The sequence below is a fragment of the Agelaius phoeniceus genome, chromosome 3, assembly GCF_051311805.1.
Source record: "Agelaius phoeniceus isolate bAgePho1 chromosome 3, bAgePho1.hap1, whole genome shotgun sequence".
NCBI lineage: Eukaryota > Metazoa > Chordata > Aves > Passeriformes > Icteridae > Agelaius > Agelaius phoeniceus.
This window is the reverse complement of record NC_135267.1, coordinates 58063856-58204414: the sequence shown is the minus strand read 5'-3', so window position 1 is coordinate 58204414 and position 140559 is coordinate 58063856. Positions and strand designations below refer to the sequence as shown.

General features: G+C 38.5%; 2 protein-coding genes across 5 annotated transcripts; both read left to right on the top strand.

Annotated features, from left to right (window-relative positions):
- Positions 1 to 45923: 45923 nt before the first annotated feature.
- HBS1L (HBS1 like translational GTPase) lies at positions 45924 to 105055 on the top strand. 4 transcript variants are annotated; one of them, XM_054628706.2, is made up of 19 exons: positions 45929 to 46118; positions 48749 to 48814; positions 50629 to 50766; positions 52906 to 53100; positions 53762 to 53920; positions 79590 to 79698; positions 87858 to 88114; positions 88584 to 88749; positions 89801 to 89918; positions 92506 to 92652; positions 93343 to 93417; positions 94179 to 94296; positions 94481 to 94549; positions 97726 to 97830; positions 99836 to 99926; positions 101541 to 101649; positions 102262 to 102362; positions 103278 to 103422; positions 104392 to 105055. In XM_054628706.2, exons 1-19 carry the CDS (start codon positions 46076 to 46078, stop codon positions 104401 to 104403), a joined length of 2223 nt encoding a protein of 740 aa, XP_054484681.2. In that variant the 5' UTR covers positions 45929 to 46075; the 3' UTR covers positions 104404 to 105055. The 4 variants fall into 4 exon arrangements, with proteins under 4 accessions (XP_054484675.1, XP_054484676.1, XP_054484673.1 ...); XM_054628698.2 differs by lacking the exon at positions 53762 to 53920 and having other exon boundaries at positions 45925 to 46118; XM_054628700.2 differs by lacking the exons at positions 50629 to 50766; positions 53762 to 53920 and having other exon boundaries at positions 45924 to 46118.
- Positions 105056 to 107024: 1969 nt separating this feature from the next.
- ALDH8A1 (aldehyde dehydrogenase 8 family member A1) lies at positions 107025 to 118663 on the top strand. The gene is made up of 7 exons (XM_054629922.2): positions 107025 to 107642; positions 111711 to 111858; positions 112253 to 112408; positions 114145 to 114294; positions 114890 to 115146; positions 115985 to 116146; positions 117543 to 118663. Exons 1-7 carry the CDS (start codon positions 107505 to 107507, stop codon positions 117993 to 117995), a joined length of 1464 nt encoding a protein of 487 aa, XP_054485897.2. The 5' UTR covers positions 107025 to 107504; the 3' UTR covers positions 117996 to 118663.
- Positions 118664 to 140559: the final 21896 nt, after the last annotated feature.

Here is a 140559-nt window from a genome sequence, read left to right as displayed (position 1 = left end):
CTGCGGCTGTCGCTGATGGAGCTGTCGGGACGGGGGGCGGCCCCTCTCCCCCGGGCACGGCGGGTGGGGAAGGCGAGTCTCGCCGTGGGGCGAGAACTCTCGGGCGAGACCCCGCGACCACCCCCCGGCCCATGCAGGTGCCTCCCGCCGACGGGGGGAGGGTGGGCCTTGGCGGGTGCACCTGCTCCGCTCCCTGCGTGGCGTGCGGGCTGCAGCCCTCGGGGGCGAACAAGCCCCGCTGGCAATAGAAAGGGAACTCGGGGGGCCCCGGGGCTGCCCGGAGCTTGGCTGCGGTTGCCTGGCCGCGGGGGATTTCTGCTATAGTTCCCCTTGCTGCTGCCCGGCGTGGATACTGGCTGCCGCCGCGGCTGCGGGAGGGGCGGCGGGTGTCCGATGAGCTCCAGAGAACACGTTTTTTGATACAGAAATGAGTCAGGATGTGAAAAATGGCGAAACATGCAAAGTTCCCAGGCTGCGCTGCTGCTTGAAAAATCATGGCTTTGCAGCGGTTTCGGCGCACTCGCCTTTCCTCAAAGGCCCGCGGCTCATCAATGAGCTGCCGACGGGGCGGGCCGGGCCGGGGCGGGGCCCGGGGCCGCTCCCGAGCCCGCGGCGCCGCTGCCGGAGGGCCGCAGTGTGCTGCGGGGCGGGCCGGGCCGGGCGGGCACCGGGCACAGCCCGCGGGCAGCCCCGCACCGCCCCGCCGCGGCGCTCCGCTCCCGGGGGCTGCCGCGTAACGCGGGTCACCGGCTCGGGCAGTGCGGGGATGGACACGCACCGGGGCTGTCTCCCCGAGCGCACGCATCCCTTCTTGGGATCACGCCTCGGGCTAAATTAGCCGGAGGGTGCGCGTCGTTCCTGTTTTGCCCTGCCCAAGACTTCGGTAGGAGGTGCCGTGCCTACCGGCCTCTGCCCACCTGTACAATGGGTCTGCTGCACCGGGACCAGCGTTAGTGCCGAGTGAAGGGGCTTTGTACAGTGCCATGTCTGCAAAGCATTCCTCTGCGAGGAAGTGTGCATGGGGGTTAACACTAATCGGGAAAATTGAAGACTAATTCAGCTCTGTTCTACACCTTTGTATAAAATACATTTAGGCATCAGCTCGGAACAAGGCTACTCATAGCCATTGGATTTTTAAGTTGTTTTGTAGTTTGGGTTTTTTTCCCCCCAGTAAATATGTATTTGGGCAATGAAGGAAATAGGAGGCCAGAGAAAAGAAAAGAAAGATGTCTTAGTGTCCACAGTGTTGCCAGGTGTTTGAGATATTACTGTTGCAAAATCAAAACTGATAAAAAGCCACAGGAGTGTAAATTTTGTGTGTCTAAAATGTTCCTGAACCCTTTACCAAAAGTTTTTAAGGGTTTTCTGAGTACTGCTCCAACAGTGGGTGTTGCTTACATACCCAGAAGGCCCAGAGCTGGGCCTGTCATCAGTGCAGCTGTAAGGATATGACAGAATTCACTGTATCTACTGTTAAGGATATGTGCTACTTCTCTGTGATTGAAAATGCATGTTTCACTGAAGCAGTGTGGTCATTTTGCCTACTGTATCCCAGAGAGGTACAAATAAAACTGTACAAGGTTATCTCTTCCTTCTTCAGCAGGAAACACTTTCCCTTATTGATTTTTGCAAATATTTCAGTGTTAACTGAGATAAATCCAACATCTTCCCGATTTGGATGTAAATTTGCTGAATAAATGCAAAGAATGTCTATTATTGCTCTCAAGAGAGTTGTTAATATGCACAATTTTCTTCTGACAGTTTTTTTTGCAAGGCTACATTTCTTTTCCAGTGACTGTGAAGAAACACATTTTTTCATCCCAGATTGAAAAAAGAATCTACTACATTTGGTTTATAAGATTACATAAAATTGTAAATAAAACACATCTTACTGTGTTCAAAACAGAGAGGGAAATGACACCTCTGCTCCAGGTTTAAAGGTCAATCTTCCACAACTCACTCTGCATATATAAACCCCACTAAAATCAGTAAGGTGTGTGCATGCACTCCACCAAAGTTCCTTCATTCTTAATATTTAAAATTTAGCTAGAAACAAGCCACAACTCTACTATTTTGCTTTATTTCCTGAGCATCTGTAGCTTGGGAGACTGATGTGTGAGGGTTCTTTATAAAATATTCTTTGGGCCATAGCCCAAAAGAAAAATCACCCTTCCACATCTCAACTTAGATATCATATGCCTTAAATGTGAAGTAGCAGACTTCTTCTTACATTACCCTTCCAACTTTATTAATTAGTGATGTCTCTGAGCCTATTTATAGTAATTGCATCAACTGACAGAGTAATTGTAAACAGTGTAACTGCATGTTCTGGAGGGGTTTTTTTCCTTACACGAATTATATAGGTAATTTAATAAAAGTAATTATGTAAATGGTAAATACAAGTTGAATTACTTGATTTCCTGCACCTCCACTACAAACATAAACCTCAAGATGAATTTTAAAAGCATGTGAAAAAAGTTTCAAGAATCCTGGTTAAACATCAAATCTGTTGATGTCAATCAAATCTATGTTGACTTCTTCCTTACTGTTTTCCTGTTGTGATCGGCTGTTCCGCTGGCATGGCTTGGGCTGAGCATTGCCAGTGTCAGTTAACCAGGCATAACCAAATGGAAAAGCAATCGTGAAGGAAGTTCAGCTGTGAGAAGAGCAGTGAGCCTGAGCACCAGGATTTTCCAAATGTACAGGAGATAGTTGCATACTTTTTTTGAGACTTTGGAAACCCTCAGCAGCAGTCTCTACCTATGTGTTCCTATTTTTTCAGTGTTTGTCACAGAATCTGCAAGGAATACTGTGAAAACAGTGTCTAACAACTTGTATGATCACACATGTTTTTGTCCTATCAAAAAATTGCCTTATAAATTGTCCTATCAAAAAAATTGTCTTATAAATTGCCACATTTCTCTCTGGTACAAATATATTTTAGAATTCAAGAAGCATTTTTATAAATGTATGCTTTTGTGTGCTTTTTTGTTTACTTTCTGCATTTCTTTCAGCCTGTGTATCATAAAACAACAAGGAACTTTCACTTTTTTAGTTTCACTTTTAGACTGTAGTTACAGTAAAGTTTCAAATGCAGTTGTGGTATTTTTATAATTGAACATAAGGTGATTTTTGGTATTTTGGCCAGAAATGTTTTTAATAAATATTATTAAGGCATCTGAAGCAAAATAAAAATGTATGTTTTCCTTTGATGTAGACTTCCTCACAAGTTCCTCATAAAAGGAGATAAGAAGGTTGATTAAAAGTTATGGGGAAGGAGACTGGGGTTTAATGCCTCTTTTATCATGTATCGAATTATGTCCAACAATGTGCATTAACATTTTTGTTCCAGTAACCTGTTCAGTGTGTGAGGGCCAGGCAGGTGTCTTCCTGAGGCATACCTGCCTCAAAGGTAGCTGAATATGTTAGCACCCAGATTTGCATGTGTTCTGGGACTCCAAGAACAGCAAACACTTAGGTGTGAGTGGCAGCCACCTCCCTGCTGAAAATGGGCATAGCCTGGTCCTGGGTAAGGTAAAAAGAAAAGGCAAGAGATGTCGGCCAGCAGGAGATGCAGCTCCCTCCACGCCATCACGCATTTTCTTGCAGCCAGGCTGGAAAGCGAGAGAAAGGGCAGGAAGCTGACTGGAAACTTTTAGCAGCTGGAAACAAGGTCTCTCCTAGGATATGCATCCCTGTGTTTATAGAAAGAAGAAGTGTTTGACTGGCTCCTACTCCAGCAGTGTACGTGGTGTAGCCTAGATCTTTAAGTCTGTACCTCTGGTTTCTGCACATGCACGTTTAGAGCCCTCTAGACCACTGTTAGCCTGATTATAGCAGAGCACCTACACTGAATACCCAGTGTGTTCTGGTGTACAACAGAAATGAGATAGCAAGGGTTCAGACTTACCAGTTGATTGCATTATATCTTTTTCTTTATTTATTTTGAAAGTATAGTTGACCTTAGGTCAGGCAGCAATAAGAATTCAATGATAAGGTGAAATTGAATCAATTGACATTTTATAGAACTTGATGAAATTAGGATCTTGAGTGAGGGAGCAAAGGTAAACCTTACACTCATCAGCAGAGTCTCTTTTTTGTGGTAAATGCTTTTTGTTTGTGTATGGCTTGAAAGGATAGTAATGCCTGAGGCCTTCCAACTGCAAAAATAGCTTACTATAGGAACTGAACATATGTTGTACAAAAGCTCTTTTTTCATTTGTTTTGAAACAGCACGGTACAGTAGGTGCAAAAGGAGGCTTGGGGCAAGTGACACCACATCTTTGGACATCAGCAGAACCCCATGTCCAGTTGGCTGCCCGAGGATGGTGGGCTCAGTGGTGTTCCAAGAGCAGGGCCTCCTCTGAAAACTAGCCTTTCCCTGTAATGCCTTTCCATGTAATTCCTCATCATCACACAGAACAATCTAATTTCTTTTTAAAACACAGCGCTAACAATAAGAAGCATTCATTGCACATATTGCAGCTTCATCCTTTTAACCTGCAGTGGAGCACTGACATTCAAAGTAATAGAAAATTTGCTATTTGGTGGGGCATTGACATTGTATGTTACCAGAATACCTGGAGCAATACAGCCTTTCCAACTACTTTCATCACACATGAGACTAAGTGATATCTTGACTTTATATTATTGCTAGCAACTACTACTTGAAAGGCCATCATGAGTTTGTTTTTTAATTTATTTATATAAAATATGATGTGATAAAAATATTAGACAAATTTGATTAATATCAGACGAGAGGACAAATAAGTGAAAACATATGCAAATAAGCTTATTTCCTTAAATGATTCTTTTAGGCATACTAATATGTCAAAGAACAGCAATATGCATTTCCAAATGATAAAGTAAGCCCTATTCACAACAGAAGTGATTTGCTCCATGTAGATGTTTACCTACAAGGGTGTGGTTACTATAATGTATGCCTGGCTGGCAAGCAGAGAGGCTTTTGTTCCGTGGTTGCTTTTAAAAGTGTCCTCTGAGGGAGCTGCACCTCTGCACCAGTTCAGCAGAGAATTCTGTTCCTTCTCTCCCAGTTTTGCTCTTGTAAATGCAAAGCAACTCTGGTGATGTTTCTCAAGGTTCTATAGATACACCTTGCTGTGCCTGAAAGCAGAGCTTAATCTATAGACTGTAGCAGTGCAGTTGAGAGCAAACACATGGAAATGAGTTGAGCCACTTATTTGTGCAATGCACAACACAGCAAGGTCCTATGGACACTAGCAACTTACATTGAGCCCTTTTTCACTGTCATGCAGCTGGAAAGGCCTGGTTCCCCATTACAGCAGTCTTTCCTCCCTCTTGTTCTATTGACTTGATAAATTGGAAGGAAATACAAGGTGATTTACACCAGTTTAAGTAAAAGCATGAGCAGACTCCTGGCAAGTCCATTGTCTCTAAAATTCATTAATGTCTCCTATTACTGGAAAATATGTAAAGGAGATTTATCTCCTTCTGTGGTTCTAACTCCCTGGTTGCAGTAATTTCTTGCCTATTTTCTTTTAGATGTTAACCCATTATTAATCGCATTTTTTAGATTTGTCATGGACACTTATGCTTCTCACACAAAACCCTATTTCCTGTGTGGTCTTTTATTATCTTATTAAAATATTTTGTATTTTATATGCTTATAACCTTGATCCTTTCATGCTTTCTCCCATCATTTAACTGACTGAATATTGTGAAGTGGAATCAATCTCTTCTTTTTCCACTTTCCTACACACTTACTCTATTGCTTTGGTAGACTACTGTAGGGTAGCTACTAGAGCTTTTCATTTTCACCATATCTATTTTACATCCTCAGGCCCTATGTCACTCCTTTCTGTATTAGTCAGTAGGAGGTGCCAAAATATTGGCAAGAAAAGTAATTTTTTCAGGCCAAGACAGAATTAATCACCTCCATTTCTGTGTCTTGCAACCTTTCTTACTCACTGCTGTTTAAGAGGTAGTCAAATTAGGTTTGCACTAAAGCTGTGTATACAAATAGAGCAGTGCTCCTTCCTGTCTTCTTTGTGCCCACAAGGAAGGCCATTCTTTGTGCTGTCATTTAATTCCATGAAGTTACTCCTACATCACACTGTTAGCTTTTAAAGAAGTTTGCTGGATCTTAGAAGCAAGGCCAAGTGGTTGAATAGGTGATTACTATCACTTAGATAACTCAGAAGCAATCACTATGTTATTACTAAATATTTATGTCCAACAAAGTTTGGGTATGAACTTTGAAAATGTGTTCACCAAATATTTTTAGCAATAATTCTTCAAATTGCATGTTTGCATGCATTGTTTTTTCAGCACTGGAAATAACCTCTGTCACCTGCAAAAATATTTCCCGATGTAAATATCAATTGACAACATCAGCCAACTTGTGGTTTGAGAGCTTAACCAGATAGGAAAAGGATAGTCAAAAATATTGAAAAAGCTTGTGCTCAGCTTCTTGAAGAGAGAGCATCTCAGCAGTACTGGGTGCTTAATTTTCATTAGGGATTTGAGCCTTTATAGGTTTTACCTGGCAAAATTAGCTGGAAAATGATCCTTGGTGGCTAATTATAAAATGGAGATGGTTTAGTGGAGCCATAAAGAAAGTGAGTAGAGCACCAGGTCTGTGGCCAGAGTGACATGCTGGCAGTCTTGGCTTTGGGTCCTCTGCTGTGCAGTAACTACAAAGATAAATTGTGAAAATGAAATCAGCTTTGAAAGACAGGTGTCAAAGTGGAATTTTCTGTGCTTTCCTTTACTTCTCCCTTTAGTGAAGCCTGGTGAGTTATATAGAAAATGATACTTGGAAGACTCTTTCATACATTTAGATACCCCGTTCTTTTTCTGTGCACTCTCTCACACGTGTAAAAGAAGCCATTAACTTTCACATTCACCCTTCCAGTGCTTTCATTGCAGTCATTACTAATGACTGCACTTTCTGGACATGATGGTGTTTGTATCTCTATTCTTTAATGTTTTATTACTTCTGTTTTGTGCTTCCCATATGTTTCCGGGGAGAATTCCCTTCTTTCTTTTACTTGTCTTGTTTCTGCTTGCTCTTTCTGTGTATGCCAATTAATAATGAAGGCTCTGCCTGTGTTTCCCCTCCCTATGGCACAATGTGGTTTTCCCTAGCTCTCACTTTTTGTGAAAAGTAGGCCATCTACTGTTGCTTTCTAGTATGGATTACAGATTCCCCAGCAAATGGCCATGCCATGCATATAGCTCCAAACTGGACTTCACAAGTGCCTATTCTCCTGTTTATTGGCACTTCTTATTTTGCAGGCAGACTGTGATGTAATAATTTCAATAGCAAACTGAAATCTTATTTCTTTTTTTCCTCCTTTTGAATAGTGACTAATATAATTGGTTCATGTTCATCTGCCATAAACCAAGTTTTTTATTTTGTAATCTAGATAGTATTCAGTGTTCTGGTTTGCTAATCCAAAACTTTTCCTCAAATGAACATTTTTCATAGTTATACATCAAGCACCTTTCCTCTTTCCCATCTCCACTGAAGTTAGAGGGCAAGAGATGATCACCTATTGATTTAGGCAGCTATTAGTGACAGTTTTTGTCAGTTTAGCACATCTTTGTTGTGGGAATTTTTTTTTTGTTGTTTTAGTTTGGGGTTTTTTTCTTTTTTTTTTTTTCTTTTTTTTTTTTTCCAGTGTGGTTTTGAACAGAAAAGTGACTTTAAAAATTGAATCTTGGTAGTACACATTCTCCATATGTCTTCTGAGTCATATCTGGATAGTAACCCAATGAAAACAAGCTCCAGTGTTGTCAGCACTGTAAAACACAAAGAGCCTTGAAAAGGGAGCTGGCCCATCCTCTGCCTGTTGTACCACCAGGTCTGCATTTTGGTTCTGCATCTGATTCCTCAGCTATTTTTGGAGATGTACAAAAACTGAGCATTGACACTGCTCAACTTTTAATCAAAGGTGAACTTGCTGTGGGGGCAAGTGTCTGGACTTCATTTTGATGGGGATATTTTTGCTTGATTAGAATCACATGCAGCCAAATACAGCTTTTCTGGTCTGTACTTCTAGGTCAAAGTTGAATATTTATTCCTTTCCTTCCTATGAAAACTGACTGAGGGGCTTGTCATACAACATCAATTTTGCGAAAAAACTTTCCTTTATTTAGTGACCTATTAGTCTTAGTTTTACAATAAAATATTTACTGCTTGGTTCATTAAGAATAAAGCATAGTATAATAATTTTATTATGGTCAGTTAAATTTTTGTTCACTTGCAATTACATATTATTTCCCAGTGCCTTGTCTCTCTTTTCGTATTAAACTGTCATTATTTTTTTAATTTTGGTTTTAGGTAAGTTGCAGTTTTCAGGGATGTTCCCTTTTCTCAATTAGAAATATAAGGGATTGCAGTTCCTCTGGGGAGTGATTTTTTAAAAAATCGACCTACTTCACGTAAGCAAAATTACAGAACCATTTCATCTTCTTGAGTATCTGACTCTTTAAACTGGTCACTAACAGAGAGGCAGCCTTCCACTGGGTGCAATTGCTGCTCAAAAGAAAAGGAAAATAAAGTAGGTAAAGGCACCTTTAGTAGCTCTGGGAATGATAAATTTAGACAGATCCTCAGTGCTTTGTGGGTAGAAATATAAGACAAGTGAAGACAACTCACTTTTCTTTAACAAGACATTTAGGGAACCAGCTAAATTGCTGAGGGGTTCATATGAATAAATAAAGCATCTGTCCTTACTGATCTGTCACTTGTCAGATGTTGTTTTAATTTGATGAAGAGGCCAATATCTGCATATGGCCCCTCTCTCTGCTCAAATATAACTGGAGAGCAGGACTCAGCTCTTGGGGTGAGGCACTAGAACTCAACAATGGCAACACACCAGCTAAGTGCCACCATGGAGCTGTGACAAATGGCATTTTGACAGACACGTAGGAGCTATCTGATTACACTGGAAGGGCCATTAAATTTAACCTCAGATGCCTTAAATCTCAGTGTGGTGAGCTAACACACAGGCACAAATTTTCTCCTCCCAGGAGCCAGTGCCTTCTAGAGGTTGAGAATGAAGTTGAAGGCATTTACTCTGGGATAGAGGAAATCTAAGTCTAGAGGAGTTTGGACAGAACTGAGAAACATTTTTATTATTTCCAGTATAAATGGTTAAGTATTCAATGACAATGCCTAAATGGTCCATCTCTAGTTTTCAGACTTAGTCAAATGAATGTCATGAGCTTATCACAGGAGCTGCTTCTTCAGGCTACTTTGAACAGAGGCATAAATCCCATACCAGTTCATGCTGTTCAAATTAAACACATTTCACTGAAGCAAATATGTATTAAATCTATTTTTACTCTATCAGAGGTTGCTTTGGTGTGAAATCATGTGATTTTTTAAACCTCAGATACCTCTTTGCAAGAAATACAGGCAATGTTGCTGTTTCTCTTAAATACACAGTTTCAGGTACCCCTGATAATGACAGACTTCAGCATTTTTTGTAGAAAAGTACTCACATGATTTTGCTGAAACATACTGGTATTGCTCCTCACATAAATTCTCATCTAAATGTTTCAGAAACAGCTGGGCATTGTCAACATGGTCTGTACAGCCTCTATCTTCTGTAAGGAGGTAGGGCAATATATAGAGTTTCTTCCAGTGTCAGTCACTGGGATGGCAAGTGCTTCTCTGTGAAGTCTGTTTTATTTAGCTGACATAACAGGAGCTGATCTGTACATAACTGTGCCAAGGAAGGATCATCTTGTCTGCACATTTCTTCCAGTCTCTGCCTTTGCTTCAGGACATTGAGGGCTGGTGATAATGCACTAGAAATTATATCTTGCCAAAAAAGCTTTGAAACCTTGCCCTATAAACCCTGGCCTTTTTTTTTTTTTTTTTCTTTTCCAGTAATAGTTCCTCTGGAATTCCCCAGTGAGAAAACATACTCTTAACCTTCCTAGTGACATTTTAGTTGTACTTGACAATCACACAGTTCATAAGTGTTTTGGCTAATATTCTAGCCCAGCTGGCTATTTCTCTCCCTCTAGCGCACAAAGATTGATATCCACCCTGCTAGTCTCCCTCAGACAAAGCTGGCATTATCAGAAAATCATCTATTTTTTTTTACTGCTTTACTAAAGTGTCAGAATTCAGAGATTCTCATGCTTTTTTTACATGCTGTAGGCCACTGTAGAAATAGTGAGGTTTTCAGCAGTTTCTAAAGGCCTCAGGGCCATCCTGTCTTCTCTTTTCAGCTTCCTCTCCAGGTTTTAGGGATTACCCTAAACCAACTAAAATATGGGGGTTTTGGTTGTAGCTAGCAATTCACTACTGTTTGAAAAGTCAGGCATGACTGTTTATTCTCTAAGGTACTAGTCAGGCAAATGTAATTCTGTTGGTTTTGACTTTCTGAAAGTTCAATGGCCTGTAGAATTCCCTGACCCTCTTGTGTCTGTGCTTTCTTCCACACCATAAATATGTTAACATTTTTGTTTTTGTAACTAGGTGACAGATTGGGATATCCATAGTTATCAAATATTTCTACAAGAATAGCTTTGGAGTAATTTACCCCAATGCTGTATTAATAGAATTTTTTGTGTAAGGAACAAGTCACAAAAGCTTCACATGATTTCATGAGGGAAGGGAAGGGAAGGGAAGGGAAGGGAAGGGAAGGGAAGGGAAGGGAAGGGAAGGGAAGGGGAGGGGAGGGGAGGGGAGGGGAGGGGAGGGGAGGGGAGGGGAGGGGAGGGGAGGGGAGGGGAGGGAAGGGAAGGGAAGGGAAGGGAAGGGAAGGGAAGGGAAGGGAAGGGAAGGGAAGGGAAGGGAAGGGAAGGGAAGGGAAGGGAAGGGAAGGGAAGGGAGGGAGGGAGGGAGGGAGGGAGGGAGGAAGGAAGGAAGGAAGGAAGGAAGGAAGGAAGGAAGGAAGGAAGGAAGAAAGAAAGAAAGAAAGAAAGAAAGAAAGAAAGAAAGAAAGAAAGAAAGAAAGAAAGAAAGAAAGAAAGAAAGAAAGAAAGAAAGAAAGAAAGAAAGAAAGAAAGAAAGAAAGAAAGAAAGAAAGAAAGAAAGAAAGAAAGAAAGAAAGAAAGAAAGAAAGAAAAGAAAAGAAAAGAAAGAAAGAAAGAAAGAGGAGAGAAGAGGACTATTTTATTTTTGCATGGAAAAGACCAATACCATTCTTTGTGTTACAAGAAACATTTTCAGTCAATTTGCTATGCTACACAATTTTTTAATGGGTGTTGGAAAGGCCCCATCATTCTGTATTCCTTTCCTTTCTGATACAGATGAGCTGACTGCACAGAATGACCTCAGGGTTACTGTAGTCAGCAGTGAAACTCACAAGAGATTCATTTGTAGAATAAGTGACTTCCACTGGTCTCACATCACACAACAGCACAAAGCCCACCAGCTACTTCCCTTTGCAGGAGGAAAATGCTCTCCACTTGCAGTTATCTTCTCCATGTTGAGAAATGAGATATGATCACTGCACCACTGCTGCATCACTCTCCAGTTTTTCATCCTTGACACTTTCAAGAGATCCCCGTTCTTCAGATGTTCCCTTTACTTTTGTATCAGCTGCATTGCTATGACATTACAGTTTAACAGACTGCAAACCTCTGTCTGTCCTGGTCTCAACCAACAGCCCCAATGTGCTGTCTCCTCTGTAAAATACCCTTTCCCTTCCAGTTTTCCTGCTGAGCTTCTGAGGGCAACTCTGGCTTATTTTACCTTGGATTGGCAATGAAGAAAATTGTATACTGGCTCTGACAGTAGAAATACCAAGCCTGTTTTAAAGCTCCTGTGCTTGCCATGAAGTAGGAAACTTGCTTTCCAGGGTTCATCACACTTAGAGACACAAGTAATAGAGCCTGAGAAGAATGGCTCCTCCTGGGTGCCTTTTGTCAGCACACATCTTAAAAATTACCCTTCCTCCGTCATTTCCTACATTTTGCATTTCTAGCACATCTGTGATCAAGATAATTCTTTAAGTACTGCCTATTGTTTTGATCACATGTGCTTGCTACACTTTTCTGTGTCCTTTCAGTAGCTGCAGACACTTTTGTAGTATCTGTCTCAAATACCTTGTTAAATGGCCAGCTTCCTATTTCTTAGGATCATCTCAGTGGTGTTCCTTGAGTGCCAGTGGCATGTGACTAGAAAGCCATCCACCAATCTTTTTCAGAAATAACAATTACTAGGTTAGTCTAAAATTTAATTACTTTCACAGATACATCTTAGCAAGCACTTTGCACTATCCTTTTGTCTGTATTACCATCTCATAAAACTTTATTTAGATATCAAATCAAGCTATAGCTAAGTTTCTTGGTACTTTCAAGGCCTTCATATTTTCTTTTATTTTTCCCCCCTCCTTGATTAGGAAAGCTATGATTGGCAAACCAATATTCTCTTCCTACACTATTGCAAACTGATGGATCTTTCCCCTATATCTAACTCTCAGTAAAAAATTTGGTAGCTGCCTGTGAGAACTCCTTCTATTTTGACTATTCTGTAACTTCATCAGCATTTTAGTACTTCAGAGTACTAAGGCCAGACTCAGATTTTCATCTTTAGCAAAGTTAAGGTTGTTCATCTTGAAATCACACTGGAAAGCAAGTGAAAACGGGGTGAAATGTGGCAAAAAGCCTATTATTTTTGTTCAGCCTGACTCATATTAATTTATCTCTAATTATCCATTTGGGATAAAATTTATATGAATGACACACTTCAACTATTTGTACTTCATCAGTTTAACTGAAAATGTTGTTTTTCATACAGACAAACCTCACTTGTGATACACAAATAATGCTATTTACTTTCATTTAAATTCCCTAGCTACATACACTTATTGATGCACTGAGTTAGTAAAACCTACAATCTGAAGCTCTTGGAGAAGTTACTAGGTAATTTTTAGAGATAATACATGGCTGACCTCAGGGTTTATTGATTAGGTGCTTCATTCCTGTTTTGAGGTTTGGGCATACAAACAACAGTTTTTGGCCAGCTCTCTTAGACTGGCAAAGATGGAAGGTGAGGGTAAGAAATCAGTGAGAGGAAGTAAAAGTGTAAAGTAGTCTAAGGAACAGGTTGCTTGATATTGATAGAAAAAGATGTGTACAAATATAAGTATATTCATCAATTTAGACAGAATTCAGACTTGTTAAGATGCAACCCTGAATCTGGCTCTTGAACAGGTTCCTTGCATGTCATATTCCTGCTCCTGGAATATGAGTCAAAAGGATTTTTCTGTTCATCCACAAGAGAAAAGGACAAAGTCCAGAACATAACATGTGAAGGTCAGTCCTAGATGTAATGACTGCAAGAGCAATGGCCAGCAGAAATTCACACAGGTACAACTTCCTCAGGTGCTCAGGTGTAATCTTGGGGCTGCTGAGCTCACTTGCCAGAGCTTCAGAGAAAAGGACTACATGCTGCAATTGATGTGCTGCATGATCCAAAGCATATAATCTAAAGCAGGTCCAGCTTAAGGACTCTTACAAGGGTTCATAACATCTCTATTCTTTAGAGGACATTGCAAAAGTTAATCTATTAAAGTTCATGACAGTGACCGAAATGATTGTGATGTAAATCAAATGGAAAGTTACTGAAGCAAAAGAACTCTGAGAAATGTCCCTCTTTTAAAACACTTTTTTTCTGCACCATTTTTTTTCCACACAGTGGAAGTCAACAGAGACATTAATTTTTCTGATATTTACAAATTTTTATTACACAGTATTTGGGCAATTTTCTAAAAGGAAAGCAGTATTTATGCCTTTTTTTAAGGTCTTCCACATCTCTGGCATGAGACAGTTCAGTCTGGGTTCTTCTGTCAGATACTAAGGTCTGTTTCATTCTGGAACACAATGCAACATAAAGGGTAATGGTACCACTGTCACCCATACAAGTGAGACCTGATTAAATGTGGTGGGACTTCTCCTTTCATGTGGATTATTCCAAACTATTTTTTTCCTTTAAAGCTTAATCACCACAAATGCCTAAGCTATTTGTGAGAAAAACTTCCTTCTTGATTTTTAATATTCTTATCTTTCTGTTGAGGCTTGAGAGATTTCAAAACATGGGAAGGACCTCTAACAAGGGCACATCTGATATATAAAAACAGCAAAGAAAACAAAGCAAACAGAAATTTGCATGAAAATAATGTTCTTTTGAAACAGCAGAGACAAACATGCAGTGCCATAGTTGTCTCCTACTCTTACAAAACATCACTGCTCAGAGGCTCCGTTAGAAATGATAATGGCAATATTAATGTGGGTCCTTATCTGAGACCTGCTGAAGTCAGTTAAAGGCCTTCCATTGATTGCAGGGAATATTAGATCAGGCCCTTTCAGGACATATTTTGGTCAACTCTTGTCCAACCGTTATTTCACATAGGAGAAATGGGGTTTATCTCTCTTCTGCACTCTGGGTTTCTATCAGCAGAGTGACATCCAAGTGAGGGATCCAAGCACCAGAAAAGTCCAGGCTGTCCTGGTGGTGAAGTACAGAGGGTGTGGAAGTTTTTAAAGAGTCTCAACATGATGACACATAAGAGAGAAAGGGAGAGTGAAAATAAATCATAGAGCAAGACTGGAAGGTAAAGGTGTAGAAAAATATAAAAGCAGTTTTTTCTTCAGTTTTTCTACCAAAAATAGTCCAGTCGTGTTAAGACGTGAACAGGTGGGAAAGTACAGCTTTGCAGCTTTAAAATTGTACATTGTTTTTCATCTGTAACACAAAAGGGAATTTGAAAAAAGTGAAAAACGTTCCAGCAGGTTTTGGAGCAGGAAGGAAATCATGCCAAATTATTGCTGATGTTCAGTCTTTACAGGTGTGCTTTCTTCTTCACCTTGATGGGAAATCCCCTCTTTAATCTCATACAATGTAGCAGAATGTCTGTAAGCAACTTCCTACCTGGTGTCCTTTTCTTCTGCTTTTCAAACCACAGTGAGGCAACAGGAATTAAGACCCTGCAGGTTATGGCATATGGATGAAATCGTATCAGCTTGCACAGCATCTCTGGCAGTGGGGTTCTGGAGGGATGCTGGCAGCCCTGTGCAAGCAAACATTGAGCAGAGCAGGGGCCAGCTTCAGCTGTTTGCTGTGGTTTGGTCTTCTTGCTCCCATATTTTCCAACAAAATTTGCTTTCCTCTTACAGGATGTTGCATTTCAGTAGGGAAGTGTTGGCTGTTGGTGTGATGAGCATTTATTTTATATTATTTCAAAATAAAGATGACTCATGGGGAAAAAGACCTTTGAAACCGTATCCTGTCATATCTTGTCACCATTGTGCAAACAGAATAGGTACTAATATCACTGTTGCACATTTTATTGTTCAAAAAACAAAATGACTAAAAATAAAAGGAAAGGACAAGCATGACCCAAATGTATAATTTCCTTAAGATCTTCATATTCTTTTAAAATGTTAAAAAATCAGAAGACACTGTTAAAATACAAGTATTTCACAAGATTTTATTTAATTTTTAAATAGTTTCAATCTTATGACCATTATCTGCTTCCATGTGTTATTTTTCTAATGATATTTAATTTTATTTAATTTTTATTGTTTAATTTAATTTTTTTATTTAATTTTTATTTTATTTAATGTTAAGTTTTTAAAAACTTCTACATTGGTGCTACTATGATGTCTGTATTCTGTTAAACATTAGAGAGAAAAATAACACTTTTTGCTTCTGACATCATGCAGCAGAACCATTTCAATGTATAGTCTTTTGATACAGTTGCTTTGATGTCTTTCCAGAAACCTTTTGGAAGTTTGGTTGTTTTTGTTTTTTTTTTAAATGAAACATGTTGCAATATTTTGACACTTTGCCCTAAATTTGGAAATGCAATTTCTTCTTACCTGGCACTAAGCTGATCATCAGCACCATTCTCTTGTCAGTTTTCATGGAGTGCATATGAAATCAGATATTCTTGTCCATGTTCATTCCCACCCTGACTGTAGAGCCATAAAACCAGCACTAGTTCTCTTCCCTGTGCACTCACCTACCCACCTGGGACTAGAGCCGAGACATTTTTCCCTTCCCATAGCAGCACAAACTCTGGGACCCTGATAAATCTAGAGAGCTGGGAAAAAAAAAGGGGCCACATCTTATTCCACATCTCTTTTAGTAAGATACTGTCTTTTTTCTTTTTTTTGTGTGTGATTTATTAGTACAAAGGACAGAATGCGAGATGAATACATCTTGTATTAATTTTGCAAACATACCACAAGAAAATGTTTACCTCATAATATTTGATAACAATTCACATATACATTGCTACTTCTGTATGTGCAGTGAAAACATAAAGAATGCCACTGTAATTTAGAAAATGTGAAATATTGAAGAGATTATTATAAATAGAGATAAATATTCAATGAATTTTATTTGTAATCATTATTGGTTTTCACTCTTTTTTGCACTCAATAAAGTGTTATAAATTAAATATTTGACTAGAGCAAATTAAGCAACAAGTTAGAACAAGCCTTGAGAAAAGTAGTTTATTTATGACTTTTGATCAATTTCCATATCTTTAGATTTTTAGTGTGATGAGAGATATAATTAAACAATTTTCAACAAAGGCCTCATCCAAAACTTGTGAAAAGTAGTAGGTACCAGCGCAATTTCATTAAAATTAATTGGCAAGTCTCCTTCATTAGAAGGAGCAAGATTTTGAGCATGGTAACTTGCCTGAGTTTTGAAAATTCAAGCTTTATGATTTGAGATTAAAATTCTTGTTCATACAAGTACAGCCTGTAAAAAGTAATGAACAGAAAGTAGAGTGGAAATCTTGAAGTGCTTGTTCAATTAAACAAGGAAAAAATAATGTGAAGTACTGATTTTTGTACTACTTTCACCAGAAATTACAAAAATGGTCAATCATTTCAATCTTCACATTCCATATATTGATATACTAAACTGATGTTCAGATTAATTATTATAAAAATAATTTTTCACTGAAAGAATGGTCAGACACTGGAATAAATTGCCCGGGGAGATGGTGGAGTCACTATCTCTGCAAGTGTTCAAGAGGTGTCTGGATGTGGCACTGGGGGATATGGTGTTGGGGTGATTATTGTGGTGCTGGGTTGATGGTTGAACTAGATGATCTTGAATGTCTCTTCCAACCTTGAGCATATAGTGACTCTGTAAACTGGCAGGGCATTCTATACTTACTATTGCAGCTTTTTGTATAACAGTGTTAGCCAAAACCTTAAGGCCTAAAATAAGTCTTGTCACATACTGAAAGCAAAGTATGTTTCAGAATGTAACAGAATATTTCATTTTGAAAAAAAAAAAACAAAACCAAATATTTAACTTGTCCTGCTGATTTGTGATGAAACAAAGTGTTGGTATCTCAGAGCTGCCCAGGGAGTGACACTGAGTTGCACACTGGTGGACGCTTTCTGCAGTCACTTGCATGGCTCACCAGTCCTTTGTCTCAAAGTCAGTGGAAATTTTGCCATTGAGTAAAATAGGATGACAGCTTAGACTTTTATTTTCTTTTGGATAAATATCTTTCCCAGCATTTCTCTTCACCTCACCACCACTTTTTTCCTCTTGCATCCCCACAGCTATCTCTTATTTTATATGGCTGCACCCATTTCATCTCTGACAGACCACTGTGGGCTCAGTCCAGCTGGTTTTGTGCCACATGGACTTCTTGTGATCAAAGTGTCTCCATTTCAGGGAGAGCTGTCTAACTGCAATGCCTCTCACAGCCCCATCTCTCTGTGATCAAAATCATTGTGATTTCAAGCTGATTCTGACCAGCCAGGAGGAAGGAGAAAAGAGGAAGGACGTTGGTGCGGTTATGGTGTTAGCCAGAGCCTCTGGGGATGAAGGTGTATTTCCCTGTTCTGCCACAAATGGCTGTCGTGGCTTCAGGCAAATGACTTGAACTACTATACAGGTCCCTAAAATGTTGCTTAGGCAGCAGAATAATGCTTTAAAAGGTACAGTCCTGAAACCACTGATAGTCATGGCCTAAGCTTCTGCATCTCTCTGCCTGTGTGAGAAGTGCCTCAGTGAGAACACGACTGAACAGTTGAGGGCCTGGCTCATGCCTGAGCTTGCCTGGCCAAAGAGCTTTGGTGCTTCTCCACCTGCTCCTCCTGCTGGGACAGGGCCTGGCTGGTGCGTGTCCCTGCTCCCATCCCACCCGAGCGTGCCCCAGGCTAGGGGACATGCAGGGCTTTCACTGCACCTCACAGTCGCACCTTCCAAGGGAATGAATGCCCTGCTCATCCCACCCCACTTGCCCTGTGCCCAGGGAATGCAGAGGCTGGGTGCTCTCTGTGGTGGAAGCAAGATGGGGATGCCTGGCAGGAGCTTTCAGCAGCTGCTCACAAACTGAAACCTCACGTAACATCCAGCAGGAGGACATTGGGCCATCAACATCAACGTGCCATGCAGCACATCCATGACTGTTGGGCTGCCCTGCTTGCTCATGTAGATGCAAGAGTGGGATTAAGAGCAGAGACGCTCCATGGCATCCTTTTTGTACCTTACCTCCCAGGGCTCTGCAGCACAGATCCCCACCCAGAAGGGAGGATTTCACACTTGCCCAAAGTTGGGTATTATCTTGCTTGAGAAAAAATTTCATAAAATACATAAATAAATTCTCTCTTGGAAAAAAAAATATTAGGCCAAATCCTCTGCTTAGTTAAATACATATAATAACCAAAATCCTGGGAATTTTCTTCTCTATCTTTGTAGAAGAGTCAGAGAACCTCTTATTTTTCCCCAATTTCCTTTACTAAAAGGCAGACAAATATTGTCCTCTATTATTTTAACAAAATGGGTTGGGAAGGATGGGAGTTCAACAACCTGTTTTCAGTGTCTTACAGACTTTTACATTTCCTTATTTTTTCTTAAGTGAACTTTTCCCCACACCTACTTTCTCGCAGGTGTGAGAAACTGATGTACATTTGACCTCCTTTCTCCCCTCTGTTTGCACTCCACCACTGTCAGGTGATTAGTCTAACTTCTCCAAAACTGTCTTTCTGTCTATATTGTTAAAATATTTTATTTTCATATCCTGACTCTCCTGGTGGTAACTTGAAAAAAAAATTAAAATACAGACTTTCTTTCATTAAGTGAAAGGATTCATTTCAAGCCATGTTAATTAATCTTTGACAAATCTTAAGGAAGACAAGACAACTGAAGTTTTTAAGTCCCATTAGCCAGCGAGGAGGGGTGAATGATTTTATGAGCTGGAAACACACACAAAAAAAGGCTAAAATATTTTGAGTTTTGAAATCTTGTGCAATCAGTCTTTGAAGGAGATGAAAATTGGAGTAGAAATCTAGAATACCTCAATGGCTGGTATCCAAGGGACAATGATTTTTCAGAAAGCTTGAGAAAATTAAAAAAAACTAGGTACAGTTTCAACGTATTAGTCAAAATAACTACAGTACGTTCCTTGAGCATTCCTTGACTAGATGAGAAAGATTAAAGATTGGGTTTTTTCCTTGGTTTCAGGATTGTATCATGATGTATTGGATCAGGAATGAAACAGATCAAAAACAACTCAGTTTGTTTTTCCCTTCTTCATTTTAGAGAAGACAAGGTCTGTATATGGAGCACATACCCAGTGCATACAAAAGCATATATAGTTTCAGTATGAAAACTATCACCTCTGTGCTTCAGAATCCTGTAACATATACATCACTTAATCTGGTGTATGCTGTGATTGCCACTCTCAGGAGCATGACAGCACGAGAGTAATACAAGCTCACTGTGTCCTTCAGTCAGTTTTGGATTGGGCCCTTGGTTGTCCTTTCTGAATTGAGCACTGGCTCGCTCCAAATCCTTGTACAAGCCACTTGGGGAAATCTTTTCAAAAAAGTCCCCCACATTTTGAGTTCTTCTTTTTTTTTTAATGTAGCCTAAATTAGACACCTGCTGGTAAGTCTTTAAAGCCAGACAACCGTAAACAGAGGCATGCAAAGTCAGTGAATACTTTTGAGTCCCTTCAGCCTTACCTCTGTATGGCTGAATAGATTCTGGTGTGATTTGGGAGGCCCCAAATGAGTTGAGTTATATCAGGGCTAAATTGTGAAGTTTATGTTTGTATGTATAAAATTTGCTAAGTTTGTTTGTTGGGGTTTTTTGGGGGTTTGTTTGGGTTTTTTTTTTTTTTCCCCCCCAAAAGCTGATCAAGATCTTCATACTGTAAAGACTAAAGGTAAGTCCTCAGTCTACTTGTATACCTGTCTATGCAATATGGCCTGCTTGATGAACTGTATCTCTCAACCAAAGATGAAAGCAATGTATATTCCTTAACTTTGGGCACTTAAGACAGAGCTGAACCTCTCACTCCAGTGTTATTGCCAACAAGAAGACATGATTTGCAACTTAGTTCAGAAATGCAAAGGAAGGTATGAGGAGAAGGCATATCTGATGGTGACCTTTTTACTGCTAAACTTATCTCTGTCACAAGGAATTAAAAGGATAATCAATAAACAAAACATTGAAAACTGAGAAATCCACAGTAAAAAAAAAAATATGACTCATGAAAGGTATGATCTTACTTTCCCTTATTGGTCAAAATGAATCACAAGTGTATGTGAGAGTTAAGTGAAAAGAAGATCAACTGTAAATACTGCTTTCTTTTTCCTACCTTTCATCCTGTTCTTGTACCTATGAAAAAGGTTGCTATGAAAAAGAAGTTACATTTTCTGAAGCAATATTCACAGAGGCAGAGTCTTCACAACACTCAGCCAGCCAACTTGGAAGTTAACCTAGGTTCACTCATTTTCTTCACTTGCCCAAGTTTGGTCAAAGTGAATGAGACTAGTTTTTAAGGTTCAGCTCATCTGCCATTGGACTTAAAGCCAGAATCTTTGCTTTTTTTGGGAAACTCCTGTACTCAGCTAAGATGGAGAGGTGCTGTTTTGTCTGAGCAGGCTTTTGAATCTTTGATTCTGAAACCTCGTGCTTGCAATTTTAGTTTGCAATGTTTGCATAATTTTTATGTTTGATCAAGCCTTCTTGTGTCTTAGTGCCTGTGAATAAGCTTGGCCTTTTTTTTGGGCAGTCTGTGATTGAAAAATAAAGAGAAGAAGTAAGGGTGATTTCACTTTGAAGTTAACAAAAAGTATAAGTATACTCAGTAACTAAAAGAAGTCCTGCCCCTAAACTTGACCTAAGTGGTTATTGGCCTTTGATATAAAATCCTGCGTGTAAGATATATACCAATGTTCAGTAAAAACAAAAGTAAACCCAATTCTATTGAATTATTGATTTTTTTTACAATAAAAGATGCCTTATAAACCAGAAATTTATATATATATATATATATATATTTAATTCTTATAATTCTCCCATAATACTCCCAGGTAAAATAGTCACACAACACAGATGGATATATTAATATTTGAATAGGTAGAGCCAGATCCATGATCTCTTATAAATCAGACAAACTTACTTTTCCCAAGTAGTGCTGCAGCCAGTTTTCCCTCACTGAGTATCAGTGCAACTGTAAATTAATGATGAAAGTGTGGAGCTACTTCCAGAAGACTACTGCCACTAAAGTAAAAACAATTGCAGCTGTGAGATTATCATTCAACCTGATCTTTAAATACTTCAATCATTCTTCTAGGGAAGTGAATCCAGAATCTCTCCAAAAGGCTTTTATCACCCATCTAGATAACCACTACCACTTGTATTATCTGAAGTGGTCTTTGAGTCACATCCATAGGTCCATTTATCAATTTCACAATACCATATGCCTCTTCAAAACTACCCAGCACAAGCAATATCCTTCCACCTCTGATTTCACAGGAGAACCAGAATGGATCCCAGTCTTAGCAAGAGGGTTTAGAAGCAGAATAAATCTAAAATGCAATATAGATGCGACTAGAATGCTTTTAGGGGCCCATAGTGGTGAAGGGGCACGGGTGGTGAAGGCACCATCAGAAAGGTCCCCAGCTCAGAATAAATCAGTATTTCCTTTTTTTCCCTGGCCATGTAATATGTCATCTCTCTGCTGTACTGGGCAATTTCTACTGTACTGTCCTAGTCACTATGGAAACATGAAATACAGCTGGATTCATTAAACCCGAGGCAGAATCACATCTACTTGAGATACTGTTTTTGTTTGGTGGGAAGTCGCTGATAAGCAGATTCGAAACTAATTCAGCCAACTTATCTACCTGATGGTGACCACTTCAAGATTCTGCTTCTCTCCAGGAACACCACGTGGACAATGACAAACATTTAGTGTGGTAGAAATACAGCCTTCTGCTTCTTCCTTCCCTTCTTATGTCTATTACCTGTCAAAGAAACGAATTAGTTTGGTGTGAAGTGAGCTGTTCTGACACACCCTTGTTGCTTTTTTTTATCACTTTATTATCTTTAAGGCTGTTGACGTGGATTGTTCAGTAATTCATTACAGTATTTTTATAGACTGATTAGTTTATGATGCTCGGCATCTTCACATCTTTCCTTCTTCCTTTCAAAGACTTCTGCCTTTTCTCATTTAATAGAGCTTTCCTTGTCTTTGTTCCCACATGCAATCACTAATATTTGGAAAAGCATCTTGGTCAGTTCCAAAATCAGCTAGTTTTGCAACATCAAACTTTTTCTCATTTTGTCTAGGGTAAATTTCATCTACCTCTGCAGGCTAAAACATTAATTTAAATTTGTTCTTTAACCTGCTTTTTCTGTATTCTGTCTGGTGCTATTCTGTCCTTCTTAAAATATATTTTTTCCATGTGTCTGACTGCAATGTATCTTTCATGTTTGTGTGCATGTGAAGCCATGCTTGCTGGTTTGCTACATTATGTAATGGATTCATACATTGTTTTCCTCCTTCTTCTAATATCTTTTTTCCTTGCATTTAATGCCTCATGATAATTTAAATATATTTTCCATCTGAGATTTTTCTGATTTTTCCCCACTTGATCAAACTTGGAAATAACGCTTATAAAATAATATGCCTTTCAAGAGTGCTTGTTGTAGAAGTAGAAATCCTAATGTAAAGGCCAGGAAATACAAGTTTAAGTTCTTAGCTTGCAAAATAAAATTCCCAAAGAATGAGAATTAAAGCAACTGGGGAACAGGCAGCAGTTGTACAAAAAGAAAATTACTTCTTCCTTTCACTCAAAGTTTAAAACAAGCAGTTGCATATTATATGACACTATGAACTAACTCAAATATATTGGATAAAATATTTGTAATATCAAGAAAATATGGAAAAACATGACTGATGTTATTGGGAAAATAGTGTCACGATTATATAAATATTCTCTTTTTAACATAATAATCAATATAAAAATATTTTTTTTTTCCTATAGAAGATTATATTTTATGTTTGACGTACAGGTGCTGTAGCTGTATCATGAGATGTATTGTGCTGATCATGTAACTGACCTATAATCTTTGAAAAGTGTCATATGTACTTCTCAAATATCTTCTGTGAATACACATTGTCCCTTGTATAGTCATGCATCTTTCTCTCTTCTGTTTAGAAGCCCAGGCTTTTATAAAGAGTCTGTGTTTTCTTTTAAAAGCTGCTGTGATATGCCTTTGAGCATGTTTCATTTGCTGTTTTGACTGGCTTGACTTTTCACTTCAACAATTCGGCTGAATTACAAGTCTTGCATTAATTTTAATGAATCCTTTTGATAACATTAATAACAAAGAAGTCAGTCTTATCAGCGGTAAGAATCAAGAAGGATTAAGAAGCTGAAGCATGAGGGACAGAATAGAACATGAATCAGGTCTGCCAGATGGAAAATGAAATGATGAAGAGAGAAGAGTAGGGGGTAGCTCATGGAATAGAGAAGAATGAAATTGGTGAGTTGGGAGTTCACAAACTATCAGACTTGCCTTCAGACATCCCAGCCTTTTCTGAGAGGCACAGTGAGTACAGGCACTGCAGTTCTGGTACTGATGACACAGAGAAAGGTGGCTGTCCATGTTCCTGTACTGTGTGAAACTGGGAGCAGGTCACAAGTGGTGGCTGTGGAGAGATCACATGCCATGAGCCTGTGCTGGAATGCCAAGTGTTCAAGGATGCCTACAGTGAAGGGAGAGGAGGTGCATGACCTAGCTCCAAGCCCTTTCCCACCCATTCCATGGGGTAGTGGTGCTCCAGAGGAAGGAAAAGATGCTCCACCTCCCAACTGTCACCACATCCTCTGCTTGTTCTCGGGAGAAACATGCTGACCTTCTTGCCTTGGCCACATGGAAATTTTTTTAAGTGGCCTGGAAGAAATAAAAGAGCTGGCTGAAGTAGATGGGTATCATACAACTGAGGGCAAAGATTAGCTATGAATTTCTGGGTGTTGTTCTGGCCACATTAACTTGAAATAGAGACTGAGTTTTTAGCATGTTATTATTCATAACAGAATTTTCAAAACTGTAGGACAGTTAGTGACTAGTTCCCAGTGAACATCAGTGAGGACTAGACACTCAACTCTCAGCTGCACCTCCCTTCTGCATCACTTACAGGGCTGGCAGAAGGCTAAGTCAGGGAAGAGGTAGACTAAGGAGTGTTGGTGAGGTGAGTAGGAATAAGAAAGGGAGAACAGAAACAGCAGAATATACCCAGGTCTTTGGGTTAAAGGACTATTATATTGACAGGGATTGGCAATCAGCAATGGAAATATGGATGCAGGAAAACACTTGTGGTTCTGAGAATAGAAGTAATTTTTTAAACAAAATAGTATTTCATGTAATTGCAGGTTTCATGTGTTGAAATCAGTTGTTGCTTCATTAGAGTGTTTGGAGTGTGGCTGGTCAATTTGCAGATCTATAGGTATATAGCTGTATACATATATATAGGTATATACACATCTATATCTATATCTATATCTATCTATCTATCTATATATATATATATATATCTCCTTGGTAATCCAAGTAGCTTTTCTCTGACTTCTAGTGTTATGTTTAAAATAGCATGATGGCTGTTACTATAATACAGCTTTATCATGTGCACTGTTTAAGTCTGCCAAAATAAATGAGAATGTAAAGGAAAGAGAGGGATGGTAGCTGACTGAGTAATGTTCAAACTGTCAAATTTCTCATGAACAAATTAGCTGATCCTAATCTAGTTGACATTGGGAAACCATCCAGGATTTTTTTTATTATTTAGGGTTTTTGATATGACTTTTTATTGGAACTGAAACCACTGCTTCCTTGGCTCTGATTACATCCTTCCTCACCACAGAGTGCTTAGTCTCATTCCTGATGCCTGTGCATCAAGACAACAGAGGAATAGGATAATAGGAATAGGACAAGAAAAAACTCTTTGCTGAAGGCAGCCTAGAGAAGAAAGCCTATGGTAGGCCGATGCAGATGTGAGAATACTCAAGCTTTGCAAGAAGCTTAGGCTAGAGCTGGGCCATTCCATCATATAAAAACAGTCACAATTTTGCAATGATCCTACTGAAACTGGATCTTTCCTTTCCCATCTACCTGGAATAATTATGTACTCTTATTTTGTCCTTGAACATCTTGGAATCAAAATCCCGACAACAAATGCACAGAAGATAAGTTCTATTGTAAAAGACTTCTGTTGTTATGTGAGTGAGCTGTGCCAGTTTTAAATTGTCATGGGAAACCTCTGGATGTGCATATGATATGCCTAAATGTGGTGCTTGGGAGAGCTCTTCAGAAGTCTGCTCTTCAATCCAGTTCCAGCAGGCTGGTTCACCAGCTCGGCTTTCTGGTTGAAGAATGAACAATTTGTTACTTAAATACCTTTGGGTTACAGATTAAAAGTGAGGTTTGGCTAAGTATCAGTGTGTGGTTGCTGGATGCTGGGGAACTAAAAGACGACAACCAGAGGGAAAAGAAGGAATCTCATGTCTTCTGTTCAGAAACAAAGAGAGAGAAAAAAGAAAACCCTTAAAAGGGGAAAATTAAGAGTTACAGCAACCACATATTAGAGCTAATTGCCCGGACACTTTACGAAATTTGATTTCAGTGTGGGGGAACTTAATTTGCTCTTGGCAACAGGGTAGAATGCTTAATTCAACTTAAGGAAAATACGTTTTTTGAAAGAGGAAACAAGACTGACAGAATTTTGGCATGTCAACAAAAAGTAAGAATACAAAAAGAAAAGGATTAGTGAAAAGAAGATCAAGAAAGGATCAAAAATATATTGGCTAGAGTCCAGGAAACATTTGTTACATTTTATAAGCAAAGCTATTCTTCCACAGTGTGTAGAACAGAGGAACTAGCTGATCTTTACCTAAAGCAATATTGGCCACCCTGTGTGCTAATGAACAGATGTCCCCATAGGAATCAGAAAAGCGTTGATCTCCCTACGGTAACCAAAATGGCATAAACTGCCAGGTCTACCTGCATCTTCTTAAATGGAAAATTCAGTAGGGACTTGGACATTTAGACTGATCTATAAGTAAACAACACTGCCCATATATTTAATACAATACAACGAAATGGTTTTATCTTTAGTAAAAGCTTTCTTGTTTCTTCTATTTCTTGCAACATAAGGATCTGAGCCACTCCATAAAATGGTCAGCCTAATAGAAGGAGAATATTTTTTCCATGTGATGTTCAAAGTGTACTGTGGCAAAACCAGTGCTGCAGGACAGCAAGAATGTCAAAATATAGATTAATTAAAAGACATTAGTCAAACCAACACAGGATGGATTAATCAGGAGGTTTCAAATTGAGAGACCCCTCATTTGCTAGTGGCCAACGCAGGCATTGAATACTGAGCTAGATCAGTCTTAGGTCTCACCTAGAACAAATATTTTTGCAGTCTACTCTTGGACTCCTAAAACCTGATTTTGTATCTGCCATGTTTTTCTAAGAAACTTGGGAAAAATTTACTCTTAGCTGCTATTTCCAGGTGAGGGTTGTTAACTAAATAAATAAGCATTTTGTTATGGAGTCAAACAGACTAGCTCAAGACAGGCTCAGATTTGTTCACTTAGTACTTAGCCTCTTCAGTATTACACTGAAAGGGACAAGGAGTGTTCACAGGGTCAGCAATAATACAAGCAACAAATAATCCCAAACTTGATGGTTTTTTTTTCAGGTGGCTGGAATCACGAACATATGCCTTGAAGTAGAAAAAAAATTCAGAGCAGAATTACTGGAAGAATTATCTGACTGTTGGTGATGCCTACCCAAAATTTTAATGTTACCTATGTGTAATAAGATACAGAATGAAGAGAGTAAAAAAATTCTTCCTGCGGTACAAAATTCTTCCTGCGGTACCCTTATAGGAAGGGTATAATTTATTTTATTCAAATAATTTCTCTGCAAAGCAGATTAAACTTTAATAGCTTTCTAAAACTATTCAAAACAATTACAAAACTGTATTTTGTTAATTTTCAAAAGTGTTGACTGCAAAATTTGACTGAATACCTTGATACTGCTAGGATACATTTTTACCTAAATTCAGATCAGCTGGGGAAAAAAACATTTAGGATAGAAGACTGTGGGAGCTGTCAAGAGGACTAGTAATTGTAGGCCAGAGTCTTTCACTGCTAAACTGTGTCCACATGGACACTGCTAAATGCATCAAATTACTTTGATTTAGCTAAACTCAAATGACCCACAACTGTCTTTTTCTGATATGGAAAAACTTTTTTTTTGTTTTCACTTTGTATTACCTCATTTGGAAAGGGATTCATGCTTGACTGGGAAGAACCTTCTCATACCTGACAGAAAGTTCAAGCTATTTTTATCTGAGCAGTGATACTGGTGTAAGTGACCGACTCAACCTTCCTGTGCAAGTAAGGCAGGAATCACAACTCAAAGGCCATGGAAGTAACCAAGAGTCATAATCTGGTGGCATTCTGGTGGTCTACTAGCATGGGTTCTGTTCCCTTGGTCCAGTTCCTGGGAGATGACCATTACCACCTGAATTCCAAGTAATTTACTTGGATCAAGGAGAGAGTTTGAGACAGAGCAGTCAAGATCAATTCTCTGCACTAGAAATGGCCTTCCAAGACACGAGGAGCAAATAATGTAAGCAATCTTACCCACTAGAGCCCACTGGTATGGCTGTTTAGAGGCTTAAAAAGAAGAAGAAAACTAAATCACAGGGTTTTGATACGAAAAGTTACTCAAACTATTTATTCACAAGAGAAAAAAAGTTTTTGAAACAACTAGAGGTTGTTATGATTGTTATCAGAGTTTTAAAAATGGCAGTGAATCATCAGAAGTCACTTGCAGTGACTCATACTGTGGTCAAAACTTTCATATGTCAAACAGGTATTTTTCTCAAAGAATACCTTTTCATGTTTCTTTGTTTATATTCAGTTATTCAGGATATGTCTTTGTCTTTTTTCCTCCCCATGAGTCCGTACTGAGCCAGTCTGCCAGACTAGTTAACTGTGCAACATTATGTTCTGTACCTCTTCTGGTTCAGCCATGCTGAGCTTTGGATAGGCAAAGACAGCTCAACTCACCTTTGGACTACAGTGTGTAGGTACAAAAGAGAAACTCTCTTGCTGATTGCTATGGGTTGGGTTGTGTGGGCTTCTGCCCAAGCGCTGAGAGCAGATTCTCTGCCTCCTGCAACCTGGCCCTACATCCAGTGCCAACTGAAGCCCACTCGTGGTTGACTTCACTGAGCTTTGCACCTGGATACTCCTTCAGAGTGTAGCAGCCATATTGTCATTTGACAGTGCCCTCAATAACATCATCAGGATGATTTGAGTTGTCTGGAGTGATGCTAAGACACTTTTAGGAAGAAGGATGTAGTTGTGCTCCAGGCTTCCTTCTTAGCTCCTGCCCTTAACTAATCACCTGTGCAATGGCAGTTCTTAGAGGTTCAACAGCAACTAGGTGGGTAGGATTTCATTTTCCTGTAATGCACTATTTACCATGGTACCATGCTACCTTCAGGATATACACCTAAAACCACTTCACCCCATTTTCAATAACACCTGTTAATTATTCAGTACAATTTTTTATTTTGACTCTACTCAGTCTCTGGGGAAGAGTTTTGCTGCTGATTTTAAACATAACTTTCCATTTGGCTTGAGTTTTAGTGTTCTTTTCTGTATTGTAGATAACATGCCTGTCTTTGGAATTTTTCATTATTTTTACTATTAGTGAAGAATTGTACCAAATAAATGTGATATATTAATGTTATTCCTTACAGACACATTTGGAAGATGTGATCATATGTAATGAAAGGACCAGAGTTTCTCTGAATACTTCCTTAGAAATTAAAACCTTTAAAAAACCAATTTTTAAAGTTTTTGTATACATTTTTAAAGAAGTACATTACTGGTTAACTTTAATGGTGTTCATAGTATGGACTCATGGAGAAGAATAAAGACAAAGAAATATTCTGACTAACTGAATATAAACAAAGAAACTCAAGAAGGTATTCTTTGAGAAAAATACCTGTTAACATATGAAAACTCTGACCACAGGTAATGACTTCTTTTAGAGGAATTTATTGCTGGTTTGGTGATTTGGGGAGGCATATTCTTTACCAGTAGAATACAGTCTTTTACATAGGAGGCCTGATCCTTTATAAAGGTTCAATCTAAAATTAAAAAAGTTAAAGCTGTAATGCAGTTTTGCTAGCAGTTACCCTCACAACTCTCCCTCCTGGCATTTTTGGAGAAAGGATTTGCCACAGGTGGAGTAAGCGTGTCTTGGAAACGGTTCCTGGGGCACCCCAGAGTTCCAGCTGGGCAGAGGAGTCAGGAGCACTGGCTAATCTACAGCAGTGACCAGGCTGACTCCCATGGCCCTTGCTAATGCTGGTTTTGTTTACAGCTCTGTTGTTGTTCAGATCCCCAAAGCTTGCATAGAGTAGCACTTCAAGAAGTGGCTGGACTTGAGGAAGCAGTGAGTGGAATCTTTGAGACTCCTCTTCTGGTATGGTAGGAAAAAAACTGTGGAGGCTTGTAACAGTGTGGTCTATGGATGTGTTATCTCTGCTCTAGTGCTTGACAGGCTTTTGATGCTGTGATGACTCATAAAAAAAAAGAGTTGGCAGAGAAGCCACGATGGGCCATGTGCCCCACTGGTGATAGCAATGCAAAAACAATGTCTTGGACTAAAAGTTTGTCTCAGCCTTTGTTTCAGAAGATACCTTTTGTTATCACTCTTTGCTTTGAAACATATATTCGTACAATTCATTATGCTCAATTTTGGTATTTTACTAATATATTACAATACTTCTGTTACAGTTATTATTTTTTAATTGGACTTGAGATTTTTGTCAGTAGTCTGGAAAAAATTAATAATGCTAATCAAATTGAAATGAGAATCAAATTTTCTGTGTGCCTATATTACAAGTGTTGTAACTGATCATTGTATTTGTTTATGCAAGCAAACATTTGAATGTTTAGAAATGATGCATATACATATCAACATATTCCTTAGCTATTTTGTACACATACTTAATTACATTTAAAGATGCATTTGGGGTATTTATTCATGCATATGCTTATTGATTAGCTTACTGCATGCTGAATATTTCTGATTGCAGGGAGGTTTTTTATATGTAATTAATAGGTTGTTCCATAAGCAAAGGAATTGATGGCTTCCTACAGATTTGAATCTTTTGTACCTTAGCCATTTTGACCTGTCTCAACAATAATTTTTTCATGGCTGACCTGACAGGATTAATGTGCTCTATGGTCAGCCAGTATGTGTAAGTTCATTGGACAACAAGGCAAATATTTATTGGAACTGCTGAGTTCTTCTTCCTTTTGCTCTTCTGCAGTATTAATGTATGATGGTATTCCACTAAGAGTACCATCCAAGAAGCACTTAGGATCATATTTATCCTTAAGATACTTGCCACATTTTGAAATGTCTAGAAACTGGCCAGTGAAGTCAGAAGGTATGGGGCAGGAGACATGCAAAGGAAGAGATAGACCTCTGGACACAATTCCTTATCACCTTAGGAATTCAAGTCAAAAAAAGAAAAGTAAAATTTATGACATTTCACTTACAGTATCTACTTTAACTTTTCAAAAGCTCCAGGACAGCGTTTGCCCCAGATCTATGGTTACCCTGAAATCCATGGCCTGAAACTAGGTTCAAGTGAAAAAGCAACAACTAAAACAACAAAGTGTTGTATGGCTTTACTGTTGCAAACAAAACCTTCCAAATAAAGAGCAGTAAATCAAAGATTTTTTCCCTTCTTGGTCCTAGAGAAAGCCTGATGTAACAGAGCAGGGAAATCTTACAGTCACATGATGATATGGGCTATAAATATATTACTCTCACACAGTAGTTCCTCTGATCTAGCCAGAATGACCTATAATTCTCTTTGCTTGTGTTGTTTTTACCTTAATTTTTTTTCAAAATTTCTGGTACTTTTGTATTTCCTTGGCCTAACTTTAGTATTTTTTTCACTTTTTTCTTGTTTCTAGTATTCATGGTCTCTTAGCACCTGTTGACTGTCTCATTTCCCACAGTTTGTGTCATCATGTGATAACACCAGCTGAAGGGCTGCTTCTAAAACAACAACCACAAAGGCAGACTGTGGTTTTGAAAAAGCCTCATTTTGCAGAGGGTGACATCCAACACTTATCATGATGCCACCTGCATCTATATTTGAAGTAGTCTCAAAAGTTAAATGAATCATGTCTGACTGTGTAAGTGTCAGAGGTCCAGTGTAGAAATTTGAAAAGAAAATTAGCTGCTTTTATAAAGAAGTTGAAGCACTGAAGTCAATTACCTCCACTTGGATAATTTGAGGCTCTAACCGTATCATCACATACCATGACTCCTACTCCTTAGCTCTTTCCTAAATAAAACATCCCCAAACTCACATTCCCATCCTACCTGGTGATCCCAGTAGCAGCTGTATCCACAGAAGGTCTTTTTACTTGGAGTTGCCCCTTATTCAAGTGGAGTGAACATCTTCTTTCCTAAGACTTCATTCCCTGCCTTCAGACATATTGAGTGAAGCAGGAAGTGACACCTGCTACCTGCCTGAGAAGGAAACTCACCACCCTTAGGGAAGACTTATGATTGGGCAGCAACAGTCAAAAACTCCCTTTCCTCCCCAAACAGCCAGACAAAACTAGGATGGTATCAGTAGGTGTCCTTCAATGTTCAAATACTTCAGCTAGAAGGGCTGGGTCTTTCACATCACTGCTTTCTCCTAGAGGATATGATACCTTTTGAAAGAAAGGTACTGCCAGAAAGGCCCCCAAGCCACGAGAAATACTAAAAAAACAAACCCAAGCAAAAGATGCATGATGACTATTTAAAAAATACTTTCTATTATCCCCTCACATTAATGGGAACAATGAATGGCCTCCTCTGCCTACCTTAACCTGTGAAGAAATTCAATACCATAAAAATTACCACTATACTTGAATCCATACTGAACAGGAACCTACATAGTAGGCTTTGATATGCCACCCCCCACCTCATAGTTCAGAAACAAGTTTGATTCTAAGACAGCTTCAGAAAACAACTGTATAGAGTTGTGACCAGAATAATTCAGATCAAAATAATTCATTCTCCTGAATAATTCTCCTCCTATCAAAATAATCCATGCTCAGGATTTTCAATTCTCAAAATGCTGCTTTGTCATTACAATTACAGTGATCCCACACTCAATTGCACCAGTTGTGAATGTTTCCTCAGATGTTACTTTCCCTGGGATGGACAACACCCGTCCTTTTCCTCAGCAAGGGCAGCCCAGCTAGCTGCTAGCCTCCTTTTAAGGACAGCTACCACACCCCATATTTACTTGGGAGAATAAACAGGAAACAAAATATGCGAGAACCGGGATGCAGGTTGAAAACATGAGAATACACATCTTGGAGATCCTGAGGCTATGGTATATGTGCTATGTTTATTAGATACTCAGCAGTCAAGACAAATAGATGGGAGGAGTGGAGTATGTGGAGAGGGGGTGTTGCACAAATGGCAGAGAAGTAAACTGTAGATGAAGAACCTAAGACAGTGGCTGCAAGCTTAGATAAAGGTCACAGAGTTTTTCTTACACATGCAAGTCAAACAAGGTCAGAACTCACACTTGTGCATCCTTCTGCAGTTTCTGGTACTTCTACAGTTTTAGCACACTTTGATCCTTGACAACTAGCCCTACTATCCCAGAAAATGTATGAGTACCACAAAGTGGACAGCATGTTAAAAAAACCTTTCCCAATAATTCTGGATAAAATAAATCTGGTTGGGATGGGGTGGTGGGGATTTTTGGATCTCAATCTAAGCCATGTCATGTGTTTTCCAGGTCAATGCACAGTTTCCAGTCTGGTTTAGCTATAAATGTAGTGCAAAAGACCTGCTGTAGAAAGGGAGTCAGAACAGAGTGGTCAGGGGCTGTTGGCTGCAGGCCTCGACCTCTTTTTCTGTCTTTCAAGCATTTACTCAAGAGATCAGGATAAGACAGTACATCTAAAAGCCATGAATCAATTCAAATAAGAACTTCAGATAGTTTATGTAGCAAGCCAGGTTACGTGATAACATTAGACACTTGATTTATAATCTTTAAAATGATCTGTACTCCTGGACAAGACAGAAAAGAATGTTTGTCAGAAAGGAACAACAAACTCACACAGAAACCAGGTAAATAATTTGTGTGAAGATGAAACCTGTCTCAAGGTTAAAGGTAGTTAGTTCCATTATTACTGAATGCTGGAACTAAGTTGTAAATCAACAGAAACTTGTGTGTGGGTAATAAATGAACATAAAGTATTGTCTTCCAGCTCTCACTGCTGATACCAGGAAAAGCCTTACAGTCTTCTCCGGCTGTTTAAAGAAGCATAATGAAGTGCAGTATTTCTAATTAAACAAATCACATGGTTTTTTTGGTAATTACTTGCTGTCTTTTGCAGACAGGCCAGAGGTTTCATTCACCTTCTTGTAAATGTTTTCTTGTCTTTGCAGAGATCAGTGTTTCATTTTGGGATTTTTTAAGGGGAGACATTTTGATTTTTCAGAACCAGGTGGGATTTTGAGAGCAGAGATGGATATACTGAAATGAACTCATTTTTGTTTCTTAGTGGGAGGCCCACAGGAAAGAGCAAAAACAAGTTTCCTCAGCCCAGACAAGTTTAGCAAGATAGTGTGAGCTGAGAGCTCAGACATAGACACTGATCATCTGCAGGCCATGTATTTGATGAGCATAGAGCCCTTATTGTTGATGGTGTATAAATCCCCCCAGGAATTGTCACACTAATATTGCATAACCAACCACTTTGTGCTCAGTAGAAAAAATTTGCACTGATGAATGGGGGCACTCTTTGAGAAATATCATCATGTGAATTCTCATGTCCATGAATCAATTATTGCATATAGCTTTAAAAAATGCAAAAAGTTTATTTACTGATGGTGGCTTAGCTATAATCCTTTATCAGAAGGGACTGTCCTAAGCCATGATTGCACCGTTAAGGTGATGGTGTTACACAGCTGCCTGCAGATCACCCACATTTGTGTGTGTGTCCCTGACAAACAGATCCCTGAAGGCCACACTTGCTTCTTCCCATGATCCCATCTGCCTCTCCAGTCACAGAGTCATGTCAACATTGTTGTTCTACCTCCAACCACTTTGCCACTTGAAAGGTTAAGTTTGGGCTTCACTTCTTGCTCTTCTGGGCTAAGTTTAGTTCATGACAGGCTGCTGAAGTACAAACAGGTATCATGGAACTGGAGCTCACTGCAGTTGTTAAGGGTGAAGCCAAGATCACTGACAAACAGCAGGAAATCTACAGCTGAAGTCACAAACACCATTAATAGAAGAGCTTTGCAACATATGGGAATATACCAGTAGCTGGTTATACTCACAGAGGATGGATGGATGGATGGATGGATGGATGGATGGATGGATGGATGGATGGATGGACAACACAATCCCCAGAATAAGCATGGCAGTACAGCTTCCCTTGATGCTCATGCCTTCCCTAACTCCTACCATCAGAAAGCCTAATAAAAAGTAATTATAATCTACAATTTGAACACTCTGGCAACTGAGATCTACATTTTTAAGCACAAGCTTACTTTTCTTCACTCATCTGCTGACCTGTGGTTATACAAGTCTCTCCATACTTTGTTTTTCATTAGACATTTATCCCTCAAGTAAAGAAGAGAAACAGAGTAAGGAACTATGTCTGTGCTGCATAGAACTGGTAGAAATGATTGATTTTTAAAGTAATGATTTAATCAATTTGCTTTTAAAAGGTTTTTAAAGATTTGGATTCTTTATTATTACAATTGCCCCTTTTCCTTGAAGATCTGGTTGTGGAGAAAATGTGTATAGAAGAATCCATTATTCCCTTCTTGCCTGGGGCTGCAATTAAAATGCTAGGCCAGATAGTACCTATTACCTGCCTGCTTCCTGTTATTTTTGGAATGATCTTAAACAAGGTGAAAGTGCTTATTCAGGGTGCAGGAATAGGAAGATTTTATTTCACTTATCCAAATATAAACTTTGTATTTAGCCAGTATTTTACATGACAAGCTAAGGACCAAAATCAATTCATCTTTATGTGAATCTTACAATAATGTCAAAAAAATTGGATGAGACCCTGAAATAACAAGAATTACACATCCTGTGGGAATCTGCAGATGTTGCACTGTCGTTCTCAGCTGTACACCATGTGGCAGTGCCTGCAAGCAGCTCTTTTTTCACTTTCTAACCCTCACAAAGTATTTACTGTTCACAGTCAAGTGTGTTATGTCTGTATTAGGCTTAGACTATAAATAGTCACATTGCTTATAACGGGAACAGATTGTTTGTTTGAGCATACTTATGAAATAAAACTTTTTAAATAAAAGCAACACATTCACCTTTTCACCAGCTAAAACTTTCTCATCAATACTGCTGATGCAGAGGTCACATTTAAACTATATTGAAGGTCTGTCTGTGTTTTGCTTTTTTTGCTGGTGCAAAGTACTATAAGAGACAAATTTAGCTTCCAGAGACAGGATAGCATAAAGATTAGCAATCTGTTTGGGTAACACTGAATGTAGACCTAGTTTTACAGATTTTGCCCATGCTGAAAGAATTATATGCAATCATTTTGACTTTCCTCAATTATTATTTTCCTTTCTTTGTGTATATGTGGGAACTCAGCACATCACTCCGGATGTCCAGAGTTACTGAGAGAACCCTTGGGGGGCTCGGAAATCCTGGAATGTTGCCAGGAGCGTCTGGTGGCTTGATTTTGATCCTTCTAAGGAGGTGACACCTGTTTGAGGATGTGAGAGTCACTTGGGAGTGAAGGGTGCAAGAAAGATATAATTACAGGGTGAAATATAGATTTTAGGGTTTTTGGTACAGGGGGGTTATGGAGACAAGATGGAGGGATCAGGGCGTGTCTCGTCCTTCTTCTTTCTTCTTCTTGTCATCCATCTTCTGTGGTGATGTTGGCACTTGGGGATTGGTTCACAGTGAAGGTGCACTTGCTAATATGGGTGAAAGGTATTGAGAAATAAAGGTAAATATCATATACGTAGTTTTTAGTATAAAAAGACACGACCACCCCGTGGGTGCTCAGAGTGCCCTTGGCTGCCTTGCAGGTCAGACCTCTGTTGGGCAGAATGAAAATTTTGTAGATAAGAAATAATAAACAATCTGAAGACCAAGAAACTGAAGAGTCCAGACTCATCCTTTGAAGCGCGGGCCGCCCCAGAACCACCCTACCCGTGTCCAGGCAGAGACAGACAGCTGACTGGACATGTTTATATCTTTATTATGGCTATATTTTTGTCCTCCATTCTCAATTGATTGATTTCTCCCTTGCTATTTACAATAGAAAAACATCTCAACAAGATTTCAATTGCTCACTTTGTGCCTTGGAAGCTTCGAACCAGTGTGACTAACCATGGGTTCTTTAATTTACATTGGTAAGTAATAGAGTTTTCTACTATTTCACACATAGCTTACGATTCTTTTCAGAATGAGAGCATGACATAAAACAGAGAAAAATCAGTTTCTCTGGGTCTATACCTGAACAGAATTTTTTTAGAAATATATGGTAGTTGCATACAGGTTATAAAGTGAAAGTTTCAAATCCTGTAAACTTAATGTGTAATCACATTAAAAGTGTCTGTGGAGTAAAGCAATGATGCTCATTTGTACAACATTAATTTATTTCAGGAGCCTACAGAAGTCATGTAATTTGTACAAATGCAAATCTGCTCTAAGACTTACAAATGGACTTCCAATACCTTGACAGTATTTTGACTGGTCATAAATACATGTGTGTGTGTTTATTTTCATCTTTGAGATACCAATGTTTTACTGCTATTGCTCCTGTGTGTCATTTCTGGAGAAGAATCATGCTGTTCTCAGTAGGGTAAAAATACAGGACAAAATACAGATAATTGTTTTTCCAAACAGCCTACAGCCTGAGACAAACTTTTTTTTTCATTGAAGAATAGTGACTTTTCAACAATCAAGAAGTTTTCTTAAAATTTTCAAATCAATTGATTGCAAAACACTGCTTTTTTCCTCTTTGTTTTGAGAAGTGATGTTTTCTTGATGTGCACTCAAATATAATATGTCAAGTCTGCTTTAAAATACTGGAAATGGTCATGCCTTTACTGCAAGGTGAAGTGCTCATACAAGCACATAGTAGTTGCTAAGTGCCTGTAATTTTGTAAACTGGCAGGTTTCCTCACCTGCCTAGGAAAAAAACCCAGTACCATGCCCAGGCCTCTTTAATGCCCTTCCCTCAGGAAGAGTTCATTACCTGAAATGCAAACCCTACCAAGCAGCAAAACACAAGATATTTCCCCTGACTAAGGCCCCTACAATCAGGAGTCCATGGACCCAGTTGAGTTTCTTGGTCCTTAGCAGAACTCACTTGATGCCTTCTCCTTTGGTCAAATAAAGGCTCAGGACTGGCTGGTTCCAGTGCTCCTCTCCCTCCTCCTCACGCTCAAAGGGGCCCTTGGTTATTTGCCTCCTCTTTGCTATATTTCACTTTTTAAAAAAATATGATCTTGTATCTCCACAGATAACATCCATTGACATTTTCTCACTGCCTGAGAACATAGATAAGAAATTTGCTATACCTATTATTATTATCTTTTGTTGCTCAGCTCATGGTTTCTCTAGCAGTAATAGGGTATCTAATACAATTTACTCCACTGGAACCCAATGTAAAATTTTGTGCTTTTGTTCTATCAAAATTCCCTTATTTGTATATTTTGTTGGCCTGGTTAGAGTCACTTTGATTCATGAAAGCAAATCCAATTATCTCTATTGACTTCCTGAAGGTTTGGACCAGGCCCCAAATGAATTTTTATAAAAAGATGACCAGTTTCTTGTAGTTAGACAGTATTAGTAGCATTCTTCTGTAGCTTTTATTGGGAATGAAATGTGGATTTCCTCAGGACCACAGATGAACTGAAGTAGGAATATTTTTCTGTTACTATTGCAAAGGCTGCCCTTACTCATTGTGATAATAACATTTCCAATCATTCTAAACTTTCCTTTAACAGAATTATGTGATCAATACAGGGGGCTGGCATTGCTTCATAGTTATAAATTATAACTTCAAATTTTTGAAATCCAGCAAATTACTGATGCATCCATCTAATGCTTCACCAGAATAAGGGTTCTGAGTGGCAAGTAGACATTTTGTTACTAAATTTATTGCTAAAGGATTAAAATGTACTCTTGATTACATTTCACTTAATACACTTCTATACCTTGCAAAGTACATGACAGTGACTTAATTCTAAATTCTGCAGAGTGTCAATTATTAAGCACTGAATAGAAGAAGTTCAGTAAGTCCTGAATATCCTACCATCAGTTGAATCACTGTAGATAGCCTTTGACGATTTCTATTAAATACTTTGGACTGCAGGAATAGTTTATGTCAAATGAAAGAGCTATTCCACAAGCTTTGAAGAGATGAAACGTGGATTCTTTTGCACTGTATCTGTTGTCCCTGTTGTTCACAGCTGTAACCAGAATTGTCTCTATATCTCTGACCCATCACTGGGCCCACACTATGGCTAATATGAAACTCTGCGGACACACAGAGCATGTAACATTAACTTTTTTACATGATTTTTCATCTGAGGGAGCACTAATTTGAGTCCCTCTCTTGCATCTTGCCACTGAATTTGTGATTATTAAATATATGAATATTATTTTTTCATAAACTTTGCTTTCATAAAGTTTGCAAACCTCTCCCCCCACAAAAGCCTCCACAAAAATTACTAATGTAGAAGGGAAATTAAGTTTCAACTTTTTTTCCATGAGTGCACGGCAAAGAGAGACTCTGTTGCTGCAGGGATCTCCTCCATTCCAAGATGTTGTAGTTGATATTGTAAAAGGTGTTAGCCTCTGGTGTTAGACAGGTATTGTCTGCAGGAATGATTGCTACAAGGTACCAGGATGAAGTATTGTGGGAAAATATTTTATCCATAGCAGAGAGACAGAAAGAACCATTGTGTCCTTTCATGGTTTGGGGAAAAAAAATTAATGATAACTGAATTTGGCTTACACTGCAATGCTATTGTGTCTTTCAGGGAATTCATTCAGTGGATACAAACATAAAACACATGGAGTTCAATACAAAGATGAAGTCCACCACATCTGTAATCAGCAACAAAATAATATCAAACAATTATAATTTGAAGCACGCTAAGCAAATATTTATATAGTTAGCCTGTCCTCAGAGCTTAGAAACTGAGACAATATTCTTTTCTGATGAGTTTTTTGGAGGTAGCATGATGTTTAATTAGAACAGCCACATCAGTTCAGCTTTGGACACTAGTATTAAAATATTGATTCATAAGGTCTAAGCCATGTTTGCTTCTATAAAGCACAGATATGAAAACTGGGGAGATGAGTAAGGTATCTCCAGTTAAACTGAAATCATGCTGTCACCCATGAGGTAGCTGCTGCAGCTCTCTAAGACCAAAAGCTTACATGCTGCTGATCATAAGAGACAGTGTACAAACTTGGAAACTTTGGATTGGTAATTTTATTTTTTAATTGGTATTTCTCCTTTACATTTTGTGGCTAATGTTTTCCTATTATCGAGGTCTTGCATATTTTAAGCACCCACCCAATTCTGTGGTATTATGTTTTTTTTTAAGGTCTGAGTGACAAGTACATTGATATAAGTGAATCATCATTTTGCAGGCATAAATTTTTATCAGATCGGTTTTCTCATAGATTTATACATTTAAGACAGGGCATCTGCCATTAAAGATTAGCTCCTGGAAGATAGGACATTGTTCTAGTAGCAAATGATAGAATTTCATACTTTAAACATGTGAAACAAACTAGATAGTAAATGAGCATCTTGTTAAGTAGTTTCTGGTTATCAGATAAGAAAAAATGGAACTAAAGGGATATTATTGTGCAAGATTTCTGCTAGAGTCACTGCTTTGTTCTGCAGGACTGCATTTGACTCTAGGAGACACCAAATATGATGATTAAGCCAAAAAAAAGCAATAAAAAAAGCATCTGAAGTGCATTATATCCTGTGATTGCAAGACAAATTAGCAATACCTTCTATGGGATTCTTCAGTGTGCAGTACATGAGAATCATTTGAGAGATAAAGAGGGACTTGATAATTTCTTGAAGAATCACCCTTTGAAAGTGAAATTTTTGGGGGGAGAGGAAACAAAAGACTTTAGTCAAAGACTGACATATAGTATCAGTCTGAATGAAGCCACGTTTCTTATTCATCAAATTATGCTCCCTGACACACTTAAAAACACCACATAAATCACTTCAACCCGATGCATCCCAGTTTTACAGATTCAATACTGAGTCTCATGTGGGAAGAAATGTGACTCAGAATAACCATGGAGGTAGTGGATTTCTGAGAGAGGCAAGTACAGGGGGTTTCCTTGACTCAGTGGCCCAAAATATACAGCTGGGTATGTCAAAGGCAGGTCCCAAAAATGTAGAAGTGCAGAACACAGAAAACAAAATCAGAGTAATTCTAACATAATTCTTAGACTTTAACAAGCTGTCTTCCCAACAAGCTAAGTATTGCTGTGCCTCCCAGAAGCACACGTGTCAGCATTTTTTTTTTAATTTAAAGTGTATAAGAAGAGATCAGTAGTGGAATGTTCCAGTCAGATCTGCGTCATGAATTACTCTATACAGGACAGCTATGGACTTCTCAAACTGCATTTGCCCTGCTTTGATTTGCAGAATTGTGCAATGTCTCTCAAAAGACATTTTCCAGGATCTAAGTTCACTTTGGTGTTTTTTTTCCTACAGATGCAGTAGAAAAAGGTCTCACTGCTCTCACTGAAAGCTTGATTGCGTCTCTATGTCCAGTAATTACAGACAAATTGATGAAGTCACAGTTTATGGTAGTAGCCAGGATCCATGACAAATTTTTTTAAGTGCTTGATAAATTGATGTATATAATCACATACAACAGAATGCTGCCTATATGCACTATAAATATGTGTATGTGTCACTATAAATTGCATTAGCGTGGACACGTGCATCATATACAACCAGGTCATAATGACAGCCTTCTCTTTTGCCTCTTCATTAGGTCTGCAGTTCCCTTAATTTATCCTGCCACTTGTAACAAGAAAAGCAGATGGAATCTCTAACATGAAAATTTTAATACCTCGCAGAATTTTATACAGACTTTAAATATTTACTGTGATTATGTTTAAGTATTCTTGTCATCTACACAATGTTTGAATCTTTGAATGTTTGAATGTTTGAATCTTGCCAATTTTTTTAACCATGATCATTTATCTTGCTCATGAACTTTGTAGTCTAATTCTGTGCTGAATGAAAATTGTCTACTTTTATCAGTTTAAAATTAGCCTTCTTTCAAGGAAATTGAGAAAAGCTGTTGCTATGACAAAAAAACCCCGATGGTTATTTCTGAGCCACTCCTAGTATAAACTTTGGTCATGTTCCATTTTATACATCTTCTCTGTAAGACAAACTCTTAATCCTTTTCATCTTTCTTCATGTAAGATATTTCCCATATCCCCAGTGATTTTCATCACTTATCTCTCTCTGTACCAAGAATAAACTTCATAGACCAACTGTGAATGCCATTCTGTTGTAATAAAATATTGTTTTTATTTAGGGGTAAAACCAATAGATAATAGTTTTTCATTGAGTGCTTCACAGTGGCTTTAGCTACCATGCTCTTGGCAACCATGCTCAAATTTGAACTCCTTCTGTCCCAGCTGTGTGGTTCAAGGCAGTTCCCCTCCTTGCAGAGACTAAACTTCCTTTTCTGGCCCTGTATTTGGGTCACTGCAGATGTGAAGCAGTCTGAGAGCCAGCAGGGAGGCAGCAGGGTGACAGGGGAATTTGGGATTGAAACCATACTGTTACAGAAAGCATAGAGTCACCTAAAGCCACTGAAATATTTTATTTCTTATTGTAACAGGAAGTTTACATACTTGTGAGGAACACAAATGTGGTCGACTTGGCAGTGTTAGGTTTATGGTTGGATTGGACTCAATAATTGTAAAGGTCTTTTCAAGTTTTAATGATTCTATGTTAAACTATACAATTAGGTCACTTTTAAAGACTGAATTGCCAATGCATTACCATTTGCCATCAGCTGCCATCCAACTTAGCTGTTAATAGATCCTGTTGAAACTGTGTAAGGTCTTGACTTAACATAAATCACTCATATGTGAAACTTGTTGTTCTGCACTGATCCATTCCCAAAGAAATAATAAATATATTTAACAAGCTCATTCATTCTGTGGAAAATTGGAGACACTTGCTATTTACCATATGTACAAAATGATAATTTATTAATACTCTTTGTTTTCTAACTTTTAAATCAGCTTCTGACTACATGGCATCATTTTAGACAAAAACAGACATGTATTTACTGGCTGCAGTTCTTTTGAGCTAGTCAGATCATTTAGCAGCTGGAAATGTGTTTACTGACCTTGATAATCTATGTTTTAGAACTTAACAGCCACACCTGGCAGCGTGGTAAAATATCTGGAATTATGCTCTTTTTTTCCTAGACCAGGCCTTCCTTGACTTTGGTTTAAAAGGACAATACAACATTGAAATAGACTGAATGTTTTGTAACTAAGACTACTAAACTACTAAAAAGCTTGGCTTCACTTTAAGAAGAAATAACATCATACGAAAGACTTTCTACTTAGCTAAAATGAAATTATTAAGCATTTTATTAACTGATTCTTACAGTTACAAAAAAAATTTCATAGTGCTGGGGCTGGGAGTGCCCAGCAGATTGCTGAAAAAAAGAGGATTACCAGAAATGCTGCCACCTGGATTGAGACCAGTGATCTTAGTACACTTCTTAAGGCACACACCTTAAAGTAATATATAATCTCAGTGGGCAGGAAGGAAATGAATGCCAGAAGTGACCTGGTTAGTCATTCCTCAGTCAGAGCTGCTGGAGCCAGACTGACAAGGTTCTCTGATGGCGCTTTAATTGCTGCTGAAGGAATAATGTTTAGTTATAGAAGACTGCTTTGCTATCAGATGAATACTTTTCATGAACCTTGCATTCATGCACAAGTAGCACTAACTGAGCTATAGCTAGGGCTTGAGAACAAAAGCTTATTACTTCTTGGATATCTTTTCCTAAAACATTTACATATGTCTCAGAATTAAGAAAAGGCAAGGAATAATCACAGTGTATTTATGACTCTTTGAAGATACTATGTATGAAATATGAAATAATATGAAGAAATTGTGCTCCTGAAAGAAATTGTTGTTTTCGGGTTCTTTTTTCCTTACGTCTTGTATGATATAGCCTATTACACTTTAAAGGAAGAAAAATAGCAACTTTTCAAGTTCACTGTTAATGCCATGGAAAGACTACATAGTATATCATCTCCTCCATTTGGCTTACCTTTATATTTTACAACTGTTATTTATTTTCCTGTTTTGAACTAATTTTGAAATCTTGAAAACAATGTTACATTTGACTATCAAGAAAATGAAATGAGCATTGTATCTGTGGAGGTCACAGTCACTGAAAATCAAGAGAAGTAATGAAAAAAATTCAAACATGAAAAATTTATTATTTGATAAGCAGCTGGTGATTTATGTAAAAAGCATCAATAAGAAGGATAAAAGAAATATCTTTGCAACACAATGGTCAGGTGTGAGAAACGAGAACTGTCTCTACCTGAGAGAAAAAAAAAAGCTAAATGTACATGATTAATATTTACTGGAGATTTTAGCATTTGAAGAATGGGATTGAAGTAATTTCAGAGGCTGGAAAGTGCATCTTTTCCAAAGTAAAGCTGTTGGAGGCAAACTGGCAGGATGCTTTATAGTTGTAGTGATATAGTGTCTCAAGTTACTGAAGGCTCAGAAAGCAGATGCTGGAATCAGGTTTTGAATTTAGAAGTGTGCTATCCTGGCTGTAGTAATAATAGATGATAGCAAGACTCCACTTTTGTGTCTTTGACTCATGTCAAGAGACTAGGACAGATAAGGATTAGCACAACTACTGTGAAACCTCTGCTGCAGAGAACATTTGGGACACTAAAGGTCAACAAGACACCAGTATTGACCAGAAATCTTTGTTTCCAATTCTGTTTTAATCCTAGCACCATACGGAAGTCATTATATAGAGCCTAAACCTGCTCAGCCACATGTGCTTCTCTGTAGAAATTAGTTAGAAATATGCAAATAATATAAGGAAACAATCTGCAACTTTGCATACTATTTGTATATGAACAAAAACTTTTGGCTTATGGTTAATACTCTCTGCCCCTGGCAGTGACCAGGAAGGATGTGGAGTGGCAGATAGTGACAATTTTGGCATGTGGGCAAGGACAAGACAATAGTTAGGTGGCAGGTACAGAAGCAGGGCATGTGTATTCGTAGGGATGTGTGGCTGTGTGCTGGGGTGTCAGAGGACACCTGGAGCATGCAGGTGGCTGGAGGGGGACTCGATTTCTGGTATTCTCAGAACTGGGTGAAAAGATGGTAAATAATTACTGAAGGTCTTAAAGATGAAGACACCTGACGTTAGAAATATTAATGGTGTCATCTGCCTAGCAGCTCCAGAGCCCTCAGATGAATGCAGGTATCTGGGAAACAACTGGGTTGGCAGACACAGAAACAGATTCTGTCAGAGCTGGAGCTCATGAATTGGGATTTCTATCCCAACTCCCTTTCTCACTAGAGCTAAAGGTCTTGTCTGCTTGTCCTTCCCTGTCTGCCCCAGCAAGAGGAGCAGCTGCAGGGACATTCCTTGGTTATCCAAACCCTTGGCAGAGCAATGCCCCTGCAGGCTGAAACTCGGCATTAGGAAGTGTCACAGTAATGTGCCAGTGTAGTCAGATCGAGGCTCCATGGGGCCTAATGCTTTGACATTTTGCTTCTTAACACTGCCAACAGCAATCCTAATTATTACAGCTTGCATTTACCCACAGCAGCTGATTTAAGCCTGGCCACTAGTCAGTCCCTGGATTGTAATGGCTGCTCATCACCAAAAAGCCAGGTCAACTGGAGGTGTTTCAGATCAAGGACTGAGAAAGGCCTTGTACTTAAAACCTTTCTCCTGTGCTGCTACACAGATCACAGACACTTACTTCAAGTGTGTTTAGATAAGTTAATTTAGGCCTATACAGAATGCTCCCTTTTCATCAATGATGCAACTGTTTTTGAATAAGCTTTAAAGCACTTGCTTTCAATGAGTGCATGTAAAACTTCCCATTTTTGTCTTGAATCAAACACTGACGGAAAATGGGCCATCTCCTATCTAGATTTTCCTTGTAACTCACATTACTAAACAGACAGCTACTACAGACTCTATGCTGCTAGACCCTGCAGAATCACAGCAACTTTTATTCAGGCTGGGAGAGGCCTCCAAGATCACGGACACCAAACTCGGGCTGGTCTCCAGCACGGCAGCCCCCCCTCAGCCCCAGGTGCCGCCCCCAGCCGTCACTCGCAGGTTGCCCCGCCAGGCCCGGCGCCCCCCCCGGGTCGCCTCAGCCGGGCCCGCCGCGAGGGCGGGGCGCGAGCACCTCCGAGAGCCGCCCCCGGCCCCGCGCGGCCCGAGCCAGGCGGGACGGGCAGTGCGCACGCGCAGCAGCGCACGAGGGCGGAAGCGGCGCCCCGCGCGCCTGTGCAAGAGGGGATTCCGCCAGGCGCCGCCGTACTTCAACATGGCGACCTAGGCCGGCCGCGCCAGCGTCACTGCGGGCGGGCGAGCGAGGCCGCTGCCGCCGCTGCTGTCGCCGTCATGTCCCGGCACAGGAACGTCCGAGGATATAACTACGACGAAGGTAGCGGTTATGGCGAGCAGGTGCTGGTGGCAGAGCTGCGGAGCCCGCCGCAGCTGCCGGTCCCTCCGCGCTCCCCGGCCCGTGCCCCTGCCATCGGCCGGCCGGTGGCCGCGGGCAGGAGGGTGTGGCGGGGCTCGCACGGCGGTAGGGGAGGGCCCGGGGGGGCTGTCAGGGGCGGTGGGAGGGGAAAAGCCGCCCCCTCACCTCCCCTCGGCGGGGGTTGGACGGGGCTCCGGGCGAGGCCTCTCCCCGCCCCGTGCCCGGCCCGTTTCCCGCTCGAGTGGGGAGGGTCGGGTACACGTGGCCGCTCTGCCGTCCAGGACCTCCTGCTGCTGCTGCCAGGGGCTCCCGGGAGCTTCCGCACCGGGAGAGCGTGCCCTTGGTACGGGGTTCAAGCCACAGCTGCATTGCCTTGAGCTGCCCAAATTGGCTCCGCTTTTTAGTAGCGGCGCTGACTTGAAAAAAGCCTCAGTATGGTTGAATCCATCCATCTTTAGTCTTGAAAAACTTAAAAATTTGTATTCACGGCCCAACTCTAGCAAAGTGTTACTGATGTTGATAGATAAGCGTTAACAGCTGTTACTTGAGGAAGAAATGTAATTCTTAACTATGGAGTTGTGCAATTAGGGATTAATCTCTTTTTCAGGCACCTGTCTCATTTTACTTACACTTCTTGCGTAGAATGAAGGAGTTCTTCCATAAGAACTTGGCTTGTGCCTGCAGTACTGCTGCTTTCTTTGTGCCCTGGGCCCATTAACTTACACAAACCATAAATCAGAGTAATTTTTTTTTCCTTGAAAGTATTTTTGTTGGCTTGGGTTGTGGAGAAATGGACACACTTCCCATTCATATTAAAGAGCCCTTTTGTGAGAGCAGCAATTTTGTTGCTTCACTTTGTCAGATTATTAAAAAAATGCAAGAAATGCTTCAGCCTGCCCCATCTCTTCTGTTGAGTGAACAGACTACACGGTTTTTATGTATTATAGTAGTACAAATGGGGTCTTGCACTCTGATACTGGAATTTCTTGGAAGTTGTAATTTCATGTGAGCTGTGCTGGCTGTGTGTTCCCACCTTGAAATTTCTGCTGGCGTAAATTTACCTAATATAGGCAAAATCCCGAACTAGACTGAGAATTTTACTGCTTGATTTTTTTCATCCTCTAGAGACCATTTTTCATCACAGAATGGTTGAAATGTTGATTTCAGCTGAGTCGCTGGCTTTTGAGAAGTTGAGTGTGCAATGCATAGTTAATTTCAGTGTTGATACACTCATCAGACTCTTGTAATGAGTTTGCTGAGATGCTCAGTAATTTGCTGTAGCTATTAAGTTCCTTTTTGCTATTGGAAACATGACTGTGAGGTTACGTGTCAGGTCTTTACCCTTGTACCACACGTTTCTTGTGTAGTCACACAGAATCATTTATGGCCCAAATGAAATAGACTTTGTGTCTTCTTCACTATTAAATGCAGTATGGGTTTTTTTTATGCTGCATGTGGTTCTGTAATGCCCAAATATGAGTCGCATTTCTAGGCTAAATATTTAGCTTAGTATTTTTTGGTTTCCTTTCATTGGCAGACTTCTGAGGCCTTAGGTCTTCTTTATTTGACCATGTTCCATTTTTTCCCCCTCTGCTTTCTGAGATATTGTGATCATAACCAAATGTGATATTCCATCTGCAAATATCTTGACAATACAGCTTGAATGCTTCTACAGAGTATCTTCTACTCTGTTCTCTGTAATTTATGTAATTTTTAAATTCTAATTTTTATGGTCAGTGCATGCTGTGGTCTGTCTTTTAGAGCAATAAAGAATAGATGTTACTTGTGAAGCTGCCAAGTGCAGTAGTGTCTTTAATAATAGTTTGTTACTTTTTTCATGTATTTCATGATTACTTAGTGAAAATTACACTATTTTTTAAGATTGGCATAATACTGGGATTCATTTTTGGAGACAAAGGTGCATAACTTACTCTTTGTATTTCTTGATACCTTTTTTTTTTCCTGAGGAAAGAATATTTTTATCTTTAAGTAACTGTTTAAGATACTTGTTTTTTGCCTGAAACAACTTTGCATATTCAAAGGGAATTGTGAATTGATTTTTTTTGCTTCGCTGAACTTCATTTGAAAGGTGGATGGGTGTGAGCATAAAATAGAGAAGAAAGGTGAGAAATGCATAGGAATGGAGTAGGAATGCTGATCCTGAGTTGTTGAAGTAGAAATAGTAATTGAACTGCCTGTCTGGGGTGAACACTGAGAGGTCAAGCAAAAATATCAAGAGAAGTGCCATGGGTAAAGATTTGTGGAATGTAGAAAGTTAGACTTAGTCTGTGAGGGCCAAGGAGCTGCTGAAGGAGGAGGTGTGAAGTATGGTAGCTCTTGGAAATTTTCAGCCTAATGAATAGACTATTAAATGTTAAATTGTATTATTGTAAGAAAATTCTGTTATTGGCGCTTGGAAGGTTATTTCTCTCCTAGGTAAGTAAACAGAACCTCATTCAAATACAGGAAATGCATTATTTCTGGAATACAGGAAATGCATTATTTCATAAAACCTTGTGCAAAACCTATGCTTTGAATTGTAGTATTATTTAGAAATTGTGCAGATTAATCTTGCTGTTTTTGCTTCATAGACTTTGAAGATGATGATGTGTATGGCCAATCAGTAGAAGATGATTATTGCATTTCTCCTTCAACAGGTTAGTTCAAATAATTATCAAGTATTGTTCATTGATACCTGTTCTGATATTTATTTCTGAATGAAAACAAAGTTTAAAAGCTAGTGACACTTTTGAAAAGTGCCTAGTGGCTATAATCCTGTTACAGTCAGTTACGTAGTGTTAGGTATTGGACATTTGAAAGTCTCATTAGACAACTGGCCACATCTTGAGTCCTACATATGTATTATCCTAGATGGTTGGAATGTAGTTGTCAATGTAAAAATCTGCTCTGTGGGAATGTGTTGATAATCTTGAAACATTTGGTGTCTTTTCTTGTGGTTAGTAGGATCTACCTGGGCTTAACAGTTGTTATTGTGCACCTGGTAGTTGATGTCTTCTAGACACCTTTGAGTACATGTGGGACAGGGAGTCTCATTGTGGGTTGCAGTGCTGTTCCTCTCATGCAAGATCACGTGGAGCTAATCAGCCTTCCAGCAATTGCAGTGTTGCAAAGTAGGTTTAAAACCAGCAAAGGCTGTGTGCTCAGGTAAGGCATAATTGGAGTGGCTCAGCCCAGCTGAATTCAGCCTGGCTGTAGAACCATCAAGTTGTGTTCTCCAGTCAAGTCTCTGGCAAGATTATCAGTTTAGGGTTTCCCCAGATTTAGTGGCAGTGTTTCTAGAGCTGAATGGGCCCTGGAAATAGTACAGCTGGTATTGACATGAAGCTGTGCTACTGCAGGTAACTGGTTTGGATCTAATCCACCGTGACTGTGATGTAGTGTGTGACCTCTGGCCACAGGAACTTGAGATAATTAGGTCTTCTTGAGATAAACTCTGGTCCTCTCCCATGCTGTTGATTTCAGTGATGAAAATGTGCAATGTGTACCTTTTGCTCAAGTATAGACTGATAAATGGCAGAATCAATTCCTGGCTGTGCACAGTAATTTTCCTAAGAACTCTTTGTGTGGAAGCTTCAATTATAAAATAATCTGATGTAGATTGTATAGCAGTCTTAATAGTTGCTTCAGTTTTTGCAGTTGAATATGAAGTGGTATGAATGCATTTGGGAAACAGCTGCTAGAAGTTGCTACTTCTGGATATACACCTGCTTTCTGTATGGATTTCAGAGCTGGGGAGAATATTACATGGCTTAAGGCAGTTTGTTTACATTATGCTTTGCACATTTCTGAGAAAGTATAATGACTGGGGCTCTTGTTCAGCAAAGAGTTTTAGCTGTATATGGATTAATGTTGCTAAATCAGAGTGAAACCATGCACTTGTTTAAAGTTTTTTGTGAATATGTGTTTTTACTCATGGGCTATATTTCTAATGAAATTCCAAGAAAGAAAGAATGTGTTCAGCTCTATTCAATTCTTATCAGTAATTTAACAGTCACATATTATAGTCACATACTTTAAAAGCCATGCTCATTTCATGCTAACTTTTTAAAATTCAAACTGAAAGTGGTTGAAAATTCAAATTCAAAAATGGTGTAAGGTTCTGAAGACATTAGGCCATAGATTTGTATAGAAAATACTGTTTCTCAAACCTGGAGTATAATCTTTTTTGTAATGCTGAACTTTGCAGAATTACTGCATTCCATTCATACAAGGATATTGCCCAGCCTGTAGTTTCACTGTGATGGCAACTTGTTTATATTCTAGCATGAGCTGTTGTATGCTCTGTGCAATCCTCAGTTAGTAGTTATTACACAGTAGTGTCTCACCACCCCCTTGAAACCACTGCAACAGTCCAACATCCTAACTTATTTTACCTTTAGTTATGTTTTGCTTTTAAAGGAGGAAAAAAATTAACTTCTTTTTTTATTACTTTGTTTTTTACCTAATGCAGCAGCTCAGTTTATTTACTCCAGACGAGACAAACCAGCCACATTTGCTGAGCCATTAGATGAAGAATATGGCTATGAAGGTACTGATGCTGCTGCTGATTGTTTTACACCCACTCATCAGTTGACTGAAGTTGATAGAGGTAATTATAGAAAACAACTATCAGAATAATCTCTTACAAGAGTTAAAGATTTACTAAAATATCCTTGATGTTTCTTACTTGACTGACATTGCTCAAAATTTTGGAATCTTGTTATAAAACAATACCCTTCAGGGAGCTACCTTCAGTGATCATTCTTCAACTTCAAAACTACCTTTTGTGTACTACTTGTAACTTGGTTGCATACACTGAAATGTGTTCTTAGTTTGTTACTAGAAATAATGAGATTTTATGTGAAGTGGAGACATTAGAACAGCTGTACTGACAGCTCAAATCTTGACTCTTGAATATTATAACCTGAGTATTAGTATTAAAATGATTTCTTTTTGCTTTGCATTCCAAATTATAGCAATTAGCAGTATTTAAGGGGTTTTCTAAGTCTCTAATTTCCTTGAAAGAGTAGCCAGTATTCTGTACAATCTTTTCTTACCCTTACCTTTTGAGTTTGTGAGACTTTTGTTTCCATTCAGTCTTGCAGCCATGAGTTCCATGTTACAAGCTGAGTTCTGAGCTGAGTGGCTGGGGAAAAAATTCTTGCTTTTGTTTTTTTAAACTTGCTGCCTAATGGCCTAATTACTTGCTTTATGAAAAAGATTCACAAGTCTCTTTCCTAAGTATTAATAGTTATTACAGTTTTTAATGTTTTGAAAATAATCAGGATTGTTTTTTAAATATTGAAAAGATCAGACTAAAGTGTGTTGAAATTTGATACTTAAAAAAGTTGCAGAAAATTCAGAACAGTGAATTAAAAAGAATTTGGATTCCATGTCAAGTAAATTGATAGAAGTTAAGCTAATGCTTAGAGATATGGTTAAATATGATACATTGGGGAATAATATACATGTTTTTACAGCAGGAAATAAAGCTGTGGAGGGCAGTTTGAAAGGATGAGCCAGTATAATGGTACATGTGATCTAGACAATGCAGTCGTCTGGCTTTGCAGAATGCTTTTGACAGACTCAGTCAGTTAAGACCTGGTATTGGAGCAGGAAGGAAAGTAACATTTTGGACTAAAAAAAGAGAGAAAAGAAACCTCAAAATATCCAGTTCTACTGTGAAAACAGCAGTGGTCTCACTAGACCTATTATGTTTAATACAGTATGTAGTGTTGGCCATTAACACAAAATTATTGATGTAGCCAGGGTGGCTGCAAAGAGTTTCACAAGATTGTTCTTGTTGGGTATTAGATAGTAAAATGGCAACCAGCACATTGTGCAGAGCTCTACCCACACTTGTTTTGCAGGGCAAATGTCTGGGGAAGATTCACTTGTTATTTGAATTACAGGTAAAGGGTGATAATATAAGTAACCTCATGGAGGTAGGAATTCTGTAGCGTTGAATTCCCAAACTTCTTTAAACATCTTCCAGGAAGTGTTCAAGTAAAAATATGTGGCTGTCTTCTGTTCTTCAGTTCCTGTTTTCTAAAATCTGAACTGGCAGAAACCAGGATTTCAGGAAGATTTTCTTCTGCTCTTTAGTGTTTGTATGGCTTCCAGTGAGTGGCAACCTGGTGAATTTTCAGTTTCTTATTGTGCAGCAAGTATCTAGTAAAGGTTTATAGTAGTTGCAGAAATATACTCCAAAGAAAATTGATTTTATCAGCCAAAAAGTATATTACAGTTTCAGAACAGGTAAATATTACAGGTAGTTTGAAACCTGGCATGTTGATCCAGGTTTTCAGTTGTTAAGGCCTGAGGACCCTGTTTTACTTTGGGTGTTATTTGTAGCATCTGTAAGCACTTAAGATGTGCTGTTCAGTGGGATTGTTTGTTGACTTACTCTATTGCTTTGGATAATTTTAAGGTGATTATTTGTATTTCTTCCCTGCAATGAAGATAGTTATTTTACAACATCAACATATTTCAGTACTGAGACTTCCTAGATTAATAAATAGTAAATAATATATTATTTATTAAAATATCTGAAGTAGGTCAAATATTCTGCAGGGTGTGGGAACAAAGTCTAACAGGGCAGTAAATGAGATTGAAATGAATTTCTAAAGGTTTTAACCCTTATTGTAATATTTTTCCTTCTGTTTGCTAATCAGAGGTGTGGTGCTAGTGATTAGGTCATTGAAGACATATTTTTGGGCAGCTTATAACAGTAATGTGTTTCTTTCAGCCCGTCTTAATTCATGCCTTGATCAAATGAGAGAAGTTTTGGCAGAGTCCATACCAGAACAAGCAATGGTGCAAGCAGTACTGGATGCTAAATTTGATGTACAAAAGGCTTTGGATCTTGTGCTTTCACAAGGCAGTAAGCAAAATGTGAAGACCAAGAATAAGGATGCTGTGATTTTAGCAAAGACTACAAAAGGTATACTTATATTTAATTGCTTATATTCAAGGTGATTCATTTCTATCTACAGTTTAATTTGGGCTTTACAAACTGTGAAGACACTTATCATTGCAATAGTCATTTCTTGGAAAATGAAAGAAGACTGACTTACTATATGTGTATTCTAAAACGTTTCAAGGAAAGAGCTTTTCTTGAGCGAGAAGTCAAAATAACACTTCAGTGTCAGTTTAAATCCAAGCTGGGACCATCTGCAGTTCACGATAGATTTCTCATTTATAATATATGATTTAACTGAATTAATGCATGTCTTTAAATTTGGAAAGCATCTTTAAATTTTTAGTGCTTCTGTTATTTATTTGGTAAACTGACATCTCCCATCCCTAGTATCTCCCTTTATGGGTAGTGTCTATTAAGTAACTTTTTTATTCTGATTTGTACTAAAATATTTGTAGTCTTTACTGGCATTCTCTGCTGATTCTTAAAGTTCTTTATGTATTTCAGTAGATACCTGTGATTTACATGTAGAACGTTCCTTACCTTTGGATGACACTTAGTAATTAAATGCCTTTTCATGTTTCTTGATTTTTTTTTTTTTTGTTGCTGCTGTCAACTTTAAAAAATGGGATATTTCATTGTGACTGGACTTCCATCTGAAAATTATTGGCTATTGTAAGGTAAGGAGACTTACATTGTTGTCCAGAAATGTGTGTTGATACAGACAGTTTCTCTTGTGCAGTAGACAGTTTTGCTGACAACACCAACAAACCTGTGTTTGGAAACTTGACAGACAAAAGTGATTCAGCTCTTTATTCTTTAACTACAAATTTTGAGAAATCCAGTATACCTTCATGTGAAAGGGAAGGATTGAAATCCTCTTCACCTGTTCTGTCATCTGCGTTCAGTGATGATTTGTGTAAAGGATCATTTTGTGCCCCTGTGAATAAACAAGCAGAGAAGCAACTACCAGAAAGTGCTCATGCAGTAAGTTTGGTTCCTGACAGTCAAGATGTTTACTCTAGGATAGGAAATAACCCATTGAAGTACAAGGAAACACAGGACTTGAAATCCTTGCTGATGGAGAATGTGGTTTGTGATTCTCTGAGTCCTGAACGCAGCATTCCTCTTTTTTCCTCAAAAACTTCTGATTGTAATAGTAGTGCAAGTTTTTATAGTCCTCCATGTTTAGGAAGTGCTTTAGGAAACTTGGCTCTTGATAATAAAGTCAGTCATACTATAAATAAAAAGAATGAACTTGAAAATTTTTCTTCACTTGCACAAAGTAGAAAGCAAGAAAGCCTCTCTTCAGACATGGCTGCTTTGCCAGTGTTAAGATCTGGAAGTACATCATTGGCTGACTTGCTTCAGGAGCACCAGGAAAGCAGTGCTAGCCACTGTTACTCTTTGGCTGATCTTTACACCCAGTCAACAGCAAGTCTCACTGATAGGAAGTTGGGAACCTCATCATTATCACAACTAGTAAGTCAACCCCAAACTTCAGGTGGGATGCCAGAGCTAACAGGATCTTTGTCTTCTCTTGCCCTTTCTGAAGTTTGTCCAGTAAAGGAGGTTGAGAATTTATCACTCTCGGATTTAATAGCAGAGACTATTGAAATAGATAAAACTCAGCAAAGGACGGACTTGCCCGTACACAATGTAATTGAATCGAGGCCCTCCCAAGGAACCAGCATTGATTTAAGTGTCCTTTTAAAAAATGCAGGTGTATCTACAGAGAAAAGTGTGGCAGGACAGTCAAATACCTTAAGTCCTGAAATGAAACTTGTAAAAGAAAAACAAGGAAAAGGTTCTGGTTTTGCCAAAGCAAACAGAAAACCCAAGAAAGGGCATGGTGGTCTTAAGAGGCAGGATTTGTCCCTTTCATGGATCAAGGCGCTGCGTGCAAGACCTTCAGCTTTTGCTTTAACCTTGTGCCTCCGTTATCCTCCCAAAGGGTATAAGCGGCGCACAGTTGGGATGCACAAAACTTTCCTATACAGTAGACAAGTACAAGATGTAAAACCCAAGGAAACTGGTCCTACAATAACCATAACACCGTTTGACTTCAAAACAGCATCTCCTGATGATATTGTGAAAGCTAACCAAAGAAAAGCTTTCACAAGACAGTAATGAGGAAAAAAAGGCATCAGTGTTGTTATTGAATTGTATTTAAAGAATCAATATAGGACCTATTTATGATCCAGAGTTGATTTTTTTTTTAAATTTTTTTTTTAATTGACATATTACAGTTCTTGCTGATAGGTAGAAATTTGTATGTGAACTTTTAAAGTGCTGCACTGAATGTCCTAATTTTTGCATAATTTTCACTGACAGTTTAACATTTTTAACTTCTGGAAAGTCTTGAACTCTACTATACAGATGCATGTAAAAAATTCTGTAAACACCATTAGTCTTCTTGAAATATCACTTTAGGTGTTGAAGATACAGTTCATTGGGAAGAACAGTGAATTTTGTAAAGTAATTTACTTTTGCTATATGGTGTATAGTTTGGGGAGCAGGAACCTCAGTTTATATTACTACTGTTTTATTAAATGTTCTTTAAGGTTAGATTTTCTGATAAAGGTATGTTATTAAACTGCCAGTCTTGTAATGGATGTTTCCAGTCAATGTCATTATTCTATCTTTATACTGATCACACTATTACAACAGAAATGCCTTTAGTTTTTAAAAGCCTCAAGGACCTCAGGTTTTGACAGTTCTGGTTGTGGTAGTACATGCGTAGTTTTTGATAGGACCAAATTTGTAGGGGAGCAAGCAATTAAATTGTTGTGCCCCGTGACTCCAGTTAGCTATCAAAATGTGATATCCAGCATTTTAAACCAGCAATTTTATAGATATGTACATGCTGCATGTATTTCATAAGAAGATTCCCTAGGATTCTATTGTTTATTCTCAAGTCTTTCAGAGAAGTGCCGAAGTTTCAGTACTTTCAACTGTAGCATGAGTCTTTGCTTAATGGGAAAAAAAAAAAGGCAAAGCCTAAGTGCTGTTTGTGTCTGCCTCTTGTCTTTTTTGATAAAAACTTCCTTCAGAAATGGAAATGCATTCTTTTCTGCTGTTTGTACACATTGGTGTTACATTGAATCTTTAGATGAAAGATCCAAATCAGAATATTCTGGAATTACTATGGTGCCCTATTATTCAAATTAATAGCTGCATATATGTTTTAACTTTCCTTTTAGCACACATTATGACATCTAATATATTTCTAGTGTCATTGTCAGTATTTTAAATTCAGAACAGCAATAAATTCAATAGAGATACTGCTGCAACTTGAAAAATGTGTGTTCATAAACTTACGCTGAACTTGGCAGCTAGTATGAAACAGTACATATGACTTTCATCTAGTTTTAACCAATTTTTTTGAGCATGTTCGGTCAAAAAAAAGGACAAAACTTTTAGGTTTATTTCTGACTTCAGATTACACTATGACTTTGTTTCTAAATAAAATAAAACAAAACATGTTCCAGTTCTCTCAGGTACAAATTTAATGGTCTGTTTATTTTGCTTGTTTGTCTAGTTGATGCATTTGTCACTTAGCACTAAGACCAGTGTGATCTTTGACCTTGTAAATGAAATTAATGTTTCTTACCCTAATTAATAAAAGTTTTATGTAATGACAGTGCTGCAGTGTTTATGTTCCAATAGATGTGTTAATCTATCCTAACCTATTTGGAGTTCCTTTAAAGGACTAAATAATACAATCCAGTGTATATACTATGATCTGATAAGTTCATTAGCAGGAGCATAATTGATTTCCTGAGAAGACTTTCTATAGAATCCGGTGGATACTGATTGTACTACTGATGGTTTTATTGATTAGTCATAATAGCAAATTCTACTGTGTCAAAAATATGAAGTGCTTTTCAGTGATCTCTTTCCCTGAAGTTAATCCAAGCTTTAACTTCCCCATGCTTAAAAATCCAAGTCTGTTTTTCCTACTGACCAACGGGTCCTGTTAGCAGAGTTTGTAGTTACACACAATTTTGGGAAAAGTGAGCTTTATTTTTCTAGCAGAGAAATTCTAATTTTTCAACATAAAATATGAGTGCAAAGTTTGGCATTGTCATGCTTGTTGTATTTGTAGGTGGTTTTACTTTCCCGTGTTTCAAATACTCCAGAAGACTTTATTAATGTCAGTAGAGATTTCTAATATGTGTGGGTCCTTTAAAATTGAACAGATTTGCTTTCCCTTTTAAATCTTTTCTTATTTTCTTTGTCTAACTTTGGTGCTGGTCTGTTTTCTCATTCCCCTGGTTGCCCTTATTTGCATAAAACCCCTTAGCATTTGTTACCATTTTAGAGCACGAACTGGACATACAACTAAATATAAGTTCTGTGGATACCATTGGAACAAGTGGTAGGGGGCAAAAAGAACATCAGCATTGATGTTTATCATTGATCTTACTGTGGGATTGTTAGCTTAGTAAACAACTTTGGATCTTGTTAGGCAGCTAGATTTTCATATATAATTACTTTTTCATTGGCATTTGACTCTAGTGTTAGTGGTCATGAAGGAGCAGTATATGCTGTTCAGTGTGTAAACAGTAGGGGAGGGATTTTTCCTCAGTTTGCAATCCTGAATCCTGAGGTGAGCCTTGAATTAATACAGACCTGCAGGCTAAACATTGGAGAAGGTAGCTAAGTGGTGGATTAACCTGAATTCCAATTCATTTTCACCAGAGATTTATTTTCATGCCTAGACAATTTTATAGTTTTGTTTTTCTAAACAAAAGGTATTGTGTCACTATATTTGCTTTTTAAATTAAACAGGTATTTTAATAATTTCCTTAATTATTCCTTTAATTATTTACTGAGAATGAGGTATATGGTATCAAGGACAAGTTTAATTGTGTTGGAATACTGCATGATATGGTATGGGGCATTTTTGTGTAACAACTGTGTTTGGCCTTTGCACTGAAGGGTTTGTGCCTAATGAATATTAGAATTCTAGTAAACTAAATCTGCTGTTTTATGCTTGACATGGTGAGCTTATTTTCTTAATTCATGTATATTATCTCCCCCCCCCCCATTTTGCAGCTACTGTCTATCTTTGGCTAATATGGGTTAATTGTGTTACTTGTTTTGGAATTCACATATTAACATTGCAAAATACTTGTCTGTGTTTGCATATAAACAGAAAAAGATAATATTAAACTGCATAGAGGTACTACTGTGTACTCCTAAGGCATTTAGTACATCAAATCTATTTTGTGCATAATTTTTAAATGGCTGCTGACTATTTTTAATACAAAATTGGATGTTGCTTTATGTATGTAAATAAAATGCATATTATTAAAGGACTGAGATAATTACAATTTCTTGTTAACTCACCTGATAGAAATAGAGTTGAATGTTCTGTAATGTTTATGTCTGTTGTGGAAACAGGCTCCAGTTCTTGTCCAGGTTTGCATGGGCATTCTTTGCACAGAAGATTCCTTTGGAGAAAGTAAGGCAAAATCTATTTGGACAGTTCTCAAGATCTTAAGTTTCACGTGCAGCAAACTGCTTGAATTTCTAGAACTGTTGAACAATAGTATTTCAAAATGTTATTTTTAAGACACTAATTGGTGCAGGGGCGTAGTCTTTGCAGTCTTGTGTTTTGCCCTGTTTCCTTACTGTGCCATTCAGAAACATTTTTCTGTAATCAACAGTTTCTGAAAATCTGTACTTAGGCAAACTTAATACTGCAAAAATGACTATCTGGACAAAAGATCTGTATGAATATTGGATACGGCTTGTCTTTTTATGAGACATATGTACTTTATTACAGTGCCATTATACAAGGGCAGTAGTTCATACACGAGCTAGGGTTATACAGATACTCAGTCACATATTTTTCAAATCTAAAGTACCCGACTTCTCAGATTTTAAAAATGTTTTTGTATTAGGTTTGATTATGGATCAATATTTCAAGAAAATATTTCATCCCGTTGTAATTCATGTAGTAAACTTCCTAAAGTGCTGAAAGGGGATGAATTGAGTTTTTATGGTTATCTTACTTTTTTTTTTGTTTCATTTTGTTGAAATGTAGACAGCTAATGAACTTAGATTTTATGTTCAATTTACTGCATCCAGACTTAGATTTTTTGTTCAATTTACTGCATCCAGATGATAGAAATGACATTAGTCCAAGTCACCTATCTGCACTGGAGAACAGTGTGAGGAAACAAAAAGCCAATGGTGATTTATTTATTTATTTAATTACACTCTTGTCTTCCCAAATTGCTATTTCAATGCAGTTCAATGGGAACGGGTCTCTATTTTATTATTGCTGTATTATGCAGCAGTTGCTCCTTTCTGTGGTCTGTTCAAGTACACCGTATTACCAAAAAGTTAAAGCTAATTACAGTTTGTGATTTTAGGTAATTCTTAAGATGAACCATCTGTATGAAGCTGCTCATCAGCTTCTAGTGTCATCATGGAAGGGTTCTTTATCTGGTTTGTGGATTCGTTACGTTGCATGTTTAAAAATGGCCCATTAGAAACAATTGTCAGTGGCTTCTGAGGTATGTCAGTAGTTTGTTGCTCAAATAATTGGTTAGTATGCTTAGTGTTGGTAGGATTCCTTTAGAAAATAACCCATTGCCCTAAGTTTCTGGTACTAATAAGACCAGAAGATGACTATAACCTGTAAAATGGTTGTAGTCTGTAGATATTAAAGTGATATTTGAAAGAGAATCTTTGAACCATTTCTTAAGAATTAGACTTATGAAAACATAATGAAAATTATTTTACTCTTTTGTAAATGAGATGGAGATTTTAGAGAAGAGTTGCTCGTGAAGTATTTACTCATCATCAGTGAGGTCCCAGCTGACTGGAAGCTGGTGAGCATTGTCCTGATTTTCAAGATAGGTATTAAGGAAGACTCCAGAAACTACAGACCCATCAATCTCACTTCAGTGTCTGATAAAGTTATGGAAAAGATTTTTCTGGGAGGTATTGAAAAACATCTGAAAGACAGCACAGTCAGTGATCACAGCCAGTATGGCTTTATGAAAGTCCTGTCTGATTTTGTTTTATTATAAGGTAACCTGCCTAGTTAGCTAAGGGAATCCAGTTGATGTAATTTTTTTGGATTTCAGCTTTAGAGACTCTCTCACAGGATCCTTCTGGACAAAAAGTCCAGCATGCAGCTGAATAAACACATTGTGAGATGGGTGAGCAGCTGGCTCATGGATCAGGCACAAAGGTTTATAGTAAATGAAGTGACATCAGACATCTCTAGTGAGGCTCCGTCCTTGGCCCTGTGCTCTTCAACATCTTTGTAAATGTCTTGGACGCAGGACTGGAAGGGATAATGAGCAAGTTCACAGATGATGGAAAACTGGGAGGAGCTGCGACTCCCTTGAGGGCAGGGAGGCCCTGTAGAGAGACCTCAATAAATTGGAGAGTTGGGCAGTCAGCAGCCAAGTGAAGGTCAACAAGGGCAAGTGTCAGATTCTGCACCTGGGGTAGTACATACAGACTGGGGAATGAGAGGCTGGAGAGTAGTGCCATGTAAAGGGGCCTGGGGGTCCCGGTAGTGGCAAGTTGAACATGAGCCAGCAGTGCCCTGGCAGCCAGGAGGGCCACCTATGTTCTGAGGGGCATCAGGCACAGCATGGCCAGCCAGGCAAGGGAGGGATTGTCCTGCTCTGCTCTGAGCTGGGGCAGCCTCACCTCCAGTGCTGGGGGCAGTTCTGGGTGCCACAACATAACAACGTTAAACTACTAGAGAGCATGCAAAGGAGGCCATGAGGATGGTGAAAGGGCCAAGAAGAGAAGCTGCATGAGGAGCAGCTGAGTCACTTGGTCAGTTCAGCCTGGAGGAGACTGAGGACAGACCTCATCCCAGTCTCCAGCTTCCTCATGAGGGGAAGAGGAGGGGCTGACACTGATCTCTGTGATGACCAGTGACAGGACCCGAGTGAAGCACCTGAAGTTGTGTTAAGGGAGGTTTAGGCTGGATATAAGAAAAAGGTTCTTCACCCAGAGGGTGGTTGGGCACTGGAACAGGCTCCCCAGGGAAGTGGTCACAGCACCAGCCTGACAGAGTTCAGGAGGTGTTTAGACAATGCTCTTGGGCGCATGGTGTGACTCTTGGGGTTGGTGCTCTGCAGGGGCAGGAACTGGACTTGGTCCTTGTGGTTTCCTTCCAACTCAGAATATACTGTCATTTTGTGATTTTTGTCAATGTGTGGACGTAATAGCTGATGAAGATGGATATTATTTTGATAATTTGAGTCTTTTTATCCATAACATGAAAAATATACAGATTTCCCTTTTTTGACTGGTGGCATATGTTCTTGACATGTGTAGCATTTCTCAGGTGTCCTTTGTTCTGGTATTAGATATTCAGAGATTACAATTTGAAACACAGTCTTGTAGTAAATTATTCTCACTATAGTCAAGACAAGCAAAGATTTTTGTTTCAGGAAATGTAGCTGGTATTTATGGGTTTTCTGAAAAATCTTTCTTAAAATTCAAATTTCTAAAAATATTTTTGTGAAAATGGTACCCTCAGTGAATAACATCTACATTTTTGTTTAATTTGTGCATGTTTTTTTTTCTAGCTAAACTACATTTTCATTTCTTTTTGCTTGTGTTAGTGTTAGAGAACAAACAGATACTGGTGATTGAGCAAGGTTCTATTCCATTTTAGGCACCATTAACGGAATTGTTAACCACTTTATGACATTAAGATTTTTGATTTTAGTGATGCTTGAGCAAGAAAGAGGTCAGGTGTCTGTAAATGTGCAGTCCTTGCAGGAAATAAAAAGCTCTGAGAACTGATTCTGTTTGGTTTGGTTGTTGTTGGGGCAGCAAGGAATCTAGAATTGAGCTGTCTTTGTGGTGGCACTGTCTATTTTGTTTTATAGTAATTTCTCAAGAATAGCACCAAGAACAGGTCTATTTTTTATAAATATTTAATAAGAAATAAAACTTCACAGTTGAGTCAAAGTTGAAAGTAAGGCACAGAAAGCTGAAAAGCCTTACTCATGACATGCCAGATAATCTAGGAATAAAGCACATGTCTCAAATCTAGGTTTGTAGATATTGGGCTTTACTACTTTCTTTTGCTTACAGAGAAGCAGTTAATAGATATTAATAGAGAAACAGATATTTCTTCACTGACATGTATCTTTGGTTTATGCTTTTATTCTGCATTTATTCAGAATTTTAACATAACTGGTAATACAGTGCGGGCAGTTTCAAGAAAAGAATAAATAAAATTGGCAGGTGCTTACCTTGCATTTTGTTAATGTTTCTTTTAATTTTCTGGGGTTTTTTTTGCCTCTCCTGTATAAGTATCTTCCTTTATTTTTGCTTTACATCGGTAGCAGTTAAAAATGAAAAAATCACACAAACATCACCACAATGTGACTTGATGTAATTAGCTCTTTCTTTTTACTCAGTTGAATGCAGCAAGCTTTGGTTTTGGTTCAGAATGATACGTTTTTCTCTTTCTGTGGACAAATACTTATTTGTTTTCTGTCTTTTTGTGTTGTGATGGTCATTGTGATAGTGGTTACTTCTTAGTGCAAAGTGTGAGAATGCAATTACTGTGCTTTAACTTCTGGTTGTGGTTAATGGACAAATGAAGTTGGGAGCCTTCAATGACTAACACAACCCAAGCAAAACCAGACAAACTGATACTTTTGGATTTTATTTATAGGGAGAATTCCAAAGAAGAGCAAACTTTCTGAAGTTTAACGGTGATGTACAATATATTTTCATTAGCTTTATATTTCCTCATGTTTTACTGCCATTTTTCAGATAAGGCTCTGATGCTTTGATTTTGCTCATTTGAAAATCCATTGTTTATACATTGGTAGCTGAGAAGAAATTTTTATTCCCATCTTCAGTTGGATGTAGTAACTTTTCTGTAACATTACAATTCTCAAATGCCTGCTATAGACATGAGGACCTGTTGTACTTAATTATACTCAGATATGTTATGCATTCTGTCTGTGACAAAGAAAATGCGTTCTTTTCTCAATGGAAATGTTTGAAATCTGACATGATATATCTTAAATCATGGAAAGTAAATGCGAATTTAAGACTTCCGTGTTTTGGGTAAGAAAAATATATACACAGACTTTGCGAAGTTACTGAATCTTGACACGGAGGTACTGTGTGGGTTTTAGAAAGGAAGTGGCTTATTTCAGGGAAAAATGTGTCACCAGCAATGAAAAGCTTTTTAAAATCCTTTGAAATACATTTTTGAGATTCTCCTCATACATACTGTACACCTACACTGGAAAAAGTGACACTCCAGGCTTTTTCTGAGTTTTCCTTAATGGTCCTGTAACACTAGTTTGGTTTAGTTTTGTTGGGATGAAGTGTAAACCAATACAAAGTCATTTCCATAGTTGACTGTATCATGTATAAAAATTGGGTGTTTTGCTTGAAAGCTAAGAGAACTTGGATGAAACTAAAGATGATTGTGTCCTTTTTAGAACTTTGGGATTCCAGAAGAACCAGAGATCCTGGGGAAACCGTAGCTCCACTTGTTCTTACAGTGTTCTGTCTCAGTCCATTTAGGTCACGGTAAAGATCAACTAGCAACCAAGAAAACTTGGTTTTCTCAGTGTCTTTAGAAGGTAAAGTGAAGAATTTACTAAATTCTCAGATGGCATTGCTGGAGTGTTGGGAATGTATGATTGGAGTCAGATTTTTTAAAAAATCCTGTTTTAAGGATGGATGAATCACTGCTGCTGTAGTGCTCTCATGGATCAATTTAAAGATTGTAAATCCTAGCTGAAGCTGTACTTCAGGTTGTACCAGAAGAGTACTCAAAGCGAGGGAATGCCATTGGGAATGCTGACATGGGAGTGTTTCGCAGTTGAAAACTAGTGCATTTCAACTCTAGAAACTAGTAAGACATCTAAACATTAGAAGTGGCATATGCATATCCAATCCAAAATAGTGGGAGCCATTACTGGTAGAAAGGAGCTTGAGTGCTAACAGGAAACCTGGGAAAATTCAGAAAATAAGTTAAAAAGTAAAAGCCAGGATGGTGTAAAACTGCAGGGTTTAAACACAAAATTACTTCACAATGTTTATGCTAAGGGTCTTTCACTACAAATACTGTTCCTTCCCCAGAAAATTTGTGTCAACTATGCAAACTTCATCTCTGTACAGTCTTCTGGATGTGTTTCTTCAGTTTTGTGGATGATTCAGAATTGTAACAAAGCACATTAGTTCCATAGTCTAGTGTATTATGGCACATATATATCAGACATAACAGAAATGCCACCACTTGTGTGCCTCTATTTACACCTGAACTGTTTTCTTCTTGGATGACAAGATATCATCCATTTTTCATCACCTCAGCTTCTATGTTCACAGCCTTTCAGTCTTCAGTGAGGACACTTAAAAATATGTGAAGTGCCAGTTTCCTTCCTTCTGTTATACTTGTGATGATTGAAATGGCCATTAAAATTAAAACTCATGAGTCCACTGTCAGAAACTAATGCTTAAAATACCAAAAGCTTGGAAAACTAGCTGACTTTATTGTGGAAAATACTTGTGTCTGCAGAAGTTGTAATGCCATATTGTCAAAGACATGCAAGAGCTTTGACTGGTTGTTGCTTCAGTTCTTTTTCTATGTTTTTTACTGCCTATAGGAGCTCACCCTAAGTGGAAATTTTGTATCTAATTAATTCCAAAATATGAGTTGAAGTTATTTTGGGTACTCCTTGTTGGAGTGCCTGCTGCAACTTTTTGTGGTTTTAGAATCACATTTTCCTATTTTTAATGTTTCCTCTTCCCTATTGCTGACCCACATAAACAGGAAAATGACTAACTTTGCTTGTCCACTAGGCAAGATAATGTAACTGTGGTTGAGTTGAAAAAAAAGGAAAGTGCTACCCAAAGGTCTTAAATAAACACTTTTCAAGGCAGAAATGTGCTTTAAATTTTATGCTTTTGGTGCTGTTTTATGATAACATGTATGCAAACAAACTATTGCAAGATTGTAGGTGCTATCTGTGTGCTTACAGGTGCTACTGTAAATGTGAAGTGTAGAGAAAAACATGAAGCAATGAACTTGAGTTCATGCGAGTTCCCTTCTAAAGTCATAACAGAATGAAATGCAGTGCTTCAGGCTGGAAAATGAAATTTTTCTCATGTTGATCTGTGTCTGATAAGTCTTCCAAAGCTTGTGTAAAACTATAGGCTGTACTTTACTATATTCAATTTTGCTTCTAAACTCAGATATGCAGCTTTTGATAAATCAGTTTGTGTCTCTGAACTATTTTGGCAACGGAGAATAGAACCTCCAGTGTTATGTTTCGCATTACATCTATATATAGGTTGTTATTTTCTAAATATGGGTCTCTCTTTTTCAGGTTATAGTAATATTAGGTTTTAATTTTTTCTAGTTTTGATTAAACAAGTTCATCTTTGATAATGCTGGAAATCAGGTAAGTTTGGCTGACACCATATGAGTTCATAGGAAAATATGGAATAAATAAATTTTCAAAGTAATAATATATATAAGTATTGCAAGTATAGATAAGTAATGCAGATAATGTAAAACATGGTATAGTTAAAAAGAGAAAGCATTCTTATGCTGAAATGTGGTGCTACTTTTATGATTTTTTCCTAAATTTTAACACAGAAGAGGTAGGGTTTTAAAGTTGAATTTCATGTTTCTCAAATGTATGCTGCTGTGCATGTCACGTAGCTTTTTTGTACCTTGTTTACTTCAGTTTGGCCAGTATCTACGCTCTTCCTTGCAGTGGTTTCCCTGATAAATTCAGTCAGAGCCTAATTCTAGGATTTTGTATCAGTTAGCCACTCAAAGGCCTACTTGCAACTAAATCACCAAATTAATGGTAGGTTCTCTAAATCCTTAGCAATGTTCAGTGTTGCATACATAATATATTCCTCAGGGAAATATATCTTTCTGGTATATAATCTGTTGTAACTAGGTGTTTGTACAAACTGCACAGCAATGGTCCAGGAAAACTTCATGGCTTTTCAGATAGCTTAAGATTAGTCTCTAAATTTGTAGTAATAGTTGTGTGAACTTTTTTCAGTTATATATTTTCTGCTAGTATGTTGGTTTTGATACTGTGGAGGTTCTGGACTGCAGATAAATTAAATACCTTTGATCAGCCTACTGCATTGATGCAGCTTAAGTCTGTCTTGCAAGTTAAATTCAGAGATCTTTAGCAGTTTCACACGTAGCATTTGAATATTCTTTGGATTGCCAGTAAGATACTTAAATAGGAAAGAATGCTGAAGTTGGTGGTTTTTGGGTTTTTTTTTTTTTTTTTTTTTTTTTTTTTTTTGGTTTTTTGGGTTTTTTTTCTTTGTATTTGTATTAGCCATTGCTTCCTTTTCATTTCTGCCCTTCCTCAAATGTACTCTATTTATGAACAGGACAAGATGACAGTGTGGCGAACTATTTATGTTTATTTAGGGAATGAGTAGGGTGCTTTCCATTAGAATTAAAGGAAGCAGCAAAAGTAGCTGTTGAATGAAACCTGTTGATTTTACAGTGAAGACCTACAGAAAATTTCACAAAAACGAAGTAGAAGAAAATTATGTGATAGTAAAGTATGACTTAGTAGTATCAAACTTCTTTATCTGAGAGTTTCTAATTCAAGCTTTGAGAATGTGGTTATCCTCTCCTGCAGATATATTTGGTTATTACTTGTCTTTGGTTAAAGATAGCTACTGTTGAGTAGGCTTGTGTGTGTGATAATTGAACTTTCATTTGTGTAGCACTGAGGACAAAACTGAGATTGCACTCTTTCTTTCCAAAAGGCTGGAGTTGCTCGAGTTTAGGAGGTACATGCAAAAAAAAAGTGTCCTTTACAGCACAGGAATATCTGCCAAGTCTACCAGCAAGAGATACTAGTGGTGGTGTAGCTAGTTATATCAGAAAAGCTGAGCTTTGAGTGCCAGTAGTAAGATAGAATAAAATACTGGTTCACCAGGATCGTTATGAGCAGTCATGGTCTCTTCCAGTTGTGAGCAGTCACATGTGGAATAGCACATTATGTTACGGACAAATTACCAAGAACTAGCAGATATGAGTGTTACTGGACTTGAAGCCTCGTTTCCCTTTGTTTCTCTTCTGATGTTCCACCATGAGTGGCAAATAGTATTGAGAGGGGAAGATGTTTAAAGTGGTATCTAATAAAAAATAGGGGAAGCATTCTGCTAAATAATACCACATTGTGAAATGTAATCTCTAGTAGTGAATTGTAGATTTTGAGCATATTATAACATATTGATGGTGCACCTACAACCTTTGGTTTCATGATGTAAGAACACTGAAAATAAAATTAAGCTGGAAGGAGGAAATCTTAAGTGTTTTCTCCTGGTATTATGTTTTTAAAATTGAATGCCTCTAGAGTACTTAAGCTGTCCCATCTACATATAAATAATTTGTAAATCTAATAAAAAATTATTTTAGGCTGAATCTGATATAAGAAAAAGTGTTAAACTTTACTTTGCTTTTCTGAAATTTCTAGGGAAGAATTGTGATCCTGCAGTTATTTTTTTAACCTCCCCACTTAATATGTTGATATTGAGTAATAATGCAAAATTGAACCAATAGCATGACACCTCATCCCTTAATTGGAAATCTTGGAACAGTTAAGGTGGGGAAGAGTAGGTTGATCAATATTAGTCTTACTGGAGAAAAAATGCAAAGGAGAAGCAGCACCTTGTTAATTATTTTTCTTGGTTCTCTTAAGTGTTTTGTTTTTGCTTCATTATTTTACATTTAATCCTATTACAAGAAGGGTGTATGTTCACTCAGAATGTTTCCTTTGAACAGATTGTGTGAAATGTTTAATTTGACCTAATTTGCATGTGCAAAGATCAATGTATTTTAGTTCCTTTTGTGTCTGATTTGTTCTTTCTTAACATTTACTCTTTCTGAATGGTATAAATTTGAACATTTTACATTTTAGCTTCAGAGTGATTATTCAAGTAACTTTTAGATGTATGCATTACCTGATATTCAAGATTAGAGAGATTAACTGAGATTTAAGAATAATTTTTAAAAATAAACTCAGTTAATCTATTATTTAACTTTTTACAAGGTTATGCATTTTCAGTAGCTGCCTAAATTTTGGATATTAACAGATTAGTTGGAATAAGAGATTTTGGGTAAGAGATTAGTTGCAATAGCAAAAGAGGTAGGATTTTCAAATTACAGTACCTTTGAGCTATTCTGTTTTGTACAACTGTAAATACCATCTCTTCTACTCTATTGTATTTGATTCCATCTCTGGTGATTAGGAGCCTATCAGCTCCTAGGTCTGGGAGTTATGTATTGGCACCTGTCACCAATCAGAGGTACCTTTTCCACCATTCATGTGTATCATTAGTTAATGTAAGCTATTTATAGTACTTAGATATTTACCGTATGTAAATTTACATTGAAAGTGAAAATTCCATTCATTGAAAATGAAAATTCCCATTTTCTTGGGGACATAGGGGCAGGCCCTGTTCTGCTAGATTGCTTTAAAAAGTAAGAGCAAATATTAGGTGTAAGATCTTGGCTCCTATTTCACTTCTTATTCTTGGGTTCACTGAGCTAACAGCCTTGCATAGAGCACAGCTATTTCTGAAGATGAGCTTAGAACGTCAGTCTTGTGTTTTACTGGGTTTATCTTCACTGGAGCCTGCCTTCCAGCATCATTACTTCCATTCTGGTTAATACTGTCAGCTTTTTCCTTGTCAGTTTCCTCAATTTATTAAAATTGCTCCTGATCAAGAAACCCAAACACTAAACATTGTCTTTTGGCAGTTTGGAAAATTACTGTGTCTAATTTACTTGATCAAAGTAATACCTTTTAATGATTTTTATTTTGGGATTTAAAATAACACACTTGTTTTCACTGTATTAGAGAGAGGTATTTTGTTGTTAATGATTTCTTTTTTGTGTTCTTGTATCTAATTGTAGTTTTTAATACAGAGAACCATAATACTCTTTAGTACATTTTTTTATATTATGACTATTTAGAATATTATTTATGTTTCACAAGAAAAAAAGTTCTGGAACTTTATTAATCTTTGTTCCTTAGTATCTCTTTCCACTGTAGCAGTTTTCTTACTTAGTGAAAGCAGCACAATGCCCTGAAGCAATTCTTCTTGAGTTCAGATCTCCACTATGGCTATGGACTGTGGAATTCAGGAGGCATTTTAGTATTTGTAGCAAAAATGCAACTAAGGTTTGCTTTGAGTTCTGTATATGAACAAATACTGAACACAAAGATGATTTTGAACTGAGGCTCACACCCAAAGCTGGTTAGTAGTTATAGTGAGATGCTTTTTAGTGGGAAGGTTGTCTCTTGCTTAAGTAGAAGAAGAAAGCCCCCCAAAATATCAAGAGTCTGAACATTTACTGTGGTGTGGGTAATACCCATATCATCCACAGTTTCTGGCAGGTATAGTAAAGACTTTGTACTTAGTTTTGCCACATCCCTGAAAAGTACCCTAACTACTGGCTTGGGAAGATGTCTCCATCTATGTTGAGTAGGAGGTGATGAGCATGGCAAGGATGATCAAGAAGTCAGTTTTATCAAACCAAAGCAAAACCCCTTGAAATACAAACTGCTCCATATAATGTACTTCCATCTATTCAGTTCCATTTCTGCTGGCAATCCTATACCTCCACTCCTACTCTCTTTACCTGTAATGAAATTCTAGTAAATACTATTTTCCCTTTATCTTCATTATAGGTAAAGCATTCAAAATGGGAGTATTTGGCTGACATTTTGTAAAATATGTAAGTAGAATATGTCTATGCTTTTGTCTTTTTAAGGGGAAAAAACCCACAAACTGAAAGGGGACATTTCTGAGGATTTCCTGTTTGATTGCCATAAACTTGCAAGCAGAAGTGCAAAAGTCAAAGTCAGTCAGTGAGTTTCTCCCTTGTACTCATGAACAACACTAGATTTTTTGATTAAATACATTTGTATTTCAATTTACAGTAGGGGATGGGTGTTTGTGTGCACACAGTGTTATGAGTAATTGCTGTACGGCTGGACCTTGTTTTGTTTTTTTTCTTTTAAAAGACTTATACTCACTCAACCTGTTGAACACTTGCTTCTTTAAAATCACATCTTACATAAGCCTCTGAACTGCTTTTTTCATTATCAAAAATTTTTGATATGTGATTAGGCTTTTTGCCTTCTGAAGCCACCCCCTCTGAAATGTGCCTTGTGCTCTATGCATTGCCAGCCCCAAAGTCATGGAGAGGATCTGGTGTGATTGTAATGTCACCAGCAGAGTGAGAGGGTTGAGAATTCAGAGAACCTAAATTTAAATAAGGTTTTAGCTAGTCCTGCCTACAAGTTCTCACCACACAAAATTTTTGCATTTTTCTGGACCTTAAAACTGCTAGAAATATTTACAGCTTAAACAGTTGTGTAGGGCTAGTAAATACATTTTCTTCTGCAACTTTAAAAGGCTATCTCATTAAGTTTCTGGAGAAAGTTTGAAAATTTGCAGAATGGTTGTGGAAAAGCTGAACAAATGTAAGATGATTTTACTTTTTAAATAGTGTCAGTTTGCTTCTATGTTTTTTGTGTTCACTGTTCTTAAATTTCTGTTTCATACTGAAGTAGTTTTAGTGCATAAATAAAAGTTGTGGATCAGGAAAGCTTTCTTTTTGTAAAATGCCTTGCACTCCTTCAATACAATCAACAGGAATGTACTTGCATAAATAATGTCAACATGTAAAGGGTATGATGTTTCTGAATTATCTGAATGATGTGCAAATAGCACCATCCTCTGGCATTATAACATTAGTTATGAATTAAACCTGAAATTGCTGTTTGTTATTTTTGGAAATTTGATACAATTGTAATAGAATGTACATACTGTACTTTCAGTTTTACATACTCATTTTGGGCCAAGGTTTAACAGAAATTCTGGTAATTTGCATGGAATCTGTGTTCTGTTCAATTATGTGACTGGGTAAAGGGGATATCTTTTTAGGGTTATCCTGCCCATAGTGCTGACTCTGCTCTTTACATGACCATTTATGGTAGGAAGTTGCACTTCAGAAATATCAGACTGAGCTTTTTGTAAATCTCACTGAAAGACAGTTCACAGTCATTTAAGAAAAATTCGTTGAGTTAGAAAACACCACCAACGACTTATGGTTGTGTATTTGGGGGAGAGTAAAGGTGCTGTTACAGAACAACTGCAAATATCTAATAAATTATTTTTGCAGGAGATCGTAGCTTCAGTTACGGATTGAGAATGGGTATTGTTGGCATTGCTAGAATGCAGAGCAATACACCTCCCACAAATTGGGTTTCAATAGTTACAGGATGAGTTGTGCTGAGTTACGGTCATGTGAAGGGCTGAATTTTAGTCCATTGAACTATAAGCAGTAGGTATGAGAAATATCACAGGGACATCCTTTTGAAAAACTTGGTGGATGAGAAAGTTGCTGTTTTGATAGTTGAGTTCCTATTGGACCTTTACATGTCGGAAACATCTAAAGGAGACAGCTGATGCTTGGGTTCTCTCGAAAGGAAAACACGCACCACCCCCCAGTCTGCCCTTCTGCACAGGAGAGCTCTGTTCTTTTACAGGGGAGGTGTTGGCTGAGTGAAACTGGAAATCTTAAAGAGTTTTGCTATAGCATCAGTGCCTGTCTAACAGGCACTACTTCCCCTAACAGATGAACCATGAATGCAAACCAGACTAATTATCCATATTTCTGGAAAGACTGTACCAATGGTCTATGTATAGAACTGGTCTGTGCATTTCTTTGCCGTCGTGTGTTGCTTAAACATAACTTCATAAAAATTGAAATGTTGATTTAAGCATGAAAATATTAAGATATACAAGTTTAAGTTGTGAAAATGCTCCTAGTAGTAATAGACATGAGTAAAATCTTTTATATAAGAATATACACTGTTCTCTGAGGTGTGTTTCTGGCAACATTAGATATTCTAAATTATATGTACACCATTCGATGGAATGATTGCAGTAAAGAGTCACTTGGAAAAAATAGTTTTAATAGGTAACATTAATTTTGTGCTGCTTGCAGGCTTGAATGTGTGTAAATTAAGTAAGTCCTGATGGCCAGAAAATTCTCGCAGGAAGATGTTTCAGGTGAGAAGAGCAAGAGAAGGCAGCTGTAATTGACTGCTGGATTCTGTATCATCTGGCTTCATTTGGGGAGGTAGTATTGATGGCAAGAGATGTGATGAACTCCAGAAATTTTGGCTATGTTTCAAACAGGAAAGAAAATATGTTGTTGCCACTTCAACTTGATCTAACATACATGTCTGTGTCCTTCTAATCCTCTAACTTATTCAGTTGTGTTCAGTTTTTTTATTGAATTTGTCTTTGTGCCCTAAACACAGTATTTTATTTATTTCCTGATGTCATTCCACATTTTTTATTGCAGTTCCATTTTTTCTACTTCATAATTTCAATCTCCTTATCTAGCAATTCCCAGTTTCCCACCTATTTTTCTAATAATTGGCCATTATTTTCCATGTTTGCTCTTTTCCAGACATACTTTGCATTTGCTTTTAGTTCTGCTAAATTTCTGCTTCCTTTGTTTGTGTTTAGCTTTGTATGTAACTTATCATTGCATATATGGTCTCTTACTTTCTCCTTATACAGTTTTTCCTCAGGGTAGGTTGTTCACTAATACTGTAGTTTTGTTTTTTTCATGCTCACTCTATCCTCTGTTTCATCTTCTCTGCTTGACTGGTTTTCATTCTTCTAGTCTTCATCTGTTTTTGATAATCTATGTGTTTTACTGCTTTGCCAGTTCTCACTACATGGTTTTCTTCTCTTGCCCTCCAGTTTTGTTTGTTTTTATGATGTATCCAGGACAGATTTATGCCTCCCGTTTATTGTTGTGGTAGGAAACTATGGAGACCACAGGAGAGGTAGAATTTGAATTCAGGTGACACTGTTGTGTCCTGCCTGGACAAAAACAGTTTTAGCAGCTACATACTGAATGTTGATGAAGTGTTTCAGGGATTTAGTTTGTAAAACTTAAGCCATAAGAGCATGTGCAAACTATTTGCTAAGGCAAAATCAAGTGGATTTTCATAATGTGGAAAGATTACTTGATGGACTTAGTTTATGCAAATAATACCTTCCTTAGGTGCCATTTTTAAAAACCCTCTGTTCTATCTTTTATCTTCCAGTTTGTTTGTTCTCCCTGTTTGGAAGTAAAAAAAAAAAACCAAAAAAGTCAGCTCCAGGCAGGAGCCTCACTTGAACAAATTAATTTTTGGACTACTGATGTCAACTTGCTGAAAACTGCAAACATTGAAAGTAAAGCCAGAGAGGTGAGGAGTGCCAGCTGGCTGTAGCAGGCTGCCAGCCCTTCTGACTGTGGCTGCTGCACTCACAGTTATTGCAGCTGCATGTAGTGAAGCAAACTTTTCTGGAACTTCAGTCTTGGGATAGCAAGTTGTGGATCCCAGAAAACTGGTCCATGACGGATGGACTCAGGAATATCACCACTCAAGAACCTGCTGTATCTCTCTTCCCTCTTGTTGTATCAAACCTTAAGAACAAACCAAAAAAATTCATGTAGTGAGGTGCAAGTGAATATTTTTATTTTCAGCATTTTTCAGTGAAAATGCCTACTCTGAATTACATGAAAAAAAAATTATATTCACCCTCTGAAACTTTGCAGAGAAGGTAATAGTTTTAACAATGAGACCAAGTTACCTGGAAAGCCCCTGACTGTGGTTTCTATTAGGAAATAACCATTCTTTTAAAAAGAAAAAGTTCAGGGTTCTTGTTTGGAGAATTGTTTTCAGTAATATCTTTAGAATGGCTGTGTCTCATCACTGGGTGGTGACTTAGCAAGTTGTCTTTTCTATTATTTTGGACTGTTCCATTGGTTTTGGAAGTGCTGTGGATGTTCAGTAGCATCCACTTGTATGTTGCAGTTTATGGTAGCATAATGTCATATGGTTTTCTAAAAGTGGCTGTTTTGAACCGGTTTAATTTAGGTACTAAAGTTTGCATATGGAAGAAATTCTGTAAGTTGAAGTTCTCACATCATGCAGACTTTTTTATGTACTGGTGGTACATTGTTAAGAGTCTTGGAGTTCTGACAATGTTCTCAGAATTGTGATATGTTGGTAATACTAATACGCAGTACCAGTGCCACTGGTGATAGTGTACTGCATCCCAGTGCAAACTTAACTAACTGCAAGTTACCACTATAACCTACAGCATTTTGTAGAATTCATGAGTGTCAAATAATTCAGTTTAATTATGAAACCAAAACAAATTATTTTCAGTAGCATATCTCTAATTTGACAAGTTTTGATATTTCTTTATGTTATTTTTTCCATGTGCTTTGACATTTGAAGAGATAAAAAATAAAATTCTACCATTTTTAAGGCAAATTTAAAAAAAAAGTCATGTCTTAAAACTCATGAGGTTTGTGGCATAAATAGAAAAATGTAAAAATTTGAAGTTTTTCAGGTGGGTTGTGTGACAGGGTGGATTTATTAGATATTAATATAAACCCAGAAATGTGTGGTCAAACAGGTGATACATGGTTCTGAGCATTAAATTTTGTGTGATCGTGTGGGTGTCTACATCTGGCTGACTCACTCATGCATAGCCTATATTTGAAATATTTTGACAATTACAGGGTCTTAAAATTAGTTTAAAATCATAGCAGAGCATATAGGAAGGGAAGTGTGTTATCTTGAGAGGAGCCTTGGTTATTAATTCTGCTTTTCAGACAGAACTGTTTCTCATGACATGTGCACCAAGCTCATGACATGGTGCACAAAACCAGTGCCCTGTTTTCTTTTATGTAATTGGTGGCTATTGCTGTACAATGAGCAGACAGAGGTGTAAGTGACTTGTTTGTGGTTATATAGAAAGTCTGTAGCAGAGGAAAGGATGCAAACCGTATCTTGTAGATTAGAAAGCATGGTGTTGCATGTGTGTTTTTTCTCATGGCAGTGCTGGTTTAGACAGCATTAGGAGGACCTGCTTAAGTAACTTTATTCTGTCTGTCAAGTGTCAGTTAAATGTAAGATTCTCATCCCCATTCAAAATTGAAATAGTATGCAGCTGCCTTCAAGTGCACATTCAATTTTGAAAAAAGAAGAATCAGTATAAGCAATAAAAATGTCAAAAGCATGCAAGTGAAAAACTAATAGCAAGCTGCCTACAGTTAATTGGAACATAATTCCTTTGAAGGTGTGATCCTTTGCCAGTGCTTATATACCACTAGTAGTTGGTTTGTGAGTAGACAAGGATTTATTTAAATGGAATTGCAGTGCTTATATACCACTAGTAGTTGGTTTGTGAGTAGACAAGGATTTATTTAAATGGAATTGCCATCTGAAAAAGCATAACCTCAAGACATGCCTGTCTTGACATTTGTCTTTGTTTTTCAAGCTGAATTCAGGCACTTAAAATGTTATGGTTCATTGTATCAGAAACAGGTTTCTCTATGCAGTGGGCTAGTTGAGTGTAGAGGTTTAGTGCCAATTTACTGTTGGGTAAGAAAGACTACTTGGGAGGAGAAGCTTCTGTGTATAGGAATTGAGAGCAGTGGCATTTTTTTACAGCTATTGGAAAGATATGGTCACCTGGGCAAAGCGTGGATTTAAATACCCAGTGCTAGTGTGCATTTCTCTAAATATGCCAATATCCATTTGGTATCAATGTGTCTTTCTTGAGAGAGTGGCTGTTTAACAGATTCCTCTTTTCACTCACCTCTGAACTACCTGGGAGCAGACTACACTGTCAATCAACTCTTCCATTTACTGAAACCTTCCATACCTCCAACAGAATCAGAGAAAAGATTAATTTTTATCATCCTGTTATTTTCAATGTTAAGTATCAAAATTGAAAAAAGGACTTATCAAGCCTGTTATGTTTGATTATGTGGTCAGAGTAATCTTTTGATTTGTTTGTACAGATTTTCTACAGGTACTGCTTAAAACCAGTTTTAGAAAAGGAATCCAGAGGGAGTTGCTCACAGTAAAGGGAGGTGGTTGACTAAATCTATGTATTTCTACTGTTTCATCTTGAACAGCTAGAGAGACTGTGTTAATTTTTAAAGACTATCCCAATGTTTTACTTCCTTCCCACATATGTATTTGTCTATGTCATCATCATATTTATCAGCCTGCAGGTAGTTTATTGTGCCATCAGATTTTGGGGTTGTATTGCTAACAATTTTGAAGTTATATCAGGTGTCATTAGTAATACTTTTTGAGTAAGTCTTAGCAAACTGTTGAATTAAGTCAGAAGACCAACTGGCAGTCAAAGGAAAGGTAAAAACACAGTCAAGAATAATAGAAGAGGACTTTGTCAAGGTGTCATACACTCCGGTTGTATTGGAGTAATGGCAGGAGAGTCTGTCTGTTCCCTTTGTAGTTAGGCTGATCCCAGTTTAATACTGAGACAAGGTTGATCAGTACACTTTTAGTTTTGTAGTGGTGTTTGACTTGTAGCTACATTGTGCTTTAGCCTTGGTACTCTGATGTCAGTGCAGTCTCAGTACCAAATACCTCTCTGGAAGGTACTTTGCTTAAAATAGGCTAGAAGTTTGGGGTTCTGAACATTCTGAATTGTAAGAACTATCATGCTGATGAGCCTTTAAGATTTTACTTTTTTATTTTCAGTTTTAATTTTTAGGATTTATAAATGTATACTATGTGTTTCTGTAGAAGGAAAATTTTTAAATTTTCCTAGTGTTATGTCAATCAGTGCATTTACTTTTAGGGATACACTTAGATTTATTTCTTGCAATGCTTAGAGTAGTGAAATTTAATGAAGTATTGGGACTTCTTTTGGAGTTTGTGAAAGATGTATCTGTTTTTATTTTATCTGTACTCTTGATTTAGGAAATGTATTGCCATTGAATTACCTAGGTATGTGTTTGAGAATGTCCAAGTGGCAGTAGGTATGAAGAACTTAATGAAGGCCTTCTTGGTAAAAATCTGTATATCCTTGTAATCCTTTCCCTTCAAAATTGATTTTCCACAGCTGCTCTTGTCCTAATCAGATTGGGACTACTGTTCCTATGTTTTTTCTGGGTTTGTAGTATGCTTCAGCTGCCATAGGGTACCCTGCTTGTAGATTAAGAAGTGTTTTAAGAATTGTATCAGCTTTGTGCATTGACTTCCTTTTAGTTCCAAGGTGCAATTTAAGGATTTGCATGCAATGTGTTAAGTGCCGAATAGCTTTTGCTTTGCCTGCTAGAGCAGATAAGAATTTATCATGCAGTTTTCTCCGGTTCCCTATAGATTAGATAGTGAAGTATACTCCTTTCCCAGCCTTCTGTCCTTTGTAATGAAGCCATAATTATTAATCTTTAATGGCGCCTGCAATGCATAAAAGACAGACTTGGTCCTTATCTCAAATGTTCTGCTTGATTTTATTGTACTTGGTTATAAAAACATTGAAGGCTGAAAATTGTATTTGATGCTTCTATCAGTAATGTTACTAATAATTCTTGCCTTGCCTTTTCATCTGTATGAATGTCGCCATTCTTGGATTATTTCTATGGTTTGATTTGTCTTCATATGATCCCAGTCTGCTTCCTTGCCCCACCTCTACTTTAGTATTTATTTATTTATATAATTATTTATTATTGTTGTTGTTACTTATAAAACTGAAGTATATATCAATAAAGAACTACCCAAATTGTCAGCTTTAATGGACTATTATTTTACTTTCTCTCGTTCTTTGTGATTTTAGTTTTGTATCTTCTTTCTACTTGTAGTGTTTCCTAAGTTCTACTTTTAAGGTTTTTTCTTCTGTCTCAAGTAATCCATTTGTTGAATGTGTTAAGTCTCCTTGTACAATTTAATTTTGAGTCTGTGTCAAACACTACAGCATTTTTGTACAGAGTAAAGCTTAGTTTTGGAATTGATTAGAGAATGTGTGTTTTGTAAAAAACCTTTGACTTTTGGACTAATAGATTGGAAGTTATTTTCAAGTTTTGTAATACTAATGATTGTCTTTTCTTTCAACTAGTCTCATTTCAATTTAATTGTGTTATTTGTAATTATTAGTTCCTTGTAGCCAGATTTCAAACATGGTATTTTCTGAGAATTATTTCTCCTAATTTTGTTTCTTATTTGTGTGCAACTATTCATGAACCACATACAGATGACTTCTTGCAGAGAGATCTGCAGGTGGCATATAAATAAAATTAGTATCAGCAGATAAGACAAATGAGGGAGATGAAGACCAAGTCATCAGATAAATAAGAATGTCCCCATCTGTATTGTGATTATTTGCTTTTTTGGTTTGCTGTTGTAGACATGTCTGTGGTATTCTGCTTCCTTGCTTGAAATCTTCAGCAGCCTTGACCGCAACCATTTATGTAACCTACAAACCAATTTGATCTTGTGGTTTAAAGGTGTAGCCGTTGTGCTTTAGAAGGAAGTGAAGCATTAACATAAAGGAGTAAGGCCAAATGGCTCCAATAGTTCATCCTAATGTAGTGTATCTAAAATACTTGAAAGAGTAACTTGGTATTCACTTGACTCTTGATTATCCAAATTGGTCCAATACCGGAACAGTAGTGGCATTTTTCTAGTTTTCAGATACATTTGTAGGTAAAGCGTGTTTAGAAATTGCAGCTTAATTCTGAATTTGGATTATTTTTTTGCTTTGTCATGTGTGTAACATCCTTCAGAATACAGTGTGCAGCAGCTCTCACAAATGCTGTAATACAGGAAGTTTTTTCCTTGAAAGAAGGAGGGATCCTAAAATAACAACAAGGGAACTGTGCAAAGAAAATGTCTAGTTTACTTCTTTTATATAAACGCCTCCTCTGCAGAGTAAATGATTTATCTTTTTTTTACAGCTTGATAAGAAACTAATAGTGCTATTAGTTGTGCAACTAGTTTCACAAAACTAAGAATGAACTTTAATTGTGTTTTCATTTAAGTTATGGTAAAAGTTAATACCTTTAAGTAATTAAGTTACTCAGTTCTGGTAATTACTTCTAAATAACCTTGAAATCAGCTAGCTTTGGAGTATTGCTTGGCTTCTTGAGTGTAATTCAGTATGAGACAACTCTGTTTTCAGGTTTCGGGGAAGGCCTTGCAGCCCACACATAGCTGGTGCTGCTGCTAGCATTCTCTGAGTTGGACATATTTTTTTGCTTTACAGTGTTAGCAATATTAAGGCAAAAGAAAAACTCTAAAGAAGAATTAATCCAATCATCTAGTGAGCAGCTGCAAACTCTTTCTTTATCTCGTGTTGCATGAAATGCTTCTGGCACCCTGCAGAGCTGCTTCTAGTAAAGCTCTTGCATAGTGTAGGTGTCATGTGAATGCTTGGAGATAGAGGTGAGATTTTCACAATAGATCTAACTGTAGATTTTATGATTAATTATGTAATATATGCACATAAGACACTGAAATGTGAGTGTTGGTCACAAAGTACTGGTATTGTTGGGTTGGAGAGAAGTAATGGAACTTGTTAAACTTCATATTTAATACCTGTTAGTCACAACCTTAAGTTCAAACTTACTTTTTGTCTATTACTAGGAAAAACAAGGGATTCCCAGTCAGCCAGAATGGAATCTGAAATTGTGCCAAAAATTGCCAAAATGACAGTGTCTGGAAAGAAACAATCTATGGGATTTGAAGTTCCATGGTAAGCCAAGCCCTCATACATCAAGGTACATCAGCAGCTCTTTTTTCAGACTGATGCACCTGTAGCAAGTTTTCTTATTTTTTTTTCTATTTTTCACAGCAGTTCTAGTGTCGCTCTTCAGAACTAACCATCTCAGCTTCTTGTTTGACTCAGAATTACTTTCAGAAGATGGTACCTCACGTTTTGAGTTTAACAAATCCTTTCACTATGAATAGTGCATAGAGATATCAGGTAGTCAGATTATTTAAACATCCGCTTCATAGAATACTGAACTTTCTTGGTGTTCGTTTATTTTAAATTTAGTCCTATAAGTGGAATTATGAAATCAATAAATCTTAACTGTAATTGCTTGTTCTTCAAAGGAAGTAATGTATTTAAGAATAGTTGATGGGGAAAACAATCACTTATGGCTAAACCATGCCTTCCTCTGCAGCTTTTATTAACTTTAACAGGTGTCCAGGGTACAACTGTTGTAGAGTTTGGTCCTACTTGTGCTATAGCTAAATTAATGCTTCTAATTTTATCCTGACTTGGAACTGTTAAGGGGGATGTCTCATGAGAGCAAGAAGACAGACATCTGAATCAGAGTCTACCTACAGCAATAGCCAGCAGTGAATAGTTTAAGAAATATACAAGAACAGGGCATGTATGCTGGGAATATGGTCCATGACATATCATGGAGTAGTGTTCTGTGGTTCCCCACAATTTTTATTTATTTTTTTGTTTTGTCTATTTCTATTAAGAATGGTTAATGTATTTTTCTTACTTACTTATTCCGTTTTGAACCCAGTCTTAAAATAGCTATCTAATCTGTGGCAAGAAATTCCACAGTTCATCCTGAGGTCAAAAAATTCTCAAGTGTAAGTGTCAACATCGCAACCTCATCCTGCAGTGTTTGTAATTCTGATCTGGAAAGCATTCTTGGAAGTAAGAGGGCAGCATAGTCTTTTTCTTACAGTATCTTGTGTATGTTTGATAACTGAGTGGAAATCAAGCAGTTTCATCTACTTAAGCACATTTAATGCAAGGTGTGAAACTGATGTCATTATTTGTTTATGCTACCAAATATCATTGCTAAAAGACATCACCTTCATTTAATCTCCTTAGATGCAATAAGCTCCAAATGAAAAATTTCTGGGACTTTCAAAGTATTTTGTCTGTACTGTTAGAGAATTGCAATAGATAAAGGAAGCATATTTTTTCTTTCACTTGCTGTCTACTAATCAGTGGCTCTGGGTTTGACAACTGGACTCATGAAGTTCCAGGTACCTTCATCTCTTTTGTTCTTATTAAATTTCTTAGAAGTTGGAGTTTTTCATGGGGACTTCTATGTAGTAATTTAATTTGGATAGAAGTTTAGAAAAAGAAAGGAATATTAAGTGAGTGAAGAAGATCTGCTATCTAATTCTATGTAGTTGTGATTGATTTTTTTTCTTTTAATCTCTAATAATGGCTATATAAAATGTTTGTTTCTAAAAAAGAGCAGGTACAGAATTTTGTATCTGATACTTAGCATATGTGCCTGCTCCACAGGGAAGGAGGAGATAAGAAGAATGCTTCCTCATCTGAGGCTTAAGTAATCCTTGGATAGGCTAGTGATGACTCAGTCTCTGATGAAGGGTGCTTGTCTCCAACATAGTTCTCAGCCATTCTGCTTCTTTTCAGGGCCACTGACATAGTTTGTATCATGCTTGCTTACAGTTGAGTGGCAGAAAAAAGATTAAGCCTTCAGGATCTGTGGGTAAATCCTCTAAATACATCCTTAATGTTGGTCTTGTGAGAGCCCATCTGGAGTGCTGCATTCAATTCTGGGGTTTTCAGCACAGGAAAGACATGGACCTGTTGGAGTGGGCCCTGAGGAGGCCACCAAGATTATTAGAGGGATGAAGCACCTCTCCTGTGAAGGCAGCCTGAGAAAGCTGGGGTTGCTCAAGCTGAAGAAGGGAATGCTTTGGAGTGACCTCATTGCAGCTTTCCAGTAGCTAAAGGAGGTGTATAAGAAAGATGGGGACAGACACTTCAGGAGGGCTTGTTCTCTCAGGACAAAGGGTGTAATGGTTTTAGACTGCAAGAGAGTCTAGAGTGTATGTAATGAAGTTTTTTACAGTGAGGATGTTAAAACACTGGAACAGATTCCCCAAAGAGGTGGTGGATGCTCCACTCATGGAAACTTTCAAAATCAGACTGGACCAGGCTCTGAGCAACCTGATCTAGTTGAAGATGTCCCTGCTCATTGCAGGGGGGTTGAACAAGATGACATTAAAAGGCCCCTTCTAACCTAAACTATTCTGTCATTCTGTGATTCTGAAGATGGTTTTTAATTCATCTCAGTGGTACTGCTGAAATACTAATTGAAAACAAACTTCTATTTACTGTTGAAATTGGATATACTTTAGGTGTTTAGCTTTAAGTGGGAGGAATAGGTAAGGAGTGGAATGATTTGTAAAAGAGCATGAGATTTGGAGCACAGCCAATCAGTGAATATGGAAGAAGATACAACTTAAATGGTAAAGTTGCCTGCATGTGTTAAATACCCCTTCTTCAAGGAGTCTGATGAGGGCCTCCTTTCTTCCTTTGTCTAACAGACTGCTGTGGAGGCACTGCCAAGGCCTATGACATTGACTTTATAGAAGCGGAGAATCATCTATTTCTAGACATGAAAAACAAATCATGAACTTCCACCTCAATCTAGTAGGGTTAGTTTTTTTTCTTCTGCAGTTACCTTCTGGATTAATGGCAGGATAAGGATAACCTGTTGAGGAACAGAAGAGTCTGTGTTTATTAACACCTAAGAAAGACTTGTTCCTTAGAGCCTTTTCATAAATTCTTTGTGTTCTTGTCTCATTGTTAATTTACTGCAGAGTGTTTATAATAATACAGCTTTTTTAAAGTATATAGTTTGTCACTGACCAAAAGCACCAGTATGAATTATTCAAAGCATTCTAAATGGATTCTGCAACATTTGTAACTCTGCCCCCAACTTTTACTCCAAAATATTTGTATGGTGCTGGTGCAGATACCATTAGAAGGAAATTGTATTGTACATATGAACAAGTTTTTGTTGTTACCTATATGGGATCTTAAAGGTAATTTTTGGACCATGTTTTTAAAAGCAGCAGCCTTGCGTTAGCAAAAAAACCCCATTCTTTGACTAACTATTCAGACTATGATTCAGTCTTGTTTTGAGGTATAACCTCATATTGATCAGTGAATCTTATTTGGAATGGATGGGTTGTTAGATGTCATTCATTGCTTTGAGCATTGATTGCCTTTGTTGCTGGACATTCTTAGTGGGATTGTCTGCAGAAAATGGAGTTTGCTGGTAAACTGATGCTCTAGCAAAACTGTTTACTGGGCTTTTTCTTTCTGTTAAGTAATAAAGGAAGCCAGAAGAAGTTGTGACCAAAAAAAGGGTTGATTATTTTAACTAGTCTGACCAATATTTTGTAATTAATAATTTTGAAAGGGGAAATAAATGTAGACATTTCTGTAATGACTGTAAGTACTCCAAAAGAGTCGGTTGTGTAAAAATAATTCACCCAGCATCGAGACTAAAAGACTGAAAATAATGTTTAAAAGCTAAATTCTGAAGAGTTAATATAGAGCAGATGAGCTTTCAAGTTCCTCTTTGAATGCGTGGTGGTGTGAACCTTTCAATACTTGTGGGAGATTGAATGCCTTCTAACATCTCTTATAACAACATAGGTTGCATTTATTAATATTCCCCAGAAAACAGTAATGTAACCATAACATTTTATTCAGTTTACTGATATGGTCCTTGTTGGCAAGACAGCATAGGAAATTTCTGGCCTGGCAGTTTTAATTTTGACTAAATGTTGGTCCCTGCCAGGCTTTGGTTTTTCTGCTGATTTCCAAAAGAGCTGTGATAGACTGTTTTGAGATTTATTGCTGAATTGCTGATGGTCAAGCTTTCTGGAGTACATCATCTCAGTGCATATGCAAGGTTCATAATAGTTCTGTCCTTTCAAAGAAGTTGACTTACATTATCAGTCAATGTCTCCATGTTACCAGATAGCAGCGGTTGGCAAACTGAGACTGCTTTGGAGAGTTCCGTCAACTCCTCAAACAACGATGCGAGCAATGGTTTAGGAAGTGGTCTTCCTCCAATATAAATTTTTTTTCATATGGTAGGTTGTCATGGCTCAGACCAAGCTTGAACTTTTCTACCAAAGATGCTTTCTAGTGCAGTTGACTTGGTTATATTCCTGACTGCTTGCACTAGTGACACACTTGTACTGCCTTCTGGCGGGAGTTTTCAATTCAGTAATTTTGTAAAACATTATGGGAAGAGGCTAGCTGATGAGCATTTCCAATGTCATTCATTTTTGTCTATTGACTGTCAGAAGTGGAGCTCCTTAGCATTTTTCTGAGCCCTTATCAGGCTTTCAATAAACTACTCATCTGGTTGCCATGAAGCATAAGTAACTGTCAGGGTCTTACTGTTGCATTTCTCTTCATGTACTTCCATGAGACTGGAATTTAACCTGCCTGCTTTCCTGCTTAGGTACCTAGCAATAAACTTGCTCTCCCCTTCCCTGACACTGGTCAGCAAAAAGCTGAATTGTGTTATTAGGGATATTCTGTAAGTAGATCATATGCTCTCTCCATTCTGATGTTTCTTCTCTGAAATGGCAAGTCTAGTTTATTGTGGCACAAGTTGTTTCCAGGTTTCCAAAACATAATATCTGAAACTTTTAAACTCTAGCAGTGTACTGACTCTTCAAATACTGTACCCTTGAAAAAATAGCAAGGCCTAATGATGGCTGGAGCTTTGTTTCACTAATTTCATTTGTATCTAGCACTTTTTCTTTGCACCACCCAAAATAAAAGCTATTTGGCAGCCTTCAGCAGGGGTGGTTGCAATGAAAGCTACATAGAAATGAGAGAGTACTTGGTCTCTGTCAATGACCATGGTTCTTTCAGATGCTGTGATTAGTTTGAATTCTACCACACAAAATCCATCTTGTTTTGGGGAATCCTTACTGACATATGCTTTGGCCTGCTGGAAGATCTTAGCAGCTGGGATTAGAAAAAGAATCATTACCTAGTTTATTGAAATAAAATTTATAGGCTTGCAAATAACCTCTCTATGAAAATACATTCTTGTCTGTTAATAGGCTGATGTGACAATGCTTGATTATATTTTGGAAAGCTATAGAAAAATATGAGAGTTATGTTTGTGAGTCACATTACCTTCAGCTTCATCTAAATAACTGCCTTTTAATTTTTTTTTTCACTTTTAAAAATTTGGTTTGGGAAGAAATGCATACACTGAGAAGGAGAGAAAATTATTTCCAGCTGTAAAGGCTGTTTTGATATGACTTCTTATACAAATAGTTTTCTCCAGAACTTCAAATATTAGACTTTCAAGGAAGAAAACTTGATACCAATGTAAAATACCATATTTGCATTTCAGTGTGACCTTTGCATATTGGCACTAGTCCTGGTACTTCAATGTGAACATGCTAGGTATTATGCTGCTAGATATTATGCTGAGACTAAAGTTTGCCTGAAGAAAAGGAAAATTATGGAAGAGTCCTAATCTTGATGGTTTTCTAATGCAAATTAATTGTAAATATATGAGGCTCTCTTAAATAATGGAGACAAAAATTATTTGTTATACTTTACATCATTCAGATGATTTTTAATACCTTATCACAATATGTAGAAAACTTAGTTACCACAATTCTCTGTATATTTTACCCTCTATCAACTTGATTGTTTCCAGTCTGTTTTCATGAAGTAAAATTTCCCTGCAGAGACATTGGAATGGCAAAACAATTATTTTCTCCAAAGTATGTTGTCATCTAAAACTTAATGTACTATTTAAGGAATTTTAAAGGCAGAGCCTCCTGTTCAGCCTTATAGAAATGGTCTTCCCTTTTCCAGTAAAAAAAAGCATAAATTGTTGTAGTGACTTTTTTCCCTGTGGAATAATTTGTGTGTAATCAACTTTCTTCATTGCTACATGTAAAGCAATGATGACCAACTATGGTTTTGGTTTAGAGAATCAAGTGTTATCAAGGTTATTCAGCTTGTCAAGCTGCAATGCTCTCTGTAACATGGTGATAGTTGGTGATACAGAACAGTTGGCTTTGTAGTGTGAATTCTAAAATGTCAAAAGATTGTGTGACCCAAGGTGGTAGTTTGATAAAAACTTGTCCTTCTCCTAGATGTGGTTTGGAATATTCTGATAGAGTAACTTCTTTTAAGAAAAGATTTTAATACAAAAATATAAATAGACTTTGTACATCTATATTTTATTTAATATCAAATCGACTTTATACAGAATTGTTTATCTATTATGCAGAAGTACAGGTACCATCTGTACCCCTGCATCCATCATAGCTGGCATAAACCAGGTTGTTTGCTTAGCTAATTTGGGAAGCATGCCTGGGTATCTAGCCTTGAGGCAAGAACCTGACCTTGGGTTTTGGAAAAAAAAATGGGTATTTAGCCTTGAGGCAAGAACCTGACCTTGGGTTGTGTAGCCAAGAAATGAGTGTTGGAAGTTTTGCTTTGGTCTCACAATCAAGAGAAAAACTTGGCTTTGGGCCTTATAAAAAGGTGTCAAAATCAATCAGTCGGCTGCAGTACTGATAACACAGGTGGGTTCTGAAACTGTGGGGAAGAAGGGGGAGCTGTAAAATGTCCCATGGTACTTATTGCTGTAATGAGAGGCTAAGTTTGCATTTGATCTGAACATTTATAATGTTTAACTTTTTAGATCATCATAACTCTTCAACAGCTTTCTTTAGTAGACTAACATGTTGAGGTTGTATTGTTCCATGAGATCTATGTAATGGAAAGGGGCTAACACAATGCAAATACTCCTACGCAGACAGAAAATGAGAAGTAATGTCAAATAAAAGCTGAGATGTCACAATGTGGGATTCTAAAGTACCAAAATAATTAGTTTTATTTGTAGAGGTTGAAAAAATTAAAACAGGGTAGTTTATTGTGGGTGCAGGCAGAAAGTGGAGTGAAAATTTCACTGTGGATGTGGAAACACTTGACTGAGAGCCTGCATGAAGAGCTGTTCCAGAGAAAGCAGTCTGCAGCATGATGGTACAGAACTTGAAAGGATTTCCAGTTTTCCAGGGGAAGAAGCTTCTTCCCCTTGGATAAAATTTTAAGTACAGTGTTTTGTAGGGATTTTAGTTTTCTGTATAATCAGTGGTTTGTATATTGACATTTGCTGTGATAGAATGTTGGCAGACCTGTAATAACTACTGCTTCTGTTCCAGTCTTGTTTCTTACATTAATGCCTCACCATGCAACTCTATCAGGCAGTAAGAAAGCTTTTGCTGTCTTTAAAAGTTTACTTAGTGTTTGTTTTTAGTGATCATCTTTGCTATGACAGATAAAGAATAATATTGTATATTCTCAGAACGCTTGTGTCAATCAGGAAAATATGTTCATTTATAAAATGGAGATAAAAAGAGACAGTGTAAGAAAATAATATATTTGAGATTATTTACCATTAGGATTAGTATGGTGATTTGTAGGAGAACAGGGTGTTATAAAAATGGACTTTGAGAATCCAAATGTCTTTAGTCCTGGGTGTCTTGTTTGATGCTTGAAACAATTTTTTTTCAACATTGATAAATCTCAACTCATCTGTTACAGTTCTGTGTAAGCATTGCACTTTAAATTGCAGCTTACATGTGCTTAATATCAACTCTTTGTTATATTGCTGTTCTCAGAATAAAACATTACTATGATGAACTGTAGTAATGGTACTGTACGTGGAAACTGTTTCAGGATCTGTGCTTCAAAGTTGACTTGGGCTTTTAGTTCAGAGGAAACCTGCTCTGTGGTTGTTCTGCATAATTGTCCTTTCCCTTCCTGTTAAAGGAAGGGTCTATGGAAAGCTTGTTTATTTTTGTTTATCTGTTTCATATATTTTACAAGATTTCATCTTATCTTGCTTTTGTAAACAGTGCTGCTTTTCAGACAAGATGTTCAGAGATGGTATCTGTGCAGTTTTTATCCAGCTGCTTATCAGTTCCACCTTAATGGGCTTATCACATACTCCTTGGGGCTTACATGTTAGTGAATGGAAAACTCAATTTCTCTCCCTTTTTAGTATGTTTTCTTTGCCATGTGCATTCTTTGTGTTTTCTTTTTTCCCCTAGTGCGATTGCTGAGGAAAATGGCCACACTAATACACCTCAGAAAGGACTGTTACCTGAAGATGCCAGTGTAGCTTCTGGAGTGCTTGAGGCTGTCTCAAAATCTACGCCTTCACCCCAAGTAGTGCAGGTTTCAGAAGAGCAGAATATGGTGCCTACTCCAGGAAAAAAGTCAAGCAAGGCAAAACCACAAATAGATGTGAAAGCAGAGTTGGAGAAGAGACAAGGAGGAAAGCAGCTGCTGAATTTGGTGGTAATAGGTAATACTGTTAAATTACATTTCTGACAAACATAAAGTTTAAAAATTGTGTTTGAATCTGGAAGTTATATGGAAGCAATTCCCTTCCCTCACTCCAGGGAAGGGAATCTCATACTGTTTTCAGTTGCATCTGCATTTTTTGGAAGGAGTACATTCACATGTCTTTGACTTGGACAGTGAGGTTGACTTAGAGTCCCTTTGAGCATACAGAACATGTTTGGTTTGGTTTCACTGTTGCAGCGTGTTCTTTTTAGCATGAATTTGGAGGTACTCTATGGCTGTCATGCTAACTGGCTGTTATTATAACCTGTCTTCTTCCTGTGTCTCTGTCTCACAGGATTATGAAGTTCTATGGATTACAGAAGAATTAGTGCATGTGATGTTTATATGTTTAGTATATTTCTTGTGCTACACCTAAATTGCATAAATTTCATGAATAAAGTTGCTGTAATATTTATTTTCTTCCACAGGACATGTTGATGCAGGCAAAAGTACTTTAATGGGTCATTTGCTCTACCTTTTGGGAAATGTGAACAAAAGAACTATGCACAAATATGAACAGGAATCTAAAAAGGCTGGTAAAGCTTCATTTGCCTATGCATGGGTCTTGGATGAAACTGGTGAAGAAAGAGAAAGGTAGAAACACATTTTGATGGGAGTTACCTTTTTTCTGTGAAAGAACAGCTTTGTCAGAAAATATTAGTCTGATAAACTAAGCATTGAAATGTCAGTTCATGACATGTGACTTACATTACTTTTAAAATGAAATCTACAAATTAATTAAATTAACAATATTTGTATGCTTTATAAAAGGCCTTTATTAATTTGAACTGTTAGATTTAAAATTGCATTTTTATATTGAAGAAGTGATTTTTCTGAATTGGTGTTTTTGATTGATTGATTTTTGATTCTATTTTCTCTTTGCTCTGAGGTTTTTATTTAAAAAAAAAAATCTGGAGTCATCTCTAAATGTTTGGGGCTTTGGGGGGCTTATTTTGTTGTTGGGATTTTTTGGTGATTGGGAGCAGCATACTAAAAGTATCTTCTACTACAAGATGTTTAGTCCCTTCAAAGTTCCTGTCTGTCTTGATTGTCTGTAAAGGGAGATGCAGATGACTATCCCAGATGCAGACATGTGCATGGTAGGTGTTTGCATTTGGTGAGATGGATCCTATCCTGTGTGTCATGCAGAACATGTGGAGAGTAGCGAGATGTGGAACTGAGTCCAAGTGTGCTGTGATCCTTCCTTGATAATCAGGAGTTCTGCCTGTGCATCTTTGCAAATGTGTAGCTGTATCTCTATTGTCCCATACCACCTATTTTTTTTTTTTTAGCTCAGCTAAGTTTCTCTTACATTTTTCTGAGGAACTAAATATCAAAAGTATAATTAGTAGTGATTTAAATATGCAGTTCAATTTTCATATTTTCACTGTGCTTGTTGGGACACAGTCTAAGGGTGCCTGGGAATACTGGGAATTCTGGGTATTTTTCTTTACAACTGGATTTACTAAAAGGCAGCTCTAGCGGTCTGCTCTTCCAACACACAAGGTATCCCTATAGTGAAGGCTAAATCAGTGAAAGATATGAAGGGTGTAATTTCATGGTTGTGTTTTTAATATCTTACTTTATGTCTCTGTGAAGTTTTAAAGCAGTCTTAATGGTGCATTGCATGTATGCTTTATTTAAGGGGAGTGACAATGGATGTGGGTATGACCAAATTTGAGACACCAACTAAAGTAATTACACTGATGGATGCTCCAGGCCACAAGGACTTCATTCCAAATATGATCACAGGAGCTGCACAGGTAAAGATAGTCTAAAATGCTTTTTCCTTTTTCCAATATCAGTATTATTTGTAGCTTCTTAAATTTTTTTTTTTCTTTTAAAATCTCAGATGGAATGGAATCATTGTTGGTGTTAACCTATCTTTGCATTTTCTAAACTTAAAAGAGAATGTGCTTGTTAAACATTAAAGGTAGTTGCTTTTTATTGATGCTAATGTTTGGGAGGAAGGTTTTATTATGCAAGTAGTTTAATAGTAAGTTGCAGTTTGATAAAACCACACTTGAGCTTTGAAAGCTATTCAGATATTATATATGGCTACTCAATGAGTAGTTCTGTGAAAGTCACATTGTAGGTGAAGATTTTAAGTGATTTTGAGCTTAAAGAAAAATGATTTATAGATCAAGCAAAACACATTTTTCTGTTTTACAGTGTATTTTGTAGGGGATGGGAAAACAGATAACAAAGTTTATACAGAATGCATTTATCTTGTCAAGAAGATATTTGCAGAGACTGCATGCCACTTGTTTTAAGAACAGTAGGTGAAGTCAATAGCATTGGACACTACCCATTGAAATCAGTATGGCACCTACCAGTCTCCTATAGATTATTATTTATATTATCAGAGATGGGGTAAAAATAGCATGGTTACATTATATAAAAGGAGTGATTTTTTTTTCACTTCAAGGTACCCTTTTTTAAATAATAAAATTGATTCTCCAGAGTAGAGATTTAATAATTTTTTTCCTAAAGCTAAGCTGCGTATAGGTTTTTGCTTTGTTTGTATCATAACTGTCTGAAATATGGGTTATATCTGAAGATCTTTGTTGAGTACTTGGATGAGTACTGCTAGTATGATCTTAGATAGAGAACTGCACTGTAGGAAGACTGGTTTGTCCCAAGTTCTGCTTTAGCTCTGAAGCAGAGCCTAGGTGAGGATTCAGACCTTGGGACCTAGTGGTTAGGCTGCAGAAGAGTCAGAAGTTTGCAAATTATAGTGTATTTATTATAAAACCATCTATATGGCAGAATATGTGTTGTAGCAATTTTGAGTTTTAAAATTAGAAGTGAATCTTTGGTTTCAGAGCAGTGGAAAATACTGACTCAGATGTGCTATCTTTTACAATTGTTGCTTAAATAGTTTTTCTTTTTGGGGAAAAGTATCACAGACAGAAGTAGAAGAGCTGCAGATCCCTCAGCAATTGTATCAGCTCAGCAGAAGACAGGTCTGACTGAATAAAGCTTGGTATCTCTGTGTTCCAGCTCTCAGGGTGATGAGGGACTGGTCTGTTCTGGAGCCTGTTAAGGAATCACTGAAACTGTGCAACTGTCTGTTGCCTGTTGGAGTAGGCTTAGTGCTGAAGCAATGGCTGAAAATGGCTTTAGTGTCTTTTTATTGTGGAGAATGCTGTTAGGAGGTGAACCCCCAACTACTCTTATGCAAAATGCACATCAGCCTTATCAAGGCCAGCATCTGGACTTTGATACATATTCAGTAAGTCCTTGAGGTACTGTTTTTATAATTTAGAAAATGCAGAATGTCTTTTTTTTTAAGGAGAAGTTCACTGCAGTGCACTTCTGAGGCTGGGAGCTCTGAGGAAATTCATCAGTTATCCTTTTCCTCTTCTCACACTCCTGCTGTCTCTGAGCTCTGGGCATTTCATGCCTAGGATGAGGCCAGGGAAGTTCAGAATCAGGACTCTCTTCCTTTTCCTGGAATTCTGAAGCATAAACATTTAAGAGAAGGGAAAAAGTACCACTTTTTCTTCTCTCTTTCCAGTATGTCCATCTCTTCAGTCCTCTGAAATTGTCTTACACCTGCCTGTTGACACCAGTACCTTTGTTGTTCACATTTGTTGCCGTTGCTTAGTACATGATGATGATCTGACTGGCAATTACTTACCAAAGCAGGAAAAGTACAAGAAATATTAGCAGCATTTAAGGCTAACAGCAAGATCTGTGTCTTTCCCAGGGCTTACATGCTGACTTTTGTGCAGTGCTGTAGACTTTTTGCTCTTAATGCTTTGGCAGAGGGTTTATCTAGGTGATAAAATAGGCTACTTCATTTTTGCCACCTTGTGATTTTGGCATGCTCCAGTATGTTGAGTGGACTCTGAAGCATTCACACCCAGCATCCAGTCAACAGTACAGTACAACTGGTTGTCCCATTGTATAATGGGGTGATTTGTTTGTAATTTTTGCAGCTTCTCACTAAGAAGACAGTGTACAGACTGAGGCAGAGAGAATTAGACATAGTGCTCATACATGGTTCTAAAACTTCTGAGCATAGGCTGCTTTTGTTCAGATCTGTGCAGCATCCACAGTGGGTAGATTGAAGGGGACAGGTTCCCCAAACCAACAATTGTCCTGTGTTTAACCAGGAGGTGCTGGTTTGTGACATAAGATGAAATAATGCCATAATATCTCACCAAAGTGGGTATGATAGAGATGGGACTGAGCAGTTTCGATTACATTTGGAGCACATCAGAATTCCATCTGTGTAAAGTAAGTTTTGTGTGAAATGTTACTGATTTAGGTATTTACCAGATTAGATTATTTCCACCTCTTAACCACTTTTTTTTTTTCTTTCTTTCTTTCTTTCTAATGTAGGCTGATGTGGCAATTTTGGTTGTGGATGCCAGCAGAGGAGAGTTTGAGGCAGGGTTTGAGACGGGTGGACAAACTCGAGAACATGGATTATTAGTGCGCTCTCTTGGAGTGACACAGTTGGCTGTTGCAGTCAATAAAATGGACCAGGTACACGTTTAGTTTCTTCATTTAAGTGAAGGGCATCTGTCTAGATTTGTAGATATTAAGTTTAAGAATCAGTATTGTGAAACTCATAATAAAAAGCATTGTTTTTATTATTATTGTGAAACTCGTAATAAAAAGCAATAATAAAAGCATTGTTTCTTTGCTTTCCAGCTCTGTCCCTTAAGTTTAGACTTTACAATGCTATTCTTTTTATTTATGGGTGTATTTTCAAAGTACACAGAAGATTAAGTTTGGTGCTAAAATGAGCAGGGGTCCCTTTTGTACTTGTGGAAATCTCACAACAATTAATCTCAGTGGAATCTGTAAGATCATCTTGGTGGTCATTTAGGTCAAGACCTCAATAGTTTTATTTAGCTGTGTAAATAAAGTATGTTAAACATTTCTATTTACGTTTTAAGTTACTCCTGTAATGAATATATCTTACTGAACCTGAATTTTGTGTAAACGTAAAAAATTGAAATTAAAAGGGCTTGCAATTTTAGTGGTGTTTGTGATCAGTAATTGCTAATGTGTATGCTCTTATATATTCAAGTATGAATGCACCTGGAAATCTCATGTTTATAAATATACATCTGTTTCTACTACAGAATTGATGACATGCAGCTGTATGTTCAAGTCATGGTTAAAAATCTATAATTTTATTATCATATCATAATCTGTGCTTTATTTTAGGTCAATTGGCAACAGGAAAGATTTCAGGAAATTACAAGTAAGCTTGGCCAATTTCTTAAGCAAGCTGGCTTTAAGGTAATATATTTGTGAGGCCTTTGTTGCTTTGTTCAAGCATTTGGGTGGGATGAGCTTTTCCTACAGTCAGGTTATTTTGTGTCACTTTCCTGCCACTGCTACATGCACATAATGTAGCAAACGCCTTTTCTTCCTGGTAGAGTGATACTGAACCCTGCATAAGGGTAGTCAGTTCTTTAATACTCTTTGTGTCATTTTTGTTTAGGTCTGTTGAATCTTTGGGGTACTCAGATCATTTGTAGTTTCTTGGGATTGTTGTCTATAAAGCAGAAGAGAGCAAGAATTGTCTATCTTAATGTTCAGGATTACATGAATGACAGTAGAGAGTTTTATACTTGAGCAGGTATCAGTGTGGATTATGAACTCGTGAGAACCGTCCTCTCATGTTTTCTGGGTTCCAACTACTATTCATTTGGACTGGCTGGTTTTCCTGCAATCCCTATGCATAAAGCAGCAATTCAAACCAAAGTTTTCCTGTCAAACATGGAGGAGTTTATTACCTGAACTCAGTTTCTAGTTGTCAGCATTGATACCATCATATTTAATTATCTCCAACTCTTTGTTGGAGCAGAGTGATCAGGCTAGAGGTAACCACAAAGGAAATGGATCCATGAGTAGCCTGCCTTCTCCAGGGGAAATACAAATGTGACAACTATGCTTTTAAAGTTTAGATGCATAACATTGAAAAAATGCACCTCTCACTTCTGCTAGGAGATCCTGTTGTTAATGTATGCTTCACATCTGTTTGTTTTCTTTATTAGGAATCAGATGTGGCTTATATCCCAACAAGTGGCCTTGGTGGAGAAAATCTAGTCACAAGGGGTCAGTCAAGTGACCTCACACAATGGTATAAAGGAAAGTGTTTGTTGGAGCAAATTGGTAAGTGCAATTTTCCTCATTTAAAATAGTACTTCTTAGTCCTGTGTGTGTTAAAACTTTTATTTTGAGTAAAATGTGAGACAAACTCAATGAAATGTAACATAATTAATTTCTCTAACGGAGAAGTTGCTGAGACAGTTATTACATACAGACATTCTAAAAGATCTTATCAATTTATTTGCAGATTCTTTCAAGCCACCACAGAGATCAGTGGATAAACCATTTAGACTGTGTGTTGCTGATGTTTTTAAAGGTTGGTTGCTTTTATAGTATTTTTACCATCATTATCCCTATATTTAACACAAGTGTTAAATATGCTGTCAAAATAAGACTTAAAGTTGGAACTTCATGTGTAGTCCTAGACCAGAGAAGGACATTTTCAAGTTCTATTCGTTGCCAAATTTTAAATAGTACTGCTGAAGGTGAAACACCCTGGAAACGAAATTAAGGAAGCTAATCTGCATGACCAATTATTTTTCTGTGTAATGAGTTCATGGTTCTGTGGGACAGAATGTGGGACTTTCCCAAACTGGTTCTGCTGGACTAAATCAATATTTCTCGAACTTTTTATGAGTGTGGCTTTGGGCTCTTTTGCTTTCCAGTCCTAGATTTTAAACAAGTTTGTCTTGTTCCTTTTCTGTTCATTGTTGTAGTTGTGAATAATGATATGTTCCTTAATCTTTGTATAAAAATTTGGGCAGGTGAGGTGGAAGAAAATGGTGATGGTGGTGTGACTGTTACAACCAGCCAAGGATTTAAGGCAGTGAGCTATTCCCTAGCATTAATAAAGATAGGAACAGCAAGAACTATAACTAGTTCTTACTTTGTCTGGTGGAAATAGAATGCCTTGAGCCTGTAAGGTTTTCATGGTAAACTTGATTTTTTTTTTCCATTTAGTCATTTACAATTGCAGATAACTTAGAAGAAACAAGGTTTCTAGACTCAGGTCATTTGAAACATTCTGAAGATCCCTTGAGAAATGTTGCAAACCAAATGACAGTATGATTTGAACTGTTGTAAATACTTGTAATCAAATATTATTATTGAAATTCACATTTTAATAAATTTTGCTTTCTATTTAGGATGTTTATAGGGGAAGTACAAAAAAAAATCAGATTGAAATACTGATTGTAAGTAGTACAAACCTGGAAATACCAGGTTTGTGCAATTTTCATGTGGGCCCTTGAGAAAACACTAGATATTGTGCATGCCCTTAGTTAGCTGATTTAACTAAAGCCATAATGCTAAATATTGAAGAGTTGCATGGGAAATTACCCCAGTGTGGTATCACTGGTTTTGTCATCTATGCCATCTCTGTGTTTATTTTTTCCTCTTTAATTTCATGAGCTGTGGGAGAGTGTGTTAGGATGATTGATTGAGATCTTTCAAAATAATATATCACAGCTTTTCAGCTTCAATAATCATTTTTGGATTGAGAAAATTTTGCAAAATGAGCAGTTTTGACTACATCTATTTTGCTAAAGTATGCAAAAAATGACTTTGGAAGGGACACAATTTACATATAGAGGGTTTATCACTAAATGTGGCCTTTTAGGTGTTTTTTAGACTATTTTTTCTTACGTTATGATCTCAAAACTTAATCAGCTTTGATGCCACCAGAGGAAGTAGCTGCAGATACAAGTACATGAAGCAGCAGTTGTTCTCAGCTCAGTTCCATACCAGTGCATGCCCAGGAGGAGCTGTCCATAGAAGTGTGTAAAAAGTGAGAGTGCTGAGTGTACTCCTACATAGTTTGGAAAACCCCTTTCTCTATTAAGGCTGCTCACATATCATTCACCTGCCTCAGCCAGCTTTTAGCTGTTATCCTCCACAGTCCTCCTAATATTCATTCTCTCCAGGCTAACTATTTCTTGATCTGAGAGATCCCCGAGTGAATAAATCCCTTTGGTCTCCATTGCATCAGTCTCCGCTGCATCAGTCTCCACTTACCATATTATAATTCTGTCTAGGGTATGACTGATCTGACCCTAGAAATGCCTTGTCCATCAACCAAATCCTGAGTACAAAGAGCATGTCCTGGCAGAACCCAATATCATGATGCACAGAAATTGGGCCATTTTTATGCCCTGATTCTGTCTCCCACTGTCCATTTTGCACTTGCACTGATTTCAGGGGGAACTGAAGGAACTTGACACTTTTCAGGAAGCAATCAGCATGGGAGTTGGTGAAGCTTCAAAGACCAGATTGGTTTACCAAGGCAAACCTGGTGATGATGTGAACAAAAGATAAATGATTCTCAATTGTGCTTGGAAGTGGCTGAGAACCTGGAATCAGGTCATGTGTCTGGTTGCCACAAGTGCTTGCAAAGCCAGCTTCAGGTTGTTTTGTGTACTGTACTGAGGTGGTGTCTGTAATGTGACTTGGGTATTCTTTTTCTAGCCAATATCAGCTTTGACAGTTTTCTGTCATCTGTTAGTTGTCTGTGTTTCATCTCATTTGCTGGAATGAGTAGAGGAAAACCAGCATGCAGGCATACTGGTAATATTTTTCCAGATAGAAAGATGGAAGCATTCACTAAACAGAAGCATCAACTTCTTCTTTTAAATTCAGCTCTAAGTTCAGCTTTTAATTTAATGTGAGACACAAAATACTAAGATGCTTGCTTATATCACAGAATTCTGATGTTCAGCAAAAGATTATTTGTTGTTTGTGTGGATACTTAAAATGTCATTGTAGAATCAGTTCAGAGTTGTTTTTTAAACGCACCTGCAAACACATGCTAAGAAGATGAGGCATTTGTTAAGGTGTATGTGCATAAATGTCCATGTGTAGCATATCTTTGGAAAGTAACTGGCATATCATTCAAATGATGAACAGGCTCTTAGGACACTGAAGATGAAAACTTTGCAGATCTTTTATTCAGAAATACTTAATCATCTCCAGTTATAATAGTTTCTCATATTAAATAGTACTGAATCATTCTTTCACTTTTCCAGGAGTAAAAGTAATATGCAGACGGAGTATGTAGGATTCTGACTCAGTTAAAGAGTAAAATGGCATAGGAATTTGCACCTGTATGCATGAGAATTATTATGAGAGGTCTGTCATATTCCTTTTATCTGTAATTATAGTGAGAAAGTGCTGAATTAAATAATATTGCTAGAAATTAAGGGACTTAGTCTAATACTGAAAAAACTAAAATATATTTCTTTATGTACCTACATTTGCTTAAAGACGAATATTTCTTCCTTAGTTCTGAAAAACATAAGATCTAGAGGTTTTGAATGTAATGTTTCATTTTCATTATGATGCACAGCTGGCTAACTTGCAAGTACTGAACACTGCTGAGAAGGGAAAAAAATCTTCATTATATTAAAAACTTGTCTATGCATTGGTGAAGGACTAATTTCTGATGGGAAACTGACTGTATTATGAAGTTTTTTGAAATTGTTACTGTGTTTATTACAGACCAAGGTTCAGGATTTTGTGTGACTGGTAAAATAGAAGCAGGCTATATTCAGGTTGGAGAACGACTTCTGGCAATGCCTCCCAATGAAACTTGCACTGCAAAAGGTACAGTCTTCAGAAGCGTGTTTACTTTCAGGTCAATACTGGGCTAGAAACAGTTACTGAAATGGTAACAGACTGTCAAACTGATACTAACTGTCAAACATAAATTGTGAAAGCATAAAACGAATTTCTTTAGATGTGACTGTGTCTGTATAAATATGTCTGTGAAGAGTATGTGAAATCTTGCATTTTTTTTTTACTGAGGGAAGTCAGATAATCCAAATGTTATAGCCTTGTGGCTTTTGACATGGTTCTATGAGGAGCCTGTAAAAGCATTTGAGTTCCAGCAATGTCTATAAAGATATTCAGTACAGGAATCATTAGTATTCAGCTTTACTGTGGAGTGTTTCTTCTGTTAGGAAGTGTGAGGGTGTTGAATAACCTTTAGAAATTAATCTTATGAATTGGTTGTGAAAAAGCTTGAGAATAAAGTCATCGCTCCTGTTTGATGTTGTAAGATTTGTCACTGATCCTTTCATAGTATCAAATTTTCAGGATATAGTTGTCTTGAACAACTAGAAAATAGAAGAAAATTGGATTTAAATTTCAATGTATTTGATTTCTGGAAAGAAATAGCTAGACATTAAGTGCTTAGCTGTTTCCTGATTAAGCTTGCTGTCTTTGTACTGCAGAGTTGGTTTTGCTTCATATGCAAATAGAAAGATAAAATTATGATTTTCCTACATTGGCCATTGAATAAAAAATTGAGTCCTTGAGATGAATAGGTTTATGTATCTAAGTATTTAGCCTGAATACAGCAATGTGTTGGTTTAATTGTCTGTCAAACCCAGCTTGTTCAGTGCTAATTTGGGAAGCTCTTCAGTCTATCAACTCACACAGTTCTATGCACGTTATTCACGTGCACAGGAATGTTACTATAATGTGGATGAATTTGGGTAGCAGACCACTGTAGTCACTCCTCTGTGAGGGGAGTGGAGGAAGTACCATGGAAACAGATGTATTTTGTCTGAGTATCTCCTGCAGCACGATTCTATGGTTTTTCTTTTGTACTGCCTCTCCTATGACTGAAATGCAAATGAAGGTTGGGCATATAAGTTCATATAAGCATTTACTATTTATGTTCAATGTAAAGAAGTAATAATTTAATTTAGCATACAGTATTTACTTAAGGCAATGTGCACATAGGATTCAAGTTGTTCATTTCAAGAGGCTGAATTTCTTTAATTCTGTGGTGATGACAGATACATCAATAATTATCAGCACTGCTTAAAAAATGGTACTTAACATGATTATAGTTGAATCATGCTTTTTGGCATGTTTTTGGCAAGTGGTTTTGGGAACAAATCTGCAAGTCAAGAGGTACAATCTGCAGCAAAATAGAACTAGATCCTATAAATATATGCAGTATTTCTAAAAATCCAGTTTTTTTTCTTTCTCTCTTGGTGCCCACCAGAAACCTCAGGATGTTCAGTCAGACCTAATTAGTCTTGCCCTCACCCATCAGGCAGGTGGTCTTTTAAAGAAATTAAAATACACAAAAACCAGAATTAAATTGCTTGTAAAGGTGCTTTCTAGCAGACACGATGTTGCGAACGGAAGGCTTCAGTTACACTTTTTTATGAAAGAGTCAGCAAACCCACTCAAGGTAAATGAAAGTTGACACAGTACCATTAAAGTATATGAAAGATGCGGTCTAGGGTGTGCGTGTGCCTCAAAGGATGGGTGGGGCAGATATGGAGATATTAGTAGTGCAGCATTTTCAGGATTGCGTCATCTGCGCTGCTGACAAGGGCCAGGTCCTCTCCTCTGGCTCGAATAAGACCATGTTATGGTGCAGGGTGTGGTGAGAGAGAATAGTGAATCCTCACCAAGGGGAAGGAAAGGCTTCCTCAGGCTTCTCAGTTAAAAAGCTTTTACTCTCAACCCATTCATACTGAAAATTGATGAGTAATGGTTGATGAAGCACAAATGGCCCAAACAGAGCTGTTTGTTTGTAGCTCAGAGCCTAGGTACTTCACTGTGAGGTTCTGTTCTTACTCATTTCCAGGAATCACACTGCACGATGAACCAGTTGATTGGGCTGCAGCAGGAGATCACGTTAGTCTCACTTTGACCGGCATGGATATCATCAAAATCAAGTGAGCAAAGCTGGGTTTCAGTCTAAGTAACGGTTTGTTTTTAATGAAAAGCTGTATAACTATTACACTGGGCTATATTACAGCAGTTTACTTGAAGAATGATGTGGCTACCAGGATATTTAAAACCAAAGTGATGCATATCACCTGGCTTGCATGTACAAACGTTGGAAACATCTGCTGCATGTGCAACGGCAGCCTCAGAAGAATACTGTCAGTTTTCATCCTTTGCCCTAGTGCTGACACCAGTAACCTTCTGAGCCCTTTTCTTTTAGACTACCCCTTGGACATTTTAATTGCTAGATAAATTCAACCCATGTTGCTAAATAAACCAGAAAATTTTTAAAGAATTTCTCAAATTATCAATCATTCTAACAGGACACATGCAAACAACTGTCATTTGTACTAATAAGTAAATCTGTACAAGTGGAATTGAGGGAACATGCTTATTCAACACATTTAACTACTTGTAAGGTTTATTTTCCTAAATGTTTTGCTAAGGGGTGGTCTAATAGTGTGGTGCAGCAAATCTCTTTGTGTCTTCTCCAGTCTGTAGGATTCATGCTAAGCATTAGCCTCAAGCTTAAGTGTCAGTTGTTGTTCAGGCCAGATAATTGGATCCACAATTTGTTCATCTTTTTTACATTTCAGTTGGACTTCAGACAGCAAACTTTCAAGCTACTCTTGGAAAATCTCCTTGCATTTATAGTTTTTCAAATCTATCCTCTGATTTAAGGGAAAAGTACAGGTATTCTGTATTGCCATTTCATAGTGGGGTGGGATTCTCAGTGGTGAAAGGTTGAGGGAAGTCTTGTTCTAGTTGTTGAATGAAGTCTTGAGTCAATTTGTTACGCTGATGTCTTCATCTTTTGGAGATATGTTAGAGTTGTAAAAAAAAAGCTATGAATTTTCGAGTCCTCTTGATATTTATGAAATTTGATGTATATGTTTAATCATGCTGTTTTTTCTCTTCTGTTGTGTTTTCCTGTGTGGGATTAATTTTCCTTTCATTTCAATTGGCTAAAAATAGGCCCTGTGAGAAAGCTGTGTCTAGGCTACTTACCAACTTGTAACAAGCAGCAGCTTTCTTGTGACTCCAAGTAGAATTTTTTGGAAATGAGTGTTGCTGAAAGCTCAGGTTTTGAATCCTGATCATGATGTCCCCTTATTATCCAGAAAATACTTGAGCCACAGGCAGCAGTACTGCAATTTTGGGCACCCTGCAGTATTTTATACTGTTGAACGGAAACCCTGAATCTCTGAATGAAAGTCTAATTCTTAAAAATATCTACGCACAGGAAACAATGACATTTTCAGAAACTGATTAGCACTGGAGGTAATTGTTCACTGAACTAGACAGAGCCCTTCATGCATACACACAAAGTAAGGTAGACATTGTCTAGGAACGCATTTTGTTATAGCTTTCGATGCAGTGTTCCTGGAGGTCCACACACCTACACTCCCCCCCACCACCCTGCTTGTATTAAAGTGGTGCTGCTTTTCCTTTGCTTGTCTTAATCACTGCCCTGGAAAAGGACAATTATTTAACATTTCTATGTCAAGATATATCTGTTTGTTTGATTTTTTTGTTTGTTTGTTTTTTGTTCTCTCTTCTAGTGTGGGCTGTGTATTTTGTGATCCCAAGGAGCCCATTAAAGTTTGCACTCGGTTCAGAGCTCGGGTTCTCATCTTCAATATTGAGGTTCCAATCACTAAAGGATTTCCTGTAAGTCTCTGTGAAAACTGTGTTCATGGCAGGTTGTTCAGGGCTTTTCCTCTCTCTGTTTGACCTCCTGAATACGGGACACAGTCAGAATCCAGAAGTGGTTCTGTCTCTCCAGAGGAAACAGATTATTCTGTCATTTGACATGGATAGAAGGGGCTACTGTGGCTGTTTATGCATATTCTTACTGGCTTTTAATACATAGCTGAGCCATTTCAGAGAATGTGAGTTCCACCACAGCTAGGCTTTAGAAGCTCACATCTTGTGGAAATACAATGATGCACTTAAGTGTAAGATAGCTTTTAAGATACTTTTTTAAAGAAATAAAATACCAGTTCATGCTACAGAACTGCACTGAGGTGGCAAAAGCAAAACACTAAAGGATGAAAAATACATTTATGATGACATAAAATATGGCCTTTGTGTCATATCGATTGGGATCACAAAGTTTAGGAGCTAGGAACAGTTACTGGATGTGAGGCACACACTCCTGTGAGAGAAGTTTTATTTCTTTAAAAAAAAAACAGTCTTAAAGCAAGCTGCTGTTTTCAACTCTTAACACCTAGGATTACTGATTATTGTAGGATGTTTAATAACTGCAAAAAATGTTTTCAGGTGCTTTTACACTATCAAACAGTAAGTGAACCTGCTACTATTACAAGACTGTTGAGTGTCCTGCACAAAAGTACTGGTGAAGTGACAAAGAAAAAACCTAAGTAAGTCTTATGAATAGTTAATAATTACTCATGAAATGGGTTGATGTTTAATACACAGTATATCAAACAGGTTCTACTATGAATCAATTGTATGTTATAAGAATATGCTTTTATTGTTTTAGTTGGTTTCATGTTTGGATTTCAATGTGCTCTGTAAACCGAAAAACCTCCTGCCCTCTTGATAACTGCAGGGCACCTGAGAAGTACAGTGATTTAGGCCTAAGGTCACTTGCATAATTGGAAATGAATCCTAGATCAGCAGGCTTAACTTAAAGGAATTTTTTTTTCTCCCTCTCTCTCTTTTTTTTTTTTTTAACAGTATTTCTTCTTTTACTGTTAAAGCATGGGATCCTTTTATAATTCTGCAGATGGCTAACTACCTAAAACATGCTTGACTAGACAATGTGTCACTGCAAAAGAAATTTAGGCAATCTTCCCATACAACCACAGTAACAGGCCTCTAGTTATTTAAAGTAAGATTTTAAAAATAATATAGAAATGCTTTTTGAGACATACAACATTTTCTGAATAATCCTTTTCCAGAAATTTTATGGCTGAAACTGTTGCAAACTTCTACAAAGTAATGAATAAGCTCTTTAGCTGTGGGATTGAAACAAGATTTGATTTCCACTTGACATGAAAAAACAGGTGTTAATGGGATAATTAGCTTCAAAACAATTTGTTAAGAGCTGTGGTGAGTGCCAAGAGGTTTTTGAAGAAAACTTAGTTGCCTTATTAAAATGTATACTCCAGGCAAATGAGTTTTCAGTCTCATGGCTTGGGTTATAATTGAAATCAAGTTTGATAATTGTACTCTGGGCTTTCTAAAATTATTTTTCCTATTTATTCATTGCTCTTTTCTTCATTTATCTGTGCATACATTTCTAATAGAGTTTTCTGCTTTTTTACCTGCAGGTTCTTGGCTAAAGGCCAGAATGCTCTAATAGAACTACAGACTCAAAGACCTGTTGCTCTAGAGTTGTACAAAGATTTTAAAGAGCTGGGGAGGTTTATGTTACGCTACAGTGGTTCCACTATTGCTGCAGGAGTTGTTACAGAGGTATGGCATTTTTGTGATAGACTTTCTGTACTGCAGAGGAATGGTGCTACGGTTAAGACCTGTTTACACCCCCTAGCCTGAAGAGTAAATTTTTTTCTGCTAAAAAAGAGACAATGCTTCAGCAAGATGTGAGGAAACCTTGTCATGATTCTGTCTAATTTATTAGAAGTAAAATTTATTGTGTTTAGAATTTCCCCTCTTTTTCCTTGAGTTGAAATACATCAGTCTTTTTGACATCTGCCTGTATGAATATTCTGGAAGCAGTTTTTAAATAAGAAGTGTTGGCCATTTTAACTGTGTCTAGGTTGGATCCATTGTCTTTTTCTGTTAAAATTAAAGACAATTGTACATTTGATTCTTACTGATGCCAAAAAACATTTTCTGATCCTGTGTGAGAGGAAGCAAAGACTGTAGGGCTAAACACTAATGTTTTATCTTCTACTAAAAGCAAAAAATGTGAATGTCCTTCTATCTGTCCCTTTAAAAAAATCTTGCACATTAACCAAGTTCTGGTACTGAGAACTTAAGGCTGAGTAATTTAATGTCAAAACTTAAAATTAGAGCATGAGCTTTTCTGGTTTCTCCATGTATGCATAGGAATGATGTGCTAGGTCAGTCAGAGGCCTTATGGATGTATAATGCTCCTAAAAATCTATCTGGTCTTAAATAAGATCCAGAAATAGGATGGATTGAACCCATTTTTTCATTAAATTCAAGTTGAGGCGAGTGGTATTCTATTTAGATCTGCAATGTTTAGAGCTAGATCCATGTTTGTAGAATTGGGACTAAATAACCTCTTTGATATCTTATTTGGGAATTGCTATTTTAGTACTTCTTGTTCCGAGAATTTAAGTGGAAAAGGAATTATTTTTTTCCACAACTGTATAATACTGAAAAACACTGAGATCATTTTACACTTAGTACTTAATTTTTCACCATAGGGTTTTTTCCACTTGCTTATGTTTTTAGATTAAAGAATGACAGTGGTGACAGAATTTCCACCGTCCAAGCAAAACTCAATCAGATATTCAAACTTCTGTGTAAGAATCCAGTTATTTCAGTTGAAGGAACAAGTGCAATTAACTGGGGAGAAGATGGTGGTGACAAAAGTCAAATTGTGTGAGACATCTGGGGATCCCTTCATCAGTCTCTCCTGCTGCAGAACAAGATGCCAACTGACAAGGAACTGCAAGTGTTGCACTTCTTGATCTCAAGAATCTTATGAGTTTCTCCATGTGGAACTTACTCCTTAGAGAAGTTGATGGAAAAATATTAGAAAGCTGAATTAGAGAAAAAGATGATGAATTATCATGAAACAAACTTCTTACTTCCAGACATAAATTGTTTACATATTTTCTTTGATTGCTTTTTTGCTGCACATTAATTCAGTAAAGTAACTTTATTGGTCTAAAATATTTTTAGGTTTGAGTTGAATGCATATTCAGGGGAAAAAAACCTATTTACCTTGTTTTCAAGAGAATGGCATGTAATATTATCATGGGATTGTTTTCCCTGTCCCAAAATTTATTTAAGAAAAAAGAAATTTTCTTTTGCTGTGTAGTGGAAGCTGTGCCAACTTTGGCTAGTTTTATTTTTTAAACAGTGAGGATAATAAAATAAATTTGTCTGAGCATTTTTGTCTCCCTAATTTTTTGTTATTTAAACACTCCTAAATTGTGTTAAATCATTCTTTACTTACCATAACTGAGAAGTTTCAGAGTAAACTTATGAGTTAAAATGCGAAACTGGCATCCAATTTGGCTTTCTGAAGAAATAATTTCAGTTTTTCTCATGTTACTCAGTGCAGCCACTGCGCATACACATCTCTTTCATCCAGACTTAGTGCTCTTTTGAACAAAGGCTGACAGTTTAATCTTGTGGTGTCTGCTAAAGCCAAATTGTGCTGACTTATGCCTGTAGCTCCTTCCTGCTTTTCAGTAATGGGGCTGATGAAACCTTCCAGCTGAAAGGGGGGTCCTTCTGCCACCTCCAGCTCAGAACAGACACACTTTACTACAACTTGCAAGTTATGTTGGTAGGAATTTTGAGAAGACCTCAGGTGTTTCAGGACCTGTATGTGAGTGCAGAGTGGAGACAATTCACTTTGCCCAGAGATAGCAGTGGGAGGCAGGAGCTGAAGCACTCCCTCCAGAGCATTGGTCTAGGGGGTTAACTGAAGTAAAGCTCTGTCCAGAGTAGTAAAGAACACAAAAATGCTATAGCTGTTATTTAGTTCACAGTCCTGTATGGTCTGTACCTACTCTTCCCACATGATTTTTTTGGTAGGTAACTTTTTTTGTACTTAGGTGCTTTAGCCCCAGTTCAGCAGCTACCTGCACTTGACCACATTGATGAATTGTACTGTTGACTGCATGGATATTTGTAGAGTATCAGTAATTCTTTATATGGGAATTACTTTTGTAAAAGCTTATGAATCTGAAATACCTGGAAAATGTTACTGCCAACTTTATGAATTACCACTATTTGTTATGTCTTTTTATAGACCAAAAATTGCACTTAAATATTTACCAGTTTCAACATGCCACTGTAAAGGTTTGGGTGCCCTTGTTGGATTTCAGAGATTTATACTGCCAAGCTGCTGCACTGAACCAGTTCCACTTGAGCTTGCCTTCAAACATTGAAATGTTTAGGTTGCCTTGAAGTCGGGGGGCAGTTACAGTCTTCAGTTCTAAGACTTGCATAAATTCCTTACTGTTTATGGACAAGGAAGTGTAATACAGGGTGAACCTCTGATAACTCTTCTCACACATGTTTGCATTAAATTTTGAGGTTCACTTTTCTGTGATGACTGAAAAGCTACTGCATGCTTTCCCAGTTTGCATCTTGGGAGAAGTAGAGGTATTACATAATCCAGTTTCAACGTGACTGCACTACCTTTCAACACCGACTTGAACTCTGCCCAGAGGTGCCACTTGGTTGAAGCATAAATGATCTGTTGTTGTGCAATAGAATCATATCACCTTTGTTCAGTCAAAATATGATTGCATGTTGATCCATGTGAAACTTGATGGCTTGCCAGTTGTCTAGGATGCAAAACCTTCCTAAACTCCTGACTGAGATATTCACACTCTCCTGGTGAGACCATACTGCTCTCTGGGTGTAGTGTTTTGAATATCTGTGGAGAACAAGGAGGTGGCATGCAATTTTAATCTTAAAACAATTGGATAATCTTCAGCATTTTCTTGGAGAAAATGTCTTTTACACAGCTCTTACTGGGCAGTTTAGGTTCTTGGGAGGTTAATTATAAAAAAATGGAAACACTAATTATATGTAAAAGGCTTCTCTGTAGTAAGGTGGCTTCCACTGGAATACCTATGGAAGAGAAAGCATGACAGCCAGTGTCTTGTTTTTCTTGGGAGAAAAAACCTGATGAATTTCTGACAACATATAGGAGTGTACCAGGTAGGATTGTGCTTCTCAACTATTTGAATTGAGGGGTCACTCAGCTGTTTGTATTGTTTGATGTTTGGCAATATTGGTGAAAAAGAGTTTCTTAGTGCTTAAAATCTTTTGGTTTGATAGGTGCATTGGTTTTGGCGATACAAGGAAAAGTAGTGATAGAACAGTGAACATGAGCTGCAGAAGCTGCATACATGCTGGTCTGAAGTGTCTTTTGTCTGCTGACACTTAGAAGCAGGTTCCTGGCCAGATGTTTGAGTGTTGAATTATTTTGTTTAGTTGTTGCAAAATAATGTCTTCAAACTGTAACTTCAAAAACTGTAACAGGTAGAAATTCCCTGTCAAACCATCCTTTTTCTCTTTTTTTTTCAGTCCTTCACTTCCTACAGACAAGAGAAAAGCTGGTTGCCAGCAATTATGCTGTTCTTCCCTCCTTGCTTCAACTCCTAGAAAAGAACCAAGTGTCACAGTAATACTAATTTTTTCCCCTTTGCTCTTTCCTGCTGTTGTTGCCAGGGTTTGTTCCCACTTGTAAACAAGTGGTGCAGGGAACATGGAGAGATGGGGGAGGAGTTCGGACTCACTGTGCAAATACATACAGACACACTAATCTAAATTGATGCCTCGTTGAAAAAAGTCACAGGTGAAGCAAACAGCCAACAATGGCTCACTCAAAGGCTCTCTTAGTACTGGAAAACTTCATAGGTGGCAAATTTGTTCCTTGTTCCTCCTACATAGACTCCTATAATCCGTCCACCGGAGATGTCTATTGCAGAGTTCCAGACAGTGGCAAAGAAGAGGTGAGTACTATCCACATGGACAAAAAAGGGAAAAATGTTAAATGCATGTAACAATAACCTTTTGAGAGAGAGAGGCTGGAGGTGAGAGAACAGAAAAATGATGACTTCAATGTTTAAACAAGTAAATTCTTGATTATATTGTAGTATTGCATAATCCACTGCTGTGGCAGCAAATGCTGTCATTTTTTTTACATTTTGCTATTAGAAAGTTATGGTCTGGATTCTAAGCTGGTGTGAATCAACAAAGCTTCAGTAACTTGAATGGAGCTCCTTCAGCTCACATGGTGGGAGATGCCTTGTGCATAAGTTCACAATAACACCCAGACAGACTGTAAATATAAACAATCTGTGAGAACAGTGTTTATTGATCTCTTCTGTAAATAAATTTAGAGGTACCATATGCAACTGTGTTCTCCCTTAGTGTCTTGATGATTTGCAGTTTTCATTTTAAAGGATTTTTGGCTTGCTGTCTCTTCTCTGAAAATGGTAAAAAGCTTTCAGACCTCTCTGGTTTTGATATTAGCAGTTGGTTATTCAGTGCCTGTGATGAGTGTTTTTCCTTATAACATACCCTGTCCTCTGCATTCATAGGGTTTCCAGGTCTTGTGCTCTCTACTGGGGGGAATGTTTCCTGGAACATACTATGTGGATGGGGTGTATGGATCACGTGTGGATGGGCAATGATGTTCATCAAGGGAGCTGCAGTTTCATTGATGCTGCTTTATAAGGGGCCTATAAGTCTGTGTCCAAAATAGTGTTTCAGACTTACTGAAGAGGAAAGTGACTGCACAAGCTTGGATAGCACAGAGGGCTTGTCTACTGTATTGTCAAATATGGACAGCATTTTGAAAATGTTTTTTAAAACAGACTACTGCAGTGTGTGGCTGTTCTCTTTGCTTGCATTTCAGCCTTATTGACAGCTTCTCTCAGCAGAAACCTTTGCTCTGTAGTTTCAACTGGGTAAATATTTGTTAGATGCTGATGACCAAGGGTTAAAGAGTAACAGGTTGAGTTTGTTGGAATATATCTGTGTAAGTTCATTCCATTCCTAATTATGCCTGAAAAGTTTGCTTTTCGATGTGCAGGTGCAAATCTTCCTGTCCATTCATTTGCAAAATCATGAAAACCAGAGAGATCTGAGAGTGCCAGAGGCTGCTGGTTACTCTAGAGATATAGTTCAAGCATCCTAAGAGCAATGCTTTTCTCTTTCAGCTTTCTGAGTAAGTGTTTGTGTGTAGCAATGGGAACCCAGTTTTAAAGACCTGTAAATTTGGTGAGTGCTTTAGTCCTGCCTTTAGACAGCTGTACAAGAAGGTTGTGCTCTGCAGAGCTGGCATCCGCTGGGGACTGATGGAATATGCTGAAGAAAATGCAGTCACACACGACTTGAGCTTATCTAGAGATACCAAATAAGCATCTAGACCAGAGTTCAGCAAAGGACTCAGGGTGCTGGTTTCTAGCAAGGCTCAATGTCCAGTTGCATATTATCTTGGTAAATTTTTCTGGGAAGTTAGGTGAAACAAGGAGAGACAGTGAGTTTGTTGCTGACCCTGGAGTTTAACACCAGGTCAGCTGCTGTGGCCATTTTAGCCACTTTCTGCCAAAAACATTGAATGCATTTTTTTTTCTAGGGGTTAGTTTGTTCCCCAGCTAGATACCTTAAATTCTACATAGCAGTACCACAGCAAGACTAGCAGGTGCCCTGTATATCCAAAAGACAGGCTGATGAAGACTAATTAGTGCTGGCAAATATCTACTTTAAAAACCACTTCTCTTTAAAGAACCTGGCTCCTGCACATCATCCCTTGCAAAAGCAAACATCTTGTCCTGAGGGCAGTTCAGCATGGGGTATTTTGATAGCAACCTTTTATGATGGGTATGGATTGTGTGTTGTTTCTCTGTGGCTGTCTCATGCAGAAGAGGAAAGCAGAAGGAAGTGTTTCAGACACAGGAGTTCATAGTTGAATTCTTATGTGTGCTTTCTTTGTGGCTTTACTTTCTTTGCTGGTTTTTGCTAGTCAAACTAAGTAATTGTTTAACCTTTGTGTGCTTAATTCTTCTCTACGAATCTCCTTTTTTCCTCTTATATTTTCTTAGATTAATCTACTGCCACTTAATTCCTTCCTTTGCTAGTTTTCTCTTCTGCTGTTTGTGAAAAAGCAGTATTTTTGTCCTTCTTCTAAACCCACTGAAGGGTTAAAAATGCAGACATTATTGACTATTATAGACAGTATTGACTATCTCCTCTCCTGGCAGCACCTGGTGGCAAAGGCCACAGAGGAGAGGACAGATGAGCAGCACAGGATGGGAGGGTGGAAAAACAAGTTAATTAGTGAAGGTGCTATTGTTTCACAGAGGCTGAAAGTTTTCAGGCTAGCATGGCATCTGCACTGGACTCACTCAGGAAGCTGCAGTTCCCCTTTCCCAGGCCTGGTTTGGTCCTGTTTCAGCTGTTCAGTGGCTGACAGCCTGCTGCCATGGGCACTTGAGCAGGAGGTTGTTGAACTACAGTCGAAAGAGAAGAGTCTGGGTTTCTGAGCTTGGCCAGTGATCCATGCGACTCTCTGCACATTGGTTTAATTTCCCACCTTGCCCCCCTGCACTGGTGGTGTTCTGGCTTTCAAACTCTGGGTGTTATTTTTACAGGGCCCATAAATTCTGATGTGTGTTGCAGGGGGAAGGAGAAGGGGTAGATAGAGTTTATTTTTTTGCTTGCTTGAAATTTTGTGCCCTCGTTAGTAAAAAGTCTTCGGAGTATCTGTAAATTATTTTGTGATGGTTTTTATAAGACTTGTCACAATCTGAAGGAACAAATTCAGAACTCATTTTTGTGGAATTGGTGGAAGGGAGCCTTCGCTGACTTCATGGGAACTAGCAATATGGCAACATTCAGAGAGGTGATAATGGTCTGATCAATATTACATCAGCATCCTCCTAGTTATTGATTTTGGCAGATTTCTAAAACTGAAGAAATTGTATGAGCAAAATTTTAGGAACAAAGCTTTGACTAAACCACCACTTTGATGCATATATTAGATTTTGGGAGTATGGCATAAGTATGGAAGCAAAAGCTGGGAAATTGGGCAATTAATTAAAGTATGGAAAGATATTGATGACCATCTTTAGTTAGCGTGAAACTGATAAACATGCAGAAGGAACTGCTTATAAATCAACAGATGAATGATGCAGGTAACTTCCATTCAAGAGTCCAGTGGAAATGACTGATGGGACAGAAAGCCTTCTGCTGAATTTTAATCCTTTGAAGATGGGTCTGCTTCAGAAAAGTGCTGGTAATCTACCACTGCTCAGAAATGTCAGGCTGAGGGACTGTGCAGCTGTCATGTACATCTCAAGCAAAATACTGATAGGAGTGGTGTGTATCTGTATAAATGCATGTAATGATTCTTACCTCTAGGCTTTGTTAGGTGTCTGGTAAGAGAACTGACTAAACTCCCAGCATTGAAAAAGGAACTTTATTTTTTTCTGTGAGGGTATTAATGACTTTCTGGCTGTGAACAGGTAAGATAAAATTTTCCTCTGAGTGTCCATTCCTTAAATATATTCTTAGTCCTTACTTGAACCAAATGGTGGAAATCAAGAGCTAGCAGAGCATCCAGCATTTCATCATTGCCTGTTGTGGCTGAAGTCTTGTGTTGCAAGGGTTGTGCATGTTTCGACTGAAGCTGCATTTGCTCTGGGGAGATTCTTACTCTTTCCTCCATGAGAAAAAAGTTTCTTTTTGTTTTGGTCAGTGGCACTTGCTGGTGCCAGTTGACTATTCCAGTATTTCTTCTAGGCCTGGAGGGTGGCCCACAAGTTCCTGTGATTTGGAGAAAAACAAGAATTCCAGTGGAAGTTTCTTTTCTAGATATTCTATTTCAGTGACACTTCTTGAGTTATGAGGTAGTGTCTTGTAAACAATGGAGAAGCTCTAAGGAATTGTCATCTCCCCAGCAATGTGGTCTGGATTATTAGTCTCTGAAATATGAATTTATCTGCTGAATTTATCTGTTTAATATTTTCTTAAGCCTTTCATTAGCATTCACGATCACTCTTTTGCTTTTTTAGGTGGAAGCTGCTGTCAAAGCTGCTAAAGATGCCTTCCCAATTTGGTCCTCAAAAAGTCCATTGGAAAGATCTCAGATCCTGAACAAATTGGCAGACCTGATTGAACATGACCTGGAAGCATTTGCACAAGCAGAGTCAAAGGATCAGGGTAAGAACTGGAACTGTTGATCTCAAATAAGTGTGCCTTGCTGAATATTGAAATGGAGGATTTGGATGAAATTTTTTTTTATAGTATGAACTGTTGGAGCAAATTGGAGTAGATGTGCATGAACCTTTAGGAGGTTTTGGATTTGGGATTCCTGGGTGATCCTTGCTTTTTGGAATTACCGACTTTGACTTCAGTTGTCAGATATTTGGAATTACTAGAGGGGAGCTGTTGTCATTGACTATGTTTGTACTGTGCTGGTGGTTACTCGGACACAGGACAAAAGACACACAAATCAACTTTGAGAGACTATAAAGCAATTTATAGTTAACTTTAAAAAGTTAACTTTAAAAAGTTTCTGTCCATGATGACAGTAGCATGTTTGTTTTTGTTTCAGGAAAAACGATTACATTTGCCAGAACAGTGGACATCCCTCGGGCTGTGCACAACTTCCGATTCTTCGCCTCTTCCATCCTTCATCACGTCACAGAGTGCACCGAAATGCCAGCCATGGGCTGTGTGCACTACACCTCGAGGGCGCCTGTGGGAGTTGGTATGATGATCCTCACGTGCTGAAAAGCTTGGCAGAATGTCTGCCTCCGTAGGGGCTCAGCAAAGAGATTTTTGAAAGCATTTATTATCTCTCAGTCATGTGCTAAACATGGGCTTGTCTGCTAAAGCATCAGCAACTCTATGTAAAATCAGTTATGTGACTTCATGGCAAAAAAACGAAAAAAAGACTGCATACCTAAAAAGCTTCATCTACTGCTCTCACCTTCACGGTCTCTCTTGTGTTTTGTTCATGTGTGTCTGTGGGTGAGCATTACAGCTGTGGGTCAGTGCGACGTGCAGAGCACCGAGCTCCTGCTCTAGCAGGGAGAGTGGGATCCCCCTCTCCTTGGGGAAAGCTGTAGTAGTCTGTGACCTGAGTGCACTTGGGTGAAGAAACTACTCTAGCTGGGGAATTGCTGAACTCAGCCACTAGTTGCTGCTGCTTCTTCAGGAAATTAAGTGGTTGACTTAGCTGAAAAGTAACAGTGTTGTAATGATTTCATTATTAGTTTATGTTATACATAGTAGTATAAATAACATCTAACATTAAATATATGTGAGTTCTCCACATTTACACTTGAAGTACTTAAAATGTAAAATTCGCTAATTTAGAGGACCCTGTTAAATCTTTTCTTGAGCAGTGGATGACGTGACTTTTTCTGGTAAAATTATTCTCTTAAGGAAAAGTCCTTCACTCAATCTACTCCATCAAACAGAAAGAAATCCCATGACTTTTGTAAGGAGGCACATGTGACAATTACAGATTTTTTTTCATAATTTCTTATTAATATGTAAAGTGAAAATATTCCTAAAGGCAATTACTGAAAATAATTCTGGTCATTCAGCAATTCATGGGAACAACAGTTTATATAGTGGTAAATGTTGGCATTCATTAATTAGACTAAAAGTTCTCTGGAAAATGTGTACTGTATGTTATACAGAGTTTGGCTAATATTAAAATTGAAAAATAAAAAACAGCTTTAAAGAGCAAGAGAAAGCAGGAATATGATCTGAGCTGGCACATTCAGCCTGGAGAAGAGAAAGCTCTTGGGAGACCTGCAAGACAGCTTAATAGAGAGGGACTTTTTACAAGGACATGTAGTGATAGGACAAGGGGCTTCAAACTGAAAGAGTGTAGGTTTAGGTGTTAGGAGGAAATTCTTTACTGTGAGGGTGATGAGGCACTGGTACAGGTTGCCTGAAGAAATGGACAATGGCCCAACCCTGGCAGTGTTCCTGGCCAGGTTGGATGGGGCTTTGGGGAACATGGTCTAGTGAAAGATGTCTCTGGGGGGTTGGAACCAGATCATCTTTAAGGACCCTCTCAACCCAAACCATTCTATAATAACTTTCGTTGCTCTTTGCTAACACAAAGTATTGCCTATTACTGCACCTACAGGCAAGATTTTGCAAATTATTGTTATGGCTAACCTTGCATTAATGTTCCTGCAAAACACTAAAAAACTTCCTGAGAATATAAGATTCTGCCCTGAAGACGCAGCAAAACTTATTCAGAGAGTTCAGCTGATCACTTTTAAAATCATTTGCACAGGTCTTTTAAGAAATTATCTCCCTGTCAGAAATGCTGCAAATTTATTGTACATATTGTCTGGAAATAAAAGCTATGGCCAAATTCCCTTCATAGATCTGAATTGGTGTATATCATTCTTGAGGTCACAGAAATGAGTTTTGTATCCCAGCAGACTGACCTCCTGTCTTCGTGGTTTTGTTTCGTAGCTGGTTTAATCAGTCCTTGGAATTTGCCACTGTATTTGTTGACTTGGAAAATAGCTCCTGCCATTGCATGTGGAAATACTGTGGTTGCCAAGCCAAGTGAGATGACATCTGTCACAGCCTGGATGATGTGCAAACTCCTGGAGAAAGCAGGTAAGTCCTGTAGCATGCTAAGGAACAGGAATAGAATGGAAGTGCTTGTCTGTGCACCAGGTTTTTTTTTTTAGTTGCAGAAATCAGAAGGTGTTTAAAGGCTCTGGGAAAGACTACTGTAGCTGAATGTTGCACTGGAGAACAAAAGGCTTTTTCTGTCCTCATACTATCCTGTCTCCCCAATCCAGCTGTTGCTCATTTTTTTCCACTATCTTCTGATGGAAAGTTTTGCCCCTCCTGCACTCCATTTACAGATGCCTTAAGTCTGTGGTGCAAGCAAAGGAGCCATGAGAGAATAAAGGAGTGAGAATCAGCTCTTGGTGAGCTCTTTACTTATTAGTGTCACTCTGTGACAGCTGTATTTGGTGCACTATTAGTTAAAATTGGGGGAACAATTGCTTGTTCCCTGAATGACTGTACACTGCATCTCTGGTGATCCACGTCAGACAAGCTTGATTAGTGGGCCTGCTTTTATCATTTAACCCATGACCCATAGAGCTGTCTGACATTGTGCATTTCAGCTACTACTGAAGTTAAGGGTTAGTGTTTTTGTACCCTCAAGCGTACAATGACCGTGTGCCTTTGTTCCCATCAGGGGTGCCTCCTGGAGTGGTGAATGTCGTGTTTGGGACAGGGGCCAGGGCAGGAGAGGCCCTGGTGTGCCACCCCGACGTGCCCCTGATCTCCTTCACGGGCAGCACGCAGACGGCCCAGCGGATCACGGAGAGAAGCGCTCCGCACTGCAAGCGGCTCTCGCTGGAGCTGGGAGGCAAAAACCCCGCCATCGTCTTCGACGATGCCGACTTGAGCCAGTGCATCCCCACCACTGTCAGGTCCAGCTTTGCCAACCAGGTGCCTCCCACCCCTGTAACACACAAACCCCGTTGGCATCAAGGAGGGGCGCGTGTCTGAGGGCTTCTGTGCATGCTGCACCCGCCTTTGGATCTGAATCTCAAATTGTCAAGGTCTATTTCAAGATCATGTTGGAGAAAATCCTAAGTAGGAAAATATGAAAATGGTTTCATTATTCCACAAGGAGGGACGCAGAGTAATAAAAGGCTCTTCTTTGTGCTCTCCATCAGAAGATAACAAGGTGTTATTACTCCTCTCAAAGTACATACATTTCTTATCTCTCAGGGAAGCAGCTGCTTTAAGTTCCACTGTGTAAGAAAGTGGGAAGCTTGTTGTTTTGTTAGAATTAAATCAGGGGACTTCCCCCAAAATTTTACCAACATTATTCTTCCCTCATCACCACCCTCAGGAGAGAGCACCAAAGCCAGGAAATTTTATCTGGGCAAATGTTAGAAAAATAGCTTGGTATCAGAGACAGATTATCAGGAAATGGAGAGAGATCATTCAGAGTTGGAAATCATGTTACCTATAAAAAAATGTTGGAGAAGAAAACATGTAATTTATAAAATTAAATTTACTTACGGTAGTGATTGCATGATACCGATTCAGTTTTTGCCTTTTCCTTCTCCTTTTTTTTTTAATCTGGAAAAAAATCCCATTTTGCAGTGCTGGTTAATGTAGTTTGCACTCCTGAGGATGCAGGGACACAAGTGAATTGGCTGGTAATTCCTAATACATAGAAATTATGTAATTCCTAATACATAGGAATTATGTCAATAGTACAATGTAATATGAACCAATATTGTTGATTTCTAGTTTGTTTCTTTCTTTTTGATAGGGTGAGATCTGTCTCTGCACCTCCAGGATCTTTGTTCAGAGGGGAATATACAGTGAGTTTTTGAAGAGGTTTGTGGCAGAGGCCAAGAAGTGGAAGACTGGGAATCCCTCAGATCCTACAATCGATGTGGGAGCACTAATAAGTAAAGAGCATCTAGAAAAGGTGATGCTACGTGGAGTTTATGTGATTTCATCTCATCTTTTAGAGGGCTAAAAGGTAGTTTTAGAACTATGTGGGAAAGATCTTGTCATCTCCAAGATCAGCTCTGAGGGATGATAACTCAAAGCCATTATAAGGTATCTTTTTAATGAGGTTTCTGTTGCCTGTGGCTTGGGATCATGTGATTACTCTGAAAAAACATCAAACTCTCTGGGGGAAATAATTTAAAGTGGCAAAAGAATATTTCCTCCTGTTTAAATGAGATCATTATAATGTCTTCTAAGTCCTGAATTTATATTCACAAATCTTAGAGTTCAACAACATTTTCTTGGATTTTAATACTGCATTTGCTAAGATTGCTAATTTACCTAATAAGTTAGTTGACAAGGTAAAAGTTATATTTTTTATATTACTTCTGGCAAATTCTGGCTTGTACAGAACAGTTTCCTAGAACTGTTTGCAGTAATTTGTAATGGTCTGTGTGTGGACAGCAGCTGAGATGGTGCACAGACAGAGTCTGCTTTAGTGGCTTATATGAAATGAAAGGTGTCAGAGTTCAGGGAGAGCAGATGCTTATATCCCAGAACTCTCTGACGCAAGAAGCAGACCAAAAAACCACAGAGTGAGAGAAAGCCAGACCTTTGATATGCTTCCCTGATGCCTCAGAAGGTTATCCAGGTTCTCTTGTTCTGAAGAAGAGTGGTAGCAACACCCACTTCCTGAGGTCTTTGTAGCACCACAGAGAACTTCCAAGTTTTACCTATGAAAGTACCTAAAAGAAGAAAAAGATAAGGAAGTCCTGTGGTATCTCTGTGGTCTTTCTGTAAGGAGAGAAGCCAGGCAATGATTGCAGAACAGCAGAAGCAGATCAACAGTACAAGAACATGTGTTCAAGGGAGCAAGCTTATGGTAGCAGCAGCCACAGAAACATCTTAAATCATTTATTGATGAGATTTTCTGTAGCATTCATGGCTTCATCATCCTAGTGGCATGTAAACATTCAAAAGCCCTGCCTTGAAGCAGGAAAATACCACTGATTCCTTGGAGTAAATGAGTGAACCATGGCATGGGGTACATGGAAAACTGCTCCTGGGAGAAGGGAGGGAGGCTCTGGAACCACTTGCATTTTCTCCAAGGGTCCTGCCCTTTTGACAATACTTAGTGGGAAGGGCCAGCAGTGTTGTCTACTAGGCTAGTAAGAAGAAAGAGCAAACAATTGCTTTTTTCAGCAAGAAATACGCAGCTTTGCATGCAAAGAAGCATAACAACAAAATTTAGGGAATGCTGCCCTCTATTGTAAGAGGGCAGCATGTTCCAGCTGGAGTTCAGGGGCTCCTGCTGATGTGAACCCTTGGAATTTGGTGTCCTTTAGCAGTGATGTTTTTCTGCTCTTCCCCAGGTAAGGACCTATGTGAAGAAAGCCCAGGCTGAAGGAGCCAGAGTCCTCTGCGGAGAGGGAGTGGATCCTTTGGCCCTCCCACCTGGCAACCAGAAAGGCTATTTCATGTTGCCCACAGTTATTGCTGAAGTCAAGGATGAATCTTGTTGCATGCAAGAAGAGATCTTTGGTCCTGTGACATGTGTGGTAGCATTTGATACAGAAGAGGAGGTGATCAGAAGAGCCAACAGTGTGAAGTACGGCTTGGCAGCCACGGTGTGGTCCAGCAGCGTGGGGCGCGTTCACAGGGTGGCACACAGGCTGCAGTCTGGACTGGTGTGGACCAACTGCTGGCTTGTGAGAGACCTGAACTTGCCATTTGGTGGGATGAAAGCCTCAGGCATAGGCAGGGAGGGAGCAAAGGATTCCTACGAGTTCTTCACTGAGGTCAAAACCATCACGATAAAGCACTGACATATGTCAACAGAAGTATTTTAGAGTGAAATAAATGACAGCAATTTGAGTTACCAAAAATGGCTCCTTAGAATACAGGCTGCTATTATGGCCATTCCTTTCTTGAACTTTGGTCAATATCAATGACAGCTGAAAATGATCATCCCAAATGCTCATGTTAAAGTCAGTTTTTCATGTTGAATGAGAAGGTCAGTGTGGACTCCACAATCAACCCATCCCAAGCCAGATGACTTGCCTGTCTTACAGATCCTAAATATTTTTGATATTTTTGATATTCCTGCCTCAAAAATCTGTCCCTTTAAGGCAAATTTGAGAAAGAGTATATGACAGTCGCTCTGGTTTGTGAATTACCTTGAGGGGCAAAGTAGCAAGCACATGGTAAGACTGATGTTGTAAAGGGGAATCAGCTCATTTTCACTCTAAACAGTGTGGTCCACACATCCACCCATGTTGCATTTCACTGATATCAGACAAGGATTGATACTACACTACACTGAAAGCCTGAGGAACTACCTTTAACCAAGTGGCTTTAAACCGTGGGGTCATGGCATTCTCTTGATATTCATGGAAACAATAAATGTTTTAATTATAACCTTCTTTTTGGTAGGTAGCTGAATCATCCTAATACCTGTTCTCTGTTTTGAAATTAAAGCCTTTTGTCACTTCAAGACCTCAGTGATGGTGGTTTTTACATCCTAGCACAAAAATATTGGCTGCATCACAAACAGCATCACTCTTCATTAAGAGAACCCAGAATTTACTCCTGAGAGAATGAACTGTTGGAAATGTTTATCACCAAAATATAAAACCACTTCCAACTCTTCCCCATTTGTTTACAGATAATTTTTAATCAGGTATCTCACAAACTTGTTTGCTTTCAACAAAAAGAGAGACTTGGATACACCTCCACATCTCTGGATGCCACCTGGTTGCAGGGCAGCCCTAGCAGCCAGGTTGGAATTGTGGGCATTTGATGGATTTGGTACAAGAACCCCCAGCTGAAGGCATGTTAAGGAATATATGTAAAAATTATAGGCTTATTGAATTGATGTATTCTGAAGAAGCATAAGCATTTTATTTTGAAAATGCCTAGGTCTATTCATGACCATGTGGTGGCAGCAGAACACCTGCTTTGGTGTTTTTAATCACAGCTGGGAGGGGAATAAACAGCTATATCAGTACATGTTTCATTCTGCTGATTTCTTTTCTATTTACACATCCTGTTGGAAGAGCACAAGAACCAAAAGCTGTGGAACACTTCATTAGCTGGGGGGTGATGAGGGCACATGGGGAGCAGACATTTTCAGCAACAGCAGATGGGATATTGCACAATTAGTAGAAATGGATGAATACCTTCCCCCATCTGGATCTGGTCTAGGTTCAGGTTTAATGAGATGAATTTGCTTTCAGGGGTTGATTTTATCTTTGCATTAAATATGATGGGAGATTTCCAGATGTTTTTCACATGCTGCAGACAAAGGTCTGTGTGTCATCTATGTGATTCTGGCCCAAGATATCAGAGGTGGAGTAGTGGGTTGGGTGGGGACAGAGCTCTGCAGGACCCCCAGATGTGGGGTATGGAGGTGGCCCTCTGTCCAGCATGGCTGTGAAGATTTCTCAGAGGTGAACTTCTGGGAAGCCCCATTCCATCATCCCTGTGTCCAGCACCTCAGAGAGGTAAGGGAAGTCTGCTGGTGCTAATGATGCTGCTGACTTTTGGGCAGGAGGGAGAGCTTATGTGAAGATACAAAATATTGTCCCTTTCTGTATTTTCCATCTCTAATGGGTGGACTCCTTCCTTCTACAGTTAACGTGCAGTTCAAGTACCTTGCTCATTCTGCTATTTCTTGCCCTTTTAGATTACTCTACATTTGCACATGTACAGATGTGAGGGTGTTACCCAGTGGGGACATTTCCTGCCAGTAGTAATGGGTAATTGTTGCCTTTCCCATGCCTACCTCCAGCCTCAGGTCCTAGGCCCAAAGGGAGCTCCTGGTGCTTGTGGCAGTGAGGCAGGTGCCATGGGACAGGTTACCTGCTTGTGCCAGGAGCTCTCTGTGGGCACACAGAATTTTCCTATATACCAAGAGCCATGAGCTTTCCCATGTCTTTTATTCAGACCAACTTCCAGTGTAGCAACATGTATGGATAACTGTCCCATCTAACAGATGAAGCAGTCCAAGGACTTCTTCCTACAGCTAATGAAGGTGTCTATTACAGCTGCTTTGTTTCTGAGTTTTCTGCTCTCACTCTATGTGGACAGTGAAGAGGATATCCTGGGGAATGAGGCAGGCTGATCCAAGTTTTGAGGCTGATGGCTCTTGCAGAGCTCTTCAGGCTACACGTTCTGGAATTTTCCAACATGACAGTAAAGCTTTTTTTTTTCTGTAGACTGCCCTGGCTTGAGCATGAAATCATGTGGCCATTGTGAGGATTTGTTTAATTACTGTTATGTAAATCTCAAAGAGTTGCTCCATCTGTTAATTCTTACTGATGGAGTGAGTACAGTTCAGTTTTACACTAGAAGATTATCTCACTGGTGTGAGATGATTACTTTACATGGGGAGGTATTAATATATTTGCCATCCTTTACAGCTCTCAATTAGCATAGGGTTATTTCTGTTCTATTTCAGATCCTTTCTCAGCCTATTTATGTCTGTACCCAGTTATTGTATAATGCCTGAAAGCAGCTTTGCTTAGGGAGACTCTGCATGTAGTTTGGGGAGGGGACACATCAGCTCTAATGTTTATATTAAAATCAAGCTATGTTCATGTTCCCACAGTGTTTCTAACTTAGGCAAAGCAAGACCTTTTAAAACTCTCAGGGATGAAAACAGACTTGACTGTTTGGGTCAGAGAAAGTTTCATGTGTAACTTAAATGAGCAGAACAAGAATGTAAACCAGTCCAGTAAGCTAGACTGGTTTTAAAACCCAAGCTTTGAATTTCTGAACTTCAGAAAGCTATCCCTTAAGATTCAACTTCACAGGTAGAGTCAGATACTTAAGACTTTCCTCTTATGAACAACAACAAATAAAGGAAAAAGGGGGGAAAAAAGACAGTGGGATTGTGAGGGAACTGTGAGGAGTTTCTTTCCAGGCTTGTCTTCAGGGCTTATGTTTAAGTTTTTGCTCAGACTTGAAGCTTGAGCTCAACACCTGTCTCAGCTCTAGAAAGAATACTGGCTGAAGTGTCCAAGTACTTGTCCTCAAACTTCTTATTAAATTAGAGGATTTTCTGTGTGGTGGGAGAGTGAAAAATGAAAATGGAATGAAATTTTCTTAGTCTTAAAGTAAGACTAGGGTCCCACTTTCCACCCTAGATGGTAATTAAATATGCTATAGAAAGCTAAATATAATGAATAAAGGAAACCAACAACAGTTGCAGGAAATTCTGGGACATTTTCTTCATTGAATTCTGTTCCCCTCCTTTCCAAGCATTTGTTTTTGTGCTTGGAGGGTGATGTTTGTACTTAAGGGACAACAATGCACAAGGTTTTTTTTTTCTAGAATACATCAAATCTCTGTTGGTAACAGTTGTAATTTAGGTGAAGATTGGGGTATAATGAGAAAAAGAGGGAAGTCCTGCAATATTATAACTGGTTAAACAGGATGCATCATAATGCAGCTGAAGGTTGGTTATGCAGCCAGAAAATATGTGTATGGTGTTGCCTCCTGAAAAGGAGCAGCTGAAATGGATTTGGAGATTATGAGGGAAAGTGCAATCAGTGTGAGAATACCAGTTCAGCCAAAGCAGCCCAACAGTGTAGAACTCAGCCTGAGCTCTGCCACATCATTGCAATTAACAGGAGAGCCAGCATGATGCTGGAGAGAATAAGCAGAACTGTGCTAAATCTGCAAATAGTCTTTACCTTTGTATATAACATTACTGTCATGTTGTGCATCTATTTCTTTTCTCTTTAACTAAGAGATTTGGAGGGAGGAAAATGACTGCAAATTCTGAAAAGAGGTCCAGGACTTGGATGATGTTTTGCAACACCTTTTGGCTTCACAAACACTTGTTTTACCAAGATAACTGGTGTGTGTGTGTGTGTGTGTGTGTGTGTGTGTGTGTGTTCATATGCAAGGAAGAAATTGCAGGGGTCAGTGATGAGTCTAGAGGGGCAGATGCACACTCCTGGGCTTCTGTGTTGAACAGCAAGTTTTGTCTCTTAAAAGACAAGAAGTGGTGGAGCACACCTGACTGGTGTGTTCTCTGGTGGGTGACGAGTTAAGCACTGCACAGCCTGCCTTGGCATTTCTCTCTGGCACCAGGTGTCCTTAATAACATCCTAGAAAATGCAGATGCTCCCACAGAAGAGGGCACAAGGGTCCTGGATGGGCAGTTGTTTAAGGTGGAAAGAGGAAGATGGAAGTTGTGACCTGTCAGGTGGATCAGGCCAAGGTTTCTCACCTGGATGCTACCACTCTGGTTTTGTCCTGTGCTTTGGGAAGGTGTGCTGGACCTTGCAGCCTGGCGAGGAGTGCCTGGTCCAAGGAGCCCACTGGGACATGAGGAGGTGGCAGACAGATGCTGGGCTGCAGTGGAGGCTGAGGCAAAGGCACTTGTGCAGCTTCCCCATAGGCATATGGGGCCTTTGTGTAGTTACATGAAAGGTGAAATAAGAACATTTCTCTGTGTGTAAGAGCTTCTGTGGGGTGCCCAGATATGATAATGATGGGGTTTGTAATATTAGTCAAACCCACAAAAGGCTTCTTCCAGGGCATTGCTGATGAGAGCTATCTCCTGGTTTCAGAGAATGGGAAGTAATTACAGACTATTTATTGTGAAATGAGGACACACATTCATTCACAGGGTGCTAAACTTGTCCAATTAACTCTGAACTCCTGAAATAATAATGAGAAGATTATGCTACCATTTTAGTAATTGGATTTTCTCTTCCTTTGGGAGCAGTGCCTATTAAAGTAGCAGTATATCCTTGGTTACAAAGAGATTTCATGTTTTTCTTCAAGTTTGGCTGACCCAACAAAAAAGTCAGGCAAAGTCACATTTTCTGCAGCTGTAATATGACATTTTCAAAGGTTGACTTATTAAAAAAAATAAAAAAAGGGAAAAAAAAGAAAAGGAACATTTCCTAATGTTGCCTTAATTTTTTAAAACTGATTTGTTTACACTCACTTGGCTGCACTGAATTGACTGTGTTTCACTGATGAAAATGTGAGCTCTTGTCCTCAGGATGAATGCCAAAATGTTTGCTGGTGGAAACAGCAGAATGTCTGTCTGGGATTCTCTTTGGGATTCTTTGGTGAAATATCCATGTTTTTGCATGAGTACTTATTAGCTGAAAGTAGGTAATTTCAGTCCTGCTGAATGGCTATATTTCAGTCACTCTTTTCCAAGGAGACACTGGAGCCAGTTTTCCAAGTAGAGGACATTGAGTAGGTTTGATAAGATAACCTTAGAAGTTTGATTAGGAAATTACCTCCTTCCTGTGCTGGTTTGCTTCCAGAACTACACTAAGCTTTTTGAGGTTGGAAAGGATACTTTTGTAACCCATAATTATATTCCTACAGTTAATAATTTTTTTCCCGAATTGTCAGGAAATTTGTCAGAATTTGTCTATTCAAATGTGTAGCGTGGAGAGGTTTTTTGGATGGTCAAATGTATCTCTGGCTTTTATGGCTTTGAGTCATATGGGACAGGGGTGAAAACCAAAATTCTACAGGAGCCACATGCACCAGATTTTGTTGATGATTCAGAGAGAAATTTGCTTTTACAGCGCTGTGAGATTCTTCTAATCAGTTGACCCCTGCAAGGAGCTTCAGGCTGCTTCCTCTGTTGGTGATATGTTTTAAAACATTGCAAAACATAAGTATGTGTATGTGCATAACTGTTTAGATATGCAGTTTCCACAGTGTGGTGCTTCAGTTAGAAGGGCAAGCTGAGGTATTGATACAAGTGCTTCCAAAGAAACTCTCACTCTGGTCTGAGACCTTACTTCCCTGTTCAGTTTCTTTCCATGAGCAGCCTGAAAGAAAACAAGTATTTTAGATTCCTGAGCTCTCTATAGCACAACATGGTATATATTTGTTTTACTTAACACCATCCACTCATCTAAATAATTAAACTACCTTATTTTGAGAACAAGAGTTCAGGGGAGGTCACATTCCTCTCAGCTGATACAAATCAATGTCTACCTTTGATAGTCAGTTGGTGGTTTGGTTCTGGTTTTGCTGTCATCCTGCCTAAGACTCACTTTTCCTCCCAGGGTCTGACTGATCTGACTGGTCTTTTTTCCACAGCGGAATTAGAGCATTGTTTACCAAAGCAAATTGTGCTTCTTTGCCTGAGAGATGTAACTGTTCACCACTGGGGAGGAAAGTAATTCCTCCCATTATTCTTCCTGAGGTTTGGCTACGTTATTGCAGTTCATGCAGTTTGGATGTAAGGATGATAATGTTCTGTCTAAGGACAAAATACAGCAAGAGGTACATTTAAGTTTGATTTTTAAATATGCTCATTCTTTCCTCCCTAATTAATATTTAGAAATGTGCTGCCATGTACTCAGATTCACTTGTTGTTTTGCTACTACCTACCACTTCTCACCAGTCTTAGTCAGTGATATGAATTATTTAATGGGCATACTGTGCAACAGAAACAGCATTTTTAGCTGGGCTGTTATGTATTTGGACAGACACAGAAAAAATTACTTTTTGAGGGAGCTGTCAGAAATCTGCTTTTTAAAACTATGAGCCCTGAGTGCTGAAGAAATGTAATGTTCCAGATATTGACTCCAATGTCCCATTTAGGTTACCTGTCAAAAAATAGGTAGTGAAATCAGAGCTCTGACTGAGGTACAGCTGGGAAACATCAGTTTCTAAGCAACCCCTTAGGCTCTAAGTAAAACTTAGATGAATAATCCTACAATTTGACAATTTCTCTGTTGTACACATTCTATGCAGCACTGATCTGCTTTTTATGAGGTTGGAGAAGATGGATTCTGGTTATCTGCTCTTAACACTTCCTTTGAAGGTCTTTCCACCTTCAAAGCAGGGTATGAACTTTAGTTAATTAACCTTCTTTGCACATTTTACATCTGGAAATGTGAACCATTTTTCTTCTTGCTGCTGAGGCTATTTAAGGACAGACTATACTGTAATGCCTGCAAGACATTTCTTCAAAGTGAGTTGAGGGTAGTTTTTTCCCTCATGTAGTCATGTTCTGAATGGTTTGATTAATCTTGGCAGAGAAGAAAGTTGCTTTGTAAGGAAGAGGCAGAATATTCCTGGCTGAAATTTTCTTGCTTATTCCTTTCTTTGGTGGTAATATGATTTATGTTGTCTTCAGGTATCCTGGAAAACTAACTGCTGGAACTCCAGGAAAAAGGTGTCATCTGGTGTGTACTCTGGCTGCTGGGTGTCTGGTAGGGATGAGTTAGCAGAGCTGAGGAAGAAAGAGTGAAAGATTTCAGTGTGCATCACTGGGAGGGCAGACACTAATTCAGGAAGGCTGGTTAGTTGTTTCACTGTAGATGAATATTGTAAATCAATTTATATGCCTCTAAATAATAAAGATACTCAAAGTAACAGCAGATGTAAAGAAGCAGAATAAGTGAGGACTGGACTTGGGTGAAGCTAAGAAAAGAATTAAATAACTTTTATAGGGGGGTGTTGGCTTTTGCCTTTGAGATCATTCAAATCATGTAGAAAGAGAAAAGGCAACTGCTGACACTCATCTGTGTGCAGGAAAATAATAAATCTATGGCAATATTCTGAACAATACAAAATTTTCTTTTGGATTTCACTGCCATGAAATAATATAAGAGCTTAACTTACTTTGGTTTTAGGAAACAGCCGTTAAGGGCTGGAATTGTACTCCATGGAATTGTAACTGGGATGCTGTGAGATTTTGAGTGCTCTTGAAAGAGCTCTGTTCCTTGAAGCTAAGTCAGGTAATTTTTATGATTAATTCACAGCACTCTCTCTTTCCACATGTGGCTACTTAGCTATCCTCTGAGTTAAATTTAAGAAATGTGAACACTCAAAGTAGTGATCGTGCATGGACAAAGCCCTGCATGATCAGAGCAGCAGGTGCATTAGGTGTGCCAAATCAGGGTTGTTTAGTTCTTAACTAAACTGGAAGTTTCCTGGGGTTTCACAAATGAAATTCATGTGAATTTTGGTTTGGTTTTATTCTATGTGGCCCTGAACAATTTATCGTGCTTTGAATAGATATGATTTGCAGTACTGTAGTTCTCCATGCAGAACACTTGGTATCTGAAACATCAGAATGGTAATAACTCTTATTTCTCTGTAGGGAAGATGGAAACATATTTTGTTGATGGAAAAATGTGAATGAGAAAAGTGCTTTCTAGTCCTAGGAAAGAAGCTGAATGCAGCATTTTGTTCTTCCAGCATCAGGGGATGCCTTTTTCCCATCAGGGACAGTTTTGCTCTGGATGGGTAAGTGTGGGGGGGAGCTCAGACCAGCCCTGTAGAGCTGGGAGGACTCAGCCCATTCTCAACTTGGTTTCTAGTCATCACAATAGGAAGTTTGGCCAAGCACAGCTCCAGCTCTTAACTTTCCACTTAGAGCAGCAATGCTCCCTGGAGTGGGAGGGAGCAAGAGTAAAGAGATGGTCAGACAGTGTGACCAAAGTATTGTTTAAAGGTGACTGTATATCTCAGATCAGGGGCAGTCTCCTTTCCCCACTTTCCCTCCAGAAGGTTAATACAGCTCATGGTCTCAGGCAGCAGTCACAGAGAGTGGCATTGCACCCTTTCCTCAGGGTGCAATCCCTTGCAATCCAATCTTTGTAAAGACCATATCCTGAACTGAGAGGTGAGGGTCACGTTGCCACACCTGGAAATGAGAAACCTTTTCTTACAGTTCTTGTAAATGTCAAGACTAAGTGATGAGCCCTGGGAAAAGGTGAGGGGAATCTCCCCACCCCATCCATGGACCTTTTGGCACGGCATTGTGCATTGTGAAACCCTGGGTGATAAAAGGAGTGCTGCTATTTCTGTCCTTTGGCACTGCTGGCTCCTCGCTGCAGGTTCACAGTGATAAACTGGCTGTGAGCTGCTGCCATGGAATAGTTATGGTGGTGGCTGTGCTTTGTCCCTTGCTGGCAAGGCAGAGCTTGCCACGTGGGAATGAGGAGTGGCTGGGGTTGGTAACAGTGATTTGTGACACATCCCCACCTATTAGGGAGGATGGATATGGGCAGGGTCACACAGTCTTTCCTCAACATCCTCATTACCTTGAAATGACACTTTCCAAAGGGGCATTGCTTTTGCCCTGTGTAATTTAAAATAATGGCTCTGTGCCATTTTTAGGGTGGTGCATTTTCTACTGTAAACTGTGGTTATTTAGAGTTGTTTCCTCCACCACCCCTAATTCTGAGAAAACCATAGGTAAAAATACGGAGAAATGCTGGTAGAATTTACAGCCCAAGAGACCGACATTCACTCCTCCCCAAATGGAGGCAGACCAAGCAATGTCTTCTGCTGTAGTGCCTCAGCTCTGCCCTGCTGGGACTAAGAAAAATTCTATGTGCCCAGAAACTGCCAGCAAAGGTGCTGGCAGCCATATTAATGCCAAGGCTGGGATCAAACTCATTCACTTTGTGCTGTTCCTCAGAGAGGCACTGGGCAGCACAGGCTTCGAGCTACAGCACTAACTTGAACTGCAGTGATAGCCCAGCTAACAAAAAGCTCTGCAATTTATAGCTGCTCTAGGGTCCCTGGAAACATTCAAGGCCAGGTTGAAAGGGGTTCTGAGCAACCTGATCTAATGCAGGTATTCCTGCTCATGACGGGGGGGTTGTTTTAGACAACCTTTAAAGGTCCTTTCCAATCGAAACTGCTCCATGATTCTTTGATTCTGTTATCTGGGAACGTGAATAAAAATATTGTTGCTGCAAGCAGAAAGAGGTGTGTGTGCACACTCACCACCCTTCTCCTTGTCTTGTGCAGCAGGATTGCACCAGGGTCTTGTAGTCTTCCTTCTAATTATGAAGCTGTTTTAACCCTTTAAGTGGCAGCATGTCTTTTGCTTGATACAGTGGTTAGCTGCTGAGGGATGTGCATAAACATGTTTACTCTTTCATAAATCCCATTATCTGGCAATTCTTCACAGCAGCTAGGGCCTCATTTCATGCTGCTTTTGCTCCTATTAGAGGTCAGAGAGAGTGACTGAGCATGTAAATAAACTTCCCAACAATTTTACACCCTGCTGTGGATCACCCCGAGAGCACAAGCCTGCCATTCGAGCCCTCTTTTCTTGTAAGGCAGCTGGAAAGCAGGAAAAATCCTAGTTCTCTCCCTATAAGCCCATCATATTTTTTTGCTCTTCTGTCCCTGTACACCTCCAGTCATGTGTCTGCAAGTTCTTGTGAAGCTGAGGAGACTGACAGAGCCAGCTTTGGATGGCCAAGGCAAGACATTGAGTGACTTCCATTACAATTTCCCGGGCCTCTACTCAGCCACCATACAAACTTGCCATCCTCTCTGCATTTAGCATCCGAATGTTCCAGGCTTCTTAATCCTTTCCTATGAGTGTCTAGAAGCATTATGACTTCTGCCTCATGCCAACCTCACTTGCAGCTGGCAGGGAGGGGCATGGAAGTCCCTGATAAACATTTATTTTTCATACATTCCCTGAAGATAAACTGTCTCACAGCTGGAGAGCTAGGTACACAAAATTCCTGTTTTCTTGCTCTCAGGACAGCATGTCAAACTTATTTAATGGAACATAAAGCCAGTTTTTAATAGAAATGCCTGTAGTTGGTGGAGTAATACCCCAGAATGACTCTTTCCTGGAGCTGGTGGTCACATTCACCTTCTCTGGCCTAATATCTATACCCAGCACTATGGATTTTCTCTGGCATCTAAACATTTTGAGTTATTATGTCTAGATTGCATGGCTTCTTGAATGTTTTTAAAAGGTTAAAGCTTTTTAGGGTTAAAGCTTTTAAAGGGAGAAAATGGTGTGACTATGGAGGGAAAGGAAGGTCACGCTTTTCCTATCACTCTGTATCTGATTGCCTGCTCTCTCCTTCCTCTGCCCTTGCCAGACTCTGAATAGGGAGCTCGGGGGTGTTTCCTGCAGGCCAGCTGTGGTATCGCTGCTGGAAAGGCTCAGCTACAAGGGAAGAGCACGGGCTGGATGAGAAGTGATGATGAGTTACTGGTGACTGATCTCAGCTGATGGGGGAAAAAATGACTCCTCGGTGAACTGGGCTTGTTCCCAAAAAAAGAAATCCATCACTTAGAGGAAGGGATTGATGGAGTGCATCCAGCAGCTCTGCTGGCCCTGGACAGCGGCTTGCACTGAAGGCACCGGACGAGGCGTTTCGGTGTGTCATCGTGCGGTTATTTATATCTTCCCTTGACTAGCACATTTGTTTCCCCAAAGCAGAGTGGGTGTATGATTTGCTATTTTTTATCCTTTATTAATTTCTAAATATAAACCAGCCCTGAAGGGTGTGTAGAGCTGTCCTGCTGATTGATTTGGATGGGATGGGAGGAGGCTGAGGAACTACCCCTGCCCGCAGAGGTCTTCTCTCCTTCTCAGCATTCACAAACTTCTGAGCCAAGAAAGGAATTTTCCTTTTTGCCTGGTGGCTCTTTACTGGAGGAATAGTTTGGCTTAGTCTGCAGGATTAAGGTGGTTTTATATCTCTTACCTTAAGCAAAACAAAAATTTTATGAAAACAGTAATTTGCAGGGAGTGGTGGTGCTGTATGTGTTTTCGTGATTTTTTTTGCTTGAGCAAGACTAAATTCTGGCAGTTGTAATACACAGCAAGGAGGACTAAGTTTAGGGGCATTTTAATAGAGATGAACTGCAAATGAAATGTTCTTGAAGCAAATTTGTTGCTAGCTGTAGGAAACTTATCTGACTGAGCATATATATTAGGAAAGTATTCTCAGTTCTTTCCCTCCTGCTTTTGTTATGTTTTTTTTTTTCAAGTATTGTATGAAGTTACATTTCAGGTTTGTAGTAATTTAAATTTTAGAAGTGCAAAGTGATTTTTTTATGTATTTACAAATTTAATATTTATATAAATTGAAAAGAGAATGAATGAAACTGCTCTGCTATTTCTGCAAAAGCTGATTAATGTTTAAACAAAAGGAACACCAAGTTCTCATACCAGGTCACAGATACTTATTTCAAGCTGTGGAAGGTGTATGGCTGGAAGGCCTCCCTACTTTTGAGCTTGTGAGGAACATTTCCACAAGGCTTTCCAATGTGCCTGTCACAGATGATTTCCCAGCAAGTAGTTCTCAGGCATTTCTCTGGACAAGGAGAAGATATTGGTTTCCATCTCAAAGCTTATTTGTCTTTATCACTGGGGTCAGTGTCCAGTGTTAAAGGCAGTGAAAGACTTAAAAAATATTTTAAAATCATAAGTAAGATTTTTTAAAATTAGTTACCAAAGCTCACCAACTGCTAGAAATTAAATTTTGTTCTGATTATTAAAAACCCCCTTTGTTCTGATCTTTTTACAGTTTTTCTTGTCTGCTTTACCTTTGCCTCTGCAAGTTTGAAGTACAATACAGCAAAAAGACAAAGCAGTAAAAAGGTAGCAGGAAAGATTTTCTTGTGAGGAACCTGTGTACCTAAGGCTTCAGGTTCAGGTACTAGACTGGATCCAGATGTGATATACTTTGAAATAACAAATCTTTGGATATTTGCCTGAAATTGGTGTCAACCTATGCCTGTAAAAAGGTCCAGCCACTTCTAGTAGCAGATTCTGTTGGGTTTTTTTTCAGTTTCCACTTCTATGCTGAGACTTTAAACTAGTGTAGTGTGTAAATGGAAGGGTGTTGGACAGTTACAGTTGTGTAAGACCCAACTCTAACATTATGAAATGGACCATAGATGTCAGGCTTTATGAAACAGGGTTTAACTGAGGTAGGGCAAGCTCAGTTACTGTGTATGAAAAAGCTTAACAGTATGAAAGTATACAGGGGAAAGCAACAAGCATTTTATCAGCTGAAAACTGGAAAGATCTAGGTGATATGTTTTTGACAAGTCCAAAAATAGGTAGCAGAAGCAAAAAAAAAATTCCACTGGTGTGCTCCCATTTAAGAGCCAGCTGAGTTAGGCAGAGATAAAGTGACTTTTCAGATCCACTGTAAAGTAGCTCTTACTAACACTGTTCTTTTTACCTATTTACTTTCCTGTATTAACACGTAACCATTCTTTAACATGAAAACTGTCAGAATAAATACAGATTCCTTAGGAACATGCTATGGAAGGTACCTACCTTTTTTTTTCCAGCTATAATCTCAAAGGCTTCATGTATGTTTCTTGCCATCAGAGAAGTATTTGCATTGAATTTCAGGGACGTTGCGTGTGATTTACTTTTGAAACAGAGCATCAGAGCCTGCTTAATCCCAGGTCACCCTTGGGACCTCACTGTTTGTGGGCATGTTGTCTTTTGTAGCAGCTTGTATTCAGATTGCCTATAAAGGCCATGAGCCTTTCTGGCAGGTGGTAGCAAGACATTGGGTCCTTAATTGTCCTACAGTGACCTCAAGGAAGGACATCTGACTTTTTTATACTGGGCATAGTCACTGAAAGGATGGAGGGAATATCTGAAAGCTGCAGAAGTCCAACTGTGCTTCAACTGAGTCATGAGAACACTGTTGGGGAACTGGGTTTTCCTCCTAAAATTCCCAAGAAGTAGCTCAGGGCCAGCCTTGAGAACACCTTATAAAAGTAGGTAGTTTAGGAGGTCTCAGGTTTTTCAACATAGCAAATAGTTTCAGAAATTGTTATGAACTTGCCTGTGACCTTAAGGCTAAACAGCAACTTCTGTCTTGCCATTCTGTCTGCTTTGATACTTTTTCATTTATTCTTTCCCACATACCTATTTTTCCGTCTGACTAGCTGGGAATGTTTTCTGTTCTCGGTGAACAAGTTGGTACTATATTTGTTCTTTGCTCCATAAAAGTCTTATAAAAATTGATTACATATTGTGCACACACAAGAAGACTACAGACTTGTGATCAGGGATTGGATATCCCTTCTTACAACTGCTTTGATGGTGATTAGCATTTGCGTAATAGAGTCCATCAGGTGTTCTTTATAGAGGAAGCGAATGAAAAGCTTTCCTTACCAAGGAAAAGGAAGTTCCTTTGTAGATTAAACACCTGTAGTATCATCTTTGGGGTGTTTGTTTGTACAGGGAGTGAGTGCCTTGTTAATTCTTCAGTGCTCAGTGGCCTTCAGAGCAAGCTGGACAATCACTGTCTTGGTGCTGCTTGTCAGAGCTAATAAAGACTCTCTGCAGTCTGTTGAGCCAGCAGGAGGAACAGCAGCAGCTAGTAAAAGAATTGAATTCTGAAGGTGTGAATCTTCACATGACAATCAAAACATTCTGCCTTTCACCACAAGTGCTCTGCTACTGATTATTGCCATAGCAACTGTGCTGTATTGAGTAAAAGAAAACAAAGTCTTTAGTGATTTATTTTTAAACAGAATTCTGACTGACGTCAGAGGACAACTTGAATGCTTAAATTTAAATATATGTTTAAATACTTATTAGAGCTGAGCAGCTCCCAGAGATATTATTATGCCTGAAGACAAAATCTTGCATTTAGCTGGGTGGAGATGCCTCTTTAATAGTCTGTTGTGGCAATAAATAATGGAAATCATAATCTGGCATTCAGAGTTAATAACTCAAAGTTAAGGCTTCATTTTTTTCAGAATTATATTTTGAAATAGTAGAAACTAAGGAGCTTTGCTGCAGCAAATCTATAGGACACAATTATCAAATAATGTGAGAAATAGCAAAGGTATTGCGCTGCTCAAGCAAAAGCATTGCTGCAGTGTTCAGTGGAAGCTGTCCTTGCTTGGTACCCTCTCAGCTATGGGGAAGTGAACACCCATGACAAATAAAGCTGTCTGGGGTCAATGGCATCAAGAGTTGAAAGTGAGGACACTTTGTCCCGATACCCTTGGCAAGTTAGTGGCCATTGCCTCACACTTCCAAATACCTGTTTCCAGGTTTGCAGGCTACTCGTCTGTGGTCAAATGCTTTAAGGTGATTTGTTCATGCCTGGAACCTCAGCTTTGATATCCACAGCTTCAGGTGTGTCTTCCTTTGTCTTTATGCTAAGCCTGATAAACTCTGCTTTATCAGCTCCGGGCATATGAGTGTCTTCTTCCTGCTTAGTTTACTCACACTCAGCATTTATCCTCAGAAGTGGATTAAATATTAAAATGCACTTGTTACTCCTAGGGTAGGAGTGTCCACACATGGGCAGTTAAATATTATCACAACTACAAGGGAAGATGCTCTTCATGCACCCAGGCAGACTGTGCCTCCCCTTTACCCCAAAGAGAACTTATTTCCACCCTGCAATAGGTGATATTAGGCTGATCCTTGTCAATAAGTAAATTAGCTCAAAACTAAAGTTGTACTGACTGCTCATCCTTCATGCTAAATAGAAAGGACATTTAAATACTCCTGTGTGCAATAAAAGCTGTCTTTTATGTACAAAGGGGCAGATCAGTTTTTTGGGAGGTGCTAGTGAGGGAGATCCACTGGGAGAGGGTGCAAAGGCAGAAGTAGAGGTACTTCTTGGAGTGTGCTCATTGTGTGGGCAAGGTGTCAGGCTTCCTGTAGAAAAAGTGGGGAAATTATGAGCTGATCCCATTCCCACTGAGGCTGCTGAGAGATTTATTGCTGGGCTCAGCATGGGCAGTCACACTGGCTGACTGTATAGCTTGGAAGAAAAACCACAGATCTACCAGTAATTTTCTGCATTCTGTCAAAAGTCCAGTAAAGGGAAACTAATTTCTAATGTAGTGTTTGGATTATCTGCTGTGATCTATTTTAATAACTTGGCAATGTGCAAACCACCCTACAAATCTTAATGAATCATACAGCAGATGTCTGGGGTGAGAAAGCTATGATCTGTTACAAATGAACAACTGGGGCACAGAAAAAATCAAAGATTTAGCTAAGCCCTTTGGTTTACTTTTTAATTAAGATTTTTCCTACACAAAATTAGCCAGTTCAGAAAAGAAGGAGGTGTGAAACCTTTAGCCACAGAAGGCAGAGAAACTGGGTTACTAAGTAGAGTTTAATAAAAAGAATGTATTCATCTCCATTCTTCTATCAGTAGGTTTAAAATATGGTGCAGGGACATCAACTTATCTTTCTCCTGGCTAATATTTTTTTCCATCTGTTACACTACTTAGATACCAGGGCAATGAGGTGATCATATCAGTACTGCTATAAAACCCAGAATAGAACATAACAAAGAAACTAGAATAGGTACAAAAAATATCTGGAAATTGCCTTTTGTTACAGTAAAACCCACTAGCTTAATATCTTAAAGGCCATCTTTTTGGGCTTTATAGCAGTGTAATTCCACTGCCCCTCATTTGGTACCTCCTGATTTACACCAGTATGTGTGAAATCAGGCTGTTTCTGTATTTTGACCCTGCATTAGTGGTTGGAAGGAAGCTCATTTTTTCTGTAGGCTAGAATTTTAACATCAGAGGTTCATGGAGCAAGGAGGGCTTGAAGAACTTCATGAACTTGTTTCAGGCTTTGCTTCTAGCCAGAGTAATTGTACCTGTATTTCTATTAAATTTGTTAGTAAGGAAATTTTTTTTCTATTAAATTTGTTAGTAAGGAAATTTTTTTTCTATTAAATTTGTTAGCCTCCCTCTGTTTGAAGGGAGTCTACAGACTATCAGGGACCCAATTCCCCTACTCTACCTCTGCTGCTGAAGTGCTTTTTGCTAGCATGCAACCTGAATTCTCCTAACTGTGAATGAAGGCCATTACATCTTCCTCCTATCCGTGATGGATGGAAAATTTTATTACTTCTCTTTTCAGTAGCTTTTAAAGATATTTTAAGGTGATATTGTCTCATGCAAGTCTTCCTTGCATGCCATGCTTTCCAGATCTCTCATTGTTCCCTGCTTTCCGCTGGATCTCTTCACACACATTGTGAAGGTGGCACCAAATACTGGGTTTGGTATTCAAGTGAGAGCTGTCCAGGACAGAAAAAGGCAAAAGGACTACTTCCTATATGCATGTAAATTGAAAATTATGTGTTAGTGGTGAATATAGATCAGCTTTGAACTACTAAAGCTCTCAGGATCTGCCCTTCTACTATTCCAGAACCTTGCTCACCATTGTTTTTAATACACCGTCTCAGACTCTGTATGTTCATGGTGTTGTTATGGCCCAATATGCAAACAATAGCTTTCAAAAAAGTATTTCAAGTTAAAGAAAAAAAATATGTTATCTTTAGGAAAAGGTAAATGCTGCACCAGTGCACAAAAACTTGTTCAATCAAAAATGTGCAAAAGTTTTAAGTTTTGCTTTAGGAATTGCTCTTTCTCACTGAAAGAATATGGGAAAAAACCCAATCTGTGGGAAGCTATGAGGTGTATTTGGCACTTCTAAATCCCAGGCTTGTTGTCTGGTCTTCCTCTCACTCATCTTCCTCTCAGTTAGGAATAAGGAAGATAAAAAATAGATTTGCTGGTGAGGGATAGCAGTCCCATATAGCACAGCTGAAGCATTGGACACACATGGTGATCACATACCAAAGTCAGGACCATGCAGCTGCATCCCACTCCCCACCTTTCTGTGCAGCCTGCAGCTGCCTCCTGGCCAAGGGCAGCTACACAGCCATACAAAGGGATGGGTGTCTTCAGGCCAAATGGGAGCAGAAATGAAATATGTGGAATTTCCCGGCATGTAGCCCAGCACTTAGCTCATGGGAATGTGTGGCTTCTGGAAGGCGCCTGCACCTGAACCTCAACTCACAGGATGGGGATAAATCAGATTTAGAGAAACTGCCAGCATCCAAAGACCACTGTATGTCATGAAGTCTTCTGTGATGAGAAGTTCTGGGTTTATTTTCTTTTTAAAAGAAAGTTTCCTTCCCATTTTTGTGGTTTTTCACACCTGTGAAATAAATATTTTGTGTTTAGCTGTAGTAAACTAAGGGTAGTTGAGACAGGTAAGCTGCAGTGCTGCAAAGCTCACAGTAAGAATCAGGAGACCTGCCATTTGATGCTGCAGCCACTGATTACACCTGCCCTACCACGAGGGGTAATTTAGTCTGGTTTCTTTTTTGTGTTTTTTTCCCCTTTTTTTCCTTAAAGAAAGGAATCAGTAGATGGCACTGCATTACCGCAGGACAAGCTACCTCCCCCTGTCTCTAAGATGGATGAAAGTCACTGCCTACCTCTGAGTTTTCAGCTGTCTGCTTTAATCTTTACCAGGAAACAAAATGAAAAAAAATACCAAACCCAAACCCTCACAAACCCACAGCCTGGGTCTGTGTCACTCAAATGTGCTTTAGCACAATTTCCCCTCCTCCATCTTCAGGGTTGCTGGCCCTGAATCATTTCCCTGTGGGACATTCTGGTTAGAATAAATTATATGCCTTGATTTTTGTACTCTGTTCTTTTAACTTGTTTGTCTCTCCCTGCTATCACAAATGTAAAATAACCAGAAGGCTCAGAGAAAAAAAAGTGGGATCAGATCTCTAGTGTAAGACTCAACTCTCCAAATGTGGGTGATGTTTGGGAATGCTGATCCCCAGCTAGGCTTCTAAGTTCTTTAAACAAATGAAAGTAAAAACTAATGCATGTGCCTAGCTACATGGACATAAATGGCTAATCAAGGGCCATCCACTGACATGTGAGGGTGGATATCGTTGTTCACTGAGCCATAGTTTCAATAAATTATTGCTATTATGTGCTGCAAATATCCTTAATTGGAGGCTTGACCAAAATTACCTTCAGCCACCAAGCTTGCAAAATTGAGCTGTCTCATGATTGCAGAGTTGCTTGCAATAGCTTCACATTTTTATACATCCTTGAAATTCACAAATTCACATTTTACCAGAAAAAGAGAATAAACTAATGAAAGAATCATTAAGATGTATAAAATGTTTACTGAAGCCTAAATGAAACATTTTTGGTCATTTCTTACCAACTCAATAACCCTTTACATAGTAGTGTTTCTTTCTTTAAGAAACCTTGCTGAGTAGTAGCACCTGGAAGGAGCTCTTCCAGAGAATCAGTCTGAGAGAATCTATCTCAGAGAATCAGTCTCACTGTGCTGTTCTCTTTAGTAACTGCTGTAGCTGCAACACAGTTACAGAGGGAGAAATCTAATTGTTAGGAGGGGGACCAACCTATTCACAGAATTTGCAAGAAATTACACTGCACATAAAAATCTGATTTCTGGCTTTATGCTGCTTTAATCCATTTTTGTGTTACAAGACCATTAAGATGAAAAGCATTTGAGTTTTGAATGTGAAAGTCTTGAAAGGAATGGTGCCACCACTGTGCCCAATTTCCTCTCTTTTCTCGTGAAGAGGTTTGATTCAGGTAGAGCTGCAGCCTGCTGATAACAAAGGATGATAGTTTAGCTTTGTCAAATAATGCATGTTTGTCAGCAGTCACTGGACATAGATTTTCAGAATTATTTTATTGTATTTCCCCTTTAAATTCACAAATAGATATTTATTTCCATGAGATCTCATTGCCATTGGAGGAGTGATAATTCCATACACTTCATTTTCTCCATGGCAACTGTAAATGGGTCAAGCACGGGTGCAGCCTGGCACACAGCAGCAATGGGAAGGCAGCTGCAGTAGTCTGCCCCCACAGTGCCCTGCATTATCCTCACCTGGAGCTCCCATGGATGATACTTCCTAGGGCTGTAGCCAAGAATTATCATGGAAGAGGGTTTTTTCAGTTGCCACTAAACCTTTGCTTTGCTCAGTTGCAAAGTATAGTCATATTCAGCACATTGGGATGCAGGGAGAACTCAGGATAGTGAGCACAGAGAAGCAGCAGCAAGGAGGGGTCTCCTAGTACTTTGTTGCTGGGGTACCTTGGCATTAGGCAACCCCGTTTGGATCTTGCATTACGTGCTTTGTGAGGCTACTTAGCTTGCATGTGGGTAACCAGTTACATGGTCTGAAGGTGGCATGATTCAGTGCTGCAGCTGAAATGGAAGAGGAAACAAGAATCAGAAATGACCCAACTTTGCAATATTGTGAGAGTAATTCTAGACTGATTGTTGAGGGAGAAAACACCAATATGTTTAGCTATAAAATTATAGCAGTGCTAGGCAGATGAGATGGAGACATCCATTAGAGTTTTGTAATAGGAACACTGAGAATTATTCCCAAAGCTGAAATGCAACCTACATTTCTGAACATCTGCTTATGCAAACTGGGATGGGTAACTCAAACCTGGTCTCTAGTCCCTGCAAGTTTTGATACCATATCTTTTAATTCTCACAGCAGTCTTGATCATTCAGTAGTTTGAGGCTGTCTGAAGGACAAGTCATCGATTTAGCCACTTACTGTCTCCATTACAGACTGGGGTAAATATGGTGCATGGTTGGATGGAAAAGAGCTTTTGGATGGGTTTCTTGCTCAGATAATCTAGTTTGAATATGCTAAAACCACACTGCAATCCAACTGACAGATGGTGAATTAGGACAGTCAAGGTTTCACTTCAACACTAAACCAGAAGGGCAGTATGGGCACAACCACTAGAACACAGCAACAGTGGGTTGTGAGGGTCAAGTGCTTCTGGTGTCTAACTGGAGATGCTTTTGTTCTCAAATCATTGAAAACTCAGCAGGGCAGTGGTTCTTTTGTCTGCAAATGTCTAAATGATGACTTAGCTCACCATGGCAGTTAATATTTTTTCTTACTAAAATACATGTCATGACACAATTGTTAGATCATTTGCCCTCAGGACGTTCTTCATACTGTTTTTCAAACCTGTTAATTCAAAACCTCTTCTCTTCTGAGTCTCAAAATACATACATGAACTTATCTGAGCCATACACACTCTTGTTTTTCAGCAACATGCAGTGGTTAGAATTATTCATTGATTTAAGGACCATTATTTCAAATGCTTACAATTCCCTTCAGGTGTGCAGAACCTGAGACACATAGAAGCTGATTTTGGAGGAGAGCAGAGCAGTCACAATTGCATCTACACCAGTGCAGTTGGTACGGGTAACAAACAGGAGGAACCAGAGGCATCCTGCAGCAGGAAAGCTGTGATGTAGCTGCCATCAGGGAAATGAGGTGGGGTGACTGTCATGACTGGAGTGCTGCAGAGGGTGGCTACCAGCTCTTCAAGGGGACAGGCAAGGAAGAAGAGGCAGTGGGGTGTCTCTGTAGCTCAGGGAGTGCTTTCACTGCACAGAGCTTGAGGATAGTGGTGGTAAGATTGAGTGCCTAGGGCTGAGAATCAGGGTGAAGGCTGGTAAGCCAGGTATCCTAGTGGAAGCCTATTACAGACCATCCAACCAGGATAAAGATAGAGGATAAAGAGGCAGTTGGAATATTCTGTAGGCAGCTGGCTGATACTTCACCATCACTAGACCTTGTTCTTGTGGGAGCCTTTAACGTGCCAGTGCCTGTGGGAGACCCAACACAGTGGAAAGGAGTCAGTCTAGGAGGTTCCTGGAGCATTTGGAGGATAACTTCCTGAGAGAGCCGGTGAGGGAGCCCACAGGGGTAGTGTCCTGCTAGACCTGCTCTTTATGAACAGAGAAGGGCTGGTGGGAGATGTGGTGGTCAGAGGCTGCTTTGGGCAGAGCAACTACAGAGCTACAGGATTTTTTGGTTCTTGATGGGTTAAGGAAGTGATCAAAAAAGCCTCGACCTTGGACTTGTGGAAGGTGGAGTTTGGCTTGTTCAGGACACTGGTTCAGAGAGTCCCTTAGGAAACAGTTCTTAATAGTGAAGGGGTCCAGGAAGGCCAGGCATATTTTAAGGAGGAAATCTTAAGAGGTACAGAGGCAGCCCATCCCTATGTGCTGAAAGAGAAGACATCAGGGAAGATTGGCCTGGTTGAACACGGAGTTTTCACAGGAACTCAGGGGAGAAAAAGAGTTTTTGGCCTTTAGAAGAAAGAGCAGGCAACTCAGAAAAAGTAGTAAAGATGTTAGATCACAGAGAGAGAAAATGAGAAAGGCTAAAGCTCAGCTAGAAGACAATGTGGCCACTCTATGAAAGACAATAAAAATGTTTCTATAAATACATTAACAACAAAAGGAGGGCCAAGGAAAGTTTCCATTCATTATTGGATGCACTTGGGACATTGTTGCCATGGATGAGGAAAAGGCTAAAGTACTTAATACCTTCTTTGCCTCAGTCTTTAACAGAAAGACCAGTTATTCTCAGGGCAACTGGCCCCTGAGTGGGTAGGCAGAGATGGAGAGCAGAATGGACCTCCTGTGATCCAGGAGGAGGTAGTCAGCGACCTGCTGGGCCACTTAGACTCTCAAGTCTATGGGGCTGGATGAGATCCATGTGAGGGTATTGAGAGAAGTGGTGGAAGACCTTGCCAAGTCATTGTACATCATTTATCATTAGTTGTGGATAACCAGGGAGGTCCCAGATGACTGGAATCTGGCCAGTGTGACACCCATCCACAAGAAGGGCCAGGAGGAGCATCCAGGGAACTACAGGGCTGTCAGCCTGACCTTGGTGCTGGAGAAGGTTTGAGTGCTCTCATGTAGGACATACAGGACAACCAGGGGATCAGACGCAGCCAGGATGACTTTAGGAAAGC

Bases quoted from the DNA above. Each gene is read 5' to 3' on its own strand.
- ALDH8A1 (XM_054629922.2), top strand. From the start codon at position 107,505: ATGGCTCACTCAAAGGCTCTCTTAGTACTGGAAAACTTCATAGGTGGC. The intron at 107,643-111,710 runs GTGAGTACTATC...TTGCTTTTTTAG, and splicing joins CAGACAGTGGCAAAGAAGAG to GTGGAAGCTGCTGTCAAAGC. The intron at 115,147-115,984 runs GTGCCTCCCACC...TCTTTTTGATAG, and splicing joins GGTCCAGCTTTGCCAACCAG to GGTGAGATCTGTCTCTGCAC.
- HBS1L (XM_054628706.2), top strand. From the start codon at position 46,076: ATGTCCCGGCACAGGAACGTCCGAGGATATAACTACGACGAAG. The intron at 88,115-88,583 runs GTAATACTGTTA...TTTCTTCCACAG, and splicing joins GCTGAATTTGGTGGTAATAG to GACATGTTGATGCAGGCAAA. The intron at 102,363-103,277 runs GTAAGTCTTATG...TTTTACCTGCAG, and splicing joins GTGACAAAGAAAAAACCTAA to GTTCTTGGCTAAAGGCCAGA.